Source organism: Mustela erminea, chromosome 21, assembly GCF_009829155.1.
Source record: "Mustela erminea isolate mMusErm1 chromosome 21, mMusErm1.Pri, whole genome shotgun sequence".
Taxonomy (NCBI): domain Eukaryota; kingdom Metazoa; phylum Chordata; class Mammalia; order Carnivora; family Mustelidae; genus Mustela; species Mustela erminea.
In genome coordinates, this window is record NC_045634.1 from 14,668,195 (window position 1) to 14,812,373 (window position 144,179).

At 38.6% G+C, this 144,179-nt stretch overlaps 2 protein-coding genes across 20 annotated transcripts; one reads left to right on the forward strand and one right to left on the reverse strand.

Annotated features, from left to right (window-relative positions):
* Positions 1-3,942: 3,942 nt before the first annotated feature.
* Positions 3,943-65,361, reverse strand: TRIML2 (tripartite motif family like 2). 14 transcript variants are annotated; one of them, XR_004282172.1, is made up of 15 exons: positions 65,273-65,361; positions 64,677-64,853; positions 64,160-64,218; positions 54,685-54,801; positions 49,664-50,044; positions 49,303-49,398; positions 46,861-47,052; positions 45,410-45,550; positions 43,357-43,379; positions 43,036-43,136; positions 38,832-38,896; positions 11,510-11,656; positions 7,863-8,007; positions 5,676-5,798; positions 3,943-4,456 (listed from the first exon to the last, which is right to left on the reverse strand). XR_004282172.1 is itself a non-coding variant. In XM_032328899.1 (13 exons), exons 5-12 carry the CDS (start codon positions 49,850-49,852, stop codon positions 11,552-11,554), a joined length of 912 nt encoding a protein of 303 aa, XP_032184790.1. In that variant the 5' UTR covers positions 49,853-50,044; positions 54,685-54,801; positions 64,160-64,218; positions 64,677-64,853; positions 65,273-65,361; the 3' UTR covers positions 3,943-4,456; positions 11,510-11,551. The 14 variants fall into 14 exon arrangements, 9 of the variants coding, with proteins under 9 accessions (XP_032184790.1, XP_032184789.1, XP_032184791.1 ...); XR_004282174.1 differs by lacking the exon at positions 38,832-38,896; XR_004282173.1 differs by lacking the exon at positions 7,863-8,007 and having other exon boundaries at positions 11,515-11,656.
* Positions 65,362-71,954: 6,593 nt separating this feature from the next.
* Positions 71,955-80,445, forward strand: TRIML1 (tripartite motif family like 1). 6 transcript variants are annotated; one of them, XM_032328890.1, is made up of 8 exons: positions 71,955-71,977; positions 72,917-72,984; positions 73,812-74,145; positions 74,388-74,483; positions 75,379-75,609; positions 76,851-76,873; positions 77,065-77,162; positions 79,163-80,445. In XM_032328890.1, exons 2-8 carry the CDS (start codon positions 72,950-72,952, stop codon positions 79,711-79,713), a joined length of 1,368 nt encoding a protein of 455 aa, XP_032184781.1. In that variant the 5' UTR covers positions 71,955-71,977; positions 72,917-72,949; the 3' UTR covers positions 79,714-80,445. The 6 variants fall into 6 exon arrangements, with proteins under 6 accessions (XP_032184781.1, XP_032184780.1, XP_032184782.1 ...); XM_032328889.1 differs by having other exon boundaries at positions 71,960-72,003; XM_032328891.1 differs by lacking the exon at positions 73,812-74,145 and having other exon boundaries at positions 71,966-71,977.
* Positions 80,446-144,179: the final 63,734 nt, after the last annotated feature.

Here is a 144,179-nt window from a genome sequence, read left to right on the forward strand (position 1 = left end):
TCTCCCTCTGCCCCTCCCCCCTATTCATTCATTCTGTCTCTCTCTCTAATTAACAAAATCCTTAAAAAAAAAAAAAAGAAAGAAGAAACATTGGCAACAAATTAAGAGTTAACTTTTTAGTTTTCTTGAAGTACATACAGTTCTAGACTATAGAATGCTATATTGATTAAATAATGATTCTCATCTCAGGATGGTGGGATTATAAAGGAATATTTACTTCATTTATACTTCCATTTCTCAGATTTTTTTAAATGAAAAATGTCTAACCTTACAATTGGGGTGGGGGGGAAGCATTCCTTTTGGAAAAGAAATCAGGCAGTAAAGATATCTTTGCAACTCAGTAAAATTCCTCTCCTTTTCTGAAGTATTAAAACTTCTGTATATACATTTAAAAAAATTTAAGACTTCTCATGAAATCTGAAACTGAGGTCGTTTCTGGATGTTTTTTATGAAAGAGGCTCGTACTAAAGTTAAGACCTCTGTTTTATGTCATTTTCAAAAAGATAGCACCTCTTGTGCAGGGGCATTGGTTCAATACTCACTCAGAGGAATGAACAGCACTTCCTGAATCACCAATACCTTTTTTCTACAGAACCTCAATTTTCCCTAGAGGCTTCCTATCCACACATACGCAACACTGACAATACTCAGAGGTTATAAAACCTGACAAATCACAGCTTGAGGTGAAAAAGCTTTAGGACTGAAAAATATCAAGAGGAATTAGAAATGAAAGGTGAATGCAATTATATTCATTCATTTTATAGGTAAATTATGATAGGAAGAAAAGCAAATAGAAATATATTTTTTTAAATCTGAAGACTGATTATAACCATTAGCAGTATCATAATGTTGATCTGTTGTACATTAAGAATATCCTTTTTCAATGAGATGTTAAATTTAATAAGTTAATGAAGAAATGACTTTGCAGAAAAGGTAATAGGGGAGTTTTTCATTTTGAATTTCATACTTGTGCTTCACTTTCTAGAATACTAGAAGACAGGGGTGTTAGAAAGATTGTTGGTGTAAGTTATTTTCCTTTCACAGACTGGGCAAATAGAAATTGACTAACATAGTCCAGCTTCTGTTTATTCCTTTTCTTAAAAAAAAAACCTTTTCTACAGTGTCTTATAAAGTTTGTCTAACTAATTTAGCCACAAGTATATATCAAAATGTTTCTGGTTCTCAAAATAATTTGATTTTAGAGAAGTATATGGGAACCAGCTGGGTCCTCATTTTTTTTTTCTCCCAACTTTTTCTTTTGAAAATGTTCAAATCTATAGGAAAGTTGCCAGAAAAATCCAGTGAATACCTATTTCCATGGACTGAATTGTATCCCTCCAAAATTTATGTGTTAGAGCCTTCACTTCTAGTACTTCAGAATGTGATTATTTTTGAAGATAGGGCTTTAAGTTAGTGATCACATTATGTGAAGGCCATTGGGATGGGCCCTAATTGAATCTAACTAGTATAAGAAGAGGAAATTTGGACACATGAAGATACCAAGGGTGCAAATGCACAGGGCCTGTAAAGAGGCAGAAACACGCTAGCCATCTACAAGCCAAGGACAGAAGCCTCAGAAGAAAACAGTCCAGCTGGCACTTTGATCTTGCTCTACAGCCTTCAGAAATGTGAGAAAATAAGTCTCTGTTGTTTAAGCCAGCCAACTGGTATTATTTTATTATGCAACTCTAGTGAATACCCTATATACTTTTCATATAGAACTAATTGTTAACACTTTGCTACATTTGCATGTCCCCTCTCTCTCTCCACACACTCACACAGACATGCACACGCACTGAATATAAAGCACACATACACATATATACACCTACAAAACCACCTTTCAGCCGGGCCAGAGGAAGGGATGAACTATTTGAGTGTTAACTGCAGGCATCCTGATACTTTTCTCTAAATACTTCAGAGTGGGCACTTCCCAAAGACTAGTACATTTTCTCATATAACCACATCACAAATTTTACATTCAGGAAATATAAATGAAATATAATATATTTATTAAATATACTGTTAAATTTAAATTTTCCCATTTGCCCTAACATAGCTTGTTTTTTTTTTTAATTTGTTCATTTGTTTTAAAGATTTTATTTATTTATTTATTTATTTGACAGAGAGAGAGACAGCAAGAGTAGGAACATGAGCAGAGTAACTGGAGAGGGAAAGCAGGCTTCCCACCAAGCAGTGAGCCCAATGTGGGGTTCGATCCCAGGACCCTGGAATCATGACCTGAGCCGAAGGCAGACGCTTAATGACGGAGCCACCCAGGCGCCCCAGCTAGGGTTTTTTGTTGTTGTTTTCTCCAACCCAAAATTTAATCAAGGTACACAAATTATTGGGGCGCCTGGGTGGCTCAGTGGGTTAAAGCCTCTGCCTTTGGCTCAGGTCATGATCCCAGGGTCCTGGGATCGAGCCCCACATCGGGCTCTCTGCTCAGCGGGGAGCCTGCTTCCTCCTCTCTCTCTGCTTGCCTCTCTGCCTACTTGTGATCTCTGTCAAATAAATAAATAAATAAATCTTTAAAAAAAAAAAAGGTACACAAATTACATTTAGTTGTCAGGTCTTTTTAATCTAGAATGGTTAGCCCCTTTTTTTAGGACTCTTATGATATTAACCTTTTTTTTTTTTAAGATTTTATTTATTTATTGACAGAGAGAGAGATCACAAGTAGGCAGGAGAGAGGGGGCAGGCTCCCTGCTGAGCAGAGAGCCCAACAAGGGGCTCGATCCCAGGACCCTGAGATCATGACCTGAGTCAAAGACAGAGGTTTAACCCACTGAGCCAACCAGGCGCCCCTGATATTAATCTTTTTAAAAAGCAGTTGTTTTGCAAAATATCTCTCAGTTTGAGTTTGTCTGATGGTTTCTTCATAATTAGATTCAGGTTAAGCATTTGTAGCAGGAATACCTGCTCATGTGATGTGTCCTCGGTGTGTTGCATCAGGAAGCTTATATCAGTTTGTCCTCTTATTGAGGATACTAAATTTGACTATTTGGTTAAAAAGGTATCTTCTAGATTTCATCATTGAAAAGTATTCTTTTATCTTTGTAATTAATAAGCTATTTTTTGGCTGATAATTTGATACCAAGTGACTGTCATGTCCCCCAGTAATCTTTCACTCATTGGTTTTAGCTCGTTGATGATCCTTGTCAGAATAAATTACTATGATGGTAGTTATCATATGGTAGTTAAAAATACATGTATTAGTTGGAATTTTTCTTCAAAAGAGAACTCTTTTCCCTCTTTCTATTTAAAAACAATCCCCCCAACCCCTCCAGAGGCACCTAGGTGGCTGTCAGTTAAGCCACTGGCTCTTGATTTCAGCTCAGGTCACAATCTCAGGGTCATAAGACTGAGCCCGATGTCAGGCTCTGTGCTCAGCCAGGAGTCCGCTTGAGATTCTCTCTATCCCTCTTCCTTTGCCTCCTACCCTGTGTGCACTCTTTCTCTTTAAAATAAATAAATCTTAAAATCTTTTTTTTTTTTTGCCAGAGTGGACTCCTTAATATATACACACACACACACACACACACACACATATATATATATATATACATATACACATATATATATATATGTGTGTGTATTTAATGTAAGTATGATTAATTTATACTTTAATGAATTAAGTATAATTAATATACATGTTAATATTAGCTGCAGGTGTACAACATAGTGATTCAACAATTCTATACATTACTCAGTGCTCAATGATAAGTATAGTCACCATCTGTCACAAAACATTACTAAATTATTACTGACTATATTCCCTATGCTGTACTTTTTTTTCATCTCCGTGACTTATTTTATAATGAAGAGTTTATATAAGTTAATCCCCTTGATTTGAATTTATTTTATTCCCTTTTTCTTTTTTTTTAAGATTTATTTATCTGAGAAAGAGAGAGCATGCACATGTGCATGCCCATGCCTGAGAGGAAGGGGAGGGGCACAGGGAGAGACTCTTCAAGCAGATCCCCCACTGAGCAAGGAGCCTGATGCAGGTTTCCACATGGGGCTGCCATCTCAGGACCGTGAGAGCATGACCTGAGTCAAAACCAAGAGTCAGACACTTAACAGGCTGAGCCACAGAGGCACCCCATTTTATTAACTTTTTCTAATATATTTCTGTCATCATTCATTTGGATGTTAAAATTGTCCCAAATTTCACAAGCAAGAGTGTTTTCAAGTTGACTCCTAACTCCTTGGTTTTTGAGCACACCTTTGTTTTCTGGCAAAGAGATATTTGTTTAAACCAAAACATAATAAATGACAAGTATTCCCATTTTTTTGTTATGCCTCTTAGGGTATCTTTTAATATAGAAGAATTCCCCCTCTTTGTTTTAAAATCATACTGACATATTGAAGAATCTGGTCTAGTAGCTGTAGTGTTCCATTTGTCTAGTTGTTTCCTCATGTATCATTTAACTTCCTTTATCACCTGTATTTTCTATAACATGAAAATGAGATGGAAAGATTTCATTAGTTATAGAGTAAACATTTTTGGCATTTTATAAGTTTTACTATACTTTATATTATATCACATTACAAGCCATATACTATTTAGTTGCCCTGCTATTAAATTTAATAGTCTCCCTACTATTAAATTGAGATGTTATTCCATCATGTGTGCACAATAAAATGTTTTACCACATTCACAGAACTTGTGTTATTTTTCATCCAAATGAGAGATTATTACCTAATTAGATTTTACTTATTCCAATAAATGTATTTAATAGCTTCTTGAGAATATACTTGTAAATAACAGAAAATTGCAAGGAGAGGAACACCTGGGTGGCTCAGTCGGTTAAGCGGTTAAGCGGCTGCCTTCTGCTCAGGTCATGATGCCAGGATCCTGGGATCCATGCCTGCATCTGGCTCCCTGCCCACTGGGGGGCCTGCTTCTTCCTCTCCCTCTGCTTGCTGCTATGCCTACTTGTGCTCTCTATCGCTCTGTCAAATAAATAGATAAAATCTTAAAAAGAAAAGAAAATTGCAAGGACAGGAAAATATCAACACTTTTTAAAAATTAGATTCTAAAATCAGAATTTTCCTTTGGTCTCACCAATTCAATGATTAGATATTCCACAGACCTTTGTCAAGTTCATAAATATAATGTAGAAGGATATTCAAGACAGGAATACTTATAGTTACAAAAATGTAAAAATAATCAAGGGTTCATCAAGAGGGGACTTGCTGAACTTAATGTGGAACATTTAGAGTAAAAATGCCAAGTAGCCGTTAAAGCCAATTAAGTAGTTCTCTTTGTAAGCATACAGAATGCTGGGCAAGATTTATTTAGTAAGGAAGGCAAGTTTCAGAACACTGTATATAGTGTAATTCCATTTATGTTTAAAAATTTTTAAATAACTGATTAAACAATTAGAGAATATCTGAAAACATACACAAGGAAATATTACAGGAACATGTTAAGTAATAACTTTGATAAGGTCAGACAAGGATTGTTTTTTTTTAAAAAAATATCCATTTTGAATAAAGATTTTTTAACTAATTTATTTATTTTCAGAAAAACAGTATTCATTATTTTTTCACCACACCCAGTGCTCCATGCAATCCGTGCCCTCTATAATACCCACCACCTGGTACCCCAAACCTCCCACCCACCCCCCCGCCACTTTGAATAAAGATTTATTGAGGTTAAGACTTACTCCTGAATCTTTAAATTTTTCCAGGTTACTTTTCAAGCATATACTGCATAAAGTCTCTATATCTAACACTTCTCAAATTTTTAAGAATAAAGGTCTGTCTTTTGCAGAATTCAGTATTATTCACTGTAAGAAAAGCAAATAAGTTGTATTGAGTTTATATCTAAGCGGGTCAACTTTAAGCATTCTCTGGCTAATCTATATAACCACAAATACGACTATGAAATTGAAGATCGACCAAAGATCCCTCTTGTTACAGAAAACCTAAAGCCCAGAAATCAGAAAACTTTATAGATCTGAAAACTTGGATTTCACAAAGATAAAAAAAATCACAATAATAACAACCATAGCAACTACTAGGAACAATTCTCCTGATAAATAGGAGAGTAAAGAAGCAGACTACTATAAAAATGACTGTACCTCCTCAGAGGAATAGTTTGTATTGAATGACCAACATCATCAACAACAAAAAATTAGTTAATTTAACTGATTTAGAAATTCAATTTAGTAGCACACCTCTGGTTAAATGAAGGTTCTGATTTTTAAAAAAATTATCTGCAGAGAGCATTCATACACACACACACACACACACACACACACACAATTTGTTGTTTGTTTTGTTTTGCTGATTTATTCTCTTTTTGAGATTCCCTAATTTAAGATTATACACACACGCATGCGCACACACACACACACACACACACACACACACACACACACGTACTGACTGACAGCTCTTCAATTTCAAGACACTATGCTTTCCGGTTTGTACATTCTGGTAAATGACATGTTCGGTTAGCCTGCAGGAACTACTAGTTCTTTGTGTTTCCCAGCAACAGTCTGTCCCCTTCTCTTTGGGAAGCACTTAATGAGCCATGTACTCCTGGAAGTGAAAAGAGAGCACACAAGGGCTCTGGTTCTGCTGACAGAGTAGTTTCCACCGGTCCTGCTCCTACGGCTTTTGGTTTTCACATTGTATTCACTTCACCTTTAATTATAGAAAGTGAGACTGGTTTCTTTGTTTCCTTTTGATTTTGGTCATCTTCCCCAAATTAACTTAAGGCTCTATATCTAACATAGAAAGCTAACATCCAGTCAAGTCAGAAATATGGGAGTAAGCTTTTTTTTTTCTTCTTACAGATAATCTTACATATATTTTTGAGATATTCAGCAAGACCTACACCTACATTCTAAGACTGCGGATTTAATTATATTGTTAAAAACAACAACAACAACAACAACAACTGAACAACTAGGTGATCTTTGGTCATCTTCAGATACAGCTAAAAAAGGATCTTCCTTGCTTGTAGATAAGATCCTTAAAGCTAGCAACAGACAAAACTGTACCCTTCTTTTATGTTATACCAGCTCAGTGGCATAGAGACCCAATGACCCCAAGCTGTCCAAGAACTGTGATGTTCAAGGACACTGTAATGGCTCAGGCCACCTCCCGGCACTTTCCCAAAGAAGTTTTGCTAAAGCATCTCTCCTCTCGGATTTCAGCACACAACCGGAAAGTGACCTCACGAACATTCCCTCCATCCATATTTATGTAAGTTCTCTGTGGTTTAATTTAATAGAATTCACCTCCCTATCCAATCTAATTTTAACACAAAAACAAATACATTTCTACTTCAAGTAAAGGAACGGTAATATGCCTATGCTTTGCTTATCTCCATGGGCTATTGCATTGTATTCTATCATAAGGAAGCTAGTCTTTTGGGGAATACACAGAAATTATAATAGAGCAATTAGACAGCTCAATAAAATAAAAAGGAATTTAATTCAATCAACTGAACAAGGAGAATAATCACATTAAATACAGTACTAGTGTATGGTGTGTGGAATATTATCCCAGTAATTACAAGCCTCTTGATACACCACAAAGCACATCAAGTTAAGATACTTCAACTTAGCTAACTGATTGGCAAGAAATGTATGAAACAAACATTCCCTCAGTCATTTCTAATTTGACCTCATAATAATCTATATTTCTACTTTACTTTCTTTCTGTCTTCCTTGGTAGCTTACTATTTAACTTCTAATATAATACCTTCTATTCTCAGAACATTTCCAAAGTGTGCCTTTCTAAAGCAAATACCTCAGGTGGCACAACTAGTGGCTGATTTTCCTTTATCCCCTCTTCACCCTGCACAATGATCCCATTAACTATGTTATCCTAAAACTCACCTCCCTGACTGCTTTGTCCCTCAAGGCCTTATTTTCTCTTTAATCCTTTTGTTGCCTCTCTCTCTTCAATGGCTTCTCTTGTAGGTTTTACCCCAAAAGATGTATCTTCTTTCTGTGGACTTGACCTTGGTCATCCCATAGTTACCTTGTATGCAAGTGAAATGCCAAGCAAATCTCAAACCCCCACCTGTCTGCCTCCCCTCGTCCTTTTTTCCCATTCTCAGCTATTTCTAATGGTGTCTTTTTTTTTTTCTAAGAATTTATTTTCTTATTTGACAGAAAGAGTATAAGCAGGGGGAACGGCAGGCAGCGGGAAAGGGAGGAGGAGAAGGAGGCTTCCTATGGAGCAGGGAGCCCGATGTGAGGCTCAATCCCAGGATCCCAAGATCAACACTTAACCAACTGAGCCGCCCAGGCGCACCTCAAATGATAAGTCTTGAAATCATCTGGAACTGAACATATCCCAAATGCAGCCCACACTTTATTCTCTCTCTCTCTCACTCTGGCATATTCTACCACAGACAAGAAGACTCAAATCTTTAGGATCACAGTTGAGATTTTGCCCTTGAAACCTCTAAACCCCCCTCTCTCTCAGCTCCTGCTTCACCTGCACCATTCCCTTTGTTTATTCAGGTTCATAAAACCTGTTGAAAAATCCACTGTGATAATCCTTGAATTCCTCCACTAAATTTGAGATTTTCATCCTTTAAGTCTAGTATCCAAACTCTAGCCTCCTTTATCTGAGCCCTAACTTCTTCACTTAACTTTAAGGTTTGGCTGTCTAAATTTTTTTTTTTTTGGAAGATTTTTTTTTTTTTAAGATTTTATTTATTTATTTGACAGAGAGAAATCACAAGTAGGCAGAAAGGCAGGCAGAGAGAGAGGAAGGGAAGCAGGCCCCCTGCTGAGCAGAGAGCCCGATGTGGGACTTGATCCCAGGACCCCGAGATCATGACCTGAGCTGAAGGCAGTGGCTCAACCCACTGAGCCACCCAGGCGCCCTGGCTTTCTAAATTTTTAAAAAATTTACAACAAAAATAATTTCAAATGCACAATTTTACTTGTATTTAAAATTGATGTAAGAAGTTTTTTTTTTTTTTAATGCTTGTGTTTCATTATAAAAACTAGCACAGTTTTTGTTTTTGTTTTTTCAAGACTGTATTTATTTATTTGACAGACATGGCAAAAGAGGGAACACAAGCCAGGGGAGTGGGAGAGGGAGAAGCAGGGTTCCCACCAAGCAGAGAGCCTAATGACGGGCTCGATTTCAGAGCCCTGGGATCATGACTGGAGCTGAAGGCAGACACTTAACAACTGAGCCACCCAGGTGCCCCTAGAAGAGTTTTGGATTTGAAAAAGAGCAAGGGCTAGGATGCCGGGGTGTGCAGTCAGTTAAGCCTCTAACTCTTAGCTTCAGCTCAGGTCACAGTCTCAGGGTGGTGAGATCAAGCCCTGAGTCAGGCTCTCTGCTCAGTGTGGAATCTGCCTAAGTTTCTCTTTCCCTCTCCCTCTGCCCATGCACGTATGCATGCTCTCTCTCACTCTCTCTCTCTCTAATAAATAAATCTTTGAAAAAGAGCAAGGGCTAGAACAATTATTTTATGTATGCACATAAACGAAAGAAAAAATAAGTGTTATTTATTCTAACCACCAGATTGGTCATATTTGTCCTATGAGCTTTAAATTTGTTTGTACTATGAACATGTACAATGTAAACTCCATAAGAGTACGTGCTTTATCTCCAGTGACTACCTAAGTGCCAGGCATTTGGTAGGTACTCAGTAAATATTTGCCGAGTCCAAAATTATAAACTGCAACAGCTACAAGCAGGTATAAAGTAATTTTCCCTTCCATCTCTCCAAATACTTAGTTTCTATCCCCAGAGGCAATTACCACTTTAGCATTTTCTTTTGTATTTTTTTGGAGGTATTGTTAAGTCCGATCAGCATGTCTGCATTTATGCAGACAGGCAGATATATGAGTTTTTGTGTGTATGTGTGAGTGTGTGTACACACCATAACTATCTTTTTTCTCAAATGGGAACAATCTATACAAATTTATCTTACCTTTTTAATTTATATATTTTAGGGGTCATTTCTTTTTGGAAAACTCTCTCATCTTTATAAAGATGACATAGTAGTCCTCAAATGAACATGTACTCAATTGATTTGATCAGTCTGTTATTGGGAGCATTTGGGCTACCAGGATTTTGTGATTTTTAAACAATTCTTGTAGGGATCTCATTGCTCCTATGTGCCAGTATACGGAGGATAATGTCCTAGAAGTAGAATTGCTACACCACCAGATTAAATGCATTTAAAATTCTCATTGATATTGGCAAATTTCCTTTCATAGACATACCAATTTATATTTCCACCAAAATGGTGTATAAGAGCACCATTTTCCTTCATAGTGGCCAAGACAAGACCATGAATTTTTTTTCTTCTTTTTTTTTTTAATGTTTCTATCATCTGAGTTTTTTATTGTTTTGTTTTTTTAATTCCAGTGTATGGGGCACCTAGGTGGTTCAGTTGGTTGAGCCTCTGCGGGGAGTCTACTTCTCCCTCTCCCTCTGCCTCTCGCCCTGCTTGTGGTCTCTTTTTCTCTGCCAAATAAATAAATAAAAATCTTTTTTAAAAAATCTGTTTTTTGGTTTGTCTCTCTCTTTTCCTTTCTTTGTTTTATTTCTTAAATTCCACATGTGATCAGAATCATACGGTGTTTGTCTTTCTCTGACTGGCTTATTTCACTTAACATTACACTCTCTAGATCCACCCATGTTGCAAATGGCAAGATTTCACTCTTATTTACGGCTAAGTAATATTCCTTTATCCACTCATCTAACAAGATCATCAGATTTTGAGATCATTTACACGTAAGAGTTAAAAAATGGTATCACATTATAACTTTCACATCCTTTTTAAATATAAATAAAATATGTTCTTTTTAAGAGTCCTTACCTTTTATAGACATCTATGGAAACACTTATGAATGTAATTGTATAACAGCTGAGATTTTCAGCAAAATAATGAGAAGAGGGGAAACAGATATGAGTATAGAAGAAACAAGATTATTCACAAAGGTGGTTGAAGGGTACAGGAAGATTGCTTATGTTTCCTTATCAATTTTTGTGTATGTCTGCAATTTGTCATAACAAAGTATTTTTAATGTGCATACAAATTTGATAAAATAATTGTCTTCTTTTTCCTGATACCAGAATAAAATTATGTGATGTTCAAATTCAAAAAAGAAAAAGAAACGTAAATAATATATAATATATGTTAATATGTTAACAGACATATCGAATCAATTATTCCCACATTTTAGGGGCACCTGGGTAGCTCAGTCAGTTAAGTGTCTGCTTTGGGCTCAGGTCATAATCCCAGGGTCCTGGGATAGAACCCCAGATTGGGCTCCCTGCTCAGCGGGGAGCCTGCCTCTCTCTCCCTCTGCTGCTCCCCCTGCTTGTGCTCTCTCACTCCCTCAAATAATAAATAAAATCTTTAAAACAAATTATTCTCACATTTTAAAGACATCTGTCTTTTCATTTCTATGAATTGCCAGGAATGCTATACATCATCAACGTTATTTTTACTGTTTTCTATTCTACTGCAATTTAAGTCGTTACCTTTTTCTCACTTTCCTACCTTACTGGCTTTGCATTTGCAATCCTCTTCCTGAAATGCTTGTTAGCAGCATTGCCTTATGTCTGAACTGGGAATCCTAATTCCGTATACATAGAGTATCTCCAGGTGGTGGTGCAACTTGTACCAGATTATTTCTAGGTAGACAAACTGGGTGAACGGAAACAGAGATTAGACTTCTCATTGCAATAACGTTCATACTTTTGGATTTTATACAATGCTTATATGTAACCTATACAGGAGCAAACGCACACATTAACACACACTTGTTAATAATTCCCATTCTTGTTTTTTAGGTATAGCTTAAGTGTAATTTTGAGCTGAAGGTTATTTATCTTTACTATAATTAACACTCAAAAAAACTAACTATATACGCATAATATATTCTTTGAATTCTGCCAACATGCCTAGCACATTCCTTAATCAATGTAGGTACTCAAAAACTGTTTAATTCATTTAGCAAACATTTATTGAGCTGCTGTTCTGGGAAAGTATCTTGGTAATCACTGGCAATAGGATTTATAGTCATAATCCTTGCCCTTAGAGATCCCAGTTAATGACGAAAATAAACACAGAGATAAATAACTTTAATAGGTGCAATTGAGACATGCAAAGAAAGAAAATACTAAACACGAAGCAATTATCTATCTCAGCAATTTCCAAAGACTGAGTCAAGTAGACCCTTCTCGTGATAATTTTAGTTGGTCACCAGAAACACTTTTTTATTAGATAATGATTTATTGCAAAATATATATTACAAAAACCCATAATTTGTGAAGATTAATCTGGTATGAGGTTACAGTAGACAGTTAATTTTAAGAAGTCAGTCACAGCAAAGAAAAATTAAGTAAATAAGAGTTTAGAGAGAACATAGCTCTTGCAACACTAGCGAAGCAGAGTTAAGGATGGTGTTTGACAAATGTTGATTGATCACTCGCCAGCCAGAAACATGCTGCATTCATAATGATGATCATAATTAAATATTAGAATATTTTCCTTTTTTGAAATAATAGTGCAGTTTACTGACCTGACCTTGTAAATTTTGGATTTGAGTGGGGAAAACAAATGCCAGGTTAATAATTGCCATTTATGAGAGATGCTATGAAAGAGGACTCCAAATGAGCATTTGTGGCAGAACAGTTAGGGGTGGGAGGTAAGGACAGAGAAGACTTCCTTCAGCATGTGATGTTAAATTTGGCTCTCAAGAATTAAATAGGGGTTCCTAGGCACTACACAAAGAAAGCTTCAGTGAAAGTTCCTAAGGAAGGGTATAAAGAAGTACAGTGTGCTTGGGTACAGGGAATTCTCCAATCCCACAAACAGTGACAGAAGAGTGCCTATGTTTCCACAGCCCTGCCAAGGGTAATTGTCAAAGTTTTGGATTTTTGTCGGTCTCATGGGTAAGAAATGGTATGTCAATAGAGTTAGGTTCCATTTCCCTTATTATGAATCTCTTTTCTTAAGTTTAAGAACTATTTACATTTCTTTCTCCAGAAACATATTATTGGCACATTTTTCTATTTAAGTAAATTCATCTTTTGTCTACAATGTGAAGTATGCATTTTCTAATTTGACACATACCTTTCATTTTTATTATTTTAATTTTTTAGTGATGAAGAAAGTTTCTATTATTTTTTAACCCAAATCAATCTGTATTTTATGTTGTTTTTGAGGTTAGTGTCATATTGAGGAGTGTTGTAAAATCCAAGATTACAACCTATTCTGTGTCTTCTTTTAGTACTTCATTTGATCAGTTTTCAAGTGTAAATACATGATCATTGGGATTTATTTTGGCACAAAGTGTGAGGTATGGATACCATTAGATCTTCCTTGAATTATTTCCACTTGTTGCAACACCATTTGTTGAAAAATCTATCTTTTCCCAATTGATTTGAATGTTGCCTGAATGCTGCCTTTATCCAATACCAGATTCTTGTAAGTATTTCAGTCCTTTACTGGATCCATTCTTTTTTCTTTCTTCTTCTTCTTTTTTTTCTTAATTTAAGGTTTTATTTATTTATTTGAGAGAGAGAGAGAGAGAGCAACAAGCAGGGTGAGGGAGAACAGTTAGGGGTGGGAGGGAGAACAGTTAGGGGCAGAGGGCGAAGCAGGTCCACCGAGTGGAGTGCCAGACACGGGACCTGATTCCGGGACTCGGGAATCACGACTTGAACCAAAGGCAGATGTTTAACTGACTGAGCTACCCAGGTATGAGTCTATATATTCCTGCACTAGTAATGCCATGATTTAATTACTACTGTTTATATTGTTTTGTTATCTTGTAGGGCATTCACGTGCATAGAGTATTCATCTGTTTTAGAATTTTTCCAGTTTTTCTTATTTAAAAAATTTTCTTACACATCTTAAAATTGGCTTTCTGCTTTTAATTAAAATGTGTACTGAGAATTAGATTGAAGGAAATGAGGGAAGGAGCCAGGAAACTATTTTAGGGAGAACATTCTAGGCCAAAGAGATACAGTGTATCAGGGCCTAGAGCAGAGTGTGTCTGATGCGTTGGAAGAATGTGGAGACTGGTATATTGCTGCAGCAGAGAGAATGAGTTGAGTAAAGATCAAAGACAAGATCAGAGAGGTCATGGTGGTTGGGGTATGGAATGTGAGGGATAAAGCCACACTGGTCCTTATAGATCATTATAAGGATTTGGGCTTCTAGTCTGAATAGGATGAAAAGTTCCTGGCAGATTTAGAACATACGACGCAGAGTAGAGCAGAGAAGTATCATATGCAAAATTTTTAAATTTTTGGTATCTGTTAAGTGTCCAGCCCATTCAATTCTAGGTATCCATCTGAAAGAGACGCAAACATACACAGGGAAAACAAGAAAAAGAAAAGGCAATCTACAAAGATATTTATTGCAGCATTGTTTGCTAGAGTGAAAATCTGACAACTGAAATAACACAATAGGGAAACAGTTATAAAAAACATTCCATACTATCGACACACTATAGAACACTAAGAACTAAGAAGCTGTTACATGCATGGAGTAGGTTTGAAAGCATGGAAAAAATAATGATAGAGCTATTATCTCAAGGGCAAAGTGGCATAATGAGGGGAGAGCAGGCTCATCTTCTGGAGATGCTCATGGATGTGTTTGTGGATGAAGGGATGTGACATCTGGGATCTGGCTTAGGCTCCTCCAACAGGCAGAAGCAGGTGTATGGATGAAATAAAACTAGCAGTGAGTGGGCACTTACTGAGGTTAAGTTGCTGGCATAAGAGGATTAATTTCATTTTTCTCTCTACTTTGAATATGTTTGGAAAATTCCATAAAAGTAAAAAAAAAAGAATTTAAAAAGAGTATCAGTTCATTAAGGATTAAAACGTCAGTGAAGAGGCACCTGGTGGCTCAGTTAAGCATCTGCCTTTGGCTCAGGTCATCAACCTGGAGACCCAGGATCAAGACCCCATCAGGCTTCCTGCTCAGCGGGGGAGTCAGCTTCTTCCTGCCCCTCTGCTGCTCCCCCCTGCCTGTGCTCTCTCCCTCACTCACTCTCACTCTCAAATAAATAAATAAAATCTTTAAAAAAAATAAATAAAACATCACTGAAACATAAAAGTCAAGAAATAATTCCATAAAAGCCTTGGCTGTTTTCTGTACATTTAAGGCAGGTTCTTATTAGGAAGATAGATTTGTAATAAGTGTTTGGATATAGGAGACAATCGATGTTATGAGAATTAAATGAGATGATACATGTAAATTGTTTAGCCCAGGATTTGCAATACATATAAATCCCGAAGATTTTCTGGAAGTCGCTTTTTTCACTCAAAATGTATCTCAGTAATCTTTTTCACCTATCTTTCCACCTACCTATCCATCTCCTGGGTAACAGTCACATGATGTTTATTTATTGGGCTCTTCCCCATTGACATTTTCCCCTCTTGTAACTACCTTACAATGAATGTCTTCTAACACGTTTGTGCACCTGTTCAATTATCGCCATGGGGTAAGCCCCAGAAGCAGACTTGCTGGATTTAAACCAATGCATTTAAATAGATTTTTCCACCTTACCCTATAAAGAGATTGTACTCAAATACATTATCTCCAAGTAATTATGAGAGAGTCTGTTTCCCCACAACCTTGGCAAGAGGTGCTATAAATATTTGTACATGTAAAAAAATAAAACATTGTCTTCTTAATGCCTGAATATGTATTCCAGCATTATTAGTGAGGGTAAATGTATATTTATGTGTCTATTTTTGTTTCTGTCATTGAAAAATACTTTTCCACCTTTTTTTGTTTTGTTTTACTTATTTTTCTATTGGATTCTTTGTCTTTATTGATTTGTTGGAGCTCTCTATATTACGATTATTAATACTTTGTCGTATGTGTTGGAAACTATTTTCCCTAGTTTGCCATTTGTTTTTATGTAGTTTTAAATATTTTAACCTTTATTTTATGGAATCCAGGATTTACGGCTTGCTTAGAAAAGCCTTCCTATTCCAAAATTATAAAGCTATTTTTTTTTCTGTAGTCTCTCACACTCTTGGATTAATTTGTTTGCATTTGTAGCTTTAATCCATCTGGACTTCATTACTGAGTTTGAGGTAAGGATACGCATTTTATTCCTAAATGCAGAGCCAACTGTTCTAGACTGCTTACTGAATAATTTATTGTTTATATCCAGCTGGGAGTGACCATCTCATTATTATTATTTTTTGGATACTATGTATCAGCTCTTTTCACACCTTTGTTATTCCACATACACTTTAGGACCATTTGTTGTGTTTCAAGAATATCCTGAAAGGACTACATTTGAAATTACTTTAGGTATTAGGTGAGAATTGCCATTTGTGCGGCATAGTGTGTTTTCCCTCTTCTAAGATATTTAGATAAACTTTCTCATTAACTTCTCCATAAGTCTTTCAGTTCTTGTTAATTCCTATATATTGTATCATTTTGAGGGTTCTTTATATTTATATACATATATGTATATACATATACATATATATATATTTAATTTTATCTATTTATTTCAGAGAGAGAGAGCGAGCGACAGAGAGCATAGGTGGGGAGGAGAGGGAAAAACAGGAGCCTGATGTTGGACTCATCCCAGGACCCTGGGATGACCCAAGCAGAAGGTAGATGCTCATCTGAATGAGCCATCCAGGCACCCCTTGAGGGTTTGTTTCCTTTCAATGATATTATTTTTGCCTTACATTATTTTAGATATTGCTACATTATTTTACATATTGCTAATGTTACACCTATAACATACAATGGATCTTTGCATGTGTGCGTACAGACACACACACACACACACGTAAATGAGTTTAATAATAGAGTGCTAAGGGGCACCTGGGTGGCTCAGTGGGTTAAAGTCTCTGCCTTTGGCTCGGGTCATGATCCCAGGGTCCCGGGATCGAGCCCCGCGTCAGGCTTTCTGCTCGTCGGGGAGCCTGCTTCCTCCTCTCTCTCTGCCTGCTTCTCTGCCTGCTTGTGATCTCCATCTGTCAAATAAATAAATAAAATCTTTAAAAAAAATAATAGAGTCCTAAGATGTGCGATGGATATGAACCTACGAACCTTTGGGTGCATCATGCTATTTCCACATGTTTCAGGATTCTGTGGTCCAACACTTACCCTCCTAGATAAGTGAAATCAATGCATGTGTCCACCAAAAAAATGTGTATACAAACATTTATAGCGGTTTTTTTCACAAGAGGTAAAAATCAGAAACAATCCAAAATGTCTACCACTAGGAGAATAGATAAATTGTGATTTGTTTATGCTGTGGGGTATTACACAGCAAACCAACAATAATAAAATAACTACTGATACAAAAAACAGCATGGAAAAATCTCATGAACAATATGCCATCATTCTACTTTGTGAAGTCCGGGAAGCAGCAAACTAATCTTGTAATAAAACTCAGGACACTGGATACTTTGGGAGAGGTTAGGTATTGTCTAGGAAGGTGGGCCAATGACCTTGGGGTATAACGGAAATTTTTTTACTCTAAAAGTAACTCATTGAATCACTGGTACATAAATGTGTAAAAGATAATTGAGTTACATGCTTAAGGTTTGTTCAGTGTACTCAACATAAATTTTACCTACATTTTTTAAAAGTAGGCTTCCTAATAGAGTTGTGCCTATCCAGTCAGTAAAATAAAAATCAAACTGGGAAAAAAAAAAAAAAAAAAAGAAAGAGAAAATAGTTGTCTGACCTGCCTCAAAAATCCGCTCTTGACCATAAGACTCATTCTAAGCCCCTATGCTTCGGTCTGCTTTATCTGGATAGCCCCCAATATTTGATGCAGCGTGTTCCTGGAGGATCTTTCCTCCTACACCTGCTGCTCCTTATGTGTCCTATATTTCTCTTCGTGACATTTCTATCTCCTAGTCTCCCAAGCTAAAAGTTACAGCATCATGTTTTACGCCCTATAATAACTGAACATCATCTCATATAAATCTCTTTTCCCCTTTTTACTAACACTACCTTCGAATGGACTAAAAAATAGCCTTCTGATGGGATATTCCCCACACAATCTCTGGTCCTAGTGTAGTTTGCAAAATGTTCTCAGTTTAATTTTCTAAAACGGTGCTCTCTGTGTTGAAGGAAGTATTCTATAGCTGTACCATCTAATGTGTTAGCCACAAGCCACAAGTACTGGGCACTTGAAATGTGGCCAGTTTGGCTGGAAAACTAAATTATTAATTTAATTTCACTTCAATTAATTTAACCATAAAGAGCCAAATGTGGCTAGTGTCCAGTGGGTTGGACAGTGCAGTTCTGAAGGCACTGCTCCACAGATGGGATTAGATGTTACACCTTCGCTGACTCTGGACCTGAGTAGTTCCTGAACCAATATCAGTTCAATTATCCCTCATAGTCAAAAACAAACAAGTCATTCAGCCTAATAGACTTCTCTAAGCTGGGTTTGTTCTTCTAACATGGCTGCAGTCATCGAGGAGGAATGCTTTTTAATTCAAGAGCTCTTCTCAGGGACACCTGGGTGGCTCAGTTGGTTAAGCGTATACCTTTGGCTCAGGTCATGATCCCGGGATTCTGGGATTGAGCCCCTCATCTGGCTCCTTGGTAAGCCAGAGCCTGCTTCTCCCTCTGCCTGCCACTCCCACTGCTGTGCTCTCTCTCTCTGACAAAAAAAATAAATCTTAAAAATTAAAAAAAAAAAAGAGCTCTTCTCACCAGTGACCATAAATGCTAGATTATTTTTAAGTTGTCTGACTCTGTTCTACAGGTGACCCAAAGGTTTCTACTTACCACCCCCATTTAAAAAGCATTTTATTGCAGCCTCCAATCCAAATGACAGATACTATGTGTGACTGAAGCCAGGCTATATTGTCTATTACATATACAGACAAGCAGAAATTATAAACTTAATTGGATCCAATCAAAACTTGGGTGATTCATTTATGGTATACCAATAGGATATTACTATACAGCTATTAAAATGATTTAGATTTGTACTGACACAGAAAGATATTTATATCAAATTATAATATAAAATCAGCAGGATATCAAATACTAAACATCCCAATCCTAATTTATTTTTAATATGAAAATATGTAGACATTGACAGAGGAATAAATTGAAAGGAAATACATTAAAATGTTAACAGCAGTAGTTTATCTCCAGGTGGTAGAATTTGTAGTCAATCAAAATTTTCTATGCTAATTGATATTAACACTCTTTAAAAATGAAAACAGCATATTCAAATCCAGCAGCATATTTCCAGACCAGATGTAATTTCTGAGTTAGTAACCATTATCTGCAAAATCCATACATCGCTGCAATAATAGGCAAACAGAAATCCCAAGGTTAGCTTTTTAAATTATTCAACAATAGGTCTCTACTGATGGAGATTCTGGAAAAGACTCCATATATGTCCCCAAACAATGTCAAGTGTAATTCTACGGTGGGAGCAGTATTCTAATAAATGTTTACCAATTCCCAAAATTGGAAGTGTCTATCTATTCAAAGATTTAAATTGAAAAGAGGAAAGGAAAACTAATTATTAAAAAGGGGATTAAAAAATAATGTCACAATAGAGATGACTTTTCTAAACACAGCACATAACCCAGACACTATAGAAGACTCAGCTACATGACAAAAACTACAAAAAGCAGTATCAAAACAAATGACTGAGAAGTCTGCAACTAATACCATCCAGGAGAAATTTCCTTAATACCTAGGTATTTTCTATAAATCCAGAGAACAGAGAACAAAAATATACATGAGATATAAATAAAAAACTCAAAATAGTCATTATTTTGGGAAGGAGAAAAAGAAAATTAGAAGCTGGTAGATCGTTTCTAAGGTACTTGTAAGCTTTTTTTTTTCTTTCAATTAAGTGATGGGTTCACAAGTGTTTGATTATTCTATAATCACTCTGTGTGGATATGTGTGTGTGCGTAGTCTATCTATCTACACGTGTATATTCTGTATGTATATTTCCAAAAAAAAACTAATTGTTAAATAAGATTTGATTTCCCTATGAGTCAGAGTAAAGAGAAAAAAACAATTTTGAGTGAAAATGTATGTTGATATTTCTGTGGAGAACTATGACATACATAAAAATTATAAGGTACTTACTTTTGACCCAATATTTCTACCTCTAGGAAACTTAAATATATACTTGAACGTGTATTATATGAAATTACATTATACAAGGCTATTTATTGTAACATCATGAGTTACAGTAACAAATTATTGACGGGGAGCCTAGTATATAAAACACAGTAGTATATTCTTAATACACATGCAGCTGTAACAAAGAATAAAGAAAAAAAAGAAGACAGATAAAGGAATTTCATGATATATTATTTTGTGAAAAACTATGTGGAAAAATATGCTATAATTAGTTTACTAAAAAGAAATACATACATGCTTGCGCATTTACAGATTCTCTAGAGAGGGATACTTGGTTGGATGAAAGATCAGATGGAAGAAAGGGTGAGTATTATCTATTTATTTAAAAAGTTTCCACATAGGGGCGCCTGGGTGGCTCAGTGGGTCAAAGCCTCTGCCTTCAGCTCAGGTCATGATCTCAGGGTCCTGGGATCAAGCCCCACATCGCGCTCTCTGCTCAGCGGGGAGCCTGCTTCCTCCTATCTCTCTGCCTGCCTCTATGCCTACTTGTGATCTGTCTGTCAAATAAATTAAAAAAAAAAAAAGTTTCCATATAGCTTTGTAATTAGTCATCAAAGTAAATTAAGTGTATCTTATAATTATACATAGTATGATTCCTGTTACATAAACTAACACCTTAACGGAGGAAAGGAAATTGCAAGAAACACTCGACAGCAAATTAATTATAGTTGCATTTTTGTGACCGAGCTCAGAGGCTCATTCACATTTCTCCTTTTTCATAAGGACAGCTCATGGACACTTAACAACACAAACTTCCAGTGTTTTTTTATGAGCTATCATAAAGAGTTGGTCCTGACAAAATTTGAAAAAGGATAAAATATTAGTTCCTTCCTCCTGTGTGGGGAAAATTTTCAGTTACCCTCTCACATCATTTAACGAAAGCTGGAGTAACAGTTTGTAGCTTGTTGGTGAATGAATAAAAAGACACCTCCTCAGTTTAACTGGAAACATACAATTCTATTCCAAACCCTCTCCGGGAGAACAGAAGAGATTCAAACTTCTCAGGTGAATTGCTTTCTTCCTTGAGGAGAGGGAAAAGGTGAGGAGAAGTGTTGTAACTATTCTTCTAGTCAACAAGAGGATCTAGGCTAGTTTGTGACACTGCCCTGTGAGAATACCACAACACAGCCCCCCAAAGACTACACAGAGTTATTTGATTTTGTCACATCAAAACTAGAGACTCAATGTGTTTGTGAGTGGAGAGAGGTGATAAACCCAATGCAGCAAAATGCAAAGTTATATTGATGTTCACGGATACTCTTTTCATTTTTTCTATAGGATTTTTTGTTTGTTATAAAAAGTTGAGTTAAAAAGGAAAGAAAAATTTGGCTAGAAGGATTTCCGAACAGTCAAAACTTAATATAGAAAGTTCTCCAGTCCAGCCAATTTCTAATACGGGAGGCCTAAGAGTGGAGAACTGGGGTGTGATTGAGTGGGCCTTATATGAGTCTTTGGTTGCAGGGGTTCGTGCTCTTATATAAAAGACACTACTGTGCCTTACCTACATGTTTTTTAACACATTGGTATCATTCTGGTCTTTAAGAACTATCATAACAACATATACTCTTCATTATAACTATTTCTCGCTGTATAACAATATTACTATAAATTTCCTACCTCAAAACATTTGCCAACTCACAGATAAGGCGTTGGGAATGGCTCACCTCAGGGCTCTGCCATGCTATAATCAAGATGTCAAGGGCTGTTATCTTTTGAAAGTCTCTTTTTTTTTTTTTTTTAAGATTTTATTTATTTACTTGAGAGAGAGAGAGAATGAGAAGGGGGAGGGTCAGAAGGAGAAGCAGACTCTGTGCTGAGCAGGGAGTCTGATGCAGGACTTGATCCTGGGACTCAGGAATCATGACCTGAGCTGAAAGCAGTCACTTAACCAACTGAGTCACCCAGGCACCCCTATCTTTTGAAAGCTTTACTGGAAAAAGATTCACTTTCAAACTCTTGAGATTGTTAGAAGCCTTTACTTCCTGGATGTGTCTTGGACTGAGAGACTCCATTTCGTGCTGACTGTTGGCCAGAGGCTTCCCACCGTTCCTTGCCATATGACCATCCCAAAGTCCACTTGCTTCATCAAAGTCAGCAAGGGAGAAAGCCTCTCCAAAAGACAAATGTTAGAATCTTACATCACATAATGACAGATGCAATATCTTGTCACCTTTGCTGTATTCTATGGGTTAGAAGCAAATTCCAGGTCTTGCCTATACTCCACAGGGGTGGATTAACACACACACGAATACCAGGCAGTGGGGTCAGGAGGCCCCTTTACAGACTGTCTGCCACACCACCTTAACAAGAGAAAGTATTTTTTTAAGACTGTTCAAACTGCTCTTCCTTGTATTTTCAGAGATCATGTGCATCATTTGTCATCATCTTTAAGACCCTCCCCACTTTCCCATTTTTAATAGTTGAAGCCCAGTCTCTCCTAGAGGATATTTGTATGATTTGTGCCATTTGATTCTAGTTTGGATATTTCCAAATTAGTAATATTAAATAATCTAGGAGAATCTTTTAGCCTAGCTTACACTGTTCTTATGTGTATATAATCACCATAGAGGTCCACTTAAAAATATCTTTAGAAATTGGTTTAACTTTATAATTTGGAAAGGTTTCTGAAATTTTACATCATTTTCTATGGGCCATATTTTCTCAGTGAGATCTGTGGTCGATGGTATTTCTCTTATTAAATTGTTTATGCTATAATCTTTTCTTTCGCCAAGAATAGGTACTATTCCCAATGTCTTAATTTCAAAAACATTGTATACTTTTTCACTCCTTCCTGAAAGTGAAGATATTCTTAAGATATCCACAGATACTAATATACAAATCAAATGGAAAGAGGCCTAAAACTTCCTTTATCATTGATAATATTTGTAAAAGTAATTTTATATTCTAAGAAAATAGAGATAAACCTTAAATCAAAGGGGTTTGCAGAAACTCTAGATAAATCTTTACTCCAGGGCATTTTTACTGAATGCCTCCCAGCTGCCAGGCAATGGGATATTTTTGGGGATGCAGACTGACATTCTAGGAACTCATATTCTTATTGAATATGAGTTCCATCCTTCTATATGATGCAGCCAATTATATGAAGATGCAACTTACAGCTATAGTTTTTCTGTGTAAACCTGTGCATCAGAGAAAAAGATGAAAGAAGACACAGACCTTTCTCTGAGGGAGAAACTCTTTCTCTTATTGGTCAGTCTCTGGTCCTCATAATCCTTCCTAAGGTTATCCAGAATATCTTTAATCTCCAGAAAATGAAATACATGTCCTCTCTACGGCTTGCACCCTACAAAACTGCCCAGTCAATACTGGGCTGTTAATACTCAGTCAGCAGTCAGTGTCCATCAAGTCAGTGCCCACATGGGTTTCTCTGTCCCTGGCATCAAAGGAGAACCATCAAGGGATCTTTATTCTTTCTGGGATTGCTATATACCAAACAAAAAGAGCTTTAGAGTTATTGACTCATTTAATACTTTCTAGCAACCCAGTGAGATCTTTATTATTCTTCCCTGTTTTATAGATGAGGAAATTGAGGTACAAGAGAGGTTACATAATTCCTTCAAGGATTCATCTAGTGAAGAGGAGGCTGTAGACTTGGGGCCAAGCCGGGAATCCAACCCAATATTCTTCTGCAGCCTTTGGTATCAATTCACTAGCTCCCCATTCCTGACAATGGAAATAGGACATGGAAAAGAGTGGTGCCTGATTACACCAACGGCATAGCTTTGACTGCTCCAGGACAGTTCCTCCTTTTTTTTTTAGATTTTTATTTATTGATTTGACAGACAGAGATCACAAGTAGGCAGAGAGGCAGGCAGAGAGAGAGAAGGAAGCAGGCTACCCACGGAGCAGAGAGCCCGATGTGGGGCTCCATCCCAGGACCCTGGGGTCATGACCTGAGCTTAAAGGAGAGGCTTTAACTCACTGAGCCACCCAGGCACCCAGAACAGTTCCTCCTTTAAAGTAAGAGTGATGCTTGGCTTTCTTTCTTTTTTTTTTTTTAATATTTTATTTGTTTATTTGACAGACAGAGATCAGAGTAGACAGAGAGGCAGGCAGAGAGAGAGAGGGAAGCAGGCTCCCTGCTGAGCAGAAAGCCCGATGCGGGACTCGATCTCAGGACCCCGAGATCACGACCTGAGCGGAAGGCAGCGGCTTAACCCACTGAGCCACCCAGGTGCCCGATGCTTGGCTTTCTTGGTCAGACATGCATTCTATCACAGAAAAGAATGCTCGGATGCAAATTAAAATTGGGTAGATCTGCTCTTGATTTTGTAAGGATTTATACTTATACCCTTCTCTGGTGCTTTCTTCAGTGATTATCATGTAGAGGAAAAACCATTTTTCAAGAACCTTCCAAAGCCAAATCATGCCTGGGGTAAACCTTGAGAAAACCACGCCCCCTGCAACACCGGTAATACTAAAACCCCATTTTTCTACAGGTGTATGATAAAATCAGGAGGGTTCTTTTGATTCCTCTTTTTTGATCCTAGGCAATGTCCAAAGGTCATTCTGTCTCCTCAGATAGAAGTCATTCTTTTCATTAACTGTAATTGGCTTTAGGATACTAGCTAATTCTGCCCCTTTTGTTGGGTGTTCCAAGAGTTAATAATAGGTCTCAGTGCCCTCAGGGTCTCCCTATCTCAGTTTCCCAGATATAAGAATTCCTAAAAGAATCCAAAGTTCTTCCCAGGGGTCAAAAACTAGTAGACAAACTTTTTTTTTGTTGTTAGAATTCTATTTGACTTCAAATAGAAATACTGATTTGTATTTCTCTTGGAAGATCTGGCAGCAGTGGACCCTTTGCTTCTAACCAGTCAATATTTTTGTGGAATGGAATGCCTCTAGTTCACACTAGTTAGCACTGCCCTGCTTCATTCTTCTTTATACCTGTAGGAGTTCAATTCACTAATCTAAATCTGTGGTACGCAGGGTGCTCTGTAGCTAAGTAGCACCAGCATTACCTAGAACTTTCAGAAATGCAGAAGTACAGGCCCATTTCATATCTGCTTCATCAGAGTCCACTTTTTTACCAAGAAGCCTAGAAGATTTCATTGTACATTAATGTTTAGGAGGCCCTGATCACTTCCTGTTTCACCTTCACTTACCATCTACTAATGTGCAATTTTATACTATAGCAATACTGTGATTTTCCTACTCAAACCAGTGTCTTGTCTTCTTGATGTTATGGTGTGATTTGTTTTGCCTAAATGGCCTTCTCCAAGCCACCCATTGCCCTAGAAAACTCAGACTCATCTTTAAATTTCTGTATAGAGGGCACTTGCCTCTAGGACTTTTCAGCAACCCCTCACCCCAACTATAATGAGGTAAAGCATTCCTCCTCTGTGTTCTGCTAATACCCTGTATGTGATTCTTCGAGATCACAGCCGTTGAGTTCTGTGGTTGTATACTTGTGAACTCCTGGTCAGCTCAGTGAATGTTCTAATCATTTTTCTAGGTCTAGGTCATACAAGTGGGTTGAATGGTGGCCCTCAAATAGGGATATATAGTCATGGTCTAATTCTATAAACCTGTGGCGATGACCTTAGATGGTAAAAGGGTCTTTGCCAGTATATTCAAGTTAAAGACCCCAAAATGAGGGTTATCCTGTGGGCAGGAAATCCACTAACAAGTGTCCTTATAAGAGACATACAGAGAAGTAGGAGAAGGCCAACTGAAGGTGGGGGCGGAGATTGGAACGGTGCCGGCAGAAGATGAGAACACTTGGAGCCATCCCAAGTTGAATAAGCACAGGAAGATTCTTTCCTAGAGCCTTCAGCAGGAATACAGCACCCAAACCACCTTAATCTTAGACTTCTGGCCTCCAGAACTGCCTGCCAGAGAATATACTTCTATTGTTTTAAGCCAATCAGTTTATAACAACCTGTTACAGCAGACGGTCCTAGGAAACTAAGTGCCTGATATATTTGATAATTTTCCAATTGCATAACAACTGCATAACAATACTGAGCTCCTACTAGCTACCAGGCATTTTTTTCCAAGGTACTTTTCAAATATTTTGAGAGATAAACTGGACAGGTGGCAAGGTGGCTTGGGAAAAAGGTGTGCAGACATACAACATAGAAGGTGCTCAGAGGAGGATAGCGTTTCTCACATACATTCTCATTTAAAGAACTGGAAAATTTCTCGGGGCGCCTGGGTGGCTCAGTGGGTTAAGCCGCTGCCTTCGGCTCAGGTCATGATCTCAGGGTCCTGGGATCGAGTCCCGCATTGGGCTCTCTGCTCAGCAGGGAGCCTGCTTCCCTCTCTCTCTCTCTGCCTGCCTCTCTGCCTACTTGTGATCTCTGTCTGTCAAATAAACAAATAAAATCTTTAAAAAAAAAAAAAAAAGAACTGGAAAATTTCAGATGAATTTTTTTTTTTTTAAGATTTTATTTATTTATTTGACAGAGATCACAAGCAGACAGAGAGGCAGGCAGAGAGAGAGGAGGAAGCAAGCTTCTGGCTGAGCAGAGAGCCCGATACGGGGCTCGATCCCAAGACCCTGGGATCATGACCTGAGCTGAAGGCAGAGGCTTTAACCCACTGAGCCACCCAGGCGCCCCCAGATGAAATTTTTTGAAGAAGATTTATTTATTTATATTAGAGAGAGAGTGCTCGAGCGAGTAGGGGGAGGGACAGAGTGAGAGAGAGAGAATCCCAAAGCAGAATCCCCACTGAGCTCAATTCCTGGACCCTGAGATCATGACCTGGGCTGAAATCAAGTTGGATACTGAACCAAGTGAGCCACACAGGTGCCCCCAGATGAAGTTTTTAATAACCAACTCGAGAAGATGAGCCACCTGTAGGAGTTCATCAGCTTATTTCACATGCCAGTCAGCTTGCTCAAAGGCCCATGAAATCTCGAAAACAATAATACAGCCAATCAGAAAGAGGAACACTTACAAGATAGATGGGTCAAAGAGTCAAAGAATACCAAAACCTAATTAAGCTCGGTTTCCAAATGCATGAAAAGTGAAAAACCTTTATGTTTTTCATAACTTTCCCCCGTCATAACCTCAGAGGGCCTACAGGAAATGCTGTCCTTCATAGCAAATGAATATTAAGGTTAAACAATTCTTCGATTTTTTCCCTGAAAAATTAATTATAGTTATTTTAAAGTTTTTTTGTTTGTTTGTTTGTTTTTTTAAGATTTTATTTATTTGATAGTGAGAGAGAGCATGAGAGGGGAGAAGGTCAGAGGGAGAAGCAGACTCCTCATGGGACTGGGAGCCTGATGCAGGACTCGATCCCGGGATTCCAGGATCATGACCTGAGTCAAAGGCAGTCGCTCAACCAACTGAGCCACCCAGGCGCCCCTATAGTTATTTTAAAATCAAATGTGTGGTTAAAGAGTGGCACCTATAGGTAGTGCTGGGCCGGTCAATGCTTACCAATCAGCTGAGGGGAGCAGCTCTGATGGCAGCATGGCGCGGGGGCGGGGGCGGGGGCATTCATTGTGACCGATTTCAGGCTTTGAATGTCATGTCAGCTGGCTGGCACAGATCCTGACAATGTCACAATCAGCTCTAGCAGATTCTAACACAGTAACGAGAAAGGGGGACTCACACAGAAGAATTATCAGCGTTCAGATTAAAGAAGTCTACTGACAAAATGGGGACAAACAGGAACTGGAAGAGGCTGAATAATGCTTTCCAACTCCCTGAGTAACACAGAGGAAGAAAAAAAGAAGGGGGGGCATCTCTAATGTGATCTAGTTTTTATGATACTTTATCTTTCCACACACTCAAGAGATACACGGAGAAACACACTAAGTTGTTTTATTTAATTCTATACACGACCCAGTTAAGGTAAGGGCAGCGTTCTGGAAACTATGAAAAATTGTGCCTACGAAATGAGAACTGAAATCAACATAACGCCCCACCCCTATGTTAAACATTAAGACCAAAGGTAATTGTGCAACTGACTTTAGGCAATTTACTCCTGAAAGATAAGACTATGAACCATCTAAAATGACTGGATTAGCAAGACCAACAGCATGCTCAGCAATACTTAAGCCCTTAGCCTCACTGTGATCTGTGTTGTGATGTCGCAAACTAGGCTCCAACTCTATCAGCTCTCTGCCTTGCAAAACCCACCTTAGAAATTACCTGACACAGGCCCTTGACATGCTATATTCTTCACTCACTTCCCAATTTATCTTAAAGTTTCTCAAAAACACATATGCTCCCTCCCTGCCCAGCTCTGGATGCTCTTATTTGGACGAATTCCCAAAGCTACAACCAGTGCCTGTGGTCAAAGACAGCCCCTCTCAGGACAAAAGGCAACACTTTGAGAAAGGGAGGGAGGGGAGAATGCATGGAGTATGGCCAAGGGTGAAGAGGACATGGACCAATCTTTGGATGGTGGGGCTGTCAAATCAGGCTGGGATTCACCACCCTGTTTATGAGGGCTGTAGAGGGTTCCGTGCTGCCTGCTACTCAACGTGGTTAGGGCAGAGGGAGAGCATTTCCAGTGAGAGACAGACCGGCAGGAAGAGCATGCACAGAAACAGAGGCAGGGGGGTGCCTGGGTGGCTCGGTGGGTTAAGCCTATGCCTTCGGCTCAGGTCATGATCTCAGGCTCCCGGAATCCGGCCCGACATCGGGCTCTCTGCTCGACAGACAGCCTATTTCCCCCTCTCTCTCTCTGCCTGCCTACTGTGATCTCTGTCAAATAAATAAAAATCTTTAAAAAAAAGAAAGAAAGAAAGAAAGAAAGAAAGAAAGAAAGAAAGAAACAGAGGCAGGAACCCCTAGTAAGGTCACATGACATTCCCCAACTGTTTTCATCAGTAGCAGAGAAACTTCACTGGAGGAAAGCAGCCACGCAGAGCAAGAGCAGACAGCTTGGTGTATCTTCCAGTTGCTACTGACATCCTTTGTATAAGTCTCAGAACAGATCCCCAAAGTACAGTTTCAAGCTGAATCATAGACACTTTCTATGCAATGCTTAATTATCATTCAAAAATACAGACATTTGTTCATAATATTTCCACTTCTAGAAATTCTGCAAACATTGGGATCTACCTGGTACAGAAAGTGTCAGAACACCTCATTATCCTGAGGGGACAAGAAAAGCCAGTCAACCCCTAGATTTATTGTTCCCAATCTCCTTGTTATTCTGACTGAGTGCCTGGAAGATCCTAGCATTTCCACAATTGTCAGCTGATTAATTTATGACCTGTTAATTGTTGGTATTAACTTAATATAAATAATATTAAGGAGTATCAATTTGTCACATATTAATTAAGAGTAAACATTTATTAATTTTAAATATTTAAGACAATTCCCATCCATCCAGGATTCAAACTGGTGCTTACTACTTATTTACAACTGTCAAACTTGGAAACCAGTAGCCTGAAAAGCACAATTTTTTTGTTAAACCCAAGTTTAAGGAAACACAGCAGTATTGGTGGAGACCAAAATCACTCACAAAATAACCAGTAGCTAAACACTGGGCTCTGTACCAAATCCCAGCTGGAACGTCTCATGTGGTGTTTTGCTTTTTTTTTTTTCCTCCAGCTACGTTCTTACAAGAATAATTTTCTGTATTAGACTTTCATTTTATCAAGTTTCTTTATAGTGCCAACTTCAGCGATCCAGCAACAGTGGATAGTTTATCTTTACCCAAGTTTCACTTTCCTTGCCAGCACTGAAGCTTGTCTGACGAGCTCCCACTGCCTAGCCTCCTTATCTCTCATTGCCTTTTTTTCTTCTTTCTCTCTTTAAATTGGTGAAATTGAGGTGTGCATGTTTTGCTTTTCTTCAGAATTATGTAATTTTCTCATGAGCTCCAAAGATCTTGATAACACCATAGTTAGAGTATTTTAATACTCTCATGGAAATAATCTGATAGTCAAGGCAAACGCTGAGATTGTGTGGTCATTATAAATGAAATGATACCATTTACTCTCCAGTGTTTTTACTTTTTTCAAATAAATATCTTAGTTCATAAGATCGAGAAGTGCCATGAGGGTTATATGAAGAAAAATCAAAATGAAATCTGTATGTCCAAGCCTTCCACCTCCCTCCACTCCTGCTACATAGACATACTCAACTCAATACTTACAGAATTTAGATTTCTTAATGTTTCCTTTTGAGGCATTATCAGTAGCTCCCTACCATAAGAACTCAAGATTTTTATTATCTCCCCCCCCCCAGAAAAATTTCCCTTCCCCCATCATTGCAATAAAGTGATGCCAACATTTGATTGAAATCACGTTTCACTGAACTTTATGACCCAAGACATATCCTTCAGCTGAGCAAATATACTCTTCTTTTACCAACATTGTTTTCTATGGAGTTAACCATTAAATCATTTTTTGATATGTTTTCTTTCCTTATTTTTCAAAGTACCAATCACTAAATCATTCCTTTAATTTTCCTATGGAGCTATCAAGCTCTTGATAGAGATCTCTCAAAATCAATTCTATTTATTTTTTCCACTTCCTTCCATGAGTCTTTTGTTCTAATTTGGGCAAGCTACTGCTCATCTTCAGGATTTTTTTCTTTCACCATGATTTTGCTAATTCCCTTACCTCTTTCCTGTGTTCCACTTAGCACTTCTGAGATTTTTTTATTGGTATACTCCCTCATTATAATGGAGCACATTCTATTATGGCATTGCAAGCAAAGATATTCTACACAAAATTGATAATTTGGCTAGATATGGAATGCAAGTTGGAAGCATTTCTCTCCCAAATTGGGAAAGGCATGAGTCCTTTAATCTCTATTATCAACTTTCTAGTTATCAATATTGCAAAGTCCAAAGCCCTTTCGAAATTGGATTTTGTTATATGCGACCTACTCTCTCTACTCCTGGAAGTTGTTAAGACTCTTCTCTTTATCCTGATATTCAGAGATAGCCCTAGAATGTTCTACCTTGATGTGGATGTTTTCATTCATCATACTGGCACATGAGGGACCCTTTCAATGTAAAAATCCATCAATTTAAAATGGTTTGAAATTTTCCTACCCTCCACTTTCTCAGTTCTTTGTAATTCCCATTGGTCACTTGGTAAACTCCCTGGATTATATTTATCTTTTTCAACTATTTTTCATCTTTTTGTTTTCCTAATCTAGGACATTTCCATTTTCTTCCAATGGTTTTACTCAATTTCGTTACTGCTGTTTTTTATGTTGTGAAGTTTTTGTTACTGTTGTTGTTTTATTTGTATATAGTATTTCTAGAGTATCTTTTCGTTTCTATGAGAAAATGGTTTTGAGGTTTTCCTCCAAATTCTACTTCTTACTGTTGGTCTTTGTCTATCACATTCCAGAGTTTTCTTAAATTATTTGTTGCTTTTTTTTTTTAAGATTTTATTTATTTATTAGATAGAATCACAAATAGAGAGGCAGGCAGAGAGAAGAGGAAGCAGGCTCCCCGAGGAGCAGAGAGGCCGATGTGGGGCTCGATCCCAGGACCCTGGGATCATGACCCTAGTCGAAGGCAGAGGCTTTAACCCACTGAGCCACTCAGGTGCCCCTATTTGTTGATGTTTTTAAAAAATATTTGAGAGAGAGAGAGAGAGAGAGAGAGAGAGAGAGAGAGCAAAGCAAGCAGGAGTGGGGGAAGGGGCAGATGGAGATAAAGAATCCCAAGCAGACTCTACATGGAGCCCCATTCAAGGCCCAGTCCCACAGCCCGATTGTGACCTGAGCAGATATCAAGTCAGGAAATTAACTGACTGACCCACCCAGGCCCCCTTGTAGTTAATTTTTATCAGAGTAGGGCACGTAAAAGGTGACTGAGAAGCTATGTGAAACACCAAATACAAGGTCTTCCCTCTTAGTTTTCTAGTCTTCCTCAGGGCAAGGGATAAACCTGACTGACAACATTCCAGAAGCCATTTAGGGACCTGGGTTTCACTGTTCACTATTCGAGCTTTAACTTATTTTCCCTCTTTTCAGTAAACTATCAGCCAACACATTACAAGGCCTTCTATTTTTTAAGGTTTTATTCATTTGAGAGGGAGACAGACAGTGAGGGTCAAGAGTGGGGGTGGTGGCAGGGTGGAAGAAGCAGCAGACTCCCTGTTGAGCAGGGAGCTCAACCCGGGAGAAGATAATGCATATCATTAGGTATCAAAAGTATATATACATATATGTGTAGATACAGACATATATAAGACCACTAGCTAGTTGAGAACATGACAAGATTTATTCCCCTAGTGGAATATTAGTGGCTTGGGCCTTGAATGGGGCTCCATGTAGAGTCTGCTTGGGATTCTTTCTTTCTCTCTGCCCTTCCCCCACTCCTGCTTGCTTTGCGCTCTCTCTCTCTCTCTCTCTCTTTCAAAGAGAGAAAGCCCAACCCAGGGCTCTATTCCAGGATGCTGGGATCATGACCTGAGCCAAAAGCCGATGCTTAACTGACTGAGCCACCCAGGAGCCCCAAAAGGCCATTTATTTTTAACAAGGCAGCCATTCACCAATATTTAATGAATAGCTACTGTGAACATTCAGAGTGTTTAAGGTTAGTCAGAGGTAAATCAGGTATCTTTTCCCCAATATTTAATGAATAGCAACTGTGAACATTCATAGTGTTTAAAGTGAGACGGAGGTAAATAAGATATATTTTCCAAAGGGAAAATGCATTATTTAAGCTATACGCTATGAAAGTATAGCTCTATTGTCAAAAATAAGCCACTAATCTTCCACTAGGGGAATAAATCTCGTCATGTTCTCAACTAGCTAGTGGTCTTATATATGTCTGTATCTACACATATATGTATATATACTTTTGATACCTAATGATATGCATTATCTTCTCCTGGACCTAGTTTTTAAAATGACAGAATAGTTTTAAACCTTGTGTAGAAACTCTAATTTAGGGGAAAGTAACCAAAGAGAGGAACGGCAAATGCTTCAAAACTGAGAAACCATTAGCCAAACAGGCCTCTTCAGAATGCCTTGGATTTTGATACTCATGTGAAAGCCACAGGGGAGTTTCCCAGGGCAACTAATATGAACTAACAGGGAAAGGGCTCTTGGGATTTCTAGTTAGTACAAAATCTTAACCTATAATGACCCATTTTTATCAGTAGCTGTAGCTTTTATAGAACGCAGAGTGAGGAAGACAAGAGTGGAAGGAAAGCTTCAGAAAGGCCACCACAGTTGTATGGGTGAAAGACAAGTTTGGACTAGTGTTCTAAGAGGCGAAATAATTTAAAAACAGTAAAGTCTGAATTGGGATATATATGAAAGATAGAGTTAATAGCACTTGCTGATGGATTCAATATAGAATGGGAGCGGAAATAAAGTCATCAGTGAGACTCCAGAGTAATTTGAAACAAAGCTTCACGAAGTTTACATAAAGCACAGGAAGCCTAAGATGTTGACACATTTGGGAACCTAGTTGGCTCTGAGGGTGGGAAAGATATTCTTGATAAATATTCACACGTCTTTTTCATCAGGTTTTAAAGCAGCTTTGGTCCTAAAGAGGTGAGGCATGTCACAATCTGTCTCTAGTTCCTCAAAATACTCGACCGGGAAAGTAGTATCTCTGCCTTTTCCTTCAAAACAAGCCATCTAACTCCACAATAGTGAAAAGGATAGTATATTCTCAGAGAAAATTCACACTTAAGGTTCCTCACCTCTGAAGTTCTGAATTTCAACACCAAACATAGGAATAGCTTTTAGCTTCAGAAATTTCACAGGCCAAAGAACAAGAGTTAAGGAGACTGCAACGAGTACCCTTTGTCCCTCAGATCCATCCCCTTCTTCACAGGAATATCCACTATTATCTCTGAATTATCTAGAATGACCACATAGTTCTATCTGTATTAAGAAACACATGAGGAGTATCTTTAGTTGACTGGAGAATATCCATTAGAATAAACACAAAGCTCATTGAAATGCTCATTTAGAAAAAAAATTCACCTAAGTTCTAATAATTTGTTAAAAATTTTACTATTCAAATACATAATGTAGAATTATTTTCACAAAATACTTTTACCTCTCCATCAACTGCTTTTGAGAAATGTGAATTTCACTTTCCATCGTTATCAGGCTTTGACTTCCCCCACCCTCCCTTCCAGTCAATCCCAGTTATCTGACTGAATACCTTTTGGGAAATACAACCTGTGGGTGAAGAGATTAAGCTGCCTGTTATTTAAGAGTTTCTATTAGTATTTGGGGATTTTTAGCATTATTTCTGATTCTAAGAGAGTTAAAAGAACAAGTTAAAAGAACAAGATGATACATATAAAATTATTTGGAAACTTACCTTGCAGACAGCATATTATCAACTTAAATTATCTTAATATGTAGTATTTAAATTTACTATCATTTTTGTCATCCTACCACATTCATCTATTGCTTCAGAGAATTCCTCTTCTCCTGTGGGTATAAATTTCCAGTTTTACACTAGGTTCTTCTCAGGGCCAATTTTCCATTCTCTCCTATACTTTCCAATTTGTCAAGACACAACTAAAATGTAACCTTCTCCATCTTTTCACATTCCCTGTCTATTTGCTTTTAAACTTCCATGTACCACTGATGGATGATGTTTATCACGCTGTATCAGGAAAGCCAAGGAATCAGAACCTCAAATGATTTCCCATGAATTCTTTATCTTCTCTTTATCCTTTTCTTGCTTTATACAAGATCAAGAAAATTAACTGGAGTGAGGTCACTTACCTTTCCTTCTTTTAGCCACAGACAGAATTTCAAGCAACCTTCCCTGACTCTCAACTGAAGGCAGGAGTAGGTCTAGACTGGTAGCTGCTGTGAGCCTTCCCTTAATTCTTCACCCAGAAAGGTATCAGTAGTTCATCTATAAAGAGCCTCACAGCTTGACTTTGCTACATATTTGTAGAGCACGATTTCCAAGTTGTCAGTGCAGTATAAAATTGGATTTTTAACTTAAATGTATCCCAGGTGAAAAACTTAACCATATGCAAAATGCTTTAAGGGTAGCAGTATCTCCTCAGTGTGGTGGGGTGAATCTAGGCATTTCACACCACTGGTGGCTCCTATGACCCAAGATACTCTTTAGCTTACTTACCCCAGATATCAGAGACATAGTTTCTTAAAGCAACTTCTATTTTACCTTACCTGACCAACAGTTTTCCTAAAACATCAGTCTGATTGGCAGTCCCAGTCACCTGAACCACACATGCCTGCTCATCACTACAGGCCAAAAAAAGACTCTCATCTGCAAACCAAAGAGTCCACCTTCCTGGTATTATCACCAGGTCTTTATACTTTAAGACTTGTAACCCTGAGCCACACAAAAGGCTATAGCCACTGACCAAACCAGATGTTTTGTTTCTTGTCTCTCCTAATTTTCTTAATCTTGGCTGCACATTATAAACACCCAGAGAAGTCTGGAAAAATGATGCCAGGGTTCCAACCGAAATTTGAATGTAAATGGTGTGTGTCGTGAGGGGTGACTTAGATATTCAGATTTTTTTAAAACTCAAGTGATTTTAAGATAAACCAAATTTGCAAACCTGCTACTGTACATTTAAAGTAATTTCTATAACTTGCTATGAACTGAACTGTCATTGTCCCTACTCCCTGTAGCATATATATAAAACCAGATGTCCTAACTTCCGGGGCGCCTGGGTTGCTCAGTGGGTTGAGCCTCTACCTTCGGCTCGGGTCATGTTGTCAGGGTCCTGGAATCAAGCCCCGCATTGAGCTCTCTGCTCAGCAGGGAGCCTGCTTTCCCCTCTCTCTGCCTGCCTCTCTGCCTACATGTCGTATCTCCGTCAAATAAATAAATGAAAAAAAAAAAAAGATGCCCTAACTTCCTGTACCTAGGAATATGACCTCGTGTATAAATACGGTCCTTAAAATGGGGCCATACTGTAGGGTGGGCCCCTAATCCAATATAAATGATTCCTTCATTAAAAAAAAAAAAAAGTCATGTGAAGAGAGAGAGCCATAGGGAGAATGCCAAGTGAAGATAAAGACAGAGAAGGGGATGGTATCAATATCAATAAGCCAAGAACACCAAAGACCGTCAGCAAACCACCAGAAGCTAGGAAAGCGACATGAGACAGTCTTCAGAAGCAATCAACCTTGCCAACACCACGATTTTAGATTTCTAGCCAGAACTTGGGAGACACTACATTTCTGTTGTTTAAGCTACCCACTTTGTGCTACTTCAGTATGACTGACTGCCCTAGCCAACTAAACCACTTCATGTGAATTTTTTTTAAAGGTTTTATTTATTTGAGAGAGAAAGCACGTACATAAGCATGGGGAAGGGGCAGGAGAGGCGCACTCTCCCCTGAGCAGGGAGCTGGACACGGGGCTTGATCCCAGGATCCTGAGATCATGACCTGAGAGGAGGCAGATGCCCAACCAACTGAGCCACCTAGGTGCCCCTCATCCCAGACTGGCACTGCAAGGACATACTGCACTCTCTTGGAGTCTAAGTTTTGGAAATAATTCTTAATAGGTAAGCTGCAAAAGCAGGAGAAATCTGACCCAAGATGTGGATGGAGTTTAAGAATCAGAGACATTAAATTCTCATATTCTTACATAATGTATCATTTCCCACAGGAAACTGGAGAGAGGCTTGAGAGCCACTGCTCCAAATTCTTAATCTGTGTCTCAAATAATTGTTTCACTTACAACTCACTCACCTAACCTAACCCTCCACTTCTCAGATGGGGGCTATTTTCCCCTAAGACTTTTTGTGATTTGTGCAAATGACTTTTTTCTGAGCTTACATCTTTACACAAATTATCCATATGATGTAGTAAAAGCAAATTCTGAGAATTGCAAATAGTCAATTAAAAAAAAAAATCTGCCCCAGGGGGACCTGGGTGGTTCAGTTGGTTGAGCATCTGACTCTTTGATTTCAGCTCATGTCATGATCCTATGACCGTGGGATTGAGCCTTGCTTCTGGCTCCATTCTCAGAAGTCGGCTTGACCCTCCTCCTCTATTCCTCCCCCGCTTGTGCTCGGTCTCTCTCAAATAAATGTAAAAAACAAAACAAAACAAACCAAAAAGACTGTCCTCCAAAATAGGTAAATAAGACTTTACACCTTCTCAGATCCCCAAAAGACTGAAGCCATTTTGTAGTATTTTCCTTTTCTTCCCCTTTACTCTGTCCTTCCTGAAGAACACAGCCCCCACAGTATCTACAGAAACAAATACAAATGTTCCCGCCACTTCCTATAGAAATTAGCTTCCATTTTGGGAAAATCTGAATAAAATTAGACCACTGACCTACCTAGTCATGTAAAGGAACCTACTGCATAAGCAACAGCATTTGAGTCAGAGCTTGCCTTTTTATAGGATGATCCAGATTATCCTGGTTACTTACTGTGACTTTAGGAAAACTGAATCACCTCTGAGTCCCAGTTTCTACATGAGGAGTTAAGATGAATATGTACTTCTAGGTTGTTAAAAATATGAAGGAAAATACAGTATGAAAAACCATTCACGTAAAAGTCCCTTTATGAATATTCTGTCATCATCACCTCAGCATTGTAGAACCACCTCTGAGCAAGGCTGCATGAAAACCTTTCCAGGGGATCAACGAAGGCAGAAAATACAAAATAACATTACAGTTTTATTTCTACGTTCCAAAGCATTGAATTATCAGGCTTCTTTTAAGAAACCTAATTTTCCTTGCAAGAAAGTAGTAGAATACTTGAAAAAAATTTTTTAAAATATTCACATTTTCTACACCACCACCTCCCCACCCAAATAAAATATCCAGGGAAATTAAGTTCTCTGTTTAGAATGATATCAGGAAGTCTTGACACTGTCAGTAATAGGATCAGTCTTAGGATGTCTTCATTTCATATGTCACTATGATGATATCCTCAAATCTAAAGTCTTGATTATATCTAATTCCATTTTCAGAAATTACACTAGAGTCCTTAACTTAGTCTTAGAGATTCCAGACTATATTACTTTCCTAAGTTCCCAATTTTATGCTGCATATGCATTTATTGTTCTAATTAGTGTAGGGTCCTTCCATTATCATCCTTCATCACTCAGTTTCAACATAACCTTTTTCACTAAATACGTGTTGAAAGCCACATGAATGCGAAAACTCTGGGGTAATGAACTGGATTCCAATTCAATCAAGTGTTAGAAACTTTTATTGGATTACTTTATATGGATTCTTTTACAAAGTCAAGCTCTTTACTTTCTGGCCCCTTGTGGTTTTAGATTTCATGCCGAGGAAGACTGTGGACTAACATTAACATCACAAGAAGAAACATGAGGAAAGCAAATGCTCAGCGAGTCTGAACTTGGGCCTCCACTTGGGATACAAAGAGAAAATATGGGCCTGACAGCTCCGCAGAAGGTGAGAGAAGAGAAATTATAAATGAGGGATCTATTTGTCACATCATAGAAGGCTACCTGCCCATACTCACAGTCTAGGAAGACTCCAACTTTATGCATTTGCTCTCCTCTCAAGAAGACCCTTTTCAGAGGGGGAAAGACCCAGAACGTATAATCGGTTCCCATCATAGAACCTGTGAGTAAGAATTTATCTCTGGAAGGAGCGGGTAGGTCACAATTGCTGCTGGCAGGGTATTCGGATATCCCCAGCTGCCACCTGGTTGCCTTTTCCACATCTACCTCCCAGTAGTGCCTCCCTGAGGTGAAACCCTCCATACCCAACACAGTGGCACCAAAGATGAATCTCCCTGGGCTGCCAGGAATGTCCTGCTGGACATTTCTGAGACTCACACTTCTCAGATCCTCAGATAAGACCAGAAAGGGATGAGCTGTTTTAGGATCCAAAGTGACAGCTCCTGCAGGGAGAAAGAAATTCATTTAAGTTCGGTTAGAGTCATCCATGCCACCACCAGACTTGGAGAATTTCTAATAAGAGGAGGCTTGTCAGTGAATGGGTACAAGTTGCAGGCATAGATATGGGAAGAGGCAATCCAGAAGTTCAGGAAAGGTGACATCTGAGCTTTGTTTCAAGAACTGGACATCACAGAAGAGGAGGTCAGCACGATACTGGAAGGAGATGCAATCTGAGGAGGAAGAAGACTAACAGAGGTTAGAAGTTAGTTAGAAGACTACTCGGAGGTTTAGAAGAACCTGTCAGACCAGAAAGGAATTTTGGCAGACTGTAAAAATGGTATCCAATTTTAGTCACGTATCAGCTGGGAGCCAACTCTGCTCCCCTAAAGATCTCCAAACCTGGAACTCCAGGCTTCATTCCCCTAAAGACTCATCAGAATCTCCTAACAGAGCAGGCTTTTTCCAGTGACTGGCTGTGATTCCCCATGAATCCTGGGTTTTCCCTGTGACTGAATTGCTCTCCCCTTAAATATCACCACAGTGTGACACAGATGCCTAGAAACTGTTGCCAGCAGGCTCTTAATACTGAGTAAATCAAAAGAACATATTAACAGAGGGGAAAGCCTGTGGGAATCCTCCAGAAAAAAATCAAGCTGTGAACAAGAGAGCTCAATGTGATTTCTTATACTTGAATGAAAGTGACACTTTACTTCCTATCTCAAACTGTTTCTTACCTCTTTCTCCTCAACTGTTAAATATTGTGATTTCTCAGGGCATAGGACTGGATCTTCCTTTTTATAGCTTGTACTCCTTTATCCCTAGGTGACTTCACCCAGCCTTAGTTTTCAATACCTTCTATAGGTTCACGGCTTACTTCGTAAAGAAGCTGCCAAACACCAGTAAGAAATAAAGGAAGCATTTCACACATACTATGTCCAAAATGGAACTTCAAAACTACCCCTTTTCAGTTCTACTTCAGTTAATAGCATACTTACTTCTTCAGTTGCTAAATCATAAACCAAAAAGCCTGGAATAGTTCCTTGTATCTTACTTTAATGTCTAATCCAGCAGAAAGTTTTGCTGCCAAAAAACTGGAAGGATAATTCCAGACTTCAAATTATATAAAAAAGCTGTAGTAATCAAAACAGTATGGGGGTGCCTAGGTAGCTCAGTTGGTTAGGCATCTGCCTTTGGCTTGGGTGTTGATCCCAGGGTTCTGGAATTGAGCCCCACGTTGGGTTCCCTGCTCAGCAGGGAGTCTACTTCTCTTTCTTCCTGTGTTCTCTCTCTCTCTCAAATACATAAATAAAATCTTAAAAAAAAAAAAACAAAAACAAAAACCCAAAACCAGTATATTACTTCACAAAAACAGACAGAAAACCCAGAAATAAACCCACAACTATATGGTCAATAGATCTTCAACAAAGCAGGAAAGAATATGCAATGGAAAACCAAACTGGACAGCTACATGTAGAAGAATGGAATGGAACCACTTTCTTTCATTATATGAAAAAATAAACTCAAAATGGATCAAAGACTTAAATGTGAGAACTGAAACCACAAAAATCCTAGAAGAGAACACAGGTGGAAATTTCTCTGACATAGGCCATAGCAACATTTTCTAGATAGGTCTCCTGAGGCTAGGGCAATAAAAACAAAAATAATCTACTGGGCCTATATAAGAATAAAAAACTTCTGCACAGTGAAGGAAACAATCAGCAAAACTAAAAGACAACCTACTGAATGGGAGAAGATACTTACAAATGACATATACAATAAAGGGTTAGCATCCAAAATATATAAAGAATTGATACAACCCAACACCTGAAAAACAAAAAGATAAAACTAAAAAAGGGGCAAAAGACATGGGCAGACATTCTCAAAATTAGATATACAGATGATCAACAGACACATGAAAAGATGTTCAACACTCATCATCAGGGAAATGTAAATCTAACTATAATGAGATACCATCTCATACCCGTCAGAATGGCTGAAATCAACAACACAAGAAACAACAGGTGTTAGTGAAGATGTGGAGAAAAAGGAACCCTAATACACTGTTGGTGGAAATGCAAACTAGTACAGCCACTAGTAGTAGTAGCCAAACTAGTACAGCTCCTCAGAAACTTAAAAATAGAATAACCTTACAATCTAATTGTATTACGGGTCTTTACCCCCAAAATAAAAGAACACTAATTCCAAGGGCTACATGCATCCCACTGTTCATTAACAGTCAAGATATGGAAGCAGCCCAAGTGTCCACTGACTGATGAATGGATAAACTGGTATATATATACACACACACAGACACACACACAATGGAATACTATTCAGCCATACAAAAGAATGAAATCTTGCCATTTTAAACAACGCGGTTGGAAATACATCATGTTGAATGAAATAAGCCAGTCAGAGAAAGACAAATAACCACATAATTCCACTCATACGTAGAATTTAAGAAACAAACAAAGAAAAAAGAGACAAACAAACAAAAAAAAGACTGTTAATTACACAGAACAAACTGATGGCTTCCGGAAGGTGGGTGGTGGGGGATGGGTGAAACAGGTGAAAGGGATTAAGAGTACACTTATGATAAGCACTGAGTAATGAACAGAACTGCTGAATCACTATACTGTACACCTGAAACTAACATAACACTGCCTGATGACAATATGAGGATTAAAACAATAAAAAAGAAAATATAAATCACAGAGTGAGAGAAATATTTGCAAAACATCTGACAAAGGACTGGTAATCGGAATAATACATAAAGAAATCACAGCACTAAATAATACACAATTTTAAAAAATAGTGAAAAGTGTATCTATATATAGATATACTTCAAAGAGATACAATCAAGTGCAAATAAACACATGAAAATATGCTCAAAATCACTAGTTATTTCAGAAACACAAATTAAATTTAAAGTGAAATACAACTACGTACCTACTAGGTCTGCTTTATTTATTTTTTTAAGTAAGTTACTTTTTAAAATATAATTTTCTTTTAAGTTTTTTGTTTGTTCTTTTTTTTAACTTGAAAGAGAGAAAACATGAGCAGGGGGAGAGGGAGAAGGATAAGAAGACTCCCCCCTGATGAGGGAGTCTGATGTGGGGCTCAATCCCAAGACTCTGGAGATCATGGCCCAAGTCTAAGACAGATGCTTAATCCAATGAGCCACTCAGGGATCCCAGGTCTGCCTTAAATAAGTAAAAAAAATGACAATACAAAATGCTAGTGAGGATGTGGAGTAACTGAATCTCATACATCACCAGCGGGAATGCAAAATGACACAGTAAGTTTGGAAAACAAATTTTACAATCCCTTTCCTAGATACACAATGAAGAGAAATGAAGTCAAGGCCACGTAAAACTCTGTAAGCAAGTATTTATAGAATAGATTTGACACAACTCAAATGGCCTTGGAATTGCAAGAGAATAAATGGTGGTATCTTCATAAAATGGAGTATCCCACAACAACAAAGAGGAATAAACTACTGATACACAACAAACCTGGATGTGCCTCAAATGCTTTACACTAAGTGGAAAAAGCCAGACACAAAAGGCCACACACTGTATGGATCCACTGACGGGACATTCCAGAAAAGGCAGAACTATGGGGTAGGAGATAATAAATCTTTCATTATACTTCTTGACATTTTTTCTTTCTTTTTTTAAAGACTTATTTATTTGAGACACAAAAAGAGAAAGAGAAAGTAGGAGCCTGAGGGGACAAAGGGTGAGGGAGGAAGAGAATCTCAAGCAGAGCTCATACTCAGGACCCTGAGATCATGACCTGAGTCAAAATCAAAATGCTTATCTGACTGAGCCATCCAGGCACCCCAACATTTTTTCCCTAGAAGTTTAAATTTTTTTTTTTTTTTTTCCTATCAGACTCTGCTTGCAATCCTGTTTCAGGCTTGGAAAAGTGGGAAAAGATATGCTAAAGAGAGCCTTTCAACATAAGATCATAAAATAATTTTCTGGATAGTTATTCAATGTATAGAGTGTATTAAACTCTCCAGTCATTTTAAATCCTTAAGCTCTCCGGAATTGACTTTTATTTATGGTAGGATGTTCACTTGATTCTCAGATATAAAAATCAAGTGCCCTGTTATCACGGATGTCTGTCAACTTACTTTGGAGAGTGTTGAGCATCCTGCTCATTCCTGTTACTTGGCACAGACTCAGGTCTGTGATATGGGCGGGCTCCAGACACTCAAGCAGTATTGATTCGCTCCTATTAAAGAAAGGACAATCTCAGCTATCTGTGCAGACCCAAGGCCCCCACCAATCAGAGAATGGATGTCATTACATGACCTCATGATCCTTACTTATCCCAGAATCTCTACTCTCCTGTGCTCATGTTTCAGACCCTGGATCCCTACTCTCATGTGCTCACGTTTCAGACCCTGGATCCCACCCCAATGCTTCCATTCCTTTCCAAAATGAAAACTTACCTTTCCACAGAATATTTCGCATTCTACAGGGTGAAAAAGAGATAAGGTTACTATCTGAGCCACACTTCTGGTATTTGAGCCATGCCTCTTCTGAGCTGTGCCCCTGAAAATTATGTTCTAATGATGAAACTTGATTTGTATGTAATTTCCCCAGCTTTGTGGTGCTAAATCTCAGAGATCAGATTTTAACACTGATTAGTAAAAGTCAGAAAAATGCTTGAAATTATTGTTACATTCCCAAGGGAAATGTTCCTGTTTTTGTCTTCTTAGTTTTATTACAGTTGGGTACTGTATAGTTATTTTATATGGAATCTGGAACCTGCTCAATCAGATGATGTCTTGGCAAGATTTATATTTATTCTGGGTATCTTTTTTTCTTTTATTAAGTAAATTTAACATGTAACAGTAAGTTTAAGGTGTATAATGTGTTATTTTGATACCCTTGTATAATGTAATGATTGCCAATATAGCAATATTTATGACATCATACAATTATATGACTGTATTGTTTTACATATTCATTATATCATGCATTAGATCTCTATGGTTTATTATTATTCATTACAAGTTTGTACCTTGAAACACCATCACTTTTATCAATGCCCCTCCACCCCTACCCCACTTCCCCAATAACCAACATTTTACTTGTTTTTTTAAACACATTTAAATTTCTTTAGATTCCACATATAAGTGACATCATGCAATAGTTGTCTTTCTCCCTTATCTTGTTTAAAGGCATCATGTGCTCAAGGTCTATCCATGTTGTCCAGATGGAAGGATATTTTCCTTTCTCCTGATATTCCATTATATAAATGTACTACATTACATAAATGCAATATAATCCCATTATATAAAGGTACTACATTTTTTTCATTCATTCATCTGTTAATGGGCATTTGGGTTATTTCTAAACATGGGAGTGTGTGTGTCCCTTGGAAATCCCGTTTTCATTATCCTCTAAGTATATGCCCAGAAGTGGAATTGCTGGATCATAAAGTAAATCAATTTTTAAAATTTAAAAAACCTCCATATTGTTTTCCCTCCCTTTTTGCCACATCTTCACCAGCACACATCTTCTCTTACTGATGATAGCCGTTCTAACAGCTGAGAGGATCTACCTAACAGCTGTGGGTTTGATTTGCATTTCTCAAAGGCCATATTTTCCATACCTTACCTCAGCTATCTTATCCTGAACAGTCACCACTCGAACTCTGCCCATTTACTTTCTTTTCATACACTGCCTAACAAGAGTTGAGTAGGTGAACGAACATGCTAATAAACTGAGGACAGTGGATGGAGCTAGGTCAGAAGCTGAGCTTAACGGAGTCACCCCTACCTTACCCGTTCTGAAGTAGGTTTGGCCCTAGAATAGAACCTAATAGTTTAAGTGTAGGGGCTTCCCAAATAAGAGCACCCGCTTTGCAAACATAAGCCTGGTGGCAGAAGGATATGGATAGAGTCTTAAAAAGACAATAATTTACTTGTTGAAAGGTAACGCATGGTACAAGGTTTAAAATATGCAGTATTATACAAATAAATCTCACCCTTGTTTTTCCAAGGTTACCGCTCAATGTTTGTGTTCTTTGTGTGTATTTTGCCAAAGGCAGTCTGTGAATGTTAATGAGCATATGTCTATACATAGATACATATCCACTAAAACCAACAAAAGGCAGTTCTACATGTTTTCACTTTAACTAAATGTCCTGAAAATAACTTTTACCACTATGGAATTGTTTCACTTTTTTTTTTCTGGTTGCAGAATATTCTACTCTATTGATGTCATAGTTTGACTAATCAATTATTTACCCTACGGAGGGACCTCTCAATTCAAACTAATTATTGATAGCTTCAAGGTGAGAATTTGCATCATGAAGTAGCTTTCACTAGGCCAGGATTTTAGACAACTCATAATGTTTCTGGTGACTGAAAAATAGCCTATACCACCCTCATGCATGTTTGAAAACCATCGAATATTCTACAACTGACCCCTAGTGAGTACTGTCCACCTCTCCCTTCTCAAATACTGGAATGACGATCATTTCTGGAATCTTACCTGGAGGAACGCTAAGTTGTACTCCCCACACTTCTTCTCTAGCTCTGCAATGATCCTTTGGAGGCTGCAGATATGTTCCGAAAGCCTGACTTCACTCTCCTTCAGCTTATTCATGTTCTCTTTCCCCAAATCGCTCAGTCTCTGCAGAAGCATCTCCTTATTACTATTTAACAAGTGGTTAACTTCTTTTATTCACTAATTTAACCATCCCTTAAACCCAATTCACTGACTGCCATTTCAGAAATACATATAATTAGATAAGGCCCAATACCCCTTTGTGTTAAGGAAGACATCTCAATTGAAACTTGATTCTTTGACACGATGTATTTATACTGAGGTGGAAGGTGTGCATGTAGTCCACTTATTCAGAAAACAACCCGACCGTAAAACCAATCATATTATTTTGCTATTTTGTTCAGAAAGTTTCCATTTCTTTCATTAAGATTTGATTCTAATAATTTAATCAATTAATAAGAAATAAACAAGCCACTGATTTTTTTAATCCTTGCAAAGATGCTGTTTTTTTTTCCTTAACACAAATGATGCATATTATACCCTACTGCTGATGTCACAGGTTTTTTTTTTTTTTTTTTTAAAGATTATTTATTTATTTATTTGACAGACAGAGATCTTAAGTAGGCAGAGAGGCAGGCAGAGAGAGAGAAGGAAGCAGGCTCCCCGCGGAGCAGAGAGCCCAATGCGGGACTTGATCCCAGGACCCTGAGATCATGACCTGAGCCGAAGGCAGAGGCTTTAACCCACTGAGCCATGCAGGCACCCCACGGCTTTTTTTCTTAAAAAATAATATGTTCTTGGAGAGCATTCCTTATCTGTACACATAAAGCTGTGTTATCTTTTCTAAATGCTGAAGAGCATCCCACTGTAAGTATATAATACAACTTATTTTGAAAGTCCTTTATTGATGGATATAGGTTGTATTTAATCTCCTGCTATCATAAACATTACAGTGTTAATAATAATGCCTAATAGTTACTGACTGCATAATATGTACAAACACTGTTTAAAGAACTTTATGTAGATTATCACACTCAATCCTCACAGTAGTATTATAAAGTAGGGGCATTATCCCCATTTTAACAGTGAAGGAAACGGAGTCACAGGTTGAACAATGTGTACAGGTTAAATTAGCCACTTACAGATTAGTAAATAGCAGAAGCCAGATAGGAACCTCATCAATCTGCCTTCAAAGACTACCTGTAAACCATGGCTTTATACTGGAATATTTACAGCATTCCCTATTCTTTTATCTTTTTATAGGCATGTAAGTATATTATAAGAGAATGATCAGAAACAGAACTGCTGGGTGAATATATTCTTTTAATACGTTCATGGTTGTCACTGGATGTCTCATTTTTAGAATTGGCATAATGCTCGGCTCTCCCTTCTCTCAGTTCCCAAACAGTGTGAGCATGCAGTTTTCCACCTCTCACCTGTAGCGTTTCCTGGGATTTCTCCTTCAGCTCTGTGGCGAACTCCATCAGTTGATTCAGACCTTCTTCCCTCATGTTGGGGTTGGACACACCCCCTTGAAGCCTCTGGAAATTCGTCTTCTCTTCAACCATCAACTGGAACCTCATCCTATATTCAGACTCAATCATGTCTTTAAAATCCTGTTCTTCTCCCTTCAAGACAGATAAAGGTATGACAGACTTCAAGTTAAACACCACGATATATTTATGGTCAGTTTCCAGACCTAACTCTGATATAAAGACAAGAAAATTTGAAGTACAGGGAAAGAAAGAAAAGGCATAAATACAAAGGACAAAGGAAGTTTTGAGCCAAGATCAACTAACACATCACCATAATCTTTAAACGTGAAATGCAGGTAAAAAAAAATGTTAATTGACTTAGAAAACTGAGAAATCTAAGATCAACATGACAAAGAGATGAGGAAAACTGAAGGGTGGGGCAAATGGCTTTTGCGGAAGCTTTGGATAGGGACAATGAGGAAACAGGAATGAAAGGGTGACTCCCAAGGTTTTTAGAGAAAGCAACTGGAACAGAAAAAGGGAAACAAGAAAGAGAAAGATCAAGGTGGGGACTGTATCAGCAGCTCAGGTTTTGACATCCTGATTCTAAATAATCACTCAGACATCCAAAGAGTGATGCTCAGGAGGAAGATGAACATGAAAGTCTATCACCTGGAAGACTGAGCTAGAGATGTACAATTGGGAGTAGACAGCTTAATTATATTTCATCTCATGAGACTTCATGGAATTGAGATTTATCCAGAATCTGACCACTGCTCATGACCTTAACAGTCCCCCGGGGGGTGTCCCCACCTCTGTTCTCACCTTCCTACAGTCTAGTCTTAACCTCAGCAGCCAGAGTGCTTCTGTGAAAACTGAAATTCAATCAAGCTACCCCTGTTCAAACCTTTCCACGTTTCCCTATTTCATTCAAAGTCAGCAGCCCTGTATGATTTGGCCCCCTCATCTTCTGACCTCACCTACCAGCTTCCACTGCCTTCCCAACCCCAAATGAGTACATACCAGATTCTTCCCAAGACTGGGTAACTCAATTCCTCAACAGCTTGTTTTTTCAAACGCCACTTTCTGAACAAGGTCACTTTATTTCAAAATACACCCCATTATGCTTTCCTTTTTTTTTTTTTAAAGACTGCAGAGCATTTACCACTTAACATTCATTTTACTTGCTTTGTTCACCTTCCTTCAGTTGCAGAAGGGCTGATGTCCGCCCCCACCCTTGCTGCTAAATCCCCAGCACCTAGTATAGTCTCTGCCAAAAGCGGGGCCCCAATATCTGTTGAATGTATGGTGTTTAAGGCTGAAAAAATGGGGATCAGTTGAAAAATTCTTGGAGAGCCAGTCAATTCTCCTCCTCTACCATCCTCAAGTGGCCATTTATTCTCTTTAAAAACTGAAAGGAAGGGGCACCTGGGTGGCTCAGTGGGTTAAGCCGCTGCCTTCGGCTCAGGTCGTGATCTCAGGGTCCTGGGATCGAGTCCCGCATCGGGCTCTCTGCTCAGCAGGGAGCCTGCTTCCCTTCCTCTCTCTCTGCCTGCCTCTCCATCTGCTTGTGATTTCTCTCTGTCAAATAAATAAATAAAATCTTTAAAAAAAAAAAAAAAAACTGAAAGGAAGAAGACCCAGAATCTGGGATACTTGGCACAGAACACAGTTAAATACGAAGAAAAGATGTGAAATCAGAAGTGAAATGTGGGCATAACAGAGGACAAGCCCTCATTTCAGACGTAATTCTCAAACTGCCTTTTTATTTATTTATTTTTTTGTTTTAAGATTTTATTTATTTATTTGACAGACAGAGATCACAAGTAGGCAGAGAAGCAGGCAGAGAGGAGGAAATAGGCTCCCTGCTGAGCAGAGAGCCCACAAGGGGCTCAATGCCAGGACCCTGGGACCATGACCTGAGGCGAAGGCAGAGGCTTTAACCCACTGAGCCACCCAGGCGCCCCTCAAACTGCCTTTTTAAATCGTTTCAGGATTTATATGGCTACCAACAGTAGAGGAGATACTCATTCTCCCCTGGCTTGGTATAAACTGTGTTATCAATCTTCTTTGCCTGTCAATAAGGCTCGCAAATGATGTTTCACAAATTTAAGAGTTAATCTGTACCTCTCTTATCATATACAAAGTTCAGGATCTTTTTAAATGCTCAAAAGATGGTTGCATTTTCTGTTCTGTGAAAACTCCTTCAATCATTTTTCCATTGAATTTCTAGCCTTTTGCTTATTGACTTTTAAGAACCCTTTATTCGTAAAGAAATTAACACTTTTCATACCTATGGATTTCAAATATTTTTCCCGCTTTGTTATTTATCTTCTGACTTTATGCTTTTTGCGATCCAACATTATAGGTAATTGCCTGCTCAGGCTGGAGATAAGCACTGACCTGAATCATCACCATTCTTTCTTGCTCATCAGCCAATATGCTTTTAGCTACTTCAAGTTTCTCCTTCAATGTGTTCAATATCTCCTGGAATAACTCCTGCAGAGAAACAGATCACAGGATTCTAGCTCAAGTAATTGCTTTACAACAGTTAGCTTATTAATCGGAGACTATGGAAAAGGCCAATAGCCCCATGTTGGCTTAGTCTCGAAGTTTGTCTAAACAGGGTACTTATCTAGTACTCTTTGATAAGCAGAGCCTGAGGGAATGGTCTTGGGAGGTCAGGGAATCTGTCCTCCAAATAAGTTAGTAAGAGGAGGCAGCCAATAGTGCCTGAGTGTTCTGGGATCTGCAGGAGGCTCACCCTGTAGCGGCCAGCAGCCTCTTGGACTCCGAACACCACGTGACTCTCGTGCCCCTCGGGGTGGAAGCACTGGCCACAAAGCAGCATTTGGTCATCATCACAGAACAGCCGCAGTGGCTGTTGGTGTTCCCCACAGTAGGCATCTTCTGGGATTTGTTGCTGTAACTGGGAGCGGAGCTTCTCGGACATCCCTGCAGGTGTCCTGGGCAACGGCTCCTCCCGCGGAAAATTCCCCCGCGCTCCGAACCGAAGAGAGTCACGGTGAATCGGGGCACTCACACCTGCCGACCTCACGCTCCTTGTGCAACCCACGACCAAGCCTCAGAGCAGGTCCGCGCCTTCGGGGCGCCTCAAACCAGCAGGTCTTCCTCCGCCACAGGCCTGGGGGAGAAGACCCCAGGAGTTACACCAAGTCCTCAGATTGGAGGGGCTCTCGGGTTTTCTGAGGATTTACAGCTATTGGCTGAGAATTAGTTATACATGTTCTCACATCGTTGTCCTGTAAGGTGTTTTTAAAAAAAAAAAAGGGCAGCAAAAGGTAAAAGAAAAGGTACTTATGGAAAAGCAAGGCGCATTAATAAGCATTGGAGAACATCCGGGACTAGAGGCAAAAGCCTGGCTTTAGGCATTTAAGGAAGCGCTCCCTCTCCCAGGAACTGCGCAAACCGTAATGTGCTGGCTGCTTCCAGCGCCTCCTTAAGAGGGAGCGGCACGTGGGTGCCAACTTTAAGGGGGCTCCCATTTTCAGGCTCTTCTAAGTCCGCATGCGCCTGAGAGCGAGGCACCTCAGGTGTCATGTGCAAAGCCCAACGCATGTGTCGCCTGAGAGCTGGCCAATAAAGACACCGGTTAAGAAAATATAAAGGCAACCCCCAAAATAACAACTTTACAAAAATACTAAAGGTATTTTTTTTGAATTCAGGAAACAGAACAAGGCGTTATCTCCAGCATCCCCATTTCCAGACAATTCTGATTCCCTCGAGCAACAATTCTATGTCTTTTCTAGAAACATTTTATTATTTCAAAAGGGGTTAACCACTGAATTTGGGAAACTTTTCCCCAATGAGTAATTGCCTTGCCTTAATTCCTTTCTAACTCCATCTCCAGCCATTGTTATGGTGGGCACACCATAGTACAAAGTACTGTTTTCTTTAAAAAAAAAAAATTCCTCTAGGGACGCCTGGGTGGCTCAGTTGGTTGAGCAGCTGCCTTCGGCTCAGGTCATGATCCCAGCGTCCTGGGATCGAGTCCCACGTCGGGCTCCTTGCTCAGCAGGGAGCCTGCTTCTCCCTCTGCCTCTGCCTGCCATTCTGTCTGCCTGTGCTCGCTCTCTTCCCCTCTCTCTCTCTGATAAATAAATAAAATCTTAAAAAAGAAATTCCTCTATCCTATTTACATTTGTTCCCATTTCATCTCATTAACCACCTCTTTGGACAATGTCCCTTGAAACAAATCAACCTGACAGACCTAAAAACCCCCTAATCTGTGGATTTACTACCTTCTCCCCTACCCGCCCCCCATGCTCTCACTACCACTGAAACCTGGTGATTAACTAGACCTCCTGCCCTTTCATTATGTTTAAGATCTGCAAAACATTTTTATAATTCCGAAGTTGATTAACTGTATATATGAGATAACTTCGTTATTTGTTAGGATAAATATAAATAAAGCAGCCGTTTTCAAAGTGTGGTTCTCAAGACTTGATTTGCCTTTTTACCATGTTGACATGTGCACATCACAGATAAAACTGTTGCCATCTTTCCATTAATAAAGGAAGTAGCACCAACTGTTGTCATGTATTGTTTTTCTTTTTTGCTTTTTGAAATTTTTTTTTTATTTCAGAGAGCGAGCCAGCACACAATCATGAGTTGGGGGGAGGGGCAGATGGAGAAGCAGACTCCCCGCTGAGCAGGAAGCAATACAACGCATTGATCCCACAACCCAGGATCCTTACCTAAGCGGCAGATGCTTAGCTGACTGAGCCACGAAGGCACCCCTGTACTGTATTTTTCAATTTCGACATAGTTGCATACTTCCAGTTAATTTTTTTTTTTACGTGAGTATTCTTAATTTCTTAATTCAACTTTTGAGTACAGGATTTAATTACTATTCTGGGTGACAAAATGAAAATTATGTATAAAGCACTTATGCTGCATATAGGAATACAGTGGTTGTTTCAAGAAAAACACTTTCTATAACTAAGTTACAAGCTATACTAGCCACACTTTTTCACAGCACATTTTTTTGTTGAAAGAAGAAATGAGACAAATGTGGTTATTCAGATGTAGCAAATTGGAAGATATTTTCTCAAACACTAACAGAGTGACCCTGTCATTTCAAGGAAACCAACTGAGTGTCTTAGTTGTCAATGATAAAGTTCTGGCTTTGGAAAACTTGTATCCACTATTGTAAGCCTGACAGCTCCTCAAGACTTTGACAGCTTCTTTTCTGACAAAATTGGTGGTGATATTAACAAATGTGACTTGGATATTGTATACTGAAATACATCAACATGTGGAAAGTCTGAAAACTCAGTGAACCAATATTTTCTGAAATACTGATATTATGAGATTATGCAAGGGTAAAATGTGGATGCAAAGTGTAAGACAGATCAATATTTTAATGTAACAGAAAACATTACTGGTGATTTCAGGAAGAAAAGTCACAATTATCTGAAAAAAATCTACTAGAATGTGCTCTCCTGTTCCAACAATGTACTTGTATGAGGACAGATGTTCTTTATACATTTCAAGTAAAATAGCACTGTAATAGATGGAATGCTGGAGCAGATGTAATAGGTACTAGCTATTGAATGAACCAGAAATTAAAGAGATTTGCAAAATTGTAAAACCATGCCCCTCTTTCCTGTAACTGCTCAGAGGATTCCTCATAAAAATGTTAGGTTTACTTTTAGTAAGCTGACACTTTTTTTAAAACTAAGTTTTTTTTAAAAAAAAACTAAGTTTTCACTTGTAATACAGGGACTACAGATAGGACACACAAAATGCTTTTTGGGCTCTTCATCAGTAATTTGAGTGCAGAGTAGTCGTGAGGCCGAAGTTCAGAGAAGGCATATTCCTTAGAAATGGGACTCCTGGTAAAAATATACCTGTAATTTTGGTACATTTTGCTGGATTCCAATCATAAGGTTGTACAATTTTGCATTCCAAGCAACATGAGAAAGGGTGTCAAATTTTTTGCCCACTTGGTAGGTGAGAAAAGGTATCTTTATATATTTTCAGTTTACACTTTATAGGAGATTTATTTATTTTAGAGAGAGAGTGTGCATGAGTGAGCAGCAGGGGGAAGGGGCAGAGGAAGGAGAGAGAATGTCAAGCCGACTACGTGCTTCCAACATGGGGCTTGATCTCCATGCGCACCTGAGGTCTTGACCTGAGACACAATCAAGTGTTGTCTGCTTAACTGCCCATCCCACCCAGGAGCCCCTACATTTTATTTTCATATGCTAAAGGGCTATTTCATTTATTTTTCTGTGAACTATGTTTTAGACTCTTACCCGTTTTCTTTTACTTGATTTTTGTGGTCGTCTTTCCTTCATTTTAAGAGCTATTTATACAGTGAAAGAGCATACCCTTGTTAATACACAAATTCCAAATATTTTCTCTCTCCTTGCCATCCATTTTATATTTGCTCCAATTTCTGTTTTGCTGCTTGGATTCTTGAACCTCCTTGTAGTTTCCTTTGTTTTGCTTCCCTGAACATGGCCCAGACCACTCAACTGAAAAGACTGATCAGTTGCCAACTGAACACATTCACAATCCAGCAACTATTCCTGGCTTTATCTTACTTGATTTCTCAGCAGCAGTTAACAAAGTTGACCAAGACCATCCCCTTGGAATGTTTTCTTTCTTTTGCTATCAAGATCATAGATCTGATATCCCTCCTACTTTACTGGTCTGCTTCTCAGCAATCTTTTTTGAGCTCACATTCTCTAGAGCCTCTAAGTTTTGGGGTGCTTCATGGATCAATTCTAATCCCTTATTCTAGTTTCAGTGTCTCCCCAAATAATTATATATCCAAAAACTTAAGTACCACTATCCAATTTAATCTTCTACCTCCATACAATACTCCCAACTCATTTGCAATTGAAGGTCTAATAAGCACCCCAAATTAGCAATTCTAAAACACTATCCAGGATTTCAATGCCTTCCTTCCCCCAGCTCATTCTAAAATTCATTCATTTACAACATCTCAACTAGTTTATGTTCAGCCCTCTCCCTACTCACACCTCCAAATCCTCAGTTTGACCAGAGTACTATTTTAAACCTAAATCAAGGTTTCTAACAACCTTCCAGTACACTTAGGATATAATCCAAATGGCTAACCAAGTTCTCCGTGGTCTTCCTGCCTGCATATAATCTCACCTCTAGTCTCATCTCTAGCTTTACTGAACCATTGTCCATTCCAGTTATTATGATAAATCCATCTGTGCTCTTCAACTTGGCAATGATTTTCTCTCATATTTTTGTAATTCTAGTTCCTTTTTTCTTACCTTCAGTTCTCAGTTCAAATGTCCCTTTTGGAAATACTCTCCCACCATTCACTCCTCTCATTTTCTTTGTATCTAATATAAAGTATGAACGAATAGATTTGTTGGCCACTCTCGATCCACAAGAAACTAGAGTTTCTCGGATGTATCTGCACCTGACATACAAGATGCTCAATAAATATTTTTTTTAAAGAAATGTTTTAAATCAGCACAAAGTTAAAAGGAAATAAGAGGACAGTGAAAAGAGAGATTAGTTATTTTTACAGAAAACAAGAGAAAGGAAAGTTGGAGAATAGTGTGTCTTCCTAGAATGTTGAGTATGTGCTAAACTTACCAACACTTACTTCATTTTTCTTAATTTCATTTTTTTTCTCTGACTTGGCTTTCTCATTTTTTTATATGGTTACATTCCATAATATACATTAAATCTTCCATAAACATTAAGATCAAGTCTAGATATTTAAAGAAAACCATGACTATGGAAACGGAAACGGTTTCAGAGAAAGCTCACCTTTGTAAACCTGGTATTTCCCTTCAGGGAAAAAGCCAAAGAGAAGAGCCGTCACCGAAGGGCCTTTATCTGTTCAGCTGCTCCCTGGTCTTCCACTCCCATCCTCAGGTGGCAAACCTGTGACGTTTCAAATTCTATCCGTAGAATAAATCTAGGATAGTGGTTATCAAACTTCAGCAAGCATTAGAATCATTTAAGTTTATGGAATCAGCCTTCTGGGCTCCACCCCCCTCGGATTTGAAAGAGCTGGGTGGAGCTCTTTTTATATTTTAATGAGCTTCTAAAAGGTGCAGTATAGCCAGTGATCTTGGTTTAATCTCTTAGGGTGGGTCACTATTTTGTTCTATCTCCAAGGTTTTAAACAATGCCTACTACAAAGTACCCCCTTAATTTTTTGTGTGTAATTTATTAATTAAATTTTTAACTATATATATATACTATATATAACTATATATAGTATATATAATAAATATATGTTCTTTTAAATTAATTAGTTCATTCATTCATTCATTCATTCACAGGAAGAAATCCTTCTACAAGCCCTTACCCCAGAATCTCACTGTGTTTTCTCCTTAGCCATACCATTTTTTTTTTAATTCGAAGTTTTAATTAATTCCTGGACTGGTAAAAATAATTCCATGAATTCTGTAAACCACTGCATAAATGCTGTAGTGTAAAAAAACAAACAAGTGTTAACTTGAAGCAATTCACTACAAGGAAATGATGATGCATTATAAATACTACCTTCTGGATTAAGAAATTTCTGTTCCAGTAACATTATCATCGAAATACTCAGAACACACATAGATTTACGCTTCCATAAATTAATCCACATGAAGCAACCACACTGAGTAGAGGTGTCCGGCGACCCCAGTTACACAAACAGCAGGGGCTAGAACCTGAACACTAAACGTGAACACTGGAGGCCAGAGGCAGCAGAAACGCGGTGGGACTGAACGCAGCACCCCCCTTCCCCAGCCCCCTCGCGCCCAGTGCTGAGGCCGCCCACCTATGGGACTGCGAGGTCCTGAGATGCAGGGCTCTTGAGGCCCTTGGGGTGGGGAAGGCTCCCTCAGAACTAGGCCATACAACTTAATCTTAAATCATCAGAGAATAATACCTGAGTTCACTGTTAGGTTTTCAACGTTCACTGAAGTGATCATGGCATTAGTTGTGGGTAGAAAAATCAAGAGTAGAAATAACAGCTTGAGGAATGTGTCACAGATGGGAAGTCCGGAGATAATCCCATAGTTCATCCTTGGCCTCAGTGTAGAGAAAACACGCACAACTTCCCAAGTTTCACAATTCTGCCTCTGAACATTTTTCACTACATCCGTCAATCCCCTGCTAATCAAACTAGTGATTTTTTTTTTTTAACTGCAAGCAAGACAATGAGAAATTCCACACTTGCTATCTATGTAATCTGATTTTCCAGAACCTGGCTCCACCCCATGGAATTTTAAGTACATCTTTTTCCTTTATCTCAACACTTACTGCTCTGCTAAACCCAGATCCCCCAGGCCCCTTCAGAGAGACCGCGCTCATTTTTGCTTGCCCCTTTCTTCCTCAGCTGGAACAGTCTCCTTTTCTACTCATATTTTTTTCTACCCAATCCTCTTTTCCTAAGCCTTGATGCCCCCAACTTTTGAAGATTTTATCAGTTACTCTGTCATTTATTCTCATGATCCAAGCTTCATAGTTAATAAGATTTCATTTTGACAAGGAACTCTTCATAATCGTCACATCAAAAGATAAAACATCAAGCAAAATTCTCCTGTCTACTACAGTAGTCTCTTAAAGCCTATCTTAGATTTTAAGCAACTAGTAAGTTACCAATTCTAGAAGATTAAATATTTTAACTTAAAATAATTCTAGTAGTTGTGTTACATAGTGTTCTAAGAAACTTTCCTGTTTATATATCACACAGTCCTGTGAGACAGGTGGTATCAGAATACATTTTACAGCTGATAAATCTGATGATTTAGAGGTTAAGTAATTGACCCAAAGTACTCAGTAACAGAAGATTACAGATCTAGGTTTTGAGTCACAAGATTGTGATGCCAAATTTCAGGATACTTCATTACCTTTGTTAAGCATTATTCAGGCACATTGCCTGTTACAAGAGAATATGCTTCAGGTTTGCATTACAGTTTATCACAAGATTCTTTAATAGGCCAAGAGCAACATTATAAAGAGCACAGATCACTTAAAGTGTTAACTTTTTACATAGGCATGCCCTTGATTAAAATTTTTTTTTCTGGGCGCCTGGGTGGCTCAGTGGGTTAAGGCCTCTCTGCCTTCGGCTCTGGTCATTATCCCAGGGTCTTGGGATCAAGCCCCGCATTGGGATCTCTGCTCAGCGGGGAGCCTGCTTCCTCCTCTCTGCCTGCTTCTCTGTCTACTTGTGATCTCCGTCTGTCAAATAAATAAAATCTTAAAAAAAATAAATTTTTTTTCTACGTTGTCAGAGAACAAAATGATTGGGTCATGGTCCTTGTAGCTTATTTCATGCTTAGTCCTATCACATTTGTTAGCCATGGGTCCCCTCACCACAGATCCCAAGGTATCATATGCTCAGCTTCTGAGGAGGACAAATATGGCTGGTGCCAAACAAGATATTAAGTTGTTACTTCTGGGCTCATTCTGCTGCATTAGAGCGCCCTCATCCCATTTCAGAAAGTAGTGGAGATGTGGCTCTTGGTCAGCCACCTTGTGTTTATTCTTCAGGAAGGGCTAGCTGTTCTCTGGTTTCTTTTCCAAGGTGGTTCTACCAGCAGCAATGGCTTAGCACTCATTGGCCTGCTCCCCACAACTCCCAAGAGGTCCAGAAGTTCATGTCCAGCTATTTCCTTGAGGCATTATTTAAGAATAAACATTATGATAGGACTGTTGCCTTTCCCTTGCGGATCAGGGCTTATCTAAACCCAACCTATCAGGTTTTTTTTTTTTTTTTTTTACTCTTTCAAAGGAAGCTAATGCTTCTAGGTAAGAGGAAGAGGTCACCTTTACCTCATCTAGTCCAACATTGGTATCAGTCCTCTCTTTTAACCAGAGAATCTTCAACAAAGCAGAGGGGCTCACTGTAGCTGGGGTCAGTTAGGACCCTGAGCAAATGAAGGTCAGGTTTTTGCCCAAGATCACACACTGAGAAGACTTTCATGTCTAACTGATGAAGTTAGCCTAAAGTGGATTTTGGTTCTAGCTCTGCCAGCTAACTGCCATGACCTTCAGCAAACAACATTGAACATCATCTGCAAAATGAGAATCATTATGACCATCTTTTGTTTACATGGGAGCATTACGAGAAGTTGTATGAAACACAGGAGCAAGGGGGTAACGAGAAATTTCTCTCTGCAGTAATATCTTTCCTTCCTGAGTCAAGAGCATTGCCTTCCTGAAAAGGGAGTGTGCAACTGAGGTGGCAGAGAAGGTGCAGAGGAGTTACCGGGAAATGAGAAATAGAGCATTTTTATGCCCCTTTAAGAGTAGTAACTAATTTATACTGAAGCACATACTGTTTTTATTAATTAGATGTTTATCCTAGAATTTCAAGATCACTGGTCTCTATCATGTCCCTACTTAGGAAGGAAATACTTTTCAATCATTATCTCCATCACCAAGATATTAAAATGTGCTTGCGCACGATCACTTTAAGTGATGCATCTTTATCCCTTCACAGAAAACAAGGACTCAAAAAGTCTGCTGCACACCTTGAAGTCATCTGAGCAACTAGGACATCTTGCAGGACCTGAAAATACACTTGTGTTAAAAGATTAACATCAAATGTATAAAGATTGCTCCAATTACTGGCTAGGAGCAAAAGCCAACCTTATAGACTTGACCAGAACTGGTTGCAATGTGAATGTAATAGCAGGAGCTCTAGCAGCTCTCTTGGATCAAATATTCTATGGGGGGAAAGCTATACATATTAAGAGAAATAAAAAGAGAAGTCTAGGTCCTTAGATATACAGTGCCTTTCCAGATAGTAGATTGAGTAAAAGAACTTCTCTTCTCTTATTTAACCTGCCATTCGTTTTTTACTGGTACTCTTCTATCTTGTTTAACCTGCCATTAGTTTTTTACTCCTTTAGTGCCCATGGTTCTTGGTTATGCTGCTTTGAAGAACCAAGAGGTAAACCTGATGAAGAGTGGTGAGAAACAAAGCAAAGTTTATTGAGTGATAACGAAGTTTATGGAGCCACAATTCAAACCTGCTGAAGAGGAAAGGGACTGTAGAGGGTTGCCACAAAGTTTCTAAGTCTAGGGGTTGTTATGGGCTCTTGGGGCTGTTTTAATCTGATTAACCCTCCAAGAGCCTGTCATCCAATCAGGTTTTTGTCATCTATCTATCATAGGGGAAAGGGTGGAAGGCTCCTTCCCGGGTGTTGTAAAATCCTTTCAAAGGTGGCTTCCTCTTGGGGGTGGAGTGGTCCTTTGTCCCAGCCTGTCAGCCTCCCACTATCCTTCATCAATACCTGAGGGTTCCTTTAATAACACTGCTTGTCCCAGAGTTAGCTCTGAAAGACCCAACACAAATGGCTTGTTGTGGGACTAACAGTGATCATTCTGGTTATCTTTGTTTTCTTTTAGAGGAAGTGCTGGGGGATAGGAGATGAAACTAAGGAGAGAAGGTAGAACCTAGGAAGGAAAGACCTCTATAGAGAACTGTAAGAAATAAGACCTAAGAACTATAAGAAATTATATGTGCAATGTGCCATTTATGCCAGCATTTTGGGGGCTAGTATGAAGAATTATTTTCCTCTGGTATGAAAGACTGTATCTTACAGTTATCTCGAGGGGTGTGATACAGGACTTTAATATTTGTCCTTGCCTGGGTAGGATGCTAGGAAGGAGTTCAGGCAAGGTAAAGTGATGAAGAACTCAAGACTGTGGTGGTTTTTTTTAAAAGATTTTATTTATTCATTTGACAGACAGAGATCACAAGTTGGCAGAGAGGCAGGCAGAGAGAGAGGAGGAAGCAGGCTCCCTGCTGAGCAGAGAGCCCAATGCGGGGCTCGATTCTGGGACCCTGGGATCATGACCTGAGCCAAAGGCAGAGGCTTTAACCCACTGAGCTACCCAGGCGCCCCCTATCTGTGCTTTCTAAACCACTTGCTTTTAAGAACAAAAAAAGACAGAATATATTGGAAAGCCCCAAACTCAAACGATTTCTCTCAAAACTGGCAGTCCCTAGCAAAAGAGGGTAGGAAAAGAAAACAGTATTTATATTTAGGCTCTGTGTGTCAGGTACAGTTCCATTTGATCTTAGTCCTATGTGGATAAGCCTTGGTCTTTACTGATTGCTCCAAACTTGGAGACGTAGTAAAATGATAGAACTGTCTATGTTCTTGCTAAGTTAGCTCAATTTCACCATTGCTGAACCTCACCTGAAAATCCTCATCTGTTCTAACTATCTTTGTGGTCAAGACTCAAAAACACCTTGGAAAAGTTAATAATCTTAAAATGGTGTCTGTGAACAAGGATGGAGTTACTGTGCTTCCTTTTTCCCTTCTCTCACTGGACTCCCTCGATAAATCCTGCCTGAAACAAAATACAAAATGGACACTGGTAGGCAGGCCCCCAAAAGGGCCTGAATTAGTCAAGTAAGCCCCTAAAGAGGGCTGGGCTCTTGGTGGAAAGAAAGATTCTACAGGAGGGATGTGGGGCTTAGGTGATGGGTGGGGCACACCGGGCCCTGATCAAGGAATGGCCTCTAGGAACTGGGAGCCATCCTCACCTGGTAAGAAAATGGGTCCTCAGTCCTGTTACAGCAAAGAACTGAATTCTGCCTACAATCTAAATGCATTTGGAACAACATCTTAAACTTTAGTGGGGAGCACATCCCTGCCAACACCATAATTTCAGCCTGGTGAGATCCTGAGCAGAGAACCCAGCCATGACATGCCGGATTTCTGACCTACAGAATAATGAGCTTATAAGTGAAGGTTTTCATACTGCTTAATTTGTGGTAATTTGTTACACAGCAGTATAAGACTGGTACAAACACTGGTGAACTGCCACTTGGTGCCCAAGAAGAGAAATAGGGTTAGAAATGGATTTTCCAGGCAACTTCTGCAGCTTATGTTGGATATGGAGAACACATTAAGAATTCTGTTTTAACAAGATTTTGTTAGATCACAATGAGAGCCTCAAATGTGAGCCTGAGATAGCTTTGACACAGCCTTGAACTTGGAAAAAGAATTTCTGAGTTGGGACTTTTTTTTTTCATGACCAGTATAATTTATACTTCCTATAGAGGGGGAAGACACTTCCTTCTCCCTAAATCAAAAGGTTGGACATAATTTCTTATTTTTTAAGGACTTGCCCTACTTTACCTATTTACCTGAGTTACCTGAATGTCTTAACATGTTCAGTAAAATGAGTGAATTGCTGTTGGTTTCAGCTTTCTGACCAGATTCTGTAGAACTCTCTTATAGAGAAGTCTCCTATAGATATAAAGAATCTTATAACTTTTTGCAACAGCTTTAACTTCTCACCCATTTATAAAAAGGTTTGTTGTTAGATTGTCAGTGAACTGTGAAATTCCATCCCGGTTGAAGTTAGTGGCATGTTTCAGTCTTAAAACTAGTAACAAGTACCTATTCTTAGCTATAGTTGTCTAGTTTAAGAAGTAAAATCCTTCAAAGGGAGTCTTACAAAGAAATGTAACATACAGATGAAAGTTAAACTTCTCATCCAGCCATTTTTAAAAATCTCACTAATTGTTACAACTCAATGGTATAAAAACACATTTTCTTACCTTCGTAGGTTAATTTGTCTAGCCTGTATGTCAGTTTATTGAATCATTACCACAATTAAAAAATAATGACTCTGAGTACCTTCTCCTGGCAAGGTTTTTTTTTTTTTTTTGGTTTGTTTGTTTGTTTTTAAAGATTTTATTTATTTATTTATTTGACAGACAGAGATCACAAGTAGCCAGAGAGGCAGGCAGAGAGAGAAGAGGAAGCAGGCTCCCTGCTGAGCTGAGAGCCCAATGCGGGGCTCGATCCCGAGACCCTGGGATCATGACCTGAGCCCAAGGCAGAGACTGTAACCCACTGAGCCACCCAGGTGCCTCCTGTGGCAAAGTTAATCTGAGACACACAGTTCATGAAGCACTCATATTAAAAGCCTTTCTTCCAATGTGTCATGCACAAGAGTTTAAAAAAACACTGACACAAGGAAATTGCAATCTAATGCAAAAGATAGACAATTAAAAAAATAATAATAAACTGCAACACAAAGACCATGAAGGAGAGGTACAAAGGAATAGAAGGCTTCTAGAGGAGAAGAGGAATTTGGTTACCTAAGGAGGTCTGGAGATACTGCCTCAAGGAAGCTGACGCTAAGAAGGTAGGAAATAGGGGAGAGCTAGGAAAGCCAGGATTCCCTGTATCCTGCTCAGGTAGCTTTTATTCATCTCTTGGACTCATTTTTAAGGTGCTTCTTGTTGGGCAAACAGTCAAGCAAAAGCTTGATATCTTCTTTAAAGTGATTGGTGGTTTGAAGGGAAAGCTATTATTAAATACAGAACAAACACATTCTTTGTTTTTTCCCCCTATCATCTAGATGTGTTTGGTCTCCACCTTCCAAAACCTTTTATTAGACTTTCACATGGTGTTGCCTATGGGTTTTCCACACACGGGCTTTCCTATAGAACACAAGCTGGGGGCAAAATGTGCCTCCAAGGAATTTAGACTGTTTGGTCTTAAAAACACCAAATTTGCAAACTCAAGAATGTCTACGTTTTAGTTGAGTCTTGTTATATAATTCTAGCAAACTTTACCACACAAAAGGCCTTGTGTTTGGTTCCATTTGTAGGGCTAAACCATTTCAGGTAGTCGGGCTGTAGTTATTGATTGAATCTAATCAGTATCTTTGACTACTTCAGAGGTTTGACTTAAAACCTCCCTAGGCATGACATTCTTGTGATAACTTAAGCTTACAGAAATAATGAACCTGAAGTCGGTAAATATTACAGTTCTTTGCATACATTTAGATCTCTAAGATCTACTTAGAACCCAAATCTAATGATTCAGTTGTAGGTTGTAATTGGAATTACATCGCTATTACGCCAAGCCACATTGTCCTGCATATTAGGAAGAACACGGAGTAGATTTCACATGTTCAGTACAAAAATCTTAAGAATCTTGTTATAGTTCTTACTTCAGTTAAAAAGGTGCTAATGCACTAGGGAATATTTAGCTTCTTCATTAAGTGAAGCTACGCTGGACTGGGAACTTCAGTTGGGTATGAGTGTGGAGGCTACAGATAGCCAGAGGGTTCCATCAGGGTCACTTAGGAACCAAAGATCACACCATAACTGATAAATCCCGTCCTAGGTGCATTTTTATTTATTTTTAGCAGTTCCTTTGCAGCCTGCTTCAAGTGGCAAAATAGATATATACACAGGCATACTTACCGGGATCTTGTTAGAGGCCCTGGCAGCACTCTCAAGTTTACCATGTTAGTGACCTGATAGCCCCTCCAGCTTTCTACTCCTAAGCCTAAGATACACCTTCCTGCTCTTAACAAGCACCTATCATTTGATAGATTTTTATATGACTGTCTTCCTGGACTCTTTAAGTGTCCTTTTCATTTAAATCCAGCTTGATCTTGAGGGGAATGCTCTGTTTTCTATATATAGGCATTTGTTATGTAACATATTTTCCTAAACACACACACACATACATACACAACCCCTCACTCCACCAAATCATACACTAATAGTGCTTTTATAAGTGTTGGAACAGGACACTCAATCCCAGTGCAACTTGAACCAGATGCTTATAAAAACATTAACAGTCTTCAAAAAAAAAAAAAAAAAAAGTCATGGAGTAGATTAAAATACATGATGAACAACAACAAAAAAATCTCAACAGTTTTTTCATGAAGTAAAATTATCTGACAGGTTTTGGGAAGGGTTGAGGCTGAAGGAGGTGGGGAGGCAAGGACAAAATGCACACAGGAACAACCCAGTAAGCATCTCCAAGTTAGTATCTGGTTAAACCGAGGCAGGGAGTGTATGAAGTCAATGGCCATCATGTCAGTGGACAGGTTACCACAGTAGTGATTCCAGCATTTGTCTATGTCCAGGTACTTAACCTTCAGCGGATTTTACTTGGAGCAAAACTGCAATATGCTGTTTAAACCAATGTGATTTTCTGCAACAACTCTTTTATTTTGCATTGTAGAGCATGGAATTTCTAGCCCCATGGTCAATTTCTAGACCTACTCTAATTTCAAGGATGTCTGATAGGTAGTTGGACTTGGAATTTCACCTGTCATCAATGATCATGGCATCAAGGTCAGCCTTTAGTACCGTTCAGGTCCTCGCACTGGAGTTAACTGGTGTTTGGATGCTCTGGTAAAGGCAGAACTATAGCCTAAAGACGGAGCTGCAGCCTTGGGCTCACTGAAGACTCCTCCTTGATTATGTGCGCATTCTGATTCAGCAGAGTCTAGGTACACTTACCTGCTCATTTCTCTCTTCCAAGGGACATGCTCTCTTATTAGGGTATCTCGGACCTCATTCTGAAAAGAAAATTTCACTCTTCACTCCTCTCAGAGGTTGCTATGCTAGAACTATACAAATATAAGTTATAGCACACTTAGGCAGGACTTACAGGGTGAAAATGACTCCTAGTCAAAAAGCATCTTTTGGGGCTCCCAAACCTCCATGATTGACAGCTCAGGGATAGGAAAATAATTTAAATGCATATCACATTAAAAACCCAAAGTAGTAAGATTGAGACTGAAAGACAAGACAATCTTACCTCAAAGATTTCCGTCTCCTTCTCAGTGGTAAACACAGTGAGGCTCTTGTTCCCAAGAGAAAAAACAAATCTCACGAAGGAGCATCAGATCTATTACACAGACCCTCTTCAGTTTCTCTTGGTTAGGATCACATATGAGTTTTTAAGTCTATTTCCAGAGGATTTTGTTATCTCAGCCATCATCCCTACCTGCGGGCTACACCTCCAATCTCTCACCTTGTACATATCCTTGACCTTGAGGTAGGTGCAAGGCGGGCTTTCCTTCCAGCTTCTTAAGAGACACTCATAGCAAGACCTGTGTCCACATTCAGTTGCAAATGGTTCAAAAAGCATAAGCAGCTAGAACAAGTCAGCTCTTTGAGGAAGCCTGGTCAGTTGGAGGTGGCCATTGTCCTTTTCAGTGGAGGCAGAGAAAGATTAAGAAGGGGAAACAAAAATCATTCATTCCAATCCACTCTTTGGCAGGAGCAGGGATTTGTCTTTGGCACTGGCTCACAATCACATTCCTTCATCCTCTCTTGCCACTCATGGCTGTGTTTTTATTTTTTAAAAAAAATTTTAAAAAAGATTTTATTTATTTATTTGACAGAGAGAGATCATAAGTAGGCAGAGAGGCAGGCAGAGAGAGAGAGAGAGAGAGGGAGAAGCAGGCTCCCTGCTGAGCAGAGACCCACTGAGCCACCCAGGCACCCACGGCTGTGGGTTTTTAAATGCCATTCTTACTCCGTTGAGAAGTTGTCTGGGACTTTAAAGGCCCTGCTCCTGATTCTCTCAGATACTCTTCACCCCCTATGTCCATGCTGGGGACTCACCTGCAGCTGCTCTGGAACCTCATGTGTGCGGCATAGTTTTGCTAAAGTTGTGGTTCTCAAACATTGTTGCACAGAATTACCTGGAGAGCTGTAGCTATGGTGACACCTTTGTGGCTTCCAAACTTTAGAATCCAAACATCAGAATCACGTGGGCCTCTGGTTAAGGAACAGATTGCTGGACTTCCCCCCCCCCCCCAAATTCTCATTCAGTGGGTCTGAGTTGGGGCCCAAGAGCTGACATGTCTAACAAGTTGTGGTGATGCTGAGTCCAGGTCCTCCATTCCAATCAGGGCACTAGGAAATCAATCAGAATCTCTTGGAAGAAGCCATGGGCTTCAGGTGTTTTCAGGTGATTCCATACGCAGCTAAGCTTGAGAACTACAACTCTAAGACTAGAAGGATTTAAAGGAGGCATGATGGGGCACTCAGAAGGAAGCATATGTAAAACGTGAATCCTAGCCCAGCCTGAGACCACAAAATAGGCTTTGTGCCCCAGTTGCCCGGCCGGCGAAGACTTTAGTCTTTTAGGGAGTGTACCATCCCTGATACCCCTAAAAATCTTTCTTTAGTTTTCCTTAACTTTTCAACCAGGATCACAGCAATACTGCCTGCCTCCCCAAGGTTACAGCTCCTTACAGGCCTTCAGCTTTTAGTTCTCCGTAGTTTTCCCCAGTGACACACAGGGTCTCATAAATGGCATGAATTGCTTTGGTTCATGAGCTCCTATGGCTAGGACCCACATTCTTTAAAATTCTCTCCAACTATATTGGCACTCAAAGGCCAAGAAAGGACTAGGATGGTGAAGGCAGCACCAATTTTGTTTCTTCCCAAGAGATCCCACTAGCTCTTTTAAAAAGCTATGTCTCCGTCCATCATGGGGAATATAGTCAATACCGTAATAACTTTGAACAGTGACATAAAATAAGTAAGAAGTTGTGTCATTATAAACTTACATACCTCAAAGAGAGCGCCCTCTGACCCTAACACCTGGGGTTGCAAACAACATATAAACTTGTGAGGAGCGCCCCCTGGCTGTCTCTGGAGCCCATTACCATTAGATAGATGGGAGAGGCTGGAGAGACTCAGCCAGCCCTTTAGTGCCGGCTTGACTGGAGCCTTGCGCAATCAGCAAACCAGTGTTTGGTCACGGCTGTAAACACTTGGAGTTTAATATTTGTGGCACAATAGAAGCCTTGCTCTGTGGGTACTAGCATGGACTCTGCAGTGAGGCCACCTCTGTGGATCTAGGGCAAGGTTCGTAACCAGTTTGTTTTCTCACCTGTAAACGGTGCTAGGATACCCTCGTCATAGGGCTGCGGGGGGATTAAATGAGTAAATATATTAAAGGATTGAGAAGGGTGCCTGGCACGGAGCCAGCACACTCTATTTGTATTAGTCAGTCTCATGGGTCCCCCCCCCCCAATAAAAATACTGGTTTATGATGAGAGATTAAGAATTTATAAACAAACTTTAAGATTTTCTTGAGAGACAAGTAGACTTCCCCATTAAAAGGATGGGGACCTACATGTATAGACATAAGCAGCAGTTTCCTACCTATAAAATACTAGTCTAATAGGGTTGATTGTTCATATTTATGTAATCTACTGGGTATAGTACACCACCAGCTATGTGAAGATGTTTCATAATTCCTGCAGGATTAAGTGACAGACAAAAAGGGTGTCCTGTGATAGGAGTAGGACAAAAACAAGTGACCTTTGCACTCTTAAGTTTTTTTATTTGTATTTATTTTTTTTTTTTTTAAGATTTTATTTATTAATGAGAGACGGAGAGAGAGAGGCAGAGGGAGAAGCAGGCTCCCCAACTGAGGTGGGACTCTATCCCAGGACTCAGGGATCATGACCTGAGCCCAAGGCAGGTGCTTAACCGACTGAGCCACCGAGGTGCCCCTTAAGTTGTTGTTTTGCTTTGTTTTTGTTTTTAAGAAAAATCTAGTCTTATCCTTTATGGATGGTAATCTTAGTCGCCTAGTAGCTCAAATTATCTGTAATAATCTCAAGCCCCATAATCCTCATTAAAAAGGAGAAAGACGTTAAGAGTCTCTTAGCTGTCCATCTTCATTTTAGACTATGTCTTTTTATTCTTCATTGACAATATGTGTTTGAACGGCTTTTAAAAAGTTTTCTGTTTCTATCCCAACTCCTACAGTTTCTTTGGCTTCTCTTTTCATCTTTCTAAGAGACAAAGGACATAAACCGCCCAGCATGAAGCCGGGAGCAAGTACCTTTCCAGCAGTTAACTTTTCATAAAGCAAAGGGAGGAACAAGAAAGGGTCTACTCTAGAGAAAAACAAACAAACAAAAACACCTCCCCTGAAATTCTTGTTTGTGGTCAAAAGTCTGGAAGCGGACTCCCCACCTGCGTCTGTCAGCAGGCATGATGGCTGGGTTGCAGCTTTTCATAGGAATCCTGAATCCTGAAGTTTACAGCACCAGGGCTCCTTTCCTGATGAGCAGGCCTCCAGGTATCACACTGGTCAGACCAACCTGCTACCCATAAAAGAATCAGAGAGGTGACTATTTCCAAGCTGAACTGGTTTTTAAAAACTATTTCTGAGACAAAAAGAATGTTACAGTAGAGACTTTTTGTTATTATAATATTTTGACCCACTGTCAAAGCGTCTTTTATTCTTCAAATTTACCAAAAATTTTCTCACTTCTAAATAGTAGCTGTCCTTTTGTATGAAATGTACGTAAGCCCTTAGTTTAAGTCAAATGCAGTTTCTCCCAATAAGTTTTCCCTGATTGTTCCAGCACTAAAAATGCCAAAATTTTAATAAATTTAAATACTCCATGTGTGCTTCAAGCACACCTCTTTAAATCTTTGCAAGATTTTTTTTTTTTTTTTTGCACATATACCTCCTTCTCCCAAAGAAGAGAAATGACTTTTAGTCATATTTATATCACTTGCTGAGGTTCAATATCTAGTAGTTACATAAAAACTATGTTGAAATCATAAAGCCACTACCAACATTTTATTATATCACAGCTGAAACCAATCCTCTGAGATATTTTTATCCCTCAACCTGAAGAAAATCACCTCATTAATTGGTTTACTGCAAGTCACACCTCATGTTTCTTTGCTCCTGCCCTATTCCCCAAAATTTCTTTACTGCCAAAATGTTGAAAACACATTAAGAAGTTAGAAAGAGAGAGAGAGAAAAACTATATTTTTATACAAAATTTTATAAAATAAAGAAGTAAAAGTGATGCCTTCCAATTCTCCAATTCCACTGTAGCAGTATTTATCTTTCCATATGTTTTCTTTCCTTTTAAATGTTATTTTATTGTGGTAAGAACCCTTAACATGAGATCTACCTTCTTTACAAAAATTTAAGTGTGCCGTATAATACTGTTAATGATAGGCACACTGCTGTTCAAGACATCTCTGGAATGTCTTTACTTTGCCTAACTGAGACTTTATGCCCCTTGATTAACATCTCCCCATTTCTGTCTTCTCCTGGCCTCTGGCAACCACCATTTCCTTTCTGATTCTGAGTCTGTTTTTTCTATTTTTATTTTTTTTTAAGATTAAAAAAAATTTTTTTAAGTAATCTCTACACCCAATGTGGTGCTCAAACTTAGAACCCCGAGGTCAAGAGTCGCACGCTCCACTGACTAAGCCAGCCAGGCGCCCCTGAGTCTATTTTAAAGTAACATACTTCATGTCAGTGGAACTTCCAGGATTTGTCCTTTCGTGACTGCCTTATTTCACATAATATGCTCTCCTCACAGTTCATCCAATGTTGTCACTTACCACAGAATTTTCTTCTTTCCAAAGGCTGAATACTATTCCCCGTGTATATATGCACAGTTTCCTTGGTCCTTTCATATATAAATGGGAATTTAGGTTGTTCCCACATCTTAGCTTTTGTGAATAAGGCTGCAGTGAACACTGGAGAGCCAACACCTCTTCCAGAACTTCAGTTTTCTTTCGGATGAATACCCAGAAGCAGGATTGCTGGCTCCTGTGACAGTTCTATTATTAATTTTTGAGACAACTCCATCTTACTCTTTATGGCAGCCACATCGTTTTGCGTTCCCACCAATAGCGCACAACAGTACCAATTTTTCCACATCCTTACCAATGTTTGTCTTCTTTCTTTCTTTCTTTCTTTCTTTCTTTCTTTCTTTCTTTCTTTCTTTCTTTCTTCTTTTCTTAATGTATAGTGGTCATCCTGACAAATGTGAGGTGATAACTCATTGTGGTTTTGATTTATGGTTCCCTGATGATTAGTGGCATCGAGCATCTTTCCAAATACCTATTGGTCTTTTGCGTATGTTTTTTAGAGAAATGTCTATTCAAGTCTTTAGCTCATATTTTGTATTGGGCAACTGGGTTTTTTTGCGGGAGGGGGGGCTATTGATTTATAGGACTTCCTTATGTGTTTTGGAAATTAATCCATTCTGATACATGGTTTGCAAATATTTTCTTCTATTCCAATTGTTACCTTTTCACTCTGTTGTTTCCTATGTAGTGCAGAAGCTCGTTAGTTTGACGTAGTCCCATTTGTCTATTATTGTTCTTGTTGCCTGCGCTTTTGGAGTCATATTCATGAAATCTTTTCTTCCTTCCTTCCTTCTTTCTTTCTTCTTCTTTGTTTTTGTTTTTGAGAGGGAGAGTGTGTGTAGGTGCAAGCAGTGGGGGAGAGGAAGAGAGAGAGAGAGAGAATCTTAAGCAGTCAATCTCACCACTCTGAGATCATAACCTGAGCTGAAATCAAGTCAGATGCTTAACTGACTGAGCCACCCAGGCACCCCAGAATCCATACTCTTTCTATGCCTTCATGTACACAGATGCATTTTCAATATCTATAGCATGACCTCATTTTTGAAGGGAAAAAATACATATATAACCTATTTTTTATTATTTATGCTTAAACTATTTGTCGGAGTAAAAATGTATTCTCCTGTTAATACCATATAATGATATCATATCATGTCAGTGTGTATATACTGATCTGTCATTTCTAAAATGGCCATTTAGTAGTAAGAAAAGCTATATTTTTTAAAGAAGAACTATTATTTTTAAGTATATATTTATGTAAGCCCTTTTTTTGTAATTTGTGACTAGGTACTTTATGCATGTGTTCCAAATTCTCTTTCCCAGAATGTAATGAAAAAAATAAAGTTATTTTATTTACTTTGCTGTATAAAAGTATTTAATTTCTATTTAAATTTATTAATCTTTTCTTTAGTGGTGTCTAAGCTCTGACGCATGCTTTAAAAAGTCTTTTCCAAGTAGTCTATTTTAAATTTCTATGTTACCAATTATCTCCTCTTATGATGTGCTTCATTTTTTGGACACAATAATTGACCACATATTTAACAAATATTCTCCTCACTTGCTAAATAGATGTGGGGTACTCTAGAACAAAAACACATTCAAAAATAAAATAATATAAATAAGGTAAAAAAAATACAATACAGAGGGAAATAATAGGAGTATAAATTCATGACTAGAGTGAGGAAAATACACACATACACATACGCACACACACATACACACATCTGGAATACACATTGGTATAAGTTGTTAGGTAGAGATCCAACTTTGTCTATTTTTTTTTTCCAGATGGCTACCCCCTCTTGTCCCAAACCAGTTGTTGGATAATCTATCTTTTCCATACTGATATGAAATGACAGACATATTTTTTAGTATATGTGCTGCCGAAGCGAGCACAACAGACATATTTTTTAAACCAGGCTTTCAAGCAATATGTTTTTCAAATAAGTCCCCATCTAGCCCACTGCCTTCACCAATAAGGACGCTCTCTCTATTTGTTAAGATTCATCTTTTCCATGTGCTCCAGCCCTAATAACATGTGGGTGGCAGTTGTGACTGTGGACCCCTTAAGGTATTCCTACTGTCACCTCTCTCTGCAGGAGACAGGTCAGAGAAGAAGCTCTACGTTGTTGATCTCAGAAATCATGTCTGGCAGTGCAGTGTCCTGAAGATTGGTATAATGTATTTTGGGATGGCTGGCCCACTCTTTTTCTATGAGTTATGTATAAATTTCTTTATCTACGAATTAAGCGCAGTCAGTGTGTTGTGAGAGAGGGGAAAGAAGTCTGTATCACCAGTAATAAGTGGAGTCAGCGATTCAAGATACCAGTCACAACATCACACCACCATAACAGCTGTCCAGTTTCCTACTGAAACATTTGAGCAATGTTCATTTTATTGAAAGACCTGGAACATTTCAACCATTCCCAAGTCAGCAAGTGAGAAGCAATGTAGTACATGGACAAAAGAGAATGACTAGTCCTGACTTGATTCATGTAGTAAGCAAGTAGTCAGGGGACCAACTCAATTTATCTCAGTTTTCTTCTCTATCTATAGAAAGTAGTTGGACTATATAATTCTTGGTTTCCAGCTAGATAAAAGACTGTGATTCTATAAGAATATGGTTCCTATATTTTTTTCATTTAAAACTTATTTACAAAGAATTTGAGACCTTGCTATATACAAAGAATTCTTCTAGTTACTGATGAGTAGGATACGTTCATTCTGTTAAGGAGTTTATGAAAAGAGTTTGCTTGAAAGAGGGACATAGGGTGGAACAGATCAGTGTGACTTGAACTTAGAACATCCCAGTTTCCTCATTCCAAATTGGAATATAGGATCTGTGATGCCCCATATTTCTATTGTATTCTAATCCTGGCCAGTGTTAAAGTCTCCTTCTAGGTTTGTAGGGGAATAACACACTGAATGTAGGTGGTAGTTCATAAATCCTTTTTTTCAGTGAAGGTGGTTAGTGTTGTTACAGGTTTTTTGGTTTTGTTTGTTTGTTTGTTGCAAGACCCTTACTTAAGACTAACTCCCAAACAATATTGTGAAGCTGTACCTCAGTTACTAGGCTAGAAGGAGCCTAAGGAGTAGAGGCTTAATGACCTCAAACTGGGGCTATCTCTCTTTCTATCTAAATTAGTATAACTTTGTTGCATTTTGCTGCTGTTGTTGGTTTTTGTAAATTCTCATCTCAGTAATTTACAAATGCTACACAAAGGACATATGATTAAAACACTGGGATTAATAACTTCAGAAAGATGAGTTTTGACTAAGAGAAAGGAACATGGAGAAAAAACATTTCAGTCCAGAAAACTTCTTTTTACAAAAGTTCAATATATGAAAACACCCAACATCCTGTTGGAGATAAGAGGGAAAGAAGAATCAGTGGGACTCATGAAAGTCAAAAAGAAATCAACAAAAAAGTATGAGTGATGGAGACCCATGGGTGGTTGTCAGTGCTGGAGTGTGACAGGCTAAGAACAGAAATAAAGTATGAGGAACTTAGTGGGAGGGTGAAATGGGCTAGACTTCAAGGAAGAGTTTTTGAGTTTTGCACTTTCTGGCAGAGAGTGAGCAGTGGTAGGCCATGACAAGTACTGCCTCAGATCCATATGGCAATGGAAATGTGTAGTAATAATCTCAGTGGTCATTGTAAATAATCTCTATACTATACATTTTTTTCCCTAGGTCTAAAAATATCTGAGCATTGGATTTCTTTTCAGTAAGAATTGATAGGGGGTTTAAGAAGGCCTAGTTTCAAAGAGTGAAAATAAGTGAACAAAATTATATTTACACTATAGTACAATTTTTTTTTTTTTTCCATCAACTCCACAGTGTTGTGGACTCTTGAAGTAACACCCAACAAGAATGATGTTTTACATGCTGCTTATGGTGGTGGACAGGTGAGTATCAAGGTCTGTAGGACAGAGCAATAAATATAACTCTGGTAATCCTTTGTACATTTAAAGTCAGGGAATATTTCAATGGATTCATTCTCATTTTGTTGGGTTGAATAAAATTAAATAAAAGCACACAGTACCTGATTAAGGAGCAGAAAGATTTTTAGGCTTTGGTCAAGCACATAAAAAGGGCCTAATGAGAGGAGGAATATATGTTACAATTTTCTGCCTTCAGTTGCTCAACTAGATTCTATTAGTGGAGTTTTCTAAAAGATTTGGACCATATTTCCAATTTAGATATTATTAGAGTTCATTGTAACTTAAATCTCTGTACTGGCTTACACCAAATTACCTAACCTTCCAGCCTAAAATCAATGTACCTAGATGTTTTCCTGGTGCTATATCTTTATACACACACATACACACACTGTAGCCCACTCTTGAAAGCAGAACTTTGTTCAAAGCAAGTACCCTCAGTACCCAGCATAAAGCTTGCACAGTGAAATATTCCTTGAAAATTTGGGGTTGATTATGAACCCAGTGTACAAGGGTTCCACATTAAGTCATAATTGGCTTTGTGTTGGGACAGTATGTGCCAACTGGTGAAATCAGGCACAGAGGAGAGTAAGAGTTTCTTGTATCAACAGCGTAACAACTGATCACCCACCTGTTATTCAAAACAGTAGAACGCCAGGGAGGACTTTTCTAATGCTGGTATAGAGGCGTGCCCTTGCCTTGATGTCCTTATTGGAGAAAATGTCTACAGCAGATCTGATGGAGAATCTGAGGGAAGAACTGACCTGTTTCATCTGCTTGGACTATTTCACCAGCCCCGTGACTACTGAGTGTGGACACAGTTTTTGTCTAGTGTGTCTCTTGAGGAGCTGGGAGGAACACAACACTCCTTTATCCTGTCCTGAATGCTGGAGGTCCTTGGAGAGCCCACACTTCCAGCCCAATGAGCGTTTGGGGAGGTTGGCTGGCATCGGCAAGCAGCTCCGATCCCAAGTGCTGCAGAGTGAGGGTGAACAAGACATCAATGGGAGAATGCTGGCAGGCACTAAGGTGTTCTCTGAGGATGGGCAGTGTGTAAACATTTTCTCAACTCAGTGTCATGGAATAAACAGATCGCATCCTTTGAGTGAGGCTGAAGAGCGTCACAAAGTAAGATTGGCTGCTCAGTATACATCTCAGAATATAAATCCTGTTCCATCATTTATTCCCATAACATTCTCTATTGGTGATGATTATGATGCTGGTCTCCAGGCACCAGACCACAAACTTGGTGTGGATCCTGCCTCACCCTTTGTGCTAGATCCCGCTCATCTTGTGTTCACTGGTTCTTGAGGTTTCTTCACAAGCTGGTGCTCTGCTCATTTGCCACAGAGAATTTGTTTCTATTGCAGGAGAAACTCCAGGAAATCCTAAATCTTTTGCATAAGAAGAGAAAGGAAACTCAGGTTGTATTAACCCATGAGAAGGAGAGAGTAATACTGTGCAAGGTCAGTATCTGTCTTAATTTGGGTCTTGTAGATGATTCTATGAGGGAGACTGGAGGGCTACTTAGTGAAATACCAGGGGAAAAAGACACAATTTTCTAATCACAGTCCTACAGTATGCAGTGTCCTTAGTTTGGGCAGTCTGCTTCTGCTTGTCCACCTGGGAATCCCAAGACTCAGTTCAAACAATTCCCCCATCCCCAGGCCTGCTTATTTATTTATTTTTTCCTTCTTGGTCCACCCATACAACTTGATGGCTACCTCTATTATGGCTCTGATTATAATTACTTAAAATTATAAGTTATAGACAACATAGGATGAAAATCCATAGAAAAGGAATATCTCAAATGCTTTTAGGGAAAAAAAAAGAGTGCAAATTAAAAAAAAAAATAAAGACAAAGGGAAATAAAGGCCAAATAATAGTTTGGATTAATACACCTGAACAAATGCTTGACTTTGTCACAGATTTGAAGTTGAGGTGTTTAACAAAGATTTAACTGTTTAGTTAAATACTTAAAAAATATGTGTATCTGATTCTCCCAATACACTGAGTTCTTAAATGGGAGTGTTTGTGATGTGCATCTCTATTTCTAGGATGTGATCCAATGTCTACCTTCATTGGATATTTAGGCAATATCCACTAGAATGACAGCCTTCTGGGAATAGAAGATTTGGTTTTGTTTACTACGGTGTATTTTGTACCAAAATATCACGCTATCTACCCCATTACTTAATACTTATGTGTTACTTAATTACTTAATACTTAATATATGTTGTGTGTCAGGCTTCAAAACTTGTCACAGCAGAACTCTAGGACTTTGTAAGGATTGAAAATCTACATAGGCATTTCTGCTGCTAACTTTATTATATCATTCCTGTGTGTGTGTGTTGACGGCAGGAAGAGACAAAGGCCTGTAAACAGGTTGTTGTGTCAGAATATGCAAAAATGCACCAGTTTTTGAAGGAGGAGGAGCAGCTGCAGCTCCAGTTACTGGAAAAGGAGGAAAGAGAGAACATGAAGAAACTAAGGGACAACGAGATCAAGCTGACCCAACAAACAAGAAGCCTGAGCAAAATGATTGAACAGATAGAGTCCACATGTCTGAACTCCATTATAGAATCTTTTGAGGTAAGAATGTTGGGAAAAATCAATGGAATAACAACAACACTGTAGTAACCCATAATTTTTCAAGCCATGCAAAATAAGTTTTTATTTACCTGAGAAACTAAGTTCTGGCCCCCAAACAGTGTTTCTTGAGAATTAATTTTTTTTTTTTAAGATTTATGTATTTATTTGACAGAGAGAGGGGACAGACAGTGAGAGAGGGAACACAAGCTGGGGGAGTGGGAGAGGGAGAAGCAGGTTTCCCGCTGAGCAGGGAGCCCGATGTGGGGCTCGATCCCCAGATGCCAGGATCATGACCTGAACTGAAGGCAGTCACTTAATGACTTAGCCAGCCAGGCACCCCAAGAATTAATATTCTATAGTATAAATAAAGTCTTGAAGAGAAAGAGAAAAAAACAAAAACAAGACAGTGGAATACCTATCCAAACCAAGTCTGATGAAGAGTCCAATTTCTGCTCTGCTTGCTTGTCTGCAACTTCAGCTTCATCCATTATTTTAAGTTTAATGAACATTTCCTAGGTGCTGCTGGCACATTAAATTCTATCGTCACAAAGACCTGATGAAGTTAATTATTGTTATATGCACTACAGGTGATTGTTGTCTACGATGTGGGTTTATAGCAGCATGCCTTCATTAATTCAGACCCACAGCAGTTAGGAAATTTGCCCGTCAGAGAGCTAATCGGTGATCGAAATGAGGTATTCGGTATGGAGCCTGGATTCTTCATCTTTGCTCGGCGGCCTTCCTGGGCTCCTGCTTTATTCTCCGGGGCCTCTGTAAACACGAGCTGTGGGACTCGGCTGCGACTGTAGTTCTCCTTCCTAGACTCGCTGGTGATTTTCCAGAAACCCACTCCACCTGCACACAGGCTTAGCCTCAGCGCTCAGAGGGCCCCTTGTTTTTGCCCATCTTTGACTCCCTGAGGCAACGGAGATTCCCCCGGGCTCCTACGTCAGCATGTCAGCATCAGGTTCTCTTGACAAAGTGATGGTATGAGGGAAAAAAAAGGACAAAGTAGTCTAGTCATTGTGAGAACCATCCCCTGTTCGTAGGAGACCCCTGTCCCCCAGCCCGGGAAGGAGCTGGGGATGTTTTCCTACCCCATGCTCGCCCACTCAGGGTGTTCTAAAGCCACGGAAAGTGGTTTCTGTGAGATTACCAAGGATTAGATTCTGTCTCTGGATTCTGGCTTTGCTAGAGATTGAAGTGCACAGATACTAACCCTCTTTCTTTTATTCCCTTAGGATGTGAAAGGCACCCTGGAAAGGTAGGTGTGCATTCCATGTCCAGTGGACCTGTGGGTATAAGTGATAGGGCTGCACTGCTGTGGAGATCAGGTTGTGAGAGTGGGGATGAGAGTGTCCAGCTGTTGGGGCAAAACGAGCGGGACCCTCATGTTGGAGCAGGTCACACGGTCCGTGCAGGGGACATAGAGTGACGGTCTCTGCCCTCTTGCAGGACTGAGCCACTCTTGCTTCAGTGTCCAGAGGCCACCACCACGGAACTGACTCTCTGCCGCATCACTGGAATGAGGGAGATGCTAAAAAAATTCAGCAGTAAGTCTGTCTGATTTGCCAAACCTCCAGGGATTTGCGGAGTTAACTTCAGGGTGTACTAAGGAATGCAAAATCGAGCTTTAAGGCAGTTTCCTCTGACATAGACTGTTCACCATCTGCGTGCCAGGCTCTCTCACAAAGGCACCCTGAGTCAGCAGGAATCATCAGGGAGGGCTGGGGCCACAGACCCTCTCTGTTCTGGAGCAGACAGAAGCACACTTGATTGATGTCTCATCTGCCTTTGTTTTCTGTCTAAGAAGTCCTGGCACTTCCTTTGTTTGTTTTTATGGTTCTGTTTTGTCCATTTCTTCCTCTTGCCTATACACACACACCTCCTCAGGGGTTTCTGCATTTCTACCTCTGTTCTTGTCAGCATAAAAGCTACTTAAACTTGAAAGTTCTCATGAGGCCACATTCAAACAATCCTTTTATTTAACAAAAAAAAAAAAATTTAAGGTTTATTTATTTGAGAGAGAGACACAGAGACAGAAGTGAGGTGGAGGGGGGCAGAGGGAGAGAGAGAGTCTCAAGCTGCCTCTAGGCCCAGTGCAGAGCCAGACTCGGGGCTTGATCTCAAGACCCTTGAGATCATGACCCAAGCCTAAAACAAGAGTCAGATGCTTAGCTGACTATGCCACCCAGGTGTCCCTCAAACTATTCTTTTAGAATGCTCTAGATATTTAGACTGGCTAAGACCAAGAGAGGTTAGCCTTAGTTTTCAACTTTTACCTGCAGAGGTAAGACAATCTGGCCTTCAGGGGAAGGTCTGATGGACTTTGGAATCGGTAGAAATTTGGTAAGTGTGTACTATATGCCCCACACCATGCTCTTCAGTTCTAAGTTTTCTCACAGTGATGAGTAACAAGCTTGCCTTTGCTTTTATAGAACTTCCAGTGGAACTCAGGAGACAGATGTTCATCCCAAATAATGAGTGATGATTAGGATTTGATCTATAAGTAAGAGTATGAAATTGTGTGGTAGGGGCACTTAGTCTTGTCTTGGGGTCAGTGATGGTTGGAGGCCTCTTCTGTGACCTCCTCTCAGAAGATAGGAGAGGGGAGTCTCTCACTGGTTCACAATGTACTTACCGACTGGTCTTGGCGCGGGGAGGGTCTCACTAACTTAGAGGAGCCTGTGTTGAAGCCTGACATAATGAAACCTGCCCACTGGAACCTGCTGTGCAAACACTCAGTGATCTTGTAATCTTGGTCAAGTTTCCTAACCTCTGTGAGCTTCAGTTTCCACTTTTATAAAGATGGGAGTGGGAGGAAATGGCATGATTAAGTGAGATACGGTACAGAAAATACTTGGCAGGTAAGCAGATGTTCAGAGGAGAAGTGTCCCTGTCTCTGTCTCCCCCCCGCAGGTGGAGAACCACAGCCAACCTTGGCTCAAGTGACTACAAATGACAGAGTGTGCCTCGTGTGGATAAATAGCTCTGAGTTTTAAACCTGTGCTCTGAACAGAACTACTTCCACTCCATTATATCAGAGACCCCTCTCTTCCCTCTCAGACATGCTAAACGTCACCATCCCCAGGACTTACATCTGTGTCTTTTTTTTTTTAAAAGATTTTATTTATTTATTTATTTATTTGACACACACAGAGAGAGAGAGAGAAAGAGAGAGAGAGATCACAAGTAGGCAGAGAAGCAGGCAGAGAGGGGGAAGCAGGCTCCCCACCGAGCTGAGAGCCAGGTGCAGGGCTCGATCCTAGGACCCTGAGATCATGACCTGAGCCGAAGGCAGAGGCTTAACCGACTGAGACACCCAGGTGCCCCACATCTGTGTCTTTTGAAGAATTTACCCTTGGTGTTCATGAAATCGTGCGAGAAGGGTTCAGAGATTCTGCTCTGAGCAAAACAAAACTCTATACCACACTCACCTCAATCATACATATTTTAAAGTAGGATTGGAAACTAAGAATTTAATTTAAATTCCACATGTATAGGAGGGTTTTCAAGAATGGAAGGGAGCATTCACTCTCTTCTCCTCTCGCAGCAGATATAACTCTGGATCCAGCCACAGCCAATGCCTATCTCGTCCTGTCTGAGGATCTGAAGAGTGTGAGGCACGGAGGAGTCCGACAGCACTTACCAGACAATCCCGAACGATTTGACCAGTCAGCAACGGTGCTGGGCGCTCAGATCTTCACCTGTGGGAGACATTATTGGGAGGTGGAAGTGGGCAACAAGACTGAATGGGAAGTGGGCATCTGCAAGGACTCAGTGAGCAGAAAGGGCAATCTCCCAAAGCCACCGGGGGACCTCTTCTCACTTATAGGCTTAAAAATTGGAGATGATTATAGTCTTTGGGTCTCATCACCTTTAAAAGGTCAACATGTCAGAGAGCCTGTGCATAAGGTTGGTGTTTTCTTAGACTATGAGTCTGGACATATAGCATTCTACAATGTGACAGATGAGTCCCTTATCTACAGCTTTCCTTCGGCCTCTTTCCAGGAGGCTCTCAGGCCTATCTTCTCCCCTTGCCTCCCAAATGAGGGGACGAACACAGGTCCTCTTACCATCTGCTCACTGAACAGTTATGTCTGAGGAAGATACCCCGGAGCCTTCACTAAGGATGAGGTCTAAGAACAACAGATGATTATTAATTAAGATGATTAATGCAATGGCACTATTAACATCAGGTGATCTGAAAGGAAAGCCCCACCCCCCACCCCACCGAAGAGTTTCCATTAACTTGAGCCACAATCAACAGCCAAATTGGACAGCCAACTTTCAACACCATAGAAGGCCGATCATATCCCGTCTTTAACCAAATTCATTATTTAGACTGCCCCACATATATGCTGGTCACTAAAATTGTAGAGATAGAACTCGCCCTCATTATCCCCGACCCCACTGTCATAGGCCAGTTTTATAAATATATGTCGTGTTTATGAGTGTATTTATTTATTTGACTCTAAAGGAGAACTCTGCTGTTTGAATGTGTCTTTGTTCTATGTGCAGAGCTCTGAGTGCTGGGGCAATCCTAACTCCTCTGGGGCTGGGATGCGGGGGGGCGGACAGAAGTAAGGGTGTTCTTTTCAGGGTTGATGAGAGGGACTCATGACCCAGCCTCCACTAAAAAGTTGCCTTTCTTCCCATCCCATGAGGCCTGGAATATCCGCCCTCAGGAAGGCTTATGTCTTTGGAATGCGGCAAATATAGGCGTGGATATCATATTATTCATGTCTCCATACCCATAAGAGGCTGGAACCTTCTGTGAATATGTTCAAAGATCACTGAGCAAAGTCTCTTTTCAATAAATGTATCAAGGCGGTGGGTGCCAAATGACTTCACTGAATTTTTTATAAGGTTATTTTCTGTGCTTTTGCTACTTGCTAGGAGCAGAAGGCTTTTAATCACTGGAAGGGGAAATCAAGTCTACTCTCCATTCCAACATGCTAGGGTTTGTGAAGAAGTTTTGTGAGCAGATCTTCTTTTGGCTGCTCTCAGATAACCTTCTGCTGGAGGTCTGCCCTTATGTGCCCCATTCTTAAGGCTCTGTCCCTGTAGAGATATTTTTGTTGTTTGTTTGTTTTTTTCTCTGTAGGATTGTTAGATTGTTTGTTTTAACTTTTTCTTCATGCTTCCCTTGCAGAATGGCACCCATCACAGAGGGTAGCCCTTACTGCCTCTTCCAACTCACAGAACTCACTGTTCATGGTTTCAGTCTCAGACCAGAAAACTGATGGGATTTAACCCACACACAACTGCAAGATTATTAAGAAAAATGTTTATCACAGATTTTGTTCTTTAGATGAGAGACTAAGCTGGGGAAGATTGATAATTGAATCTGTTAATGAGCATAGAAAATAGCAGGGAGGGAGGTAAGTAAGTGGGGGAGACTGGCTAACCGGCTTTATTTTAGGATTGGTATTCACTCTTCTCATTAATCTAGATCTGCTTTCTCTCTCAAACTTATGCATGTTCATCTTGTGCCCTCACAGGCAGGGGAGCAGACCTGAACTAGACTTCCGGTCCCAAATCATGCCCTCTTTTGTTCTCTGTATTCACTGTTTGCATTTCCCCCGCCCGCTGACATCACATAAGAATCGGAGAACTGTAGAGAGGAGCCAATCACACTTTCCTTGAACAACTTGTAGCTGTTCCCCTATTTTTTAAATCTTATTTTATTAAATTTTACTCTTGATTTATCACCTCAAAAAGCTAAGAAACAAATCATGAACAGCAAACACCAAATATATTTGGATTGCATCTTTCTCAATTACAAAAAACCCTCAAAACATTGATTTTTAAAAATTTTAATAAATGAATAGAAACTTCAGACATTGTAACTTAGTGTGCATTATAATTAAATTAAACATACATATATTGAATTGTGTGGTGTAACTGAGGTGATAGCTCTTTTTTTTCCCCCCTTTGTCCTAAAGGGGTTGATGTTATCAAGGAAACCAGCCTATTTTTTTTCCTCTGGCAAAGTCATCCCATGGAGAGCATTGTCTGTATGGGCCTGCCACTTAATCTATACTATTTTTCTTTTTAAGATTTTATTTATTTGACAGACAGAGATCACAAGTAGGCAGAGAGGCAAGCAAGAGAGAGGAGGAAGCAGGCTCCCTGCTGAGCAGAGACCCCCCCCCCCCCATGTGGGGCTTGATCCCAGGATCCTGGGATCATGACCTGAGCTGAAGGCAGAGGCTTTAACCCACTGAGCCACCCAGGTGCCCCTGAATCTATACTATTTTTACCCTGCTGAGTTTGCATAAGCCACCATGAAAAAGTAGCAAGAAAATTTTCACCCAAGGCTTCACAACATAAACTCTAAGCCAAGCAGATGTGGTGGTGGGGTTGGGAGGAAGAGCAGCTGGAATGAACAACTGAGAGTTGCACCCCCTTGAGGGCAAACTCACCCCCTTGCATTTTTCCAGGGCCGCCTCTCTCTGCCCCTGTCTTTGAGCATTTGACAAAGACATTTTCTCAAATACGAATAGTGTCCCACATGGGACCTGCCACCATTACTTAAGCTATCCCCTTTCCCTCCTATTAACACCTCCTCTGCCTCCCAAATCTGTCTTCTATCCCTTCCTTCAGGGAAGATTTCCCCAGGAGATAGCAAGTCACAAGTAGCCTCTTGTAGTGCCCATTACAAAATGGAATCCAGAATCCTGGCCATTTCCCTCTTTACCTATTGACTCGAGGAAACGGGGTATGTCAACTCCTGAGGGGAGAGGACATCATGAGTTGTCCCCCACACAGGACTGCAATTTGGTTTTTTCATTAAAAAAAAAAAAAATGTCTTTGCTTATCCTAGAGTACCTTAAAAATAAAATATTATAGGGTACCCACGTGGCTCAGTCAGTCGAGGGACTGATTCTTGATCTCAGCTCAGGTCTTGATCTCAGCGTCATGAGTCAAATCCCCACGTTGGACGCCACACTGGGTATGGAGCCTAGTTAAAAAATAACAGTAAATATAAAATATACCTCTTTTGCCCCCAAATCTAATTAACTAATAAAACTCTATTAACTCTTCAAATGAGGTCTTTATCTACACTCCTCCCCTAATTACCCCTTGCCCCAACAATGTAACTTAGACCTGTTATGCTTCCAGTACCTACTTTGACACTTCATCTTACTTTGGATTACTTTACAAGGCCCTCTTAGTGATAGAAGTCAGCAGTGTGCCCAATCAACCTTTCTCTACTCTCGAATTTCTCCCTGTGCATATACCCTAAGGGTGTGGGAACAGATTAATAGTAGGCCCCAGCAGGAAAATTCAAGAATAATAAGATGCACAAAGGATAAAATTTTAAAACTTGGAAATGGCCTCACTACACAGAGATTACAAATGCTTACATTACAATGTGTGTCTATTTTTTTCTATGTATATGTATTTTAAGCAACATGAAAATTATCTTAATTTTATATTTTGAGCTTCTTGTATCTCTTCAAAATATGACTTTTTGTCCCCAATATATAAGCATGTATTTTCTAAGAATTAACCCATTTTGTTAATTTACATTTATTTTTACATTCAACATTCAACAAATGATATTAACTTGGTAAATTATCCATATTAAATATTTCCCAATTAGCCCTTTAATGTTCTTTGTAGCTGGTTGGTTTTCTTTCTTTTTCTTTCTTTCTTTCTTTCTTTCTTTCTTTCTTTCTTTCTTTCTTTCTTTTTTTTTAAGTCTTCCAGTATCGGGGAATAATATAGGATTGTGCATTAAATGTAATTGTCTCAGAAAATATAATTTTTTTTATTAGATTTTTTTTTTTTTAAGATTTTATTTATTTGACAGAGAGAGATCACAAGCAGGCAGAGAGGCAGGCAGAGAGAGAGGAGGAAACAGGCTCCCTGGTGTGCAGAAAGCCCGATGCAGGCCTCGATCCCAGGACCCTGAGATCATGACCTGAGCCGAAGGCAGCGGCTTAACCCACTGAGCCACCCAGGCGCCCAGAAAATATAATTTTTAATGTCAGTAATATTTCATCATATGAGTGTCCCTAATTTATTGAATCATTCCCCTACTGTGGGACATTTAGATTGTTCTCCATTGGTAGCTGTTATAAATGACACTGTGATGAATGCACACGTACATAAACCTCTGCGTGTATCTCTAATTATTCACCAATATGTCTCCTGCAGGCAGGAAAGCTGCCTGTGGATCTTGGGGTCATGTTTCCAGCTTATACATTCCTCTACAAAAGTTTTATGTGCACTGCAGGTAGTCTGAAAGCTTTGACTCACTGGCATTTCCACACTGAAGATGCAGACACACAGTTCTGAGACAAGTGAGAGAACGTGTTTCCCCTTGCCCTATGGTCTTGCCAGAAGCATTGCATTTATTTAAAAAAAAAAAAAAACCCATCCTAGGAGGAATTGGGCAGTAGTGCCAGGGCTTTGAAATAAATAGCCCTTAGCTGGAACACTAAACTTCACTGAAAGGTAACTGTCTCCACTTTGACAAATTCTTTTAACTCTCTGAGCCTTCATTTTCTCTTCTCAAAAATGTGGAAAATAGCTATGTGTTGTGATGATTATGGGAAAACACAGAAAAGCAATTAATCCATGGTGCCTGATGAATTTTTTTAGTCCCTTTTCCCTGCCTTCCCTTTTCCCTTAGAGACTCCATTTTGCAATTTATTAGAAAGGGGCCAGAAGAGCCACAGAAACCTTGTGTGGCATATGGAAAACATCGGCACAAAGATTGTTGAAATTTTTCCAAATAGGTGTCCTATTTTAGGGGGAAAAGTTTTAACGTAAAATTCAATTGAAGGAAAAGAAAACCTCTATGCATTGTTTTCTTATCTTTTATGGACGTCCTTTTGACCTTCACACTTGTGAGCATATATTACCTAATTTTAAAGTAAGTTAATATTAAAATTCTGAAAATAGAACTGCCTATGATCCAGCAATCACACCGCTAGAGATTTACCCAAAGGATGTAAGAACACTAATTCAAAGGGATACATGCGTCCCTATGTTTATAGCAGTATTATCTGTAACAGCCAAATTATGGAAGCAGCCCAAATGCCCACCAGTTAATGAGTGGATAAAGAAGAAGTGGTCTCTATATACAATGGAATATTGTTCACCCATTAAAAAAAAGTGAAAACTTGCCATTTGCAAGGACATGAATGGAGCTAGACAATATAATGCTAAGCAAAGTGAGTCAGAGGAAGACAAACACCATATGACTTTGAAAACTCATTTGTGGAATTCAAGAAACAAACGAGCAAAGAGGAAATAAGAGAGAGACAAATCAAGAAACAATAGACTGATGGTCCCCAGAGGGGAGGTGGGTGTGGGGATGGGTTAAATATGTGATGGGGATTCAGGAGGGCACTTGTGATGATGAGCACTGGGCGTTGTACGGAAGTGTCGCATCCCTGTGTTGTACACCCGAAATGAAGATCACACTACATGTTAACTAGCTGTGGACTTAAAAGTCAATTAATATAATTACCAGGAAATAAGTAAAAATAAAAACTACTTTATGGTCGTAATCTCATTTTCATTCCTTGGCAGTCTCACACCCTTTTCTTTGGTCTCTGTAGACCTGGTAAGAACTTTGCTAATCAAGAGCTCTGCCAGCCCTTAAAGCACTTCACTGGGGAAGCGGGACGCAGCCTTCCTCACTCGCTTCACCTCGCTCAATGGCGCTCCAGGAGATTAGAGGTGTCCTGAGACACTGAGCCCGCCAGCCTGCGGGTGGGACTTGGAATGGCCACCACCAGCTGCGAATATCTTCCTTCTTGTAGAACATGTTAGATGTGTTTAAAAAAATCATAAAAACATGTTAAGAACATACAAAGCTTTATAAAAACATGTTAGATATGTGCCACAGCATGGAGAGGTTTGGAAAGTATTGTCCCTCCCCCACAGTAGGACCTTATAAATAACAGGAACATGATTTATGACTCATTGACCTGGGATGGCCTGTTAACAGCTTTCTTACTGATAGCTGGCAGGAAGGAACCAATTTCTGCGAGGCCTGAAGCTCATACAAATGAGGGGAGTTCATTTTTAAGGTAAAATGATAGAAAGTTACAAAATCTAATATTAGGCCTAGGGTCTTAAAGGGTGTCAGACCACAAGGGGCCTGAAGCTACAGTTTACCTATTTTCATGGTGTATCTGCCTCTGGGTTGACTGGATGCGAAGCCAAAGGGCAAAGGCAGGAAAGCCAGACCTCCTTGGTTCACCCATGCCCTAACTGTATAGCCTGGGGCGAGGGGAGTGCCTTCGCCATCAACAAGGGTTCCATGGCCTACCTGCCTCACAGTCCTGTTGCAGCAAATGTCTTAACACTTGCATTTAGAACACTGCCTAATTTAAAGTAGAACTATGAAATAGATGTTAATTGGTCATAGGTCCTTTCTGAGCTTTGGCATCAATACTAGCTGAGATCTGTTTGCATTTTTGGATACTGCCTTCTGTGGCTCTATTTCCTACCATTCTGACCTTGAATTTCCTATATCGAAGTTCAGAATAGTACCTCTTCTCCCACGTACAATCCTGCCCTTGTAGTCCTGGTTTCAACTCTTGATGGAAGCTCAAAGCATATTGCTGGTCCTTTTGCATTCCTAATTTTAGTTCTCCCTCCTTATCCCTTAGGAAGTTTTCCCAAAAATTCCTGAGCATTTCAAATATTGCCTTTTATTTTACATGACTGTTCCAGTTCATGATTCAAATAGTATACTCTTCTGAATTGTAAATCACAATATTCAGAGCTAGCATTTTCTTTCTGGGTGGTGTTTTTATTTTTATTTTTTTATTTTGTATTTTTAAAAAGATTTTATTTATTTATTTGAGAACTAGAGATCATAAGTAGGCAGAGAGGCAGGCAGAGACAGAGGAAGGGAAGCAGGCTCCCCGCTGAGCAGAGAGCCCTATGTCAGGCTTGATCCCAGGGTCCTGGGATCATGACCAAGCCGAAGGCAGAGGCTTTCACCCACTGAGCCACCCAGGCGCCCCCTGGGTTGTGTTTTTAACACTGATGATGGATCTCCAAGTTCTTGGTTCAAAGGGAAATTCTTCCTCCACCAGTCTGAGTTCATTTTGGTGAGGGAGAGCCTCTCTTCACAGAATGTTGGAGTTGCCTGCTCACCATCCGGACAGCAAACAAATGTTCAGGGTGCTCAGGAGAGGCAGATTGCCCCCTGGTTGAGGAATGTGAACAGGGTGTGTTATGTGCAGGGTGTGTGTGTGTGTGTGTTATGTTGTATGTGGCATGTTAGGTGGTGTGGGGTGTGTGTGGTATGTGGAATGTGGTGTATATGGGGTGGGATATGTGTTCTGTGGGTTCTGTGGTATATGTGCTGTGTGATATGTGTCCGTGGCATGTGGTATGGTGTGTGTGTGTGGTGTGTGTGTAGTGTGCCATGTGCGTGTCTGTGGTGTGTATGGAATGTAGTGTGTGTACTATGTGTGTGTGATGTGTGGTGAGGGGGGGGTGGTAAAGAGAGAGTCCTGGCGGGAGCTTTGCTTCTCTTCAGAGTGTCTCCTCTGCTCCATTTCAAACCGTACCCTCCCCGCCATGTTGTTGCTCTCCCTTCCCTCGATTCTCGTCTTCCAATTCTCCAGTTTCTGGCAAACAAAGAATGGGCTCTGTAAATCTGCTCTGAGAAGAGAATCTCCTCAGGGGGTTCTTGGACTCTCTTTCTGCAGTTGGGGTGGTAGAAGGTGAGCAAGAATTGCTGCAGAAGGCACAGAGTGGGGCCAGATGGCCGCTGCTGACATTGCCCCAATGCACACCTGTTTCCCTGCAGAAGTCAGAGACCCTCCCGAGGCTCACCAGGAGGGACTCAGGCTGCTTTTACATACATCCTATTTATTTCATAACTAACCCTTTTCTATTAATGAGCATCACTCACAGCTCAGTTTTAAGCCATATAAATATTAAGGACAATATTATACTACATACGATACTCTAAGCTTTGCATTTATTTTATTTATTTATTTATTTATTTTTTTAAAGATTTTATTTATTTATTTATTTGACAGAGAGAAATCACAAGTAGATGGAGAGACAGGCAGAGAGAGAGAGAGGGAAGCAGGCTCCCTGCTGAGCAGAGAGCCCAATGCGGGACTCGATCCCAGGACCCTGAGATCATGACCTGAGCCGAAGGCAGCGGCTTAACCTACTGAGCCACCCAGGCGCCCCTAAGCTTTGCATTTAAAGTCTAGATCTCTTTTTCCCTTGTTTGAGCTCTGGGCACTCTCTTAGGAAATAATGTAAGATTGCCCCTTTTTGTCTTCTCTTTGCATCCATCTAAAAACTGTTACACTCAGTTAAAATTTTATTAGACATTTTAAAGCGTTACTGTGAAATGTGTTGTCTCTTTTGAGGTGCTGGAAATGGTCTCTGCCTATCTGATTACATCTTGTGTTCAGTTTGTGAAAATATATTGAGCTGGAAATTTATAAGTCTAATTTTTGTATGTAAATTGTATTTTGGTAAAAACTTTAAAAAAGTGGCTGCTTCTTGGGCGCCTGGGTGGCTCAGTGGGTTGAGCCTCTACCTTCGGCTCAGGTCATGATCTCAGGGTCCTGGGATAGAGCCCTCATCGGGCTCTCTGCTCCTCAGGGAGCCTGCTTCGTCCTCTCTCTCACTCTCTGCCTGCCTCTCTGCCTACTTGTGATCTCTGTCAAATAAATAAATAAAATATTAAAAAAAAAAGTGGCTGCTTCTTATCACAGGTCAGGTCCCCATCCGCAGGAGTAGGTGTCGACTAGGAGTTTAGCATGCACTTTCTTCATTTGCTTAGGGAATGCTCTGGAGTTCAAGAATCTTCCTTCTTCCTTCCCTCACTCCTTCCTTTCTTCATTCCTTCCTTGAAACCTGATTTATATTTTCCAAGTGGTTAAAATATAGGTTTTCAGAAAGTATCCTGTGAAATAGCCCTATTTCCCTGTTCTTCCTTTTCTTTTCTCTTTTCCTTTTATTTTTACTATGGTAAGAACACAACATGAGATCTACGCCTTATAGACTTTTAAGTGTGCGACATAGGGTTGTTAAACATAGGCATGATGTTGGATAGCAGACTTCTAGAATTTAACCATCTTGTATAACTGAAGATTTATACTTGCTGATTAGCAACTCCCCATTTGTCTTTCTCCATACTGGTGCAACCAGCATCTTCCTCTCTGCTTCTCTGAGTTTGACCAAGGACTTCTCAGGGGAGGGGAAGGAAGCAGGACTATGGAGAGGGAGAAGTCCAGCTGAGATAGAAGCCCAGCGACAGACTGCCTTGGCTGAGCACAGGAGGAATTCTGGAGCTCAAACGCCTTTTAGACTAGAGTCATCTAAAACCCGATGGGGTTGGCCCAGGATGTATTGATGTGCCATCCATGTGAGGTGCCCTTGAGTGAGGTGGCTCTCTGCCACTGAGACATTTCTTCACGGGGCTCACAGCAGCACTCTCTCTGCCCATGGTCCTTTCAGCAACAAGGACAGCAAGCCCTTCTTTGCTGGAGGATCTGGGAGACACATCAAAATGTCCATCACAACAACACCAGAGACCAGGACTTGAATAGGAGAGGGGAGGAACAGGGTTCTGTTGGACGTTACTTTAAAGCTTTCTATTATCTAAAAAAACCAAAACAAAACAACAAAAAAAAGTGTGGGTGCCTTCCTTTAACTAAATCAAAGTAGTATTTGACATGTCCACACAGCAGAATCATTACTTTAAAATCATATCTACCACATGATTCTGCAACTAATTTAATTTAGAACTTTAAATGAGAGCTTGTTATTCTAAATTGAAATGTAAGTGCCCGTGTGTGTTGCTTTGTTTCAAGAGTCTTTCACAAAGTACTCTTGCCCTGGAAGTTATATTTGTCTTATTTTATTCAGCATTTGCCTTAGTTACTACTTTTTACTTTGATTGACTTCCATTCATGAATTTTCATCTTATTTTGGACATCAGTCTTTTTTTTTTTTTTTTTAAATTGATGGAACTGACTTGCTCCTCCTTACATGCTTTTAGTCAACTTTTATCAAATTCATTGCTCCCTTGGTTAGACTTTATGAGGTAAGAGCATTCAAATGGGAAACACATTTCAGTGGGAGAAAGAAGTCTGAAAGCTAAGGCAGCCGTGAGAATGCATGTGAAAGACCTCTAATTACCGGAGTATCGTTGACAAAGGGCCCAGCTTCTGGGTTTTGAAATCCATCAGAGCATCTGAGCATGAACCCTGCTTCCTGCAGGCTTCTCTTGACCCAGAGCAGAAGGGATACTAACACAGACTCATTCCTGGGACAGATAGAATTTGCTCTGATGGCCAAACTTTGGCTGGCCTAAGCAGTCATCCAAATTCCCAATTAACATTTTTTCCCTTTCTCCTTCACTTTGGGGTGCAGCCTTAGCACCTGTTTCACTTATAAAAGGGTATACTGGATTCCACTGGGCTGGGACCAGCTCAAGAGGATTGTGTGTATCTCTTCTTAACTTGGGGCTCGGGGACACCATGTTGATAGCCTGAAATAGGCTACAGTGGGAGTAATTACAACAAGTAATATACAAACATTACAGCAGGTCTTCTCCCTATAGAGACCTATTGGTTGGACAATTATCTGCACACTGTTGACCTCATCAGCATTTGCCTTCATAAAATCCCTGTGCATTTAATTCCCTTTGGTGTCTGTTTCTTGGAGTACCCATATTAACACAAAAGGGTTAAGGAGAAAATATAAAATCAGTTTTGGACATGTTGATACAGCAGATAGAAATCTTGAGACCCACCAAGACCATCAAAGTAAGGTTGCTTTCTCTAGTAGGAAATTTAGCAGCCAAGACTAAGTTGTTGCCCTCAGGAACTAAAGCTTAGGATATTGGCTTTTAACAAAAGTAACTCCAAAGATTAAGGTAGTGCACCTTTTCTGGTTTTGTGGCCTCTAAAACCTTCCCAAACTGACTTGGCTTCTAGGCTTCTTGTCTACAAATTCTTCACTGGGAATTGTTTTTCCTTAAATGTATTTTTTACTTCCCTCATCATAGGGCAACCTTTTCTCAATTGTTCCTCTATTTCCAAATTCTTGCTACCTCTCTTTGCTGCTCTTGAAAATCTCCGGAATCTCTTTTAAAATACAAATCCATTACAAGGCCATTCATGAAATTTGCCTTCCTTTTTCTCAGGTGGGTTAGCTCCAAGTCTGCAATTTTTAACCATTATCTTAGTTGCGGAAAAAACCAAAAAACCAAAACCAAAACCAAAAACCAAAAAACCCTTCATATACTAAATGTACAAAGCTATACTTATTAACTCTTCAGGAGGTGGACAAATAATCTGATTTGTTTTTTTTTCTCATTATCTCCTACAGGGAAGAGGTTAAGTGTAAGTCTTTAGAAAGAGCAAGCCGGGGCAACCCCCTGGGATACCCTCCTTCCTTGGGATCCTTGTACTCTGATTTCACTCAATAAACCTTGCTTTCCTGTCCACCTAGTAAATAAAGAAATAAATAAGATAAAAAGAGCAAGTTGTGGAAGACAAGAGATCTGCTTAGGAGGGCTTTAACGTTGTGCTCCTGGAATCAGATTCCATTTTATATACTTCTTCTCATCTTTACCTTTCACTTCTTGGAGAATATCTTGGTTCTGTGTTTGGGTTCAGATTCTTATCCTTTTCCTGAAAGCTTGGCTTTCTGGGGACTGTGCCCTGGTTTTCTATGACCATGGTTAATCATCACAGCATAGTGCTTAGATCAATAAGCCCACTCAGGTACCCTGAGCCATTGCTTTGAAACTGATTTAGTGTATTTATGAGGTCAGAAAAAAAGAACTGCTGGAGATATTTTTATGCATATATATTTTATCTCTAATAAGATAGCTCTTGGCTAATGTGTCCCAGATGAAAATAATTCCTTACATTTGTTAAACACCTATTACAGGCCAACAATCGCGCATAGTATTTCCACTGCCTTTAAGAGATTAAAGAATTTGCCAATGCCACTCATCTGTCAAGTGGAGGAACTAGATATCTAACCAGGTCTACTAACTCCAGAGTCCATTTTTTAACATTGTGTTATGTTATTCCTCAACAGAAATTAGCTAGGTGAAGGAGCCAGTTTTTTTTTAAGATTTTATGTATTTATTTGAGAGAAAGTGAGAAAGCTTGAGTGTGTGTTTGGGGGGGGGGACAGAGGGAGAAGCAGACTCCCCACTGAGAAGGGAGCTCTATGTGGGACTTGAACCCAGGACCTGAGCTGAAGGCAGATGCCTAACCGACTAAGTCATGCAGGTTCCCTAAGGAATCAGTTTGTGTAGCTGAGCACTGCAGTTCAGAGGAGCATGTGATACATTAATAGGAAAAGAAGAGTGAATCCTTTGACTTTTTAGGGATAAAAATCAGTTTTGTTAAGGCTTAAGGAAAGATTTTTCCAGTGATTGTCATATACATAACAACTCCTGGCATATACATAATTTACGCTTGAAATTTTAAGAGTTGTCAAGTATTGTCAAGTATTGAGCTTTAGAAGAAATTCTGCATTTAGCTTAAAGAAACAGCAGACCGGGGCGCCTGGGTGGCTCAGCGGGTTAAAGCTTCTGCCTTCAGCTCAGGTCATGATCCCAGGGTCCTGGGATCGAGCCCAGCATCGGGCTCTCTGCTCAGCAGGGAGCCTGCCTCCTCCTCTCTCTCTCTGCCTGCCTCTCTGCCTCCTTGTGATATCTGTCTGTCAAATAAATAAATAAATAAAATCTTAAAAAAAAAAAAAAAGAAGCAGCAGCAGCAGACCAGGAAGGTAGAAGAATGTCGAATAAGGGTTTGTTGGAAGCTTTGGAATCAAGGCAGTGGTTGCTGGAATACTGGGGACTATTTTAAGGTATATAATTAATTTGTAAATAATTTCTAAGAGAAAAAAGATTACTAGTGGGAAGGATTAGCATGTTATAATTGACTCGTTTTTTTTTCCCTTCCCAAGTTTGAGTTTCCTTCCTCTCCTCGTCTTCTCCATTCTCTAGCTGGTTAACCAGCACAGGTGAATATAATTTTTTTTGTTTGTTTATTTGTTTTGGGACACAAAATGTAAGATTTTTAAATGACAATAAAATTTAGTCATAAAACTTGGGATCATTCTAGTAAAATCTTATTTTCTTGGTTATTAAGTAACCAGAAGGTATTAACAATACTTCAAATCAAGTATCAGTATTCTGGATCCTGAAACAACCAATAGTTTTCTCAATAGGACTGAGGACTTGCTGATTGGCAGATGGAGATGTCCATCAGTGTGTTGCAAATGGAGAAGTCCATCAGTGTGTTCCTGACAATCTGGGGTAATTGGATAGAGTGTCAACATCTTGGGTAGCATGTTTGCCTTTAGCATATTAATAATAAATGGTGGCTCAAGACCAGTCTGATTAAGAACTGCTGGGGAATCACAAGGTAAATCAAGAGAAAAAAAATAATCCCTGGGATTTATAAGAATGGATTTTGTACATGTTTATTTTTTATCATCTTTTAAAAAGGTCTTTAAAAAAGAGATTCAAGATTATTTTTGCCTTTTCCTTTTATTGAGATCTACACAACGAAAGCTTCAAGGACTGTGAACTCTGTACTTTACCTGAGAGGGAAAAACAAACAAAACCCCCAAATACCAAAAACTGTTTGAGAAAAGTTGGTAGTTAAGAAACTTCCTATTAAATGACTGGAAACAAAGAAAAGGAAAACAATTTTGTCAATTTGGGTCAAGGCTGACCAGCTAATTGTTTTGCATGCTAATTAAAATTCAATGAGAGAGAAGGGAAAAAATCAATGAGCTGAAAGGCCATCTTATTTAAATTAAGAAACCTACTCAAAAGTTTGTGGACAAATTCTCTCTTTTTAAAATAATGAAAAGCCTCGTTAAGTCAACTCATGCTAATTTTGAGTTGATGATCTCCTGAGCCTAGGCTCTTGCAGCAGTTCCAAGGAAGGCCAAGTGCTGTAACAAAGGCACCCTCAAAATAGGTCAAACAGCAGAGAGTTTACCCTTTCTCTCATCCAACAGTCCTTAGTAATAAAGTGGCCTCCATCTACAGAGTCATGCAGGGACTCAGCTAGCAGAGTGGTCTCTGCCACACCCAGCCCATGGCTTCTGTGTTAGTTTCAGCCTTTACAGTTTCAAGAGAATGAGAGACCCAGGGTATGAAAAAGTTGAAGCCCAGAGCAAGAGATGTACTTTGAATCATGAGACACAGCAGCTTCATGGTATCCTTCATCTCAGAATCCCTGAGTCATACGTGTCTGCACGGGATGGTGACATTCTGTGTAGCCAAGTGCTCAGAGAGAACAAGTCTGGGGCAACCAGCAGTTTTTTTGGCGGCTACCCTGAAACTTGACTTTTTGCTTCCTGGCTGTAGGAATGTTTTGAAAATCATTCACGTTTTTAATTCCTTATCACCTTGGACTAATTATGTTTTGGAAATCAGGATTTTTGCTTGATAGAAAAGTAATAATTTACACTTACTCTGTGTTGTGTAACATACCAGCGGAGTTTGAGCAGTACCCACTAATCAAATCAAATAATATTTCTGTAGTGTAATGTAAGATTATTCATACTGAGATGATATCTTTCTGGCCACGTTGGGCAGGTTTGGCCTCTGTGTAAGTTTGCACCAAAGTTAAGAAAAACACTTTTAGCTTTGAATTTGAAACAGTGGATAAGGAATTGTGGAGCTGAATTAATAGTAAGATTGTGAATTTAAGAAACTTGAAAGCAAAAATTTTAAAGCAAACAATAATGGTAAGAGGCCAAAGAATTCTTATTTAAGTTCTATCCTTTAAAATAATGGATCTTTTATACACATCTATCTTTGTGACAACTACACCTAAATAATGACAGGATGGCTTGGAAGTTTAGGGAAAAAAAATTGCTAAAACAAGTTCCATGTCCAGAGCAACAAGGCCAGGGATGTTGGATATGATGACAGCGAGGGAGACAGGATAGGAGACCGGAAGGGGGAGTCCCTATGCTCCCTAGGAAAAAATGAATTTTGGAACACTGAAAAAAAAATTAAATTAAAAAATGAATGAATGAATAAATAAATAAATATTAAATAAAATAAATTCCTCATGGTCAAAATAAATAAATAAATAAAAGAATATATTGGCATTGCAGTTGTTAAGATGATGAACAAAACACGGAGAAAGCAGCATGCGTGCCAGAGAAGGTAGTCAATGAATGGTACCAAAAATACCATTTCTCTCTCATCCAGGGTGGACTCTCTTCAGCTTGACTCCAGTATCTCTCCTTATTGGGTTAGAAGCAGATTAGACCTCCTGTCTTCAAGCACTACCCTGCACATTCCTTCTCTTCCCCCCACTTTTTTCCTTTTCTTCCTTCCTTTCTTCCTTTCTTTCTCGCCCTTCCCTTCTTTCCTTCCTTCTTTCCTTCCCTCTTTTCCTTCCTTCCTTCCTGCCTGCAAAAGAAGCCCACACTGGATGCACTTTCAGAAGCATGGGCATGTTACCTGTCCCTTGTGCACTCACACTGAGGCGCTCATTTGTTGCTCTGCAGGGTACAGAAACCACCATTTCAAGTTTATTCTCAAGAAGAAACTGGTTCAGGCACAGGAGTCTCCCGTAACAGATGTTTGTGCCTGATCAGTGTAGGAGATACAAATTTGGTGGGAATGCCAGCTGGTGTAACCACTCTGGAAAACAGTATGGATGTTCCTCAAAAAGTTGAAACTAGAGCTACATTATGACTCCACAATCGCACTACTGGTTATTTACCCCAAAGCTACAACGTAGTGATCTGAAGGGGCGTATGCACCCGAATGTTTATAGCAGCAATGTCCCCAATAGCCAAACTATGGAAAGAACCTAGATGTCCACTGACAGATGAAGGGATAAAGAAGATGTGTTATATATATACATATATATATATATATGAGTATTAATCAGCCATAAAAAATGAAATCTTGCCGTTTGCAACGATGTGGATAGAACTAGAGGATATTATGCTCAGTGAAATAATTCAATCAGAGAAAGATAATTATCATATGATCTCACCGATATGTGAATTTGAGAAACAAGGCAGAAGATCATAGGGAAAGAGTGGAAAAAATGAATCAAGAAACCAGAGAAGGAGACAAACCATTAGAGACTCTTTAATCTCAGGAAACAAACTGAGGGTTGCTGGAGGGGAGGGGGGCAGTAGGCATAGGGTGGCTGGGTGATGGACATTGGGGAGGGTATGCACTATGGTGAGTGCTGTGAATTGTGTAAGACTGATGAGTCACAGACCTGTACCCCTGAAACAAATAATACATTGTATGTTAATTTAAAAAAATAAACAACTGGAAGGAAAAAAAGGAAATATAAATTTGGTACTTCTCCTCTGGATGCTCTCAACTTTTCTCAGGGCACCATGACTGCACAGTGAGGGTTGGAAAACCTCTATATAAGGAATGACATCACTTGAGGAAGTCTTAAGGATTTCTTGATGAAAACTAATAGTTGGGTTGAACTTGTCCTGAATACATATCTATAATGTCTGCATTAAATTTCTTATCAAAAAAGGGGTTTAAAAACATAGACTTCAGGGTCACAGCAAAATTGAATGGAATGTACAGAGATTTCCAATATATCCCTTGCTGTCCAGCTTCCCCCATTACCAGCCCCCCCCCCCCCAACTACAGTGTTACATTTCCTACAGTTGATGGAACTACAATGACACATTATCATCACCCAAAGTTCATATTTACATTAGGTTTCACTCTTGGTGTTATATAATCTTAGGGTTTGAACAAAGAGATAATGACATGTATCCACTAATATAGCATCATACAGAATGGTTTCACAGCCCTGAAAATTCTCTGTGCTCTGCTTATTCATCCCTCCCTCCCTAAACACTGGCAACCATGATCTTTTCGCTGGGTCCATAGTTTTGCCATTGCCAGAATTTTAGACAATCGGAATAATTATATGCTATGCAGCTGCAAGTTTTTGGACCAAGAATTCAGTGGAACTTTCCCTTACCTACACTTTCTCCTGTGTCTCTGTGAGACATCTTTATAATCTCTTCTTGATTTTTGCCTTTAATATCAGGGAATGAGTCCTAGTTCTCACCATCTGTCTGGTAATACCCCAAGATGCCAGACAACTGAAAACAACTTATGTTTAATACTTTGATAAGCTACTATCCTTTAGCATATCTCCCCCAGGAGGATCTGATCAGAATGCTCACACAAAAATGCAGTCAGTTTCGCTGTAATTCTTGTTTTGAAAATGTAAATTTGTTCCAGCAGAATTGATGTATCAAAGGATAATTTGAGCATAACAGGAATCTCATGTTTGCTTACACATGATTTCATCTATGAGAAACACTAGGTAAGCACAGCATTTAGCTGAATCTAGCCCCCCAGGAATGCACCACAAGTGCGTGCACACACACACACGCACGCACACACACCCCTCAAACATCTGCCAGCTACCTAAATTCACGGCATGTGTTAGAGCCACACCCATTCGCATTTGGCATGACAACCTCGCACCTGACTTCGCTCCTTTCCTTCCTTTTGGATTACCCTCCCTTCTTTCACAGCTTCACAGTAACTCACAATTGTTGTCCTTCTGATGCCTATGTCCCCAAGCAGACTGCAGGTCTTTTTCAAGGTAAAGTGTCATATTTATTGAGCATTTATGTATTTCTTAACTATTTAACAAGTGTGAAACTGTGCTGTGATATTTATTAGGCATATATATATATATATATAAAATATATACATATGTGTATATATATATATATATATTTTTTTTGTATTGTGTCACTGGGAAAGTTTTTAAGTATTATGCCCACAAACCCAAAACCCCTGTGGTTTTTATTGCATTATTTTGCACAAAGTGGTGATTTGGGAACACATGTGTCACTGAGCAGAACTGACTATAGGACGGGATGTGAAACTGGAACTCCCGCTCTTTATGGTTCCATTGAGGATCAAGATCATCTATGTACCAAACTCCTCATTTTTTCCCATGTTAAACTTTGCAAAAGCATTGGGAAAATAGTCACTTTTTAACATACTCTGGCTTTAGGTGGACCAGTGTTAAAGTTTAAGCATCTAGGCATTTCTTTGGAACTTGGAAGCTTTCTTTGGAGAGAGGGACCGAGCACTTGGGACCCTAGATCCACTCTCTATGGGAGAAGGATAGAGCTAACTCTCCCCACCCCCATGCCTGGTAAGAGAGACTTTAAGCCGCCAAGGTAGCTTCCTGTGACCACAGAGCTTGTGATTACACAGTCAGGTGGCACTGGCCTTAGGCCTGAAAAAAACTTACAGCCTGGCTGATGCATTCTGAAATATACCGATTGACACTCAGTTTTGCGTATCATGCTATGACTACTTGAAGTAACCATTCAGTCAGGTGTCACTGGGCAGGAGAAGAAATGGAAGGGATGGCCCAGGAGAAGTGCAGACAAGAAGGAAGGATGTAAACAGAGAGCAGAGGAAGATAAGATACTAACTGGTCTCCTAGCTCTAAGAATGGAGGAAGGGACAATGAGCCAAGGAATGTAGGGGCCTCTTAGGGCTGAAGAAGGCAAAAACCCAGATTTCCCCCTAGATCTTCCAGAAGGAACACAGCTGCCTATACTTTGATTCTAATCTAGGTGAAAAACAATTTTAGGCTTTTGATCTTCAGAACTACAAAATAAGAAATTTAAGTCACCAAGTTTGAAGTAACATGAGAGGAATAATTTTGGCGAATAATTTGGTCCAAAATATAAAACAAATGCGTATTGAGGGCAGAGGCAGAGGGGAAGAGGGAAGAGAGGGAAAGACCTTCGGTTTTTACTGGAAATTATGGATTACAATCACATGTGTCCACCGAGTGCAAAGTTAGCTTCAGAGGCCAAAGTAGACTTTGCTTGGGACCAGGATGAAGACACTTCCAAGTGTTGAGACCATCTGGTAATGCCATAGCCAGTGGCAAGGGGGGCAATCTGGGCAGACACACCCTAGTGACTCTATTGATGACATATTTGGTTTGTTATTGGCAAAATCTCTTTTCTCCACGAGTAAAATGATGTTGTTGACAAGCAAAGTTGAAAGTATAATTTTTTTAAAGACTTATTTATTTATTTGAGAGAGAGAATGTGAGCCAGTGGGGGTTGGGGCAGAGGGAGAGGGAGAAGCAGACTCCTTGCTGAGTGTGGAGCCCTACAAAGGGCTCGAACCCAGGACCCTGATATCATGACCTGAGCTGAAATTGAGAGTCGGATGCTCAAAAAACAGACACTGAGGTACCCCAAAATGTAAAAGATTTCAGTAAGCTCCGTGCGGCCCCTTAGATTAGAGATCCATGTTATGCCTTCCGGTTTGAGTAGCATCCTTCTGTGACGAGCCAGAGGACCCCGAGTAGTCCACTGTGCAAAGACAAGAGAGAGCTGCTAGGAGTACTCGTGTGTGGAAAGATCTTCGAATTGTCCCAGCTGAGTGGAAGCCCAGGCTGAAAGAGCTCAAGTGTTTCTTCAGACTGTGAAGGAGTGGAAGTGAGAAGTTAGAAAAGTTTTCTCCTCCTCAACTTGCACTTCTCTCTTTCCTACCTGATTCTGCACTTAAATTCATTGATTTTGACAGAAATAGGATTCATCTTCAGTTGTCTGCTGATCCTTTTACTCTCTAACCTCTTTGCCTTTGTTTTGCTTTCAACTCTTTATGAGACATGGGACGGAAGTCAGGTGAAGCGGAGCTGGATTCCAGGTCCTTCACCTTCTAGCTGGTTGACCAGGCCCAGGGCCTGCTGGCACATATGGACTCTGACACAAATGTTGCTTTTTGTCTGATCCTTCTATGGTAATAGCTGCTGAAGGGGTGGGCACACATCAGAAGTCGAGAATCCAGTCTCAGAAAATCGTGCTGTAGGTTCAAGCCTTGAAGATACGGGGACGACAATTAGTTCTCCAATGTGAAATCTCAGGAACATCTCTGGCCTGAGTGATCCAGAGAGCTCTGGCTCCAGAAACACCTTCTACTGAAGCTATTCAGTTAGGAAAAGGGAATGATAAATACTGCATGCCTTCTATTCTCTGGGTACTCATCAAAGTGCAAGGTGCCTAGAAACATTTCTCTTCTTCTTCTTCTTCTTCTTTTTAACATTTCACTTTACCATTTTTTTAAAGATTTTATTTATTTATTTGACGCCCACAGAGAGAAATCACAAGTAGGCAGAGAGGCAGGCAGAGAGAGAGGAGGAAGCAGGCTCTCCGCTGAGCAAGAACCTGATGTGGGACTCGATCCCAGGACCCTGAGATCATGACCTGAGCTGAAGGCAGAGGCTTAATCCACTGAGCCACCCAGGTGCCTCACTTTACCATGTTTATATTTATACTGTGGTATAGATTTCTTCATCAGACAGCTAAGTGTTAGGGGCTTAATATATGTTAGGAATTCGGAATCAGAATGAGGTTTGAGTCTTCACTTTGTTTCTTCCAAAGTTTTTGACCTCAAACAGATTTCTTAACCTTTTCAAGGCTCATTTATTCAACTGACCTTTTATGGACTACCTACACTGGGTTCACCATGGAGCTGTCCTAGAGGCATTACAGAGAAAAGACAGAGCCCCTGTCCTGCAGAGAAAACCATTAGCCTTTAGTTTTCCTCAAGTGTCAAAATTTGGATAATAGTACCCATCTTGCAGCATGTTGTGAGGATTAAATGAGATAAATTTTTATGAGAGTGCTTCACATTTAGAAGAAACTCAATAAATGTTAATTTCTTTCTTTCCCTGGTGGCAGCCTAGTGAGAAGGAAATGTTTCAGCTGGGAAATCTTTATTTGTGCTTCTCAAGTAATACTAACTGTGCCTTGGGGATGACTGGCTTAGAATAACAACTCTGAAAACAATATTAGAATGAAGGTAACTCCCTAGATTGGTGAAAATCATACTGAGCTTTTGGTCAACCTTCAAATTTGGAAATAATCCTGTGTAAGAATGACTTGGGTATATACATGTGTTCTGTGGTCAGATGTCCTGAAGATAACCCCTTCGCACCACCAGGAACAGGTAGAAAACAGGTGATATTTTAAAAATCAAATTAGTGGAAGTAATATTAATGTTCTTAGGTTTCTGAGAGAGTCTGCGGTATGTTATGTGGTAGTTACTGGAATGTCAGGCCAAAAAAGAGTTAAATATCTTTTAATACAGTGAGGCCATGATTGTTGATCCACAAAGGGAAGACCCAAGTTCTACTAACAGGAAGAATACTATTTTCTCATATGAAATTAGTCTGTCTTTTCCAAGAAAATGTAAGCTCATCTTCGAAGCACACTTGCTCCTTGGGTGAATCATAAGGAGGCTTCCACAGTCCTCAGAGCAGCGGAGAGTCTGAATGACCATCAGTGGTTCCAACCAAAGGTCCCCAGACAGAACACCTTCCCTCAACAAGGGTGGCTATTGGTATTGGTGGCAAGGAGACCACACTGTTGGAGACCCCACAGGTATCTCAGGGAGAGAGTATTAGAGGGGCTTGTTGTGGATTTTGGGCTTAGGCTTGGTGTTTTGGGGTGAGGAATCCATGACACATGGTTTTGCTCTGGTGCTGTCAGAAAATGGTGAAGATCCTATGACAAAACATTTTAATTTTTATCAAGGAGGCAGGAGGGGGACGCCTGGGTGGCTCAGTTGGTTGGACGACTGCCTTCGGCTCAGGTCATGATCCTGGAGTCCCGGGATCGAGTCCCGCATCGGGCTCCCAGCTCCACGGGGAGTCTGCTTCTCTCTCTGACCTTCTCCTCGTTCATGCTCTCTCTCACTGTCTCTCTCTCAAGTAAATAAATAAAATCTTAAAAAAAAAAGAAAAAAAAAAAAGGCAGGAGGAATGGAGAATACCTTTGGAACTGGAGTCTGTGGAGAATAAGTCATTCCTGTTAGCCGGATGAAGGACATGTTTAAGCATTTTGTGGTTTGCCCAGTGTTCTTGTTTTTTATCTGTGCTCCGACACGTTTATGAAGTGGTCTTGTTTTGTCTCCCTTCATCACAGTCACTGAGTGACCTTGTCTGATGTTCATGTTGTGTGAAATCGCTTATGTTCCACGGAACACCAGGCCTTGCCGTGAGCTCTGGGCTAACAGCTGTCAGGAGCAGCTTTTTCCTTTCTCGCCTGCCTACTCTCACTGTGGGCGTGATTCCCTCCCAGTGCGACAGCAACGGGCAGTGACAGACCCAGCAGAAGGAGCCATTAGCTGTTGGCATCTGGAGTGGGCCCAAGATTGTATTGCGAGACAGGAGAAGGAGGTAGTCTGTTAATGGGGGAGGGGAGGGTGGGGAGGGAGGGATGGGAACAGGGAGATCACAGAAAGAGAAGAGCTGGAGAGAGAGAGATGGATAAGGGGAGGGCCCATGGAGACACTTTCACTTCCCAGTCTATAGGATTCCTCCCCTTGTTTGATACAAGAAAATGTAGGTTACATAGGATTTGTGCATAGAATGCTCTTTTGAAACTCACCAAGTCTAGTAGCAAATGGCTTCATACATCTCCCTTGGAGTCTGGTTTATGTTTTCCCTTGGCAAAGCAGGAGGGACTGGGAGAAGGGGCTGAAAGCTGCCTTTCAGTCTTTCATGAATTACACTTGAGTCAGCCCTGTATGGACACCAGTCCCTGATGCCTACAGCTTCAAGGTTCAATTGATTGCCATGTAGTTACCACAGGTAGCTGCAGACTTAAAGAAAAAATGGGGATATAGGTAGGCATTATTCTAGGAGCAGGAGAAAATACTCCTTATGAGATAGAAAGGAAAAGAAAACTTCAACACAAACAAATGAAGTAAGGGCAGCTAAGACCGAAAAGTCAGCATTTTCACATTGTGTTCTATCCTGATGTCCTCTATTATTGGCTTAGAGCGAGATAATGAAGTTTTCAATTGGGGGCTTTGAAATAGAAAAGTTGTTTCTTTTTAAAATAATTTTAAAATACTTTATTTACTTATCTTTGTGAGACAGAGAGCAAGAGAGAGAGAGTGCGCAAGTGGGTGGTGGTGGGGGCACAGAGGGGCAGACGAAGGGGGAGAAACAGGCTCCTTGATGAGCAGGGGGCCCAATGTGAGACTTGATCCCAGGATACTGGGATCAAGACCTAAGCCGAAGGCAGATGCTCAACAACTGCGTCACCCAGGAGCCCCTAAAAATTATTTCTTGAATAAAAATGCATTTATGAATATGAATTACCTAATTTATCAAATACCTCATATTTGAACTTCAAATATTTTTTGTCTCTTAATTTTGTCCAAAAGTGTGGTTTAGAGCAATCTGTGGGGAGATACTGCTATGACGGAGGGCGCAGGAATACGTTTGTAAACCTGAGCTGCAGTCCCACATGGAAAATGGTTTTCAGCTGAAGGACCTCAGGTACCCCCTCTCCAGCCGCTGTCACTGCTACAAATCTACAAGGAGGGCTGATAACACAGAGAGAAAAGAAGAATGAGTGATCTTGCAGACTAGAGAGTTCAGAGAGAGAAAAGCAAGGGAAGAACAGCTTTGCTAGGGCCGCCACAGAACAGGGGAAGGAAATACGGTTTCCCAGAAATGACGGGTTGATAATGATGGAGAGACTAGAGTCTGAACAAGTGGATAAGCCAATGTTTCAATTCACAGGGATTAGGAATTGCTCTGAAGGAAGAGGTGGCAGGCAAGGTGGGAGAACCTTGGGGTGGCACCTAGCCAGCTATGGGCCAGCCAGCAAGGAGATTCTCCCCGTCATCACATATTTGGAGACAAATCAATATTGAAATTTACTATGTTCCTATGTAGGTTAAAAAAAATTCTTTTTGTAAATAAATTTGGAAGATGAATAGTATATCCTTTTTACTACAGAGTGATAATGACTTTAGTTATTCTGTAGAAATCCTTTGTCAACATCAAAACCCCCTAAGTTCTGCTTTCTATGGTAGAATGAGGTTAGAGGCCTTACCCCCTACCTCTTTATGAAATGCCATTTTGAAGAGTTATTCTGTTTGGGTGAATTAAATATAAAACTCTTCTTTTTTTTTTTTTGGTATTTAAAACTGTAACTACAAGCTGAAGACAAAGACAATATAACTAAATACGCCTTAAAATTATTATCAAATCTAGAAGCGGAATTTTGGTTAAATTATAACCCAATTGTTCATGACCATAAGAATGTTTATTTTAAGGACACCTGGGTGGCTCAGTTGGTAAGCATCTGACTCTTGCGTTTGGCTCAGGTCATGATCTCAGGATTGTGAGAGCCAGTCCCATGTCTGGACTTTGTGCTCAGTAGGGAGTCTGCTTCTTTTCCTCTCTCTCTTTGCCTTTCCCTCAGCTTACACACATGTGCTCCCTCTCTCTCTCTCTCTAAAATAAATAATTAAATTTAAAAAAAAGAATGTTATTTTAAATTTGATTTAAATATTATTTACTTGTACTATATAATGCAGATGAATGGTTAAACTTCAAATTCAAGAAGACATATGACAAGTAAATATTCAGACTCCTTTTTTTGGTACTCTGATGAGCCAGTGATCCTGATATTTTCTGGTTACAAAACAGAAATCAAATGAGGTCAGGAACAAAGACAATCTGAGTCCAAGAAGTGCCTGAAGCACCAGGTGTATTGAGACAGATCTTTGCCTTCCAGAAGGCAAAGGCAATGGAATACAAAATGTTTGCTCCTTACGGGGTAGGGAGTTGAGTTGGAAATGCCTTTCATGGAGCCAGAGGAAAAGAGAAATGAACATTTTCTATTTCTGCACTGGTTTGGGTGGAACTGAAAAAAAAAAAAAAAAAGTCCTTTTGCCAGCTTTTACCTGGGTGGAGAATCTGAATTTCTATTGCTTAGATGGCCTGAAAATTTTAATTTTCAGCAAACGGATAGTTTTAAAGTGCAGAGAGTCTATAGGACTCCCAGGTAATTAAGAAAAGCCAATGTCAAAACTCCTTGGAGGAATAAATTCTCAATCCAGGCCTCAGAACTGCCTCACAGAGAGAGGGGCAGCAACTCTGAACTAATAAAAAGAAGTCATAAAACATATCAGAAGGAGTCGTCATGAGCAACTGCCAAAAGAAACAGACCCACGAAGACATTGGATATTGGAGTTCCTGAAGATGAATGTAAAATGGGCTTGCTTAATATGTTTAAATGAATAAAAGCAGAAGTGAGAAATATAAGTAAGGATGAAGAAATTTCCAAGATTACCAGATGGTTTCGGGGAAAAAAATAGAAATAAAACCTTAAACAACTGAAGTAAAAAAAAAAAAAAAAAAACCAAATGGATGGCAAGATTACAACAGCAGGTTTGTTAAATGAGGAAATGGCAATAGCGGCGGAGCTAGCCTGTATTGGCGGACACAGGTTATTATGCATTTTTCAAACCCCATGGAATGTGCAACACAAAAAAATGAGCCTTAAACTGGGGGGCCGTAGTTCTTAATAACATCTCATTGTTTGCTCCTTGATTGCAGCAACAGTATACTACACTCCTGCAAGATATTAATAACAAAGAAAACTGTGGTTGGTGGTGGTGATGGTGAAAGTATGTGGTACTCTCTGTACTTCTAGTTTTTCTATAAACCCAAGTCAGCGCTCAAAAATAGAGTCTAGGGGCACCTAAGTGGCTCAGTGGCTCAGTCGCTTAATCGGCTGATTCTTGGTTTCCACTCAGGTCATGATCTCCGTGTTATGAGATTGAGCCGGAGTAGGGCTCCAGCCTCAGGAGGGAGTCTGCTTGAGACTCTCTTCCTTTGTCTCCTCCCTCCTCCCACGTGCATGCACGGGCTTGCTCTCTCTCTGCCAAATAAATAAATCTTTAAAAAAGTAAAATCTAGAGGCACCTGGGTGGCTCAGTGGGTTAAGCTTCTGCCTTTGGCTCAGGTCATGATCCCAGGGTCCAGGAATCGAGCCCCACATCAGGTTCTCCGCTCAGCGGGAAGTCTGCTTCCCCCCGCCCCCGCCTCTGTTTGCCTCTCTGCCTACGTGAAATCTCACTCTGTCAAATAAATAAACAAAATCTTAAAAAAAAAAAAAAAGTAAAGTCTAAAAGTAGTAGTAATAATAATAAATCATGAAAGCAGTCAGTTAAAAAGACAGATTGCCTACTAAGGAACAAGAATCAGGCTACTAGCTGGCATTCATAATGAAAACTGGAGATGGTCAACAGTATAATTATATTTTCAAAGTGTTTAGAGAACACAACTGTAAATTTAAAATTGTATATGTTGTGAAAATCTCAAGAACAAGCATTAAAAAAGGCATTTTTTAAACATACAGAAACATGTTTACACAAAAAATAAAACCTATCACTAATATTGTCTGAAGGATATTTAAAAAAAAATAGATTTGTTTATTTATTTGAGAGAGAGAGCGCGAGAGAGCGCATGGGGGAGGGGCAGAGGGAGAGGGAGAGAAAGAATCTTAAGCTGGCTCCATGTCACAGCACAGAGCCAGATATGGGGTTTGATCTCACAACCCATGAGATCATGACCTCAGCCTCAACGAGAGTCAGATGTTTAAACAGAGCTACCCAGGCACTCCAGGACACATTTACGGATAAAAGAAAGAGAATCCTGAAATGAAGGGCTGAGATTCAAGAAAAAATAAAATGTACAAGTATTTAGAAATGTGTATAAGTCATAATAAATACTGATTGGATAACAATAATAAAACATGGAGAAAGCTAAAATATAGGGCAAAAGTAACTTGTCAACCAGGAGAAGCCTGGGAGGGTTAAATCATTTTAAGATTCTTCTGGTTCTTAAAGGTTAGGCTGTGGGCTGGGCTGATTGACCCTAGTTCCTGGAGTTGTGTGACAGGTGGCTCTGAGGTGGAGTGAGGCATAAAGTTTTTATATTCACAAAATCGCAAGAGTAACCACGAAAAGGGCAAAGTGCATATCATCTAAGGCAGTAGAAGGAAACTAATAGAATGAGAAAAATCTTGATGATTTCAAAAAGAAGAAAAGAAGGCAGAAAGAAAACTTACAGAAAAGTAAGATAAATAGAAAATGAAAAATATGGTGGTATCAAAGGATAAAAATACAGCAATGCTAATAATTAATATTGCTCAATTGAACTCTTTCAGTAAAGAATCAAGTTGCCCCAGGAGGTGATTAAACAATTCCAATTCTGTAGAAGACACACTTGAAACACAAGGACAATAAGAGGATGAAAGCAAAGGAACAGAAGAGATTCATTGCACAGATACTAAATAAAGAAATAGGTACATTATAACAACAGCAACAAAATGTATTTTATGAACAAAGCATTGTAGCAGGAAAAAAAGAGTCACTCATAGGTTCAATTAAACAGGAAGCTATAGTAATTCTAAATGGTTATGTAACTAATAGAATAGCTTAAAATATATAAAACAAAAACTGGTATAACTATAAGGAGATACTGACAAAACTATCTTCTCAGTGAGAGACTACAGCATCCTTAGAAACTGAGAGATTAAGCAAGAAAAAAATCTAAGTAAGAATATAGGAACTTTGAGGAAAAACAATCCTAATATTTATGTAAAGGGTACACATAGATCCCTATAATAATAAGTGAAGTATACTGACTTTTTTCTCCCCCAAACATGTAATTTGTATATATTGACATGTATTTAGTCATAAAGCAAGTATTAATACGTTAAAAAATGTCAGTTTCACAGACTCCACATTTCTTCCTATAGTGTAATTCAGTTAGAAGTTAGTAAGAAAACATACAAATTTTCCCTGCATATGTGTTTTTTTTAAAAACCACACTTCCAAGTAATTAACACATCTATTTACAATTATATTGCAAATTAGAAAATGTGGCACAACATTAAAATCTGAAGGCTTTAGCTAAAATGATTTTTATAGGAAAATTTATAATTTTAAACCCATGTGTTAGAAGAGAAGGAGATTTGGAAATCGATGATATCAGAATTCACAGTCAAGCCTCCGTGGGATTGCCAGGCATGGAATGAGACTTCCGGCAAATGCAGACATCTGCCTAGACCTCCCGGCTTGCCCTTGGGGCGTGTCCCCACTCAGAATCACAAGGAAGTGCTCAGCAAACACAGTCCTCTCCTTCCAGTCACTCATAATTCTCCTTCAGTTCTTGTTTTCTCACATGGTATGCAATAATTATGTTCTGTGTGCCACCCTCCTCCCTCTCCATCTTGTGTTCATTTGTTTTCAATGGAAAGTTCTAAGAATGAAGACTTCATGACTTCCTGAAGACATTATTTGCTGGTTCTCTTTGCTTCTCTTCTATCCTTTGGATTTCGTGTTTGTACATCCAGCAGAAATTGCTGCATTTTATTACAAAGCAAATACATTTCATGGTGTAACTCTGATGTTGCCATGGCCAGGGATGCCTGGCTTGAAAGCCACTCATGAACAAATGACTTGGACAATGTGAACAGCACATTATTGCCAGATTTAAATAACTGAAATTACCCAAGACTTCTGGTGCCATTGGGAAGGCTGAATCTTGCATTTAGAGGTCTCTTCGACATTGATCCAGGTAGAGGCATCAAGCATTTGACTGTAGGTGATCTCCCGGTGTCTGAAGTATGGAGGACACACTCCATCCAGTAGAACTCTTCCAGTACAGGCAGGCTCAAAGAGCCACCTTTCCAAAACTGAACACCAGATCCCCACCCAATGAAGAAAAATCTGAAGGCTGGGGTGCCTCTTTATTTCAGCTGGGGTCAAGATCTCAGGGTTGTGAGATCAAGCCCCGTGTTGGGCTCTGCCCTGAGCGTGGAGCCTGCTTGGCATTCTCTCTCCTTCTGCCCTTCCCCCCCTCTTCCTATCTTAAAACAAACAAAGAAAAAATATAAATCTGAAGGCTTCTAAAGAAAGCTTAGGGAAGGAAAATCAATAAATTAACCTCTGAACACTTGCAGCTTCTCATACCAAAGTAGGAGTCACATACTGGAATTTATTCTTAACATTCCAGAGAAATATTTGAAACAAAAAAAAAATGAACAAGCAAGTGGCAACATTGATTGGGGAAAAAAAATTACAAACAAGTATAGATTGACCAGAGATTTAAAAAGAAAAAATGATAAGATAAATAAAATTTGAAAGACTAAATGAACTAATACATATATGATATATATATATATCATATGTATATATTACACACACACACTTTTTAGAGCTGACTTAAAAGGAAATAAGAAAATTGATTTATCTTATAATCTTTTAAGATAAATATATTTATCTTATAATCATTAAAAATATTTTCTCCACAAAGAAAGCATGAAGACCAGAATCTCAATTTCTTTTTATTTTATTTTACTTTATTTGTTTATTTGACAGAGAGAGAGAGCGATCACAAGTAGGCAGAGAGGCAGGCAGAGAGAGAAGAGGAAGCAGGCTCCCTGCTGGGCAGAGAGCCCAGGACCCTGGGATCATGACCTGAGCCGAAGGCAGAGGCTTAACCCACTGAGCCACCCAGGCACCCCTAAGAATTCCAATTTCTGATGTAAAATCATCCAGAGATTAGGAAGAGAAAATGTTTCCCATAAATTCTAAATACCAAAATCAAAGAAGGGTAATCTTGTTCATGAACAAATATTTAAATATTCTAAACACAGTATTAGAAAACCCAGCAGAATATAACAAAAGTTCATTTATTGTGACCATTTGGGGTTTATTGCAATAATGCAATGCTGTTTTAATAATAGAAAATTGATTAATACAATCAATCACATTAAGAAAGAAGAAAAAGCATATGATCATCTCAACAGGAACAGAAACAAGCATTTGGTAAAATTCATAATAATTCATGTTATAATTCTTAGCAAGTTAGGAAATATCTCTAACCTGATAAAAATCTATTTAAAACCTAAAATTTCATTCTTCATAGTCAAATTCTAAAGAACCATTCTCTTTAGATTATTGAGAGACAAGATTTCTCGCTAGTATGGTTTCCAGTTCACATCCTAATAGAAAACTAAGCTAGCATAGGAATGAAGATTTAATGGAAAAAATAAAGCTTGTCAGGATTTAGAAATGATGCAGTTGCCAAAACAGAAACCCGCTCCCACACACATACGTACACATGCACAAAAGTACCCAAAAAGTATTGTAGTGCAGGATAGATACTGAATGTTGATGTTAAAATTAGCTGCCCTGGGCACCTGGGTGGTTCAGTGGGTTAATGCCTCTAACTTCGGCTCAGGTCATGATCCCAGGGACCTGGGATGGAGCCCTGCATCAGGCTCTCTGCTCAGCCAGGAGCCTGCTTTCTCCTCTCTCTGCCTGCCTCTCTGCCTACTTGTGATCTCTCTCTGTCAAATAAATAAATAAAATCTTTTTTTTTTTTAAAGATTTTATTTATTAATTTGACAGAGAGAAATCACAAGTAGACGGAGAGGCAGCCAGAGAGAGAGAGAGAGGGAAGCAGGCTCTCTGCTCAGCAGAGAGCCCGATGCGGGACTCGATCCCAGGACTCTGAGATCATGACCTGAGCCGAAGGCAGCGGCTTAACCCACTGAGCCACCCAGGCGCCCATAAATAAAATCTTAAAAAAAAAATTAGCTGCCCTTCTATACATTATCAATAAAGATTTAGAAAGTGTAATTTAAAAATTATATTTACGAGAGTAACATATATGTGTATGAATAATTACATATTTTATAAATGATATAATTTTAATTATGTAAAATAGACAATATTATACTATAATTATATATGTACTGTTATCATATATATATAAAATAATATATACATGGTGGTATCAAGGAATTAATCTAAAATATTTGTGTAAGATCTCTATGGATTGGAGACAATTAAAAATTTTCTTAAAGTCCTTTAAAGGAAATTTAATGAGGAGGACATCATGATCATGGTTAGGGAGACTTTATACCATAAATATATCAATTCTCCAACTGGTCTATAGCATCAAAGCAACTCCAGTAAAAATCCAACAGAATTTATAATGGAATAGGAAAATATTAATTTAAAAATTTATACGGAAGTACAAAGAGCTAAGAATAGATGAAAGAAACTTTTCAACTAGAGTGAGGTGGGAAAATAAACTCTATCAGGTATCAAGATGTATTATAATCCACAGTAAATCAGTGGTATTTATACGGGGATACAACAATAGATGTGAGGAATCTGACGGTCTAGAAAGAGCACAGTGCAAGTACGGAAACATAATAAATGATGAGGTGGGATTCTACATCAGTGGGGAAATGTGCACTGTTCCATAAATACCTCTCTTTTATCTGTATCTACCCATTTATTCATCCATATAAAATTTTTGTATGCCCAATGATTTAAAGTGCAAGGAGCACTTTAAAACTTGGAAGAAACTATAGAATGATTTATTTATTGCCTTCAGATAGAGAAGGATTTCTTAAATAACATATATAAATTGCAAACCATGAGGAAAAAAGCTTGATAAATTTATTTCATTAAAATTAGGAACTTTTTTTTCATCAAATGGTACTATAAAAAAACAACAACAACAACAACACCAAAATCCACATATTGGGAATTTTTTTTTTTTTTGCCATAGGTAAAAGTGAAAAAGGAGTACTATCCAAAATAAATGAGTTATTTTCATAAATCAGTAAACCAATAAAAATGAGCAACAGATTAAATATGTGAAAAAATTTCACAGTAGAGGAAATAAAGAAAAAGGACAAAAGATACAAACAAGTATTTTACAGAAAAGTAAATATAAATAATCTAATATATAAAAAGATGCTCAACTTCACAATCAGTGAAAGGCAGATTAATATCCAATGAAATATCACGATAATACTTAAGACGTTGATCAATATTCAAACTATGACAATAGCTAACTTCAACAAGATATAGAGTAGTGGGGACAGGAAATCAATTGTTAAGAGTGTAAATTTGTGCAACAATTTGCCATTATTGTGTAAACTGAAGAAGAGCATATTCAATCCTAGCATATGCACTAGAGGAATGACTGCCTTTTTGTACAAGGAATCAGGTAGTAGTGTTGTTAATAATAGTAAAAAAAAAAAAACCATACAAACAACCTAAATGTCTATTGATGGGAAAAGAGACAAAACGTGGTATAATCATGAATTGGACACTACATAGCAGTGAAGATAAATGAATTTGAACTTTGTATGTCAAATGGTTGAATCCTAGAAAGCTAACACATAAAGGAAGAAAGTAAAAAAAGACATGAAAACATGTGTTGAGGGCGCCTGGGTGGCTTAGTCAGTTAAGCATCTGCCTTTGGTTCAGGTTATGGTCTCAGGGTCCTGGAACTGAGCCCCACAATGGGCTCCTTGCTCAGTGGAGACCTTGCTTCTCCTTCTCCCTCTGCCTCTGCCTCAACCTGTCTTTTATCTCAAATAAATAAAATAAAATAAAAAGTGGGCTTCCTAATACAAAACTCAAAACCCAGCAAAATAAGTAGTTAAACAGCATATACCCTGCATATGTTAATAGAAGTATAAAGAAAAACAGGTGGCGGGGACAAGACTGACAGAAGCAGACACAGAGCTTCAAGTTAAGGGAGATGTTTTATTTCTTAAGTTGAGTGATGGGATCATAGGTATTTGTTTCCTTATTTTGTTTCATGAAAATGTATAGTGTACATGTATAGTGTACATGAAAATGTAAGTGTATAGTAATCTGTATCTGTCACAAATACTCTTTTGAGTGTATAAATATTTCCAAATACAGATAAATATAATTTCCTACACTTCCTAGTCCTGCTGTCCCATAATTTCCCTCTTTGTCTTGCCTTTTTTTTTTTTAAGATTTTATTCATTTATTTGACAGAGAGAGATCACAAGTAGGCAGAGAGGCAGGCAAAGAGAGAGAGAGGGAAGCAGGCTCCCCGCTGAGCAGAGAGCCCGACGCAGAACTCCATCCCAGGACCCTGAGATCATGACCCGAGACAAAGGCAGCGGCCCAACCCACTGAGCCACCCAGGTGCCTTGTCTTACTTTTTAAACATAATATGTAGATATTTTTCCTTCACAGTATATGTAGAGCTGTCTCCTTATCTATAATTTCTGTGTAGACTTCTGTAACTTGGGTATGGTGTAATTTAACCAGTTTCCCTGAGGGACACTTGTGTTTTTTTCTGTTATGATGAATCATTTCATACGTTGATAGTTTTTTCCTCTTTATGTGGTGTAATTCAGTTTACATATCCATGTAATCCCCAGCTTTTTATAAAGAACACATCCAGGGGCGCCTGGGTGGCTCAGTGGGTTAAGCCTCTGCCTTCAGCTCAGGTCATGATCCCGGGGTCCTGGGATCGAGCCCCGCATTGGACTCTCTGCTCAGCAGGGAGCCTGCTTCCTCCTCTCTCTCTGCCTGCCTCTCTGCCTACTTGTGATCTCTGCCTGTCAAATAAATAAATAAATAAAATTTAAAGAACACATCCATCAATTCAGGAAGGTCCCTTAAAAAGAAACAAAACAACAAAACAAAACACCTGGCTGGCTCAATTAGTACAGTTTGTAACTCTTGATCTCAGGGTTGTGAGTTCGAGCCCCACTCTGGGCATAGAGATTATTTAAGTTCAAAACAAATAAATAAAATAAGCTCTCAAAGCCCTTAAAAAACAAAACAAAACAAAACAAAAACCAAAAACAAAAAGAAAACAAAACAAAAAAACCAAACCCCACCCCTACCCCCCCCAAAAAAACCCAAAACAAAAACCCAACAGCATCAACAAAAGAGTTCCCTTGTGCCACTTTCCAGTCAGTCCACATCCACTTACCCCAGCCCTACCTCAGGCATAGGAGATCTGACTGCTTTCAGCATAGATTAGTTTCACCTGTTCTAGAATGTCGTAAAAGTGGAAACACATCACCTATGCCCTGGTTTACAGCTTGTTTGAGCATGTTTTGAAATTGGTCTATAATGTTGTGTATATGAGAAGATTTTGTTTAGTTTTATTTTGTCCCTCTAAGTAGTATTCCACTGTACAGATAAACTACAATTTTGGGCGCCTGGGTGTCTGCCTCTTAATCTCAGCTCCAGTCTTGATCTCAGTGTTGTGAGTTCAAGCCCTGTGTTGGGTTTCATGCTGGGAATGGAGCCTACTTAAAACAACAACAACAACAACAACAAAACATAAATATACCACAATTTGTTTATCGTGCTTTCTATTTATGAACGTTTCGCTCTGTTCTAGTTTTGTGCTGTTATGAATAAAGTTGCCTGGATTTTTTTGTGTAAGCCTTTTTTATGAATGTGCATTTTTTTCCTTTTTTTTCAAATGTAAGACTATGTGGGAAATTATTGAATCACAGGGAAGAAAAATGTTTAACTTTATATGATCCACCAAACCACTTTCTAATGTTGTTACTTTCAATATTTCCTCCATATTCTTTCTCATCAATATTTGGCATAGCCAATCTACTTAATTTCAGCTCTTTTGTGTGCCTGTAGTGGTGTCTCATTGTTGTGTAAATGTGTACTTCCCCATTGTCTATGATTTTTAGAACTTTTCCATGTTTTTAGGCCTGTATATCTTCCTCTGAAAATGTTTTTCTAAATGTTTAGCTCCTTTGATTGCATTGTTTTTACTGAATTGTGTGAGTTTATTCTATATTCTGGATGTAAGTCTTTTGTCAGATAAATGCATTACAAATATTTTCTCTTAAATCTATGGCTTATACATTACTCATTTTTTAAATGTTCCTTTCAGATGAGCAGAAGTTTTAATTTTTATTTGCACATGGAAAATTCTAAGGTATCCTTAAAAATTTTCAATATTTATAAGTGTATTTAGCAAAATCACATATAAAAACAAAAAAATCAGGGATACATTTAAGAAATGATTGTCAAAATCTCTACACTTAAAAATATAAAACAGTATTGAGAGAAAATTTTTTTAGATCTTCTTTAATTAATCCAAGGTGTATCGTAAACTTAAATGTAAACACACTACAAGCTTCTAAAAGAAAACATAGGTAAATATCTTTGTTATTGTGTGATGGGCAAAGATTGCTTAGATAGGACTCATAGAACACTAATCATAAAAGGGGAGGAACTGAATAAAATGACCTTATTTTGTCTTTAAGTTATTTGTTTTGGAAAATATTATATTTGCATAATTCAAAATTAAAAATTATTGTTTCTGGAGTACCAAGCTCCCTTTTTCTTAAGCAGCCAAGTATATTAGTGCATCCTATATTTTACTAGAGATATGTTAAGTCTTTATATTTGCTTATGACCACCCCAGCCCATCTTTTTCTTTGCACCTATTTTTTTCAATTAATATATCCATATTAATACATAAAATCTAGGTGCACCTAGATGGCTCAGTTGGTTAAGCGGCCAGCTGTTGATTTTGGCTCAGGTTATAATCTTCAGGGTCCTGGAATCGAGCCCTGCACTGGGGCTCAGTGTGGAGTGCTCGGTGAGGAGTCATCTTCAGGATTCCCTCTTTCCCTTTCCTTCTGGCCCTCCCCCTGCTCACATGTGCTCTATCTTTCTCTAAAATAAATAAGTAAATCTTAAAAAAATACATAAAATCTACTTATTTTTTTTATTTGCAAATGTGCGTATTCCAAAGACACAGATTTTCTATAAGCCTTGGTGTATATAGGTACATCTCTCTGGTTCTCATTCTTCAGAGATAACTGTTAAAGTTTTGGTACTTTCCTTTGGCATCTAATTCCATCTTTCTAATAACTGTACTTTTTTTTTTTTTTAAAGATTATTTTTTTATTTATTTGACAGAGAGGTAGAGAGTACAAGTAGACAGAGTGGCAGGAAGAAGGAGAGGGAGAAACAGGCTCACCACCGAGCAGGGAGTCCTATGCAGGGCTCAATCCCAGGACCATGGGAGCCGAAGGCAATCCCAGGACCTTCGGCTGAGCCAAAGGCAGCCACTCAACCGACTGAGCCATCCAAGCGCCCCTCATAACTGTACTTCTTATTCTTGATTCTTTTTGTCTTACACTTCACCACTGGCTTCCCACTAGATGAGATTCATTTCTCTTTCATCCTAGTTTACATACACATTTTCATAAACATTCTACTAATTTACTTATGTCATGACATTTGTAAGTATTCAGCATTTTGATTATGACTATATAGACATTATTCATAATAGAGACATGGAAAATACTATAAATGTCTCAGAAGAGAGCTGCCAGCAATTTCTCCCACCCTTGTATGTGCACGTTGTGCTTCCAACCAACAGATCGAGTTTATTTTCCCCTTACTTAATCTGGACCAAACTTGGGTCTAGCTTTTGCCCAAAACAATGTGGTAATGCTGAGGCTGTGCCAGTTTTCAGCTTTGCCCTTCACAGGTAAGGGAGCTCCCATGTTCACTCACTTGGAGCCCTGAGTCATCATGTAAGACGTAGAATTATTCTGCTGAACAGAGAAGTCTTAACAATCCCAGCCATTTAGCTGCCTTTCTGGTGGGAGCACCAGGTATATAAGCAAAATGACCTTGTGCATCCCTAGCCAAGCTCCCAGCCCCGTGCGGCTATAGGAGGGACCTTATCTGACCATGTGGCTTTGGGGGACACAACTAACCCATGGAAAATTAAGAAATAATAAGTTATTTAACTATTAAGTTTTATGGTGTGTTTATTAAATAGCATAGATTACTTCTATGTGCATTATGATAGATTTTTAACCTTTTTATATTTTTTTGGTACTTTCTAGAATTTTCTTCTATTGTTTGCTTAATTTCTATACAGTGAATTATCAATTGGTTCCCCAAACCAGCTCATTAACTAATTGTTTAAATTTCTTACTATATATTAAAAATAATCAGGTATCCTTCTACTTTCATCATCTTAAATGTAAGTTTTTTTTTTTTTTAGATGTAAGCTCTTGTAGAACTTTTTGATTTGCTTCTGTCCTCACTACAGGACTGATTTGTGGGGGCATAACTTATGTCATGTCCAAATGTCCTATTTGGGTATGTCAGATTTCTCAGAGACGTAGTTTATGATCTGGTTGGAGGACTAAATCCTGAGTATCAGTTCAGCATTCTGCATCCTTGCTCTTAACAGTTTCTTTTCTTATCAGGTTTTATCTTTTAAAAAATTCTTTTGCTTTCTGTCAGTGGCATCCTTAGAAGTATTAGATATTTAGATTATTATTATAAAATGAAGTCTTTCATGGCTTCATGAAATATTACACTGTAATATATGAGGATTTATTTGCCAATGATATATTTTGTTTTTAAGTATGTTGGTAAACACTTAAAAATTTTTCCCAGCTGAGAGTTAAAAGATAGTATTTCCAAGTAGCTTAAATTTGGATTTATTTTTCTATGAGGAATGTCTTCATTAGAGACAATATTTGTTTTTCTTATACTGTGAAATATCTTTCATGTTCTTTGCTCATTTTTCTATTGAAATTTTCTTCTGAATCTTTATATTATGTGTTACTAGTGGCAAACATTTTAATCCAATTTGATATTGGTCTTTGACTTTGCTTATATGTTTGTGTGCATTTTGTATGTTTCCCAAGTGGAACTTTTAAAAGTTTACCTTTAGCTATAAAAATATTAACATTTATTCAATAGAAAATAGTAATATTTAAAAAATTTGTAATATTTTGTTTCATTTTGAAACAGTATTAATAGTTTTTTTTTTAAGATTTTATTTACTTCTTTAAGAGAGAAAGACACAGCGAGAGAGGAACACAAGCAGGGGGAGTGGGAGAGGGAGAAGCAGGCTTCCCGCTGAGCAGAGAGCCCGATGCAGGACTCAATCCTAGGATCCTGGGATCATGACTTGAGCTGAAGGCAGATGCTTAACGACTGAGCCACTCAGGTATCCCAATAGTTTTTAAAATAAAGACTCAAAAGTCTATTTTTAAATTTTCTCTAAAACAAGAACATATTAACAAGTAATGGATTATTGTTATGACTAATAATAATGTTGTATGCCATCCCACTCTGTCTTCTACTCATCTCCTCTTGCTGCTTTTCCGTCTCCCCCACACACCTTTCTTTGTTTCCCCTCTTTCCACCTACAAGTTCCCTTTGGCTTTCCCAAAGATCAAGAGTCAAACTAGAAATGGAAACTTAGGTGAGGTAGTCATAGTGCAAAGTGTTTTATTTGAAGCTAAAACTGGGTAGGTGCGGAGAAAAGGCCAAGAACACATTCCTGGAGATCAGCAGGAACTGGAGCCCGGTGGAACAAGAAGAGTCCATGGGAGAGACTGAAAACACAGAATCAGAGAAATCTGGCAACATGGCATCATAGAAATTAAAAGGAAGAGAGTTTTTAGGAGAGTAGTCAAATTATGAAAAAATTTTGAGATACTAAATAATAATAGCATCAGCAATAATATTGGAAAAAAATCTCTTGGCCTTTTTCAGAGTAACTTGTACGAGATGGTTCAGGAAACTCTAGCTGTTTAATGGGATGAGTAGAGAATAGAAGGAGAAATGAATACAATAAATGAAAATTATTGCTCATGAAATGAGCTTGGCTACAGAAGGAAGGAAGACATTATTGTGGGGGAAGTTTTGTTTTGTTTTAAAGATGAATGAGATATAACTATGTTTTATACCAGGGAGACTCAGTAGATGGGATAAAAAGTAGAAAGAGTGTATATTCAGGCAGGTTTCCATTGTCATAGTATCTACTATCACTCCGATCTTAAATGTTAGCAGATTCCACCAGTAGTTCTGGTGCTGATTCATGAAGTTCTGCTCACTACATCTACTGGAGACTTCCATCACTTCGTATGCAATGTAGCAATGCTTCATTTTTTCACTTTTCCCTCATCTACACCCTCCCCTAATTCTGTTCTCCCCATACCTACCAGTGAGAGAAGTACATGCCCATATATTTATAATCTATTTGGAAAATTAACAAACAAATGTGAAATCATTCCTTTTAAAGGATTCTGTATCGCTGATTCCATACACTCAGGGAAAACTTTTAAACATTATTTTATTATCATTATTTTTTTTTCATGACAAGGATTTGAAGTAGCAGATCTTTTCTTCTCATCATACTATTGATACATCATGAAAGCCATCAGGTATCTTCGCGCAAGAATGTTTTGGCAAAACTTTGTCCTTAGGTTTTCTAGAGGGAAATGGTGTTCACAGTTCTTGTAGGTTGTTTGGAGACATGATGTGTGCGTCGCTGGCTGGCTCAGACAGTAGGGCATGTGACTCTTGATTTTGGGGTTGTAAGTTTGAACCTCATGTTGGGCATAGAGATTACTTTTACAAAAAGAAGTGGAGTGAGATCCTCAACATTCTGTGTGATCTCCTTTGTCTGATTCTCAAGAGTATCTTTGCCCACTTTTTCTACTTGAATTCATCATCGAGAAAACCATCCTGGTTCTTATGATTTGTCTAATAAGATTAATTAGAGACTTCTTAAAACTCCAGGAGCTTTAGGATCAATATGTACAGATTGCATTTCATATAAAACCAAGACTTACAAGCTGAGAACATAAAAACCCTTTTATAATAAGAAGAACCCTGAGTTCAACTAGCTCTCTGAATCCCTTCAGGGTAGATGGGTGACCATACACGTAAGTTAAACTGAATTCTCCAATATCTGAAATTTAGTGATCGTGGTATTTTTCTTTACAAGGAAATGAACTAAAATTATGCTCTATTTGAACACTGGAGAATATGAAGCTATTATAAAACATGATTTACATCTGTATATATTGTTATAGAAAATTCTGTAATATCCATTATCATGTGAAAAATACACAAAGCAGAGGTATAATAATATACCATATGTGTATGGAAAAATGTTTATCCATGCAAAGGTTATTTCTGAATGGGTACCTCGGCAACTAGCAGAGGGTTTGTCTCAAAGCAGGGAAATAGGTGGCTGGGAGATGGAGAAGGGGAGAAAACGAACTTTTCACCAATGCAAGTTGAAGTTTTTGAATTTTATACTGTGTCGATTTAATGTCTACTAAAAAAGAAGAAAAAACTTTTATTTTTAGCTCTGGGGGAAAAAAGCAAAGAAGAAGAAGAAGCAGAGGCATTGGAGCAAGAATACATAGTAGTTTGGGGAAGGGTGGGAATGTGAAGTCAAGGGGAGTCAGCCTTCATTATCTGAAATGGTCTGTGACTGAAGAATAAAACAGGCCTGGTCTGGGTGCTGAGCTAGAAGCAAAGGCTGAGAACTCAGCCAAATAATATAGAGGCTATTCAAGTTTCCCCTTAGTTAGTGGTAAAATCTGTGAGATATTACTTGTACTCTATGTATGTCATTTTCACCTAATGACTACATTGACGAACACTCCCATGACTTTCTAGAACAGTCTACGGTTTACCGTGGTCTGAAACCCTGGCTGTGCACCAGATTCTCCTATGAGGTCTTAAAAATGTAGTACCCTGTGGTCTCTCCCTGGAATTAAGAATTAGAATTTCCAGTGCCGAGGTCCAAAAAGCCACTGGATCGCAGTTTTTAAAGGCAGGTAGCAGGCAGAGAAAAGAGACTGGCTCAGGACCAGGAAAATTCAGTGAAGAGAGCGAGACACCTATTCTAAATATGGATCCTTCTCTCTCCATACCACCTTTCAGGCTAGGCACTGTGAGCACAGTCTCTGAAAAGCTCTCTGTGTTTCTTGCCAGAACATTATTCTGGAAAAAAAAATAATAATCGCTACCAGTTACTGAACACGTATTTTATTCCAACCCTGTGCTAGGTGTTTTAGATTTATTTACTTTAATCCTCACGACAACTCAATGAGGAAGGCACATCTGTTTTACAGATAAGCATCTCAAGCCGAGAGCAGCAAGATAAGGACCTGAAGTCAGGAAAGCAGTAAGTACACCCACATCTTCATTACTCTGCTCACTTGCCTTGAAGTCTTGAATACTGGGGATCAAAGTCAATAGCAGACTCTGGGAGACTGCCAGAGGTAAATCTGGAGGGTTTAGGACCACCTATTCAAGAAATCTTTGTGTCCTGGGGGACTGAATTCTTGAGTTTCAGTTCACACTAATGTGTAGCCTCAGACTTCAGATCCATGCATACTTCTGCAGAACACCTCTATTTTCATGTCTGTGCTTTTCTCTCCTAGCGGACTGCTAGCAGAGAGGTGAGAGGATTTATTTTGTGCAGAAGCATGTGCTCCTAGTTAAGAGATCTGATGACCACCTCCTGACCCCGGCTCTAGCACTAGGAAAGTTCTAGGACTAGGCAGTTTGAAAAACTGGGGCCATATATACTCAACATACCTGAAATCCCTGGCCCTTCTTGGTGACCTCTCGAGAGTGGTCCTTCTGGTCTTCCATCCTCTTTAGTCTTCGCTTCCTGATACGGTCTACTCATCTCTCCTGACATGGCTTTTTCTTTCCAAAATCCCTCATGGTGACCTCAGACAATCCATTATTTGGTCCACAATTTACCTTAGATTTTTAAAATCTTGACTGAGTACTTTTTCCCTCCCTCTTTATTTTAACTGAAATTTGGGTTTCCACGGAACACAGCATCTGCCTCCTCTTCTTCAGATAGAGGCCACTCATTTCCTACAGATGAGAAACTTCAGAATGGCCACTCCCATAGGAATTGTTCCCCCACCTGTGGGTGAGTCATTGTTAGTTTTGAGGGTCAGGGCCTTGAGCTACACATCCTATAACTCATTCCGTCACTGTCATCATCGTGCTCCTTGCCATACTCCATTTTTCACTGTAGATTCAAAAACCAGCGTCATTTTTTCCCCATCCTGAATTCTGCCACATCATCCAACATGACTTCAGCATTCATATGGTTGACACATTCAGCACCCTTACTTCGAAGTCCCTTTGTTTCCTAATCTAGAGAGACCATGGCTTTCATTTCATTTTAGTCAGTTTCCAACTGGAGTCTGTCATAAGGGAATCTTAAATTTAAAATTTTTATTTATTTATTTGACAGAGAGAGATGACAAGCAGGCAGAGAAGCAGGCAGAGAGAGGAGGAAGCAGGCTCCCTGCTGAGCAGAGAGCCCGATGCGGGGCTCGATCCCAGGACCCTGAGATCATGACCCGAGCCCAAGGCAGCGGCTTAACCCACTGAGCCACCCAGGCGCCCCTGGGAATCTTAAATTTAAATAATCCTCTTCATGGGGCACTGAGTGGCTCAGTCAGTTGAATGAGGCCTCTTCATTTAGGCTCCTGTCTTTATCTCGGGGTCATGAGAGTGAACCTTGAATCAAGCTCTGTGCTCAGTGTGGTTTCTACTTGGGATGCCCCCTATCCCTTTGCCTTTTCCCCTCCCCACCCCATGCTTGTGTGGTCTCTCTATCCCAAATAAATAAATAAATCTTTAAAAAATAATCCTTTTTATGATATATCACTCCAAAGAATTTTTTTCTTTTCTTTTTTTTTTTTTTTTAAAGAGAGGGAGTTTGGGGGAGGCAGAGGGAGAGGTAGGGAGAGAATTTTAAGTAGGCTCCACACCCATAGTGGAGCCTGACAGTGGGCTTGCTCTCATGACCCTGAGATCATGACCTGAGCTGAAATCAAGAGTCACAATAACTTAACACACATAACTTAACTGACACAATCCTAATGACTTCGAATGATTCCAGAACTGTAGACATTAGAGTCACTCTAAATTTATGATCTCCAACCTCAAAAATCAAGAGTCCCTGACTTTTCATTAGGCACACTTATGTTGTTCTCTTTATGAGATATTTTGGACATTTGGACATTTTCCACTACCCTCAAACCCTGACCCCCAATTTCTGTCCCATTTCACTTCCTGTAGAAAACCCTGCAGAAACAGAAAAAGATTGTCCGTCATTTTCTAAGTCCTACAACCCCCAACAGAAGGGTCTGAATCTACATTCATCCTTTTGTTTTTCTCTTCTTACAATGAAAATGTAGAAGGCTATGCTTTCTACCTTATTTTATTCTTCTAATCTGCATTTCTGGCCTGCCCACTAGCTCGGGAACCATAGATTCATTATCCTCCCCTGCTATATTTTCAACCATTGTCTCTACTTATCATCAGCATTTAAACACATGTATTTTTTCCCAACTTCAGTAAAAACTAGACCAAACTAAACACCAAATTCCTCTTCCTTGACTTTTTGTACCTTTTTCACGTACTATTTAATCTATCCCAATATAAACACTGTCTCTATCTTACCACTAAAACTACTTTCTCCAAGAACAAGAAACACTTGTTGCAGAGTGCAACCCTAAAAGCTTTGCTTTTATTTTACTTTAAAAGCTCACATTTTTTGAATTCATAGATGACACTTGTGATCATTTTTCCAGTCTCCCAGGCCATACTTTTAACTTTCTTTCTAGGCATCTTCCTCTGACTATTCTTTAAAAGCTGTTCATCAGGTTTCTTTCTCTTTTAGCCATTCATTTCTTCCTTTTATTGATTTAATTCTAGGACTCCAAGTCAATGATTTCCAAATCTATTACCTGCAACTCAGCCCCCCTTCTTGAAGTCAGAACAGCTATCTCTAACAATCTCTTGGACAACTAAGTGTATCAAAATATAAATTTCTAGTCTCTTTCACTACCCTTTCTAAAATTCCCTTTTCTCATCTATTTCAACATTAATGAAGAACATCAACAATCCAGTTTCCAAAGCCAGCAATTCTTCCCCTCTCACATTATATTGAATTCATTCCCATGTTTGTGAAAGTCTGTTTTTGAAATTGCCCTTAAAATATTCCATCTCTGGGGCACCTGGGTGGCTCAATAGGTTAAGCTTCTGACCTGGGCTCAAGTCATGATCTCAAGGTTCTGGAATCAAGCCCTGAGTTAGGTTATCTACTTAGTAGGGAGTCTGTTTGTCCCTCCCCCCTGCTCATGCTCTCTCTCTCTTTCTCTCAAGTAAATAAATGAAATCTTTAAAAAAAAATACCTCCTCCCCATTTCTCTGATCTAACCATCTGGATAATTCCGGTAGTTTCTTAATTAGGCTTCTTGCTTACAATCCCTCACCAGTTCATTTCTGGATTTATCCTTAAAAATTCAGTCTTGTACATGAATTTCTTTCACAATACTTCTCAACGGTCCCCAGAAAGGTCACAAATCTTCCATGCTCATTCGATCTTTAGCTTTAGATACTATACCTCATTGCTTTATCACTTCTATCTAAACACACACACACACACACACACACACACACACACACTTGCTCCATGTTCCATCCACATTGAACTACCCACTGTTTTATGTTCTATTTTGACATCAGTTGTTTTGTTCATGTACCATTTGTTCAGAAAACTTCCTCATTCAGCCCAGTGCTTCTTCTTTTGCCTCCTATACTTTTTTTGTGTGTGTGTGACTAAATTGTGTCACTTCCTGTTTGTCCTTTAGTCCCAGTGTCTCATTTCAGGCACAACTTTCCCAGAAACCTTCCCAGAATCTATGGCAAGTACTTTAACTTCAAATAGAGTCCATTCTTTCTCATAATCACTAGTCACGCCATCACTGTGACCATTCCAAAGGTACTCTGAGTTGGAGTGGTGGAATGAGAATTGAGTTTAATTTGGGGTGTGGAGTGTTTAAGATGACCTGGTTTTATCTATGAAGGAATGGATAGCAGAAAGATGAATATAAAGGCCTGAAGTTGGAGGAAGAGGTCTGAGGTTGAGATACAGATTTGGGGATTTCCAGAATGTGGGTGATAACTGAGACCGTGGATGGGATGAGATTTCCAGAGACTGTGTGTAGAATGAGAACGTACAGAAGAGAGGAGGAGCGAAGCAGCAAGGAGAGGGCAGGAGGGAGGGACCAGAGCGCGGAGTGGGATGAAAGTCGCTTGGCCCCACCAGTATACAGTTTTGGTTCTTTTGATAAACCGACTCCTAATTTCCTCTTGGAGAATTACATCCTTCCCCATTGTGCTCATTCTTGGAATGTTGAAAATCAGTTTCTTTGCCCCGTTCTAACTAAGGAATGAGATTAAAATCTATGTCACTACATCTTGAGTACAATAACACAAGGACAGGAAAAGAAAAGATAATATTTGGAGAATATTTATTTTAGATCATGCAGTCTAATGAAACTCTTAATTTTTTCATGAAGCTCCGATCCCCAAGACGTCCTTTGCATTCCATCCATTTACAAATAAATCTGGTCCTTAAGCCTTTACTTTGAGCCAGGGATTTACAGGTAACATTTCCACACATTCCATTATGGTTTAAAAAGGCCAGAGAAGGATTTCTTTTTTCCTTTTCCTCTTGCCATCCACTAACTAGTTACTCTAAAGAAAAGAACATTCATGGGATTTGCATTTTTATGTGGGATACTGAGCAATTCCAAATGAGATAGAATGACATGTAAGAGTATCATTCAAGATGTTTTAAAAGCCAAGGAATTGTTTAAAAAAGGGAAACAAGTATTTCAAGATGAAAGTCATTGCTAATATTGGGCAATTAAACTATTTTATTGGTTTTATTAAGTGAAGGAATAAATGAAAAGCATATGAATGAATAAATTTTTAAAAAAGTTATTGTTGTATCATTTTTATGATTTTAATTATTTGCCAATTTTTGTTTATTAATTCTTTTCTTCTTGTAGGCTGTTTTGTTTCTCCCCTTATAATTTTTGTTTTGAAGGTGTAATTTTTTTTTTAAAGATTTCATTTATTTAAGAGGGAGAAAGAGCATGGGGTGTGGTTGGGGGCACAGGGAGAGGGAGAAGCAGACTCCCTGGTGAGCAGGGAGCCTGATGCAGGGCTTGATCCCAGGACCCTGAGATCTTGATCTGAGCCAAAGTCAGATGTATAACTGACTGAGCCACCCAGGTGTCCCAGAATGTGTAACTATTTTACACTCATTTTTCCTTGACTGGAAATCAAAGGGTTTAAGGTGTACATTTGTCTGTGAGTAAAGCTTTATTATCCCATTATTTTTGCCATTGCTACTCTAAGAATATCCCCCTTTTTTAACTTTGACTGATAAAGTGCGTTTTAAAAATATTACAGTATTTGTAATATTTTATTTTATTTTTATAGAAATAGTACTTCTAACTTTTTTTTTGTATTAAGGTTATAGAATGTGGCATTATTTCTATTTTGGGGGGGTTATTGCAAGTCATGTATTTTGTGTGATATAAAATACATTTTATTTTATTATTTAAAAAAATACATTTTAGGACACCTGGGTCACTCAGTGGATTAAAACCTCTGCCTTTGGCTCGGGTCATGAGATTGAGCCCCCACATTGGGCTCTCTGCTCAGCAGGGAGCCTGCTTCCTACTCTCTCTCTGTCTGCCTCTCTGCCTACTTGTGATCTCTGTCAAATAAATAAATAAAATCTTTAAAAAAACATTTTAAAATAAATATTCTATGGACACTTATTTTCAGCTTATGGATTTTGACACATACTAATATAAACAAAGTCTTTTTCACTGTAACCTTCAGTTAGTTATATCCATTATTTCTGGTCTTCTTGATCTGCTCTGGAGCTGGGTGAGTGAGGGAAAATCTCTCATTATGGTAACATTTCCACTATTCCTGCTGTTTTAGCTTAATATGTGAGACTAGAACACAATGATTCAGGAGAGTTATCTTCTCCACTGTGAATTATATTTTTATAATTACAAAGTGCCTTTCCCTTTTCACTTGCTTTGAATCCAAGGTAGTCTGATATTAACAGCTGAGTTCGTGCGTGTTTTCCATGTCACAGTCTGCTCCGTATCATTGTCTGTTCCTTTACATGCAATGCAGTCTTGCTCAGGCATTCCCAGTTAGACAGTCATGTCTTGCACACAGTTTCTGTTTTTTGTTTACTGGGTTTTGTTCGCTCGTTTGTTTAATGAGCTGAAACTGTTTGTTGTTGTTGTTGTTGTTTCCTTTTTGGATAGGTGAATTGATCCATTTCCCCTTATAGTTATGTTTGGGTTTAATTTTGCTATTAATATTAGATTTCCTATTTTTACTGGCTTCTTTCTTGAAATTGCCTGTTCCCTGATTTCCAAGGCATCACTGAGGTCATTCTTTAATCCTTCTCATTATCAGTAATGTATTTTAGTTATAGTCATAACTACTGTTGTAAAGAATAAATAACATGATAATTTCTCTGTTTGAGTGTACAACAGACATATTGGTATACCTGAACACATGGTATTTATATGTGTGTGTGTAGATGTATTGTATATATATATATATATACATGTCTGTCTGTATGTATATTTCATCTTTACAATGAATGACCCAACATGGCACAGACTTTTTACTACGATACATATTTTATTTTATTATTTAATTTTTAATTTTTATTTATTTGAGGGAGAGAGAGCGCACAAGCAGGGGGAGCAGCAGAGGGAGAGGGAGAAGAAGGCTCTCCACTGAGCAGAGAGCCTGATACGGGACTTGATTTCAGGTCGCTGGAATCATGACCTGACCCGAAGGCAGACGCTTAACAGCTGAGCCACCCACATGCCCACTGAGGCACATATTTTCATATAGTTTTAGAGATGAGAATCTGAGGTTCAGTGAGATTAAGCAATTTACCCCACGTGAACTGGCAAGGTGACAGCCCTGGCACTTTAGCTCATTGCACAATACGACTTCTGGGGTCTTTCTTACGACTTTTGCACTACTCTGATTTTCCCTTCTTAATTTGGTCTCTGTATTAATTCCTTTGTTCATTCATTCATTGACTCAACAAACATATTTTAAGCACTTAACTATAGTATTCTAGGCTCTGGGGACAGGCAGTGAACAAAATGAACCTCATGAACCATAAATAAAATCTATCCTCATGAACCATAAATAAAATCAACATTTTAAGAGTATTTATTGTTCCAGAACAGGGGATTAAATGGTGAAAGGAAATGATGACTTTAAGGAGAATCTCTGCCTACTGAGTTAGTTTTAGGATGCCTTCTGGTTGGAAGTGGGGCTTTCTGCTACTCAGGGGTTTGTTTCTCCTGACTTTTCATAAGAGGATAAAAACTCAATTCCTGTATTAGGATAAAAATTCAATTCCTGATCAATTACAAAAGCATCTATTTTTCTTATGGAAACTTATAATGCAATAATAATAATGGAAATGATATTTAATAGTAAATAATAATTATTTTTGCTTATGCTGGCTTCTAGATGTATAAAATCAACTTTAATCTCCCCCCCAGTGAGAATATTCCTCCATTCTAGGTGCCGTAAATCCTGGTTTGCTGACTACGGTTCTAATTTCATCTCTTGTTTGAACATAATCATTAGTAATCCTTTCACTTTTTTTTTTAAGATTTTATTTATATATTTGACAGAGATCACAAGTAGGCAGAGAGGCAGGCAGAGAGAGAGAGAGAGAGAGTAAGCAGGCTCCCCGCTGAGCAGAGAGCCAGATGCAGGGCTGGATCCCAGGACCCCGAGATCATGACCTGAACTGAAGGCAGAGGCTTAACCCCCTGAGCCACCCAGGCGCCCCTCACTTTTTAAAAAATAAGAAAGCCTTTAAATTACTCACATGAAAAAATCTCCAAGATCTATGCTAAATAGAAAAAGCAAAGTGCAGAGCAGCATATGTGATACGTAAGTATTTGTCTAAAAATGAAAGAAAGGAAAAGTAAAGGAAAAGTAGACACATATATTTTCTTGACAGACTTGTACAATTTCTCTGGTAGGATACACAAGCAGGTGATAACAACCAGTTTTCTGAGTCTGGGAGGTAGGCTTTTGCTCTGCATACTTTTTATACTTTTGAATTGTGTGATTATATTACCTTGGGGGGAAAAATTTAAATTTAAAGGAAACAAAAATAATGGTTAACTATTGAACACAAAATTCTACAAAAATCATGGATGGTTAAGGTCAAATGATGCATATTTGTGTAAGATTATGAATATTGGCTAAGAAAATCATGCGCACGAAGGCTTTCTGATCCTTCAGTGAAATTTGATTTCTTTTTCTTTCTTTGCCTGGGTGATCATATCCTTGCACTTTTTCATAATAAATTATACTTTCAGAACAGTTTTAAATTTACAGAAAAATTGAGAGGATATTACAGAGAGTTCTTGTATACTCTACACCCAGGTTCCCCTGTTATTAACATATTATTAGTAGGCACATTTGTTAGAACTAAGGAGCCAATATGGGATGTTAACTGAAGTCCATATTTTATTCAGATATCCTTAGTTTTACCTAATTTTTTTTTCTGCTTCAAGATCTCACTCAAGAACCCATATGACATTTAATTGTCCTGTCCATTTAGGGTCCTCTTGGCTGTGACCATGTATCAGACTTTCCTTGATTTTGATGACCTTGACTATTTTGAGGAGTATACTCAATTATTTTGCATTTATCTGATGGATAATTGGAATTTATCTGATGTTCTCATGATTAGTCTGGGATTATAGGTTCGGGGGTAGAAGACAATAGAGACAAAAATGTCAAGATGATCACATCATAAAGGGTACTTACTATCAATGTAATTTATCATCATAGATACTAACCTTAATCACCTGACTGAGGAAGTGTGGATTAGGTCTCTTTATTATAAAATTACATCTCCCTCTCCTTTTTCTGAAGGAAGTCACTATGGCAGCCCATAGTTCTGGAATAACAATTTACGGCTCTACCCCTGCCAAGGGTGAAGTATCTCCATAAATTACTTGGAATTCTTCTGCAGAGATTTGTCTCTTTTCCCTTATTTATTTACTTATCTAGTCATCTGTTTATATGGGCATGGACTCCCTTGTTTTAAAAAGTGTTCTCTGTTTAGATGATAAGTAATGTATTTATTGTCTGTGCCCATGAATCCCAACCCCATTTTGTTTTGCGTTGGTCTCATATCTGTCACTTATTTTACACTTCAATTGTCGTGCTCTGTTGCACATTCTGTGTTGCACATGTGTTATTCTGGCCACTGGTGGAGGATAAATAATTTCATATGCTATACAAATGTACAGAGGAAAACAAACACACAGGAGAGGTTTTTTGGTGGGGTGCTGCTGCAGAAGCGTCAGCAATAGGCTGTGTCTGTGTGAATCGGAATGAATACACAGAACAGCATAAATTTGAACCACATGAGCAGATTTATTTAAGAACCCGTGTACTTGCAACGTGGCTATCAGTCATCTCACCCTTGAGAAGACAGAGTAAGTTACTCTGGGCAGTTTCAAGGAAGATTTAATTTGAGATTGATGTTTTCTCCTCAGAGAGTCTATTCTTCCATTCTTCCAGGCAGCCTCACTGACATCACCCCCCAAAACCCCAACCACCCTGTTTACAGTGTATCTCCTAGGCAAAACCTGTTTAGGAGCACAAAGGCACGCGGAGGGCACAGAGACACAGCATACATCATGTGTGTAGTGTTACTCACTACACCTGTTAGGGCGCCCGCCCTGAGTAAGATCTATCTATATTCCTCAGTTCCTGGAACCAGAACATAGCTCTCCCTAGTTTTAACTCACTTAGAGCTAAAAACAAGAGGCTTTATGTAGAAAGTTATCCTACTGACTTTTCGGGTTTCTTCTTCCTCCTGCTGTTCCTTCTCTACAAATGAACATTTGTGTATCCACCTGAAGTTAATGTAACATTACGTGTCAACCATACTTCAATTAAAAAAATCGTGTGTAAGTTTTTGTGTGGGCATACAGGCTTTTATTTTCTTTGGATATTCTCCCAAAGCTTGTTGGGTCATATCGTAGATATATGTTTAATGTTAAAAGAGATTGCCAAACTGTTTTCTAAAGTTCTGTAAAAGTTTGCATTCCCAGCGCCAGCCTATGAGAGTTCTAGTTCCTTCACATACTTGGCAACACTTGATTTAGTCAGTTGTTTTATCTTTAGACATTCTAGTGGGTATGTAGCTCTGTCCCATGGTTTTACCAAATAGCTTTCATTGGTGATACGTAATATAGTCTGGCAGAACTCTCCATTTCCTTGTTTTAAGAAATGTTATTATGGTCAAGAATATTTTGTTTACCAAAATGTCTGAATGGGAAGTCATTAGAGAGGAAGAGAAACTGGCTCAGTCAGTTAAGCATCTGCCTTTGGCTCAGGTCTTGATCCCAGGGTCCCGGGGTCAAGTCCTGCATGCGGCTCCTTGCTCAGCGGGGACACTGTTCTCCCTCTGCCTGCTGCTCCCCCTACTTGTGCTCTCTCTCTCTGACAAATAAATAAGAAAAATCTTAAAAAAAAAAAAAAAGTAAAGAAACCATGAGAGATTCTTAACTATAGGGAAAAAACTGAGGGTTGCTGGAAGGAAGGGCGGGAGCAGACAGGGTAATTGAGTGACGAGCATTAAGAAGGCCACTTGATGGAATGAGTACTGGATATATGCAACTGACAAATTACTGAACACTACTTCTGAAACTGATGATGTACTACATGTTGGCTAATTGAATTTAAGTTTAAAAAAGTGAACATTGAAATAAAAACTTTGAAAATCTTTTCCAAAATTTTATGTAGAATTATTTTACAAGTTAGCATAAATATATTCATGTTTATTAGTTCATTTACTTAAACAAACATCTATTAAATATCTATTATATGCTAAGCTCTGTGTTAATAATGTACTGGCCATGCAAAGATGGATTAGATGTTTTTCTTGTTCTGGGGATGAGGAGAGTGGGCATGTTAGACAAAATATTAAAGTCAGATCATAGTATATGGTTCGATATTTTGGTTCTGATGTTAAGTGATAATAAGGAAGGGAAAAAAAACACGGAAGGAGTCCAATATTTAAGAGAGATAAATAAAAAGATACATAGAGACTATAGGTCAAGGAAAGCAAATGAAAAGTTGAAATTAGACATTGAAGGGAACTGAAAGAGAGAAATTTGAAGATTTTAAGTGAAGAAAAATTCAAGTAGAGCACAAATCTTGAGGAGAGGTCTGCTATTGAGATTTTCTTTGTACCCCTTTTTTTCTAAAGTCGTTTAAAAAAATGCAAATTGCATTTAGTAATTTAGTAAATTATTTAGTAATTTATAAGCAAACCATACTGTTTCCTTTCTTTTTCAATATTTATTCCTATTATTTCTGTTCATACCTTCATGTATGATCTAAACTTCAAAGACACTAGCTTAGCCCTTGTGCTAGTAGTGATCACCCCGATTTTGTCCTAATTTTAAAGAGGATGACCAGGTTTTTGGATTGACTTTAATATTAATCCTCAGTTTTGAAGAATTTTGTTTTATTTTATTAAGACAAAAACTATTTCTTCTTGTTCCCAAATATTTAACTAGAAGTACAAGTTGAACTTTTATTGAAAAATTTTCTGCCACTAACTGAAATACAGATGCATACAATATGCATAACATACAATATTTATATATATAAATATTTTAACCTATGATAATGATGCTCCTCTTTGGTCCACCCTATTTTCACACAGCTGCAGACAGGTAAGACTTTCAAGGACCATAATTTGGCCCTGTCCTGGTAGCAGCATTTGAGTGAATTTGGACCATGCTGTGTGTTAGAAATTGGTGTTATTCTCCCAAGCCTAGAATCCAGTGTGTCTTTAGTGAGCTTTCATTATGGATGTCAGCTCTCTGGCCCCTCTGCTTCTTTTTCGGACTCTCGTGTGACTTACCCATCTCCTTCGGCTTATCATGAGATATCCTTCCGTCTGGTGGGAAGTTCTTCCTTCCTCAACCACCAATACCTCTCAGAAATAAGAGTGTGATGCTTCCTGAAATCTCTGTCCCAATGTATTTGAAAAGCTACCAAGTAAATGATATTCAATCAGAATCCAATCCTTGTCTCAGAGTTTCCAACTGAGGAACACAAAGACTCGAGGCTATGGATTAGCTTTCCTCCATCGCATAATGATATGTTTTACAAGGACGTAGCCCCTGCCTGGAGTCGTATATATGTGGCCCAAGTCTGAAGACACTTTGTCTTTTATATTGACTATTTTTGTTATTTTTACTCTTCATTAACTATCCATCCCCTTCCCCCACAAGAGAGTCAAACCTACAAAGCTGGATCCTCTCTGTTGAATATGGCTACAACATGAACAGACTACTTTTTAATTCCACATCTCAGTGACTAGACTGTAGTCATTTGGATATGAGATAGAGTTGAACTTTGCTGCAGTTCTTCATATATTGGTTTTTTAATTTTTTATAAACACATAATATATTTTTTATCCCCAGGGCATATATTGGTTTTTTAACATTGGATAACCTCTAAGGAAGGTAAACATTCTAAACATTATATTTTAAATTATATCTTACTTTCTATCTGATGCTAGATTTAGATATTACTTTCTATAAACTTTGCCAGAAATACGTACAATTGACCCTTCAACAATGTGAGGTTAGGGGGATCAAGCCCCCTGCAGTTGAAAACCTACTTAGAACTTTTAGCTCCCCCCAAATTTAGCTACTAATAGCTTACTATTGACCAGAAGCCTTACCAATAGTGTAAACAGTTGATTAACCCATATTTTGAATGATATATGTGTTGTATGCTGTATTTTTATAATACAGTAAACTAGGAGAAAAGAAAATGTTATTAAAATATCATAAGGAAGATGGGGCCCTGGCTGGCTCAGTCTGTTGAATGTCCAATCTTTGGTTTTAGCTTAGGTTGTGATCTCAGGGTCATGAGACTGGCCCCTGTGTTGGGTATTCTCTCTCTTTCTCCTTCCCACCCCAGCTTGTGCAATCTCTCGCTGTCTCTCTTTCTAAAATAAATAAACTTTCAAAAAATCATAAGGAAGAGAAAACACATTTACAATACTATATTTATAAAAAAAATTGCCTGTAAGTGGAAAAAATTTCAGTTCAAACCCATATTGCTCAAAGGTCAATCTTAAATACATGAACCGCATCTCTCTTTTTTTCTTTCTCACTCCCTTGCTCCCTTCTTTCCTACTTCAGGTGTGAGTTTAAAACATTCTTTAGATAGCTTACTCAACTTATTTTTACATTTTCTTATAAAAAGCATTTAAGTTTAGGGCTCTAATTTTAAGCACTGTTTTGATTAGATCTCATGGGAACAATATGAAATGTTTTGATTTTCACTGTTTTTTAAACAATGTTATTATGTATTCAATTTTCTTTTTCTTTTTTTTTTTTTTAAGATTTTATTTATTCATTTGACAGAAAGAAATCACAAGTAGGCAGAGAGGCAGGCAGAAAGAGAGGACGGGAAGCAGGCTCCCTGCTGATCAGAGAGCTGGACACAGGGCTCAAGCCCAGGACCCTAGATCATGACCTGAGCAGAAGGCAGAGGCTTTTAACCCACTGAGCCACCCAAGCGCCCCTGTATTCAATTTTCTCTTGACCAAGTTGTTATTTAGAAAAGTCTTTCTAAAATTTTAAGTATATAGTATTTGATATTTATTTAAATTCATATATTTAATTTAAAAAGTCTATAAATTATACTTTAAAAATAACATAATTATATCAAAAACTGTGCATAAAGATAAAAAAAGCAAATCCATCATCCTAAAACAATTATTTAGGTCCATTTGCTAAACTTCTATTCTTTTCCCCCAAATGCATACTTTTTTTTTTTTGGAATTATTCAAATAAGTGTTTTAAAAATTATATTGTCTTAATTTATTTCTACCAGTTGCTCCAAAAACATGGCAGTTTGTTATTTACCATTATGCTGTAAGCATTTCCCATATTGCTGCATAAGTGTTCATAATTATTAAATGTATTAAAATGCAAGATATTCTATTGACTGAATATGCTATAATTTGATCATTTCTTTATCATTGGGCATTTATTTGTATTTGGGGGCTAGAATAAATAATGCTGAATTAAATTTATAACTTCTTTTGTGTTTTGGGTTGTTTCCCTAAGACAGATTTAGATAAAAGGGGTTCTGGCACAGAAAGTATAAATTTTTTATGGCTCCTAATAAAATGCCAAATTGCTTTCCTAAAGCTTTGGAGCATTTAAAAATGCAATCAGATATGTGAGAGAGTAGCCATTTCTTTATTCCCTTGCCAGCATGAGATATTATCATTTAAAACTATTTTTCCCTAATTTAAGAGATTTAAAAGGGAAATGTGTTTTCATTGCATTTCCTTTTATTTTTCAGAAATGTGCTCATATGTTGGATTTCCTAATTTTTGAATGATCTGTTCATGTCATTTGGCCATTTTTCATGTTTATCTGGCATAACGTGTCTTTCTAGTTGACCTTAATATTTTTATTAAGAAAACATCAATGTACTTTGTTTATCATATGCTGTACTTAAATGGGAGACAACCCTTAGTGATCATAATGGTGAGAACAATATTTGGTACTCAACAGACTTCAGGAAATTCACTCTAAGTGCCTTACTCATATTCTAATTGTTTCTTTGTTTTCTTGTTTTTTATTGAAATATAATTAACTCACAGTGTTATATTAGTTTCGGGTACACAAGGTAAGGACTAAACACATGGACACAATACCCAGTGCTAATCAAGATAAATGTATTCTTAATCCCCTTTATTTCTTTCACCCCTCTCCCCAGCCACCTCAGCTCTGGCAACCATCAGTTTGTTCTATGTATTTAAGAGTCTGATTTTTTGTTTGTCTTTTTTCTTTGTTCTTTTGTTTTCTTCCTAGAGTTCCACAAATGAGTGAAGTCATACAGTGTTTGTCTTTCTCTGACTTATTTGAGTTAGTATTATACTCTCTAGATCTATCTATGTTGTAGCAGTTGGTAAGACCTCATTCTTTTTTATGGCTGAGTAATGGTCCTGGGTGTGTGTGAGTGTGTATGTGTGTGTGTATGACCTTTTTTATCTAATAATCTATTGGGTAGTTTTATCCAATAATCACATATCTTGGCTATTATATGGCTATTATAAATAATGCAGCAATGTACATAGGGCTGCTTATACTTTCTTCAATTAGTGTTTTCATTTTCTGGTATGGGGGGTAAATATCTGGTAGTGGAACTACTGCATCATATGGTAGTTCTATTTTTAATTTTTTAAAGGATTTTATTTATTTATTTGACAGAGAGATCACAAGTAGGCAGAGAGGCAGACAGAGAGAGAGTGGGGGGGTGGGGGTGGGGGTGGGAAACGGGGCTTGATCCCACGACCCTGAGATCATGATCTAAGCCAAAGGCAGTGACTTAACCCACTGAGCCACCCAGGTGCCCCTATTTTTAATTTTTTGAGGGACCTTCATACTGTTTTCCACAGTGACTATACCCATTTGCATTTCTACCACCAGTGCATGAGGGTCTCATTTTCTCTACATCCTAGCAAACACCTGTTTCTTGCCTTTTCTATTCTAGCCATTCTGACAGGTGTAAAAATGATATTTCATTGCGGTTTGATTTGCGTTTCCCTAATGTTTAGCAATGTTGAGCAACTTTATATGTGTCCGTTGGGCATTTATGTATCTATTTGGAAAAATGTCTATTCAGGTCCTCTACTCATTTTTATTCAGATTATTTGGGTTTTTTTTTGGTGTTTAGTTGTGTATGTTCTTATATATTTTGGATATTAATGCCTTAATGGATACATCATGTGCAAATATCTTCCCCTGTTCTGCAGACTGCCTCTTCATTTTTTTGGTAGCTTCATTCACTATGTGAAAGCTTTTTATTTTGATGTAATCCCAATAGCTTAATTTTGCCTTTTTTTTTTTTTTTTGCTTGAGGAGATATATCTAGAAAAAAGAAGTTTCTACAGTCAATGTCAAAAAAAATTTACTGTCTAGGTTTTTCTCTAGGACTTTTATGGTTTTCAGTCTCACATTTGTCTTTAATGCATTTTAGTTTATTTTTGTGGATAGTATAAAACAGTGGCCCAGATTCATTCTTTTGCATGCAGCTGTCCAGTTTTTTCCAACATTTTTTTGGAGATGCTGTCTTTTACTCATGGTATATTCTTGCCACTTTTAATGTAGATTCATTGACCATAAAAATGTGGATTTACTTCTAAGTTCTCTATTCTGGCCCATTATCTATGTATCTATTTTTTCACTAGCACCATATTGTTTTGATTAGTATAGCTTTGAAATCTGGGACTGTGATACCTCCAGATTTGCTGTTCTTTATTAAGTTTGCTTTGGGCATTCGAGGTCTTTTGTGGCTCCATATAAATTTTAGGATTATTCCTTCTGTGTTCTGTGTTCTAATTCATTTAGTATTATTCATTCTAATACTGGTGGCATTTCAAAGAGATTGCATTAAATCTAGATTTAATGGACAGTATGGACACTTTAACAATATTGGCTTTTCTAATCCATGAGCATGGAATATCTTTCCATTTGTTTGTGCCATCTTCCATTTCTCTTATCAATGTTTTAAATTTTCAGAGTACAGGTCTTTTGTCTCCTTGGTTAAGTTTATTTCTAAGTATTTTCTTCTTTCTCACAAAATTATAAATGAGATTCTTTTCTTAATTTCCTTTTCCACTAGTTTATTATTAGTGAATAGAGATGAAATGGATTTCTGTATATTAATTTTGTTTGTTTAAAGATTTTATTTGTTTGACAGAGAGAGACATACACACACAATTAGGCAGAGCAGTAGGCAAAGGGAGATGGAGAAGCAGACTCCCCACTGAGCAGAGAAAGCCTGAGTGGGGCTCAAACCCAGGATGCTGGGATCATGACCTGAGCAGAAGGCAGATGCTTAACTGACTGAGCCACCCAGGCACCCCTGTATATTAATTTTGTATCCTGTGATTTAACTGAATTCACTTATCAGTTGTAGTAGCTTTTTGGTGGAATCTTTAAGGTTTTCTGTATACTATATCTAGAAATTATGTCAGATTTCTTCTTCCTGACTAATTTGGATGGCTTTTCTCTTTCTAGGACTTTTTTTTTTCCCCTCTGTGACTAGGACTTCTAGTATTATATTGAATAAAAGTGGTGACAGTGGACATCCTTGTATTATTCCCAATCTTAGAGGAGAAGCTTCTAAGTTTTTCACCATGAATATGCTTTTAGTTGTGGGTTTTTCATATATGACCTTTATTATGTTGATGTATGTTCTCTCTACACCTACTTTGTTGACAGTTTTTATCATGAATGGATGTGGTACTTTTTCAAATGCTGTTTCTGTGTCTATTGAGATAATCATATGGTTTTTATTCTTTCTCTCATCACTTAATTTGTGAATATTGAGCCACCCTTGCATCTCTGGAATAAATGCTATTTGGTTGTGGTGAATTTTTTTTAATGTATTGCTGGATTTGGTTTGCTAGTATTTTCTGGAGGATATTTGCATCTATGTTCATCACTGGCCCATAGTTTTCTTTTTTTGTAGTGTTTTTACCTGGTTTTGGTATCAGAATAATGCTGACTAAATAATATACTATTAAAAAGTGAATAGGTCACCCAAGAAATTGAAGATGAAATTTCAAAAAAAAATGCATGGAGACAAATGAAAAGGAAAACACAATGGCCCAAAATCTTGGGGATGCAGGAAAAGCTGTTCTAAGTGGGAAAATTATAGCAATACAGGACCTACCTCAAGAAATAAGAAAAATCTCAAATAAACAACCTAACCTTACACCTAAAGGATCTAGAAAAAGAAGAAAAAGCATGGAAGGATTTCAGTCCAAATCAGAATAGAAGGAAGGGAATAATAATGATTAGAACAGAAATAAATAAAATGGAAAAGTAAAAAAAAAAAAAAAAAAAAAAGAACATATCAATGTAGCCATGAACTGGTTCTTTGAAATGATCAATAAAATTGATCAACTTTTAGTCAGGATCAATCAGAAAAAAAAAAAAAGAGATGACTCAAATAAATAAAATCAGAAGTGAAGGAGGAGAAATAATAGCTGAAACAACATAAATTCAAAGTATTATAAAAGAATATTATAAAAATTATATGCCAAGAAATTGGACAATGTAGAAGAAATGGATACATTCCCAGAATCATATAAACTTCTAAAACTAAGTTAGAAAGAAATAGAACATTTTAACAGACCAATTACTGGCAATGAATTGTACCAGTAACCAAAAAATTCCCACCATACAAAAGTTCAGGACCAGATGGCTTCCCAGGTGAATTCTACTAAGCAATTAAAGAAGAGTTAATACCTATTCTTCTCAAACTATTCCAAAAAGTAGAGGAGGAAGGAAAGCTTCCAAAATCATACTGATTAAATATATTCATAACTATATTTAAGTCACAAAATATGTGTAAATATTATAAAGTTAAATTCCAAAAGAGTCAGAAAAACATAAAGTCTCATAAATAGCCACCATCCAACTGTCACCTGTCATTGTCAACATTCATGAATTAATCCGTGGTTTTCATGTGATCATCAGTTGTTTTGCTGGATTGATTGCAAGAAAATCACATCTATTTGAAAATATATAAATTAAAAAAAAATTCACAGACAGAAATGAGAAAATGACCCACTGTTGATTTTAAGGAATCTCTACCCAGACTTCTTCCTCCTGCATAGGTAGTCTGGGTACAGAAGGGGTCCGTGGGAGGAGTGAGGACAGCTGGAACCAGGGGTGGTTTATCAAAGATAGTTGGTGAGTCCTGCATGGTCTTTTGACCATGACAACTAGCAGAATGTGAACAATGGTCTAAGACAATTCTCAGTGAGTCCAGATGGGACCGTTAACATATTCAGCCCAGTAGGCCTCATCATTGTGCCTGGAGTGGAGTCCATTGCAACCATCAAGGTGTCTAGGTGGTCCATCCTAAACTGAACAGAATTGCTACCCCTCTGCACTCTTGTATTTCTCTTTGTGTCCAAGATAAGGTCCTGCTCTTTTGACAGAAGTAAAATCTAAGAGTGGGTATGGTTGTGGAGGTGTTATGAGTGGAGGTGTTCTCTTCTTTTGGAATTTTGTCTCCTACCACCCTAAAAGTTTCACCTTCTCCCCTGCCTCCCTGTCACCCCAACAGCACCCATCCCCTGTGGTTGTTCAGCTACTCAGAGAAAAACAAAAATGAAAACAAAGCAAGTACGGGAGACAGAATCTGCCCTCAGCTCTTTGCTCCACATTCAGTTTGTCCTGTGGATTACTGAAGGTAGTAAAGCCAGGGATTTCCACCTGGAGTGTAACCCAACCTGCAAGAGATGTCTTGCAGTTTTGTGAATGAATTAGGTTCACAAAGTGCTTAGAACAGAGCCTGGCACAAAGTTAGTTCTTTTTATTTTATTTTATTTTTTTAACAAAGTCAACTCTTAATAAATGAAAGCTATTATCTTCCATATATTGATGAGCTCTATTTCTTAGGTTCTCCATGGATAAAGTTGTCACATGATTACCAAAGGTTCCTTGTTAGAAATTATAATATTGGAATACAAAACACATCCTGTGTATTTAATGTTAAACAGTGTGTTTAATGTGTACAATTTTAAAAAGTTTTCCTATGAATTTTTTGGAATCTTTTTGAATTCTTTTTACTTTGTTTTAGTAAAAGAAGAGGAAAATGCAAAACTTTTCCCCCCAATGGTTGTGAATACTATAATCAAGAATTAGAATTCTATTAAAATGGAAGGCTATGGATGTTTTAATTTAAATCCTGTAGAATATCTAGCATATAATCAGTGCTTCATAAACAATAATATCTAAAACTTATATAGCACTTGTTCCAAGTACAGTTCTAAGTGCTTTACCTATATTAACTCAACAGCCTTTTAATCTACTTCTATAAAGTTGGCAGCAATATTTTCTTCATTTTATAGGTGAGGAACTCAGACACAGAAACTTGCCCAATATAATTAAGCTGTTATAGCACATGTGGAATTCAAAGCAAAATTTAATATATATATAAATACACATGCATATATAAATATATATATTTATATGTATATATAAATGTGTATATATATTGATATGTACTTATATTTATTAGGGAGATACAAATCAAGATACATATATGTAAGTATATGTAAATTAACCATATATATTTATAGGTACATATAAAATATGTGTGTAAATATATTATGTATGAATAAAAATAGGTATTTATATGTATAAACACATGTCTATATATATACTTACAGCCTATAGTGTTAATCACTACATTCTACTGTCTCTAAAAACATCTAGTGAAACATGGGTGAACTTCAAAAATGACTTTTATCACTAATTCATACTGATGGGCAATGGCATAGTCTTATAGTAATGGAAGATGTAAGTAATTAGTTTAAAAAAGATTAGGCATGAAATCGCATCTATAATAGAGTATATGTAGCTTATATGTGTGTATGGGTGCTTGGTTATATAGGTTATAAAACATGTATAATTAAGGATATAAAAAATTAAGAATGGGTTGGATTATGAATGTTTTCCTTTTATATGTGTTCTAATGATATATACACATGTGCATACATACTTTAACATTGTAGATGCAGTCTAATAAGAAGATACACCTTCACCTAAACAGAAAACAAGTGATAACCCTGGGTAATCCTTTTTTTTTTAATTTAAGATTGGAGACTATGGACATATATATTACATAACCATGTTTAAATCTTTTTTTTTTTTTTTTTTTTTAGATTTTATTTTATTTATTTGACAGAGAGAGATCACAAGTAGACGGAGAGAGAGGCAGACAGAGAGAGAGAGAGAGGGAAGCAGGCTCCCTGCTGAGCAGAGAGCCCGATGCGGGACTCGATCCCAGGACCCCGAGATCATGACCTGAGCCGAAGGCAGCGGCTCAACCCACTGAGCCACCCAGGCGCCCACCATGTTTAAATCTTTCTGGTTTCTTCATACTTTACTACTAGAATGATGAGCATGATGATATTTTAATCATCCAAATAAAGAAAATTTTGAAAGTGAAAGAGGCCACTAAAAATAATTATTTGAAATGATTACCTATTACATGAAAATTGGTTCTATTATACTGTGGAATCTACATAATGGTTGTCTCCAAAACAGTCATTTTTGTGTGAAATAAAAACAAAAATTCTTTAAGGATAACTTCTTTATCATGATAATTAGAACATTAAATTTTAACACAAACAGGATACTCGTATTGATATATTATCATACTATTTAATCAGTTGCCTAGCCAGAACTATTTCTAATGCTGTCACTGCTTATTTTCTGGATTTCTTTCCAACATGACTTAATTGTTTTTGATTTTTTATAACAATCATGTTCAGTATTTTTTAATTTGCATTCTACATTAACTCGAGAGTTTTTTCTTTTTTTATTTCTTTAAAAAATTTGAGTTGTAATTGACATATACTGGTTTCAGGTGGAGAACATGATTCAATTTTTGTAATGAGATTTTAAATTAAATCTTTTTTTAAAAATCAAAATACATTTTCTAAAGATTTATTTATTTATTTGAAAGAGAGAGAGAGAGAGAGAGAGGATGTGTGTGTACAGCGAGGGTAAGGGCAGAGGGAGAGAAAGAGAGAGAGAGAATCTCCAGCAGACTTCTTCAGAAGATGACTTCTGGAGACTGGTGCCTGATGCAGGGCTCAATCCCACAACCCTGAGATCATGACCCAAGCTGAAATCAAGAATCAGGTGCTTAACTGACTGGGCCACCAATATGGCCTTAAACCAAAATATTTCTTTAAATGGATATTTTATTTATTTATCTGTCAGAGAGAGAGAGAGAGAGAGAGAGAGAGAACAGAGGCAGGGGCCTCAGCAGAGGGAGAGGGAGAAGCAGGCTCTCCACCGAGCAGGGAGCCTGATGCGCAGCTTGACCCCAGGACCCCGTGATCTTGACCCAAGCCGAAGGCAGTTGCTCAACTGACAGAGCCAAACAGGCATCCTGAAACCAAAATATTTTTAACTAAGAAAAAACTCTCTCTATAGATGTTGAGATACTGTAGAGTAGAACAACTTCTGCTATAGAGGAAGCTAAATCTAGGGTTAGAAAAAATACTGAAATATGTAAACATTTTAGGCCAATATTTTATAAGCAAAGTCTTTGTAACTTGATGGAACTTTGTTTGACATGTTGAAAATATTTTATGAAACAAATCTCATTACTTAAACTTTCTCTTGATTCTTCAGAATGTTTTATCAAATTTAGGTTTTAAAAAATCACACATCCCAATTTCATTTCACTCTTTTGGCAGGGAAAAATCTATGTAATTAAAAATAGGAGAGCGGTGGGGTACCTGGGTGGCTCAGTTGGTTCCCTGCTCAGTGAGGAGTTTGCTTCTCCTTCTTCCCATGTTCTCTATCTCTCTCTCACTTGCTTACTCTTTCTTAAGTAAATAAATAAAATATTTTTAAAAATGGGAGAGGGTGCCTAAGTGGCACAGTTAGGCATCTGACTCTTGTTTCCTCTCTGGTCATGATTTTGGAGTCATGAGATCGAGCTCCATGCTGAGCTCCACACTTGGAGTGGAAGATGAAAAAAATTAACAATCTAAGTCTTGCAATAGAACTTTCTGCAATAATGAAAATGTTCTAGATCTGTACTGTTCAAATGGTAGCCATAAGCCATAAGTCATAGTGGCTATTGAACCTTTCAAATGTGCCTGGTGTGACTAAGACATCAAATTTTTAATTGTATTTAATCAGAATTAATATTAATTTTAATCTAAATAACCATGCAAGCTAATGGCTACTTTATTGGACAACACAGATCTAAACAATTTTGGTATCAACGAGAAGTCATGATTCACAGGGATGATATTAGAACGTGCTTCCTGCAATTGATTTGTATTACAACACTGTGCTTAGGTAAAGTCTTTTGTTTGTTTGTTTGTTTCCTTCAAGTTTTTATTTAAATTCAAGTTAGTTAACATACAATGTAATATTAGTTTCAGGCGGAGAATTTAGTGATTCATCACTTAGACATAACACCCAATGCTCATCATAAGTGCTCTCCTTAACACCCATCACCCATTTAACCCACCCCAACCCACCTCCCCTCTAGCAACCCTTAGTTTACAAAGTCTGAAATACTAATTGTTGAAGTAGTTTCTGATATTCTGGTTTTCCCAACACACGTCAGCCTTCGGTTTTGCAATGGTATTACTACAAGACTAATAACATATGGAAAATGCAGATAAATATTTTGGTAAGTACCATTGGACTTTCTTGAGAAATGGCAATTCATTTGTCATTTAAGAAATCTTTATTTATTTATTTTTCCTTGCCAGATGGGTTTACTGCTGAGTCAAAAAGTGTTATCAAACAATAAAATAAATGAGTAGTTTTGTATATAGAGTTTTATATATTCAACAACTGACAAAAAACTGTGGTGATAGAATTAAGTCTATTCTACCTACATTTTATGACCAAACTGCACTGCTTATATTTCCTGTATATAAGCTGCACACATTTAACCTGTATTTTTCCATATTCTCACTGACCACACTGATTTGCAATCTGGTAGCTCTTACATTTACATGTTGGGGAACAGGCAGTCTTACAATCTGTATACACCAAGTGGACGGCAGGGGCAGCAGTGCAGCAATGTGGACCACATTGATTGACATTAAGACTAGAAAGAGTTGGCAGTCCACAGCTGCTGCTGTTGGAGAATATTCCATCTTTAAAAAAAATTCAGCTTCACAGAGGCATAATTAACAAATAAAATTATATATATTTGAAGTCTACATCATGATGATTTGTTATTATATACATTGTGAAAGAATTCTCCCCTCTACTGAATTAACACATTCATCACTTTGTTTTTATTTTTTTATGAGTTTTGATGAGAACATTTAAGTTCTACTGTTTTAGACAATTTCAGTGTTATTAATACAATACAGTGTTATAGTACAGTATTATTAACTATAGTCACCATGCTTCATACTTGACCCTATTTATTAGATTCATTAGATCATATTCATCCTATAACTAAAACTTTGTACCATTTTACCAACTTTTTCCCATTTCTTCCATCTTGCAGCCCCTGGTAA

What these genes read in the sequence shown, in the direction of transcription:
- TRIML1 (XM_032328887.1), top strand. Translation starts at nt 73,720, where the DNA reads ATGTCCTTATTGGAGAAAATGTCTACAGCAGATCTGATGGAGAATCTG. An exon ending in AGGCTGAAGAGCGTCACAAA is followed by an intron (nt 74,146 to 74,387) that starts GTAAGATTGGCT and finishes TTTCTATTGCAG; the next exon opens with GAGAAACTCCAGGAAATCCT. An exon ending in GTGAAAGGCACCCTGGAAAG is followed by an intron (nt 76,874 to 77,064) that starts GTAGGTGTGCAT and finishes GCCCTCTTGCAG; the next exon opens with GACTGAGCCACTCTTGCTTC.
- TRIML2 (XM_032328896.1), bottom strand. Translation starts at nt 49,852, where the DNA reads ATGTCCGAGAAGCTCCGCTCCCAGTTACAGCAACAAATCCCAGAAGAT. An exon ending in ACAACTTAGCGTTCCTCCAG is followed by an intron (nt 43,380 to 45,409) that starts GTAAGATTCCAG and finishes TTCACCCTGTAG; the next exon opens with AATGCGAAATATTCTGTGGA. An exon ending in GCGAAATATTCTGTGGAAAG is followed by an intron (nt 43,137 to 43,356) that starts GTAAGTTTTCAT and finishes TTTCTTTAATAG; the next exon opens with GAGCGAATCAATACTGCTTG.